The sequence below is a fragment of the Zosterops lateralis genome, assembly GCF_965231275.1.
Source record: "Zosterops lateralis genome assembly, chromosome: 30".
Classification (NCBI taxonomy): domain Eukaryota; kingdom Metazoa; phylum Chordata; class Aves; order Passeriformes; family Zosteropidae; genus Zosterops; species Zosterops lateralis.
The window spans coordinates 81816-202844 of record NC_139790.1 but is presented as its reverse complement, the minus strand read 5'-3'; the positions used below and the strand labels follow the sequence as shown (position 1 = coordinate 202844).

At 42.7% G+C, this 121029-nt stretch overlaps 6 protein-coding genes across 9 annotated transcripts; 2 read left to right on the top strand and 4 right to left on the bottom strand.

Moving 5' to 3' along the window:
• Positions 1–23290: 23290 nt before the first annotated feature.
• Positions 23291–52446, bottom strand: KAT6A (lysine acetyltransferase 6A). Of its 2 annotated transcripts, none has more exons than XM_083880576.1 (18): positions 52350–52446; positions 50621–50663; positions 49736–50506; positions 42716–42824; positions 42042–42157; positions 41711–41792; positions 40816–40951; positions 39511–39824; positions 38199–38317; positions 36595–36710; positions 35603–35744; positions 34967–35128; positions 33967–34060; positions 32501–32732; positions 31204–31414; positions 29847–30539; positions 28825–29143; positions 23291–28339 (listed from the first exon to the last, which is right to left on the bottom strand). In XM_083880576.1, the coding sequence occupies exons 3-18, from the start codon at positions 50336–50338 to the stop codon at positions 25755–25757; spliced, it is 6033 nt and encodes a 2010-aa protein (XP_083736702.1). In that variant the 5' UTR covers positions 50339–50506; positions 50621–50663; positions 52350–52446; the 3' UTR covers positions 23291–25754. The 2 variants fall into 2 exon arrangements, with proteins under 2 accessions (XP_083736702.1, XP_083736703.1); XM_083880577.1 differs by having other exon boundaries at positions 39688–39824.
• A 219-nt stretch (positions 52447–52665) lies between these two features.
• On the top strand, positions 52666–64077 carry AP3M2 (adaptor related protein complex 3 subunit mu 2). Of its 2 annotated transcripts, XM_083880448.1 has the most exons (10): positions 52666–53265; positions 54144–54196; positions 56486–56747; positions 58042–58213; positions 58733–58870; positions 59382–59467; positions 60005–60138; positions 60960–61167; positions 61877–62021; positions 62453–64077. In XM_083880448.1, exons 1-10 carry the CDS (start codon positions 53098–53100, stop codon positions 62551–62553), a joined length of 1467 nt encoding a protein of 488 aa, XP_083736574.1. In that variant the 5' UTR covers positions 52666–53097; the 3' UTR covers positions 62554–64077. The 2 variants fall into 2 exon arrangements, with proteins under 2 accessions (XP_083736574.1, XP_083736575.1); XM_083880449.1 differs by lacking the exons at positions 52666–53265; positions 54144–54196 and having other exon boundaries at positions 56409–56747.
• An 854-nt stretch (positions 64078–64931) lies between these two features.
• PLAT (plasminogen activator, tissue type) lies at positions 64932–78464 on the bottom strand. 2 transcript variants are annotated; one of them, XM_083880603.1, is made up of 14 exons: positions 78247–78464; positions 74031–74132; positions 72965–73004; positions 72428–72559; positions 71939–72052; positions 71399–71573; positions 70735–70826; positions 70301–70475; positions 69871–69956; positions 69239–69434; positions 68620–68756; positions 68392–68532; positions 66831–66979; positions 64932–66012 (listed from the first exon to the last, which is right to left on the bottom strand). In XM_083880603.1, exons 2-14 carry the CDS (start codon positions 74091–74093, stop codon positions 65854–65856), a joined length of 1659 nt encoding a protein of 552 aa, XP_083736729.1. In that variant the 5' UTR covers positions 74094–74132; positions 78247–78464; the 3' UTR covers positions 64932–65853. The 2 variants fall into 2 exon arrangements, with proteins under 2 accessions (XP_083736729.1, XP_083736730.1); XM_083880604.1 differs by lacking the exon at positions 72428–72559.
• A 1820-nt stretch (positions 78465–80284) lies between these two features.
• On the top strand, positions 80285–90586 carry IKBKB (inhibitor of nuclear factor kappa B kinase subunit beta; the record flags this gene model as incomplete). The annotated part of the gene is made up of 21 exons (XM_083880557.1): positions 80285–80389; positions 80462–80556; positions 81266–81383; positions 82136–82205; positions 82613–82701; positions 83169–83258; positions 83615–83739; positions 84064–84171; positions 84484–84613; positions 85044–85238; positions 85487–85601; positions 85963–86086; positions 86341–86492; positions 86606–86667; positions 87113–87222; positions 87476–87525; positions 88039–88138; positions 88320–88467; positions 88670–88797; positions 89521–89611; positions 90144–90586. 21 exons carry the CDS (start codon positions 80285–80287, stop codon positions 90210–90212), a joined length of 2274 nt encoding a protein of 757 aa, XP_083736683.1. The 3' UTR covers positions 90213–90586.
• Positions 90587–90948: 362 nt separating this feature from the next.
• Positions 90949–103370, bottom strand: VDAC3 (voltage dependent anion channel 3; the record flags this gene model as incomplete). The annotated part of the gene is given in 10 exon segments (XM_083880558.1): positions 90949–91433; positions 91677–91734; positions 92632–92782; positions 93669–93896; positions 95203–95255; positions 96312–96464; positions 99348–99397; positions 100535–100606; positions 103320–103346; positions 103349–103370. Coding segments are annotated over 10 exon segments (906 nt in total). The 3' UTR covers positions 90949–91341.
• Positions 103371–104442: 1072 nt separating this feature from the next.
• POLB (DNA polymerase beta) lies at positions 104443–113558 on the bottom strand. Its single transcript, XM_083880462.1, has 14 exons — positions 113447–113558; positions 113312–113369; positions 113171–113237; positions 112575–112649; positions 112004–112062; positions 111236–111285; positions 110765–110816; positions 109726–109780; positions 109566–109638; positions 109002–109072; positions 108214–108300; positions 107234–107298; positions 106580–106719; positions 104443–105981 (listed from the first exon to the last, which is right to left on the bottom strand). The coding sequence occupies exons 1-14, from the start codon at positions 113505–113507 to the stop codon at positions 105887–105889; spliced, it is 1008 nt and encodes a 335-aa protein (XP_083736588.1). The 5' UTR covers positions 113508–113558; the 3' UTR covers positions 104443–105886.
• Positions 113559–121029: the final 7471 nt, after the last annotated feature.

The following is a 121029-nucleotide window of genomic DNA, read 5'->3' as shown; positions in this document are numbered from 1 at the left end:
ACATTTGTAGCTTTGAGAAAGTAGCAACTACTTTGCCAGCTGTATGTCTCTAGGAAATTCCTATAAAACAGCCCAGCCCACCACCAGAAAAGCTTATATGAGCTGAGAGGCAGGAAATGTGGATCAACAGAACATGTTAGGATGGCAAAATGCTTTGCGTTACATAGAAATTGAGATTTTTATACTGAGCAAAGACTAAGTTTAGCGTTAGAGCAAAGGTGGGAGGCACCTGTCTGTTTTCTGCCCTCCCTGAAGATGGGGGAGAACAGAGCACTTTGCCTTGACTGTGTAACACACTAAAAACCATTTTTTTCCCAGGCTGTTAGTGAAGCTGGTGCAGGCTCCATCTATAAGAAAACTGGCCTCTTTGTTCCATTAATTGCTATCCCTTGTTCATTGTAATTTCCTGAATGCTTTCCATTGGTCTCATTCACCCATTACTACCTCACCTGAGGCATCTCCAAAAGTTCCTCCTAACTGTAGGCAGGTGAGTTGCATGTATCAGTGCTGAAAAGTCGTACCTCAGAGCAACTTGCTTTACTAGCAGTTGTCACCGTTATCTTGCCTGTTATATCTAACAGGAACACCTTGGCAGTTCTGGAGAAACCAACACTATAGTCACAATCCTGTCTGAGAAATCAGAGCCGTGAGAGCTTGAAAAATAACCAATATAACTCTAATAAATGAACAGCTTTTAATTCTAAAAGCTCTTTCCATTTTCATGAAAACACCTCAAAAAAAAAAAAAAAAAAAAAAAAAAAATCTCAGGCAGTTCCTTAACACTTACCTGTGTCCAGATGCTGAACTGAGATTGTCTGGGTTGCTCATTCCCCAAAATTTTATTCTGTGTCCTCTAGTCAGTGACATCTGAGCATATGATTGTCACCATAAAGGCTTCAGAGACAACTGAAGGGGGACTGAGTGTCATACTGTACTCACAAAAGCTAACACAGAGCTCTGCAAAGGGACATCACTTACACTAGAAAAAACAGGAACATTGTCTACAAAAGAGCAAATTAATGTTGAGAAGAAGTGGCCAAGAATTACAGTGAATAATACCAAATAACAACCTCTGGGCACCCCTGTGGGCTTTAGGGATTTTTTGCAAGCCAGGGTTCCAGTATTCTTTTAAGTGCTGCTCCCTGGATGCTATAATGCTTATCATACCCACATGAAAACTACTTTCTCCCTCTGCTATCCTGAGACAGCTCCTGGGATGAGGCTCATCATCCCTGGTGCCTCAGTTCACACCTGAGATGAAAACGTTGAATTCCAGCAGCAATTGCAGAGTCAAGGGTGAAGAGAAGCTCTGTCAAAAATATAGAAGGCAGAGGACTCTGAAGAGAACTAGTCCTTCAGCTAGAAAGAGCCTTTTTTTTTTTTTTTTTTTTTTTTTTCAAGATACAAAGTTCTGCCTCTGACCTTTGGAGACTCTTCAGCTGTGTGATGATGTAGCTGTGCAGGAATGCAAGGCTCCTTCCTCAGTTTTGGTATCTGCCATGTAACCAGAGAAGTCACTGCCCAGAACCAGGCACTTGCTGGCTGCTGCCAGTCTGTCCTCAGCTGTTCTTCCTTTCACTTAAGGGAATGAGGAGCATAATGTGTGCAGGACCGAACCTTAAACACATCACCTTGGAGAAGAGTAAATAACATAAAAATGGGCTTTAATATTTTGAGGAAGCTGTAGGTGCCTTTGCCCAGGGAAGGAAGCGGAGCCCCTCCTGAACTCAGTTGCTTGAGAAATGATGCCAGGATGAGTCCAGGGCTGCAGCCACTGAAGGAACCTGCTCCTCTCTGAGCAGTGGCAGTACCCTCCTGGTGCAAGGACATGGACACATAAGGGTTCACCTTACGCCAGCATGTCCCCTTTCTCCTTAGAGAGGAAAACACTCCCTGTGCTCCTGTCACCTGCTGAGGCTCCCAAGACCAGCCAGGCTCCCAGGTTCCAGTCAGCAAGCTATTATTTCAGGAAACATCAATGTAGTTTTAAAGCTGAGTCAACAACAGAAGCTGAATAATTTAAATGTTTAGCAATTCTGCTACTGCTGCCCAGCCATGGATAACAGCAGGTACACAGAAAAACAGTGGCACTGTCAGGCCACTTCCTGTTGGGAGAGAGCAGCAGTGATGCAGGCAAAAATAAGTGGATAAGGACGCTCTGCAGAGCTGAGATAGATGCTGCAGCTCAGAGCAGCCAGCCCTCAGAACATCACACAGCTGAGGCTTTGCTTTCCTGTGGTGTTTGGCTTTCTGGCATGATGATTTGTGACTTCACAGGAAATCTATAGGTGCTGCTGGTGCTCAGCTCCCAAAGTGCTGGAATCATCAGCCAGGAACAACAGAGGAAGCATGTGAGGGGTCCACACTGACATCTGCTCTTCACCTTTCCACGCGAGGAGGAGCCGTGCAATGTGATGTGGCAGGAGGGGGACAAAGATTTGCTGTACACAAATATTCCAGCCCTTGCTCTCTAGCTGCCTCTCCATCTCCTTTGTTGTTGGGGGGATGACGGGAAAGCCAATTTACAGGTACTTCTCCCAAACCAGTATAAAAACTGGCAGGCAAAAGTACAGAACAAATGAAAAGAAACCCAATTGACTGGATGTGCAAAGCTCAGCAGCTATTAGAAATAAGAAATCTCTTCCTGTCATAACCTTGATCTAAGAAACCATTTCATGGTCATTTATCAGTTCAGAACTATTTAATTTGTGAGATTCCCAAAGGAAATTCAGAACTACAAATTGAATAGATCTTTTTAAGGTTGTGTTTCTTGAACTGTGCACTGTTGCCTCCAAAGGCATGACTCTGGAGGTGAAGCACACTGTTCTCTTACTCCAGGAGACAGCTGCTTTGTACCAGCACAATCACAATTTAGTTCTTGGAGAGGAAACAGTCTAAGCACCAAACCATGATGTTTCAGCAGCCTTTTGCCCCTCCCTGCACACGTACTGAGCAGACAGACAGCTTCATAGCATGTGCCTCTCTGGCATCTTACCACAACTTATCAAGTGCTCTTTTTGCTCATCATTTGAACAAGCCAGGCAACAGAACTGAAAATGTCATCACACTGATTTATCTTATTTATACTTATTCAAGCATAAAAACTCAGAAAGTCAGGTTCCCAGAGTGAAGACAGAAAGAGCTGCAAAGCTCTCAAAGGAAAGGAATATTCATGTCCCATTGTTTATGCTACAGCTTAGTACTGTGCTATCCTGGCTGCAAAGAAAATATCTGCACAGATGAAATTGTTCAGCAACCTCTGCATCCAGCTCTCTTATCCAGTCAGCCACAGGATTGGCACTCACTGTTTGACCCCTCTTAGAGACGAGGCAGTTCTGAGAGCAGAAAACATCACCTAACTCAGCCTGAATCTGAAAATTCCCAGTTCTGGGAACTCACAATTTGGCGTTATGCCCACAATATGGGCCAAGGGCAAATCACTTCTTAATTACTGCTCATGGTGCAGATTTCAGCTTTCATTCAGACAGGCACCAATCTGAAAAACATAGCAAGACTCTTCTCAGGCTGCAGTTAATCCACCCCAGCTATTGATCCTGTTGAATTCACTGGTCCTGCTGTAACTGCAAGTCTACAGATAACTGAGAGATGCCTAAATGTTACGCCTGTTTGGGAATCTCAAGACCAAGAAACCTCCATCACTTGGCTGCAGTGCATGCCTGGAGGCAGCAGAGACTGACCTCCTGTGAGAAAAGATGAATGCACAGTCCCCACTTGGCAGGCTGGACTCTGCTCCTCTTGGAAAGAAATCTTCTCTGCTCCTGAGCATCAAGCCAGAGAGCAAGAACTCAAATCTTGCCCCACATTTTCAGTGTACCTTTATTCTCAGCTACCCAGTCTCTGAGGTCTGCACTGTACCTAAGTACCATAGCCCGTGCCCAAGTGATCTTGCTCTGTCAGTTCAGGCAGTTTGACAAAATTTTTTCTTCTTTAGTATGCAGTGACCAGCAGAACTGAGATCACAAGTCTGAGGGTTTGTATCTATTTGCTATTTAGAACTTTATTGCTGTGACAACACAAGGAATAGGCAGGGTGCTCAGAATTACCTGCTTTCCTTCATCAAACCACCCATAGGTCTCAAGTGCCCGTCTGCACACACACACACCACCCCCCAAAGGACATCTGCATGTCCAAAGGGGTCACACAAGTGCCTGTCCCCTCAGCAGATATTGGCCAGAGATGCTAGAGTCACCCAAATGAGTAATGTTCACAGAACAGCAATGAATTCCCAGGGGCCATTTTACAGCACACAAGGAGGAGAATGGGGCATTTTGCCCAGGACACACAGCTTGACAGACTCACAGTGAGGATCAACAGCAGCCCCATTACTGCGCTGCTGTGGCACACTACCCACACAGACCAACATCATATTTTCATAGTGTTTAAAGCTCAGCTTTATGTTTGCTCCTGAAAATCCACTGTATCCAGCATATCTGCAGCTGCAGGGGGGTAGAAGATGCACCTGAAGCCAACATCCCAAGGGTAGGCTCACTGAAGCAGTTTTGGGCTCCTACAGAGTCAACGGTTGAAGCAGGGCTCAATGCTCAGCTCCCCTGAGAGCCAGCAGAGAGAAACAAGCATATCTTAGGGTATAATTCAGCTGACCTACTTCCACATGTGGCATAGCATGGGAAGGACTCCCTCCTCCTCTCCCAGACTGGAGGGAAATGAGGTGAGCAATTCAGACACCGAGGTCTGCATCACAGTAGTCCTGGGCTGGGGCAGACCATCCCCTCGCACAGCATGATGCCCACAAGGGCACTGATGTGAGAAGAGCAGCCCCCTCTGCCCAACACACCCGGCAGCAAAATCCCATCCCAGAAACATCCAAATCCTCTCAGCTGCTGTTGCCATGGTAACGCCAGAGCCAGGATCCACCAGCCTTTGATGTTCAGATCTGCTCAAAGCGTGCAAAATGTTTAAAGTGTGAAAAATGCCATTTGGAAACTGGGGAGCTGTGTGGAAGAGCACCTGGCTGCCCTGAAGATGGAAGGCCCTCCAGGGAGAAAGTATTAATGGTGTCCAGCCCCACTTCATCTTCTGCCACAGCCCGTCACTACCAGCACGCTGCTGCTTCTGTGCCCCAGCTCACCCTCTTAAGGGAGTTTAATATTTAACATCAGACAAGTGCCGTTTCACAGGGTAATTTGGGTTATTAATAAAAAAGTTCTCCTTCCCCCTAATGATAGAAAACAGGATCTCGGTATTCCATTTTATCAGTGATAGCCCCAGAGCCATTAATAGGGAATCTGGGAAGGGATGAACAGCCAGAACAGCCAGCAGAGCCAAGTAAGATGCAGCACAACACAGTCCCCATCTTCCATTGCATCACAGCAGAGAGGAGGAAGTAATTCCACAACACAAATTGTACCGACCACAGGACGAGCTGGCAGTCTGATCCCTGCTCCAGGAGTGCACAGAGATCCCCTACATGGCAAGGACACCTCCAAGCTTATGACTGCACAATTGCTTACCTAACAAAATTAACACACTTGTAGCATTTAGCACTATGATTCTCTGAGGATTTGCAAAAAAACAATGCTGCCGGTGCCAATGCTTGACACTGACTCTGCAACCACCTACCTTACTGAGCCACCAGGTCAGGGTGGTTCACTACAAGCCAAGAAGCTCTGAAGGGTAGAGGCAGAGAGAAAGATTTGACAGATCTGAGGGATTTTTTATGCCAGACTTCTGATAGAATTTGCTTTACAATATGAAACACAGAAACCTGAAGTACTTTCCTACTTCAGAGAGTAGTCTCTCTTCTACGTAGAAAAAAGTGTCCTGCACTTTGTCATTCACACTTTAAGATTCAGCCGACTTCATAGCTGCAAAGTTTCCTTGTATTCTCTCACCCTCTTGCTAAACTACTGATCCCATCTACGGAGTAAGAGGAGGCAGCCTTCAGCAGACTACAGAAATGCTACAGAGAGCTCCAGGAGCTGGGGAAACCAGTGGCTTGAAGGAAACAGAATGTAGTTACCTAAGAAAGATTTTTGCTGAACAGAAGGGTAAATCCACGCACACAAACACTTTATTGTGAGAAGCATCATGGCATCTTCAGCAGCAACTGTAGAAGATGCTGGATATCAGGCTCACAAAAGCAGTTCAACCAAAAACTCTAGATTTCCTCCTCTTAACCTCTTGAAAGAGTCTAAGTATCTACTTTACAGGGACTACTAAGGCTGTGCTTGTCTGTGAATGGAATGAAACAGTAAAGAAATACTATTATTTCCTCTTTTGACTTCTACAAGTTCTTTTCAACAGGAAAGACAAGCCATTTTCACCTGCCAGCCCGCAGAGACTGAGAAACCATTTTAGCCAGGATGCCCTCTGTGGCAGATACGTGAGAGTGCCAGCTGCGTTACCTGCTGACCATGGTTTGGAACATGGTCCTGCTGGAAGCCTCCAGCATTTTGCTCTCTCCTCCTACTTCATTGTAACCCTTAGTGCCCCTTCAGAGGCATAACATCCTCCAAACATGTTTATTCATGCTGGTCTTTAAAAACATAACTAAATTAGGTCCGTGATTTCATGGTTGGGCACTTAAAGAGATTCCTTGATTCTTTTTTGTTTCTTGGCACCTCCCAATCAGATCACTGGCAAGTCATATACCTCTTTTAATGTAAATGAAAAATTATATATATCTATTTTCCAGGCACTTTTTGTCATTAAAAAAGCCTAATATTATCCCAGCAACCTGCTGGCAAAGCTTGGCAGTAAACAGCAGACAGCTTGAGGGTGGGGAGCTGACTGCAGCAGCTGCTGCTCCAGAAAGAGGACAAAAATCATGTTACGTGCTTCATTTGTGGTGTTTGTTTTTATCCCCAGAAATCTCCAAAGAACACTAAAGGAAACTCTGAAGCCTCTTCCTCTTCTGATCTCTTTTTTTTTTTTTTTTTTTTTTTCCTCCTCAGTGTTTTGCAATAGGTTTTTACTGTCAAGAACAAACTACAGGTTCATATCTTATTATGGTGCATTTTCTCCAGGCAAAATTCTGCATTTATTCCTAAAGCTCTCAATCTGCAATGCCCCTTCTCAGTGATGAACCTTATCTCCCAGTTTCATGAGGAAGTTGCATCACTATTGCAGCTGTGAGCAGAGCCTCTCAATCAGCTGCTCCAAGTGTCTTCACAGCTTTCTTAGCTCTAAGGCATGACTTTAAAGCAAAGTGAATCAGTGAAAGATGTCAGCTCCTCTTCCCAAATATCTGCAATTTACCCACAGTGTCTGGCTACACAGGAAAAGCAGAATAAGTGTCCCCCATTGACACTGTGCTGAAAATGATGGTGGTGCCACACAAGGTGCTGAGAGGCCCTGTAGGCAGGTGCTGCTGATCCTCGTGAAATGTTGTCAGGAGACAGCAAATGCTGCTGCCTCACATTTTGAATGGAGAAAAGGTATTTTTGCTATGCCTAATTGAACTGCTGCTGGCCTTGGAGGACTTCCCTGACAGGTCTGAGAAGCACATCTCACCACTGGCAGGGATGAGTTCACAAGTTTTGAAAAGCAGTTTTGCTAATACAGTACTGGTGGGCAACAGATATTTTATACTTTTGCCCTGTGATGCTGCATCTCCTCTTACTGCAACCTCAGCTCCACAGCCATTTGACAGCAGGCTGACAGGAAGCATTTTTTCCCCGTCCTCACAGAAAGGGGGTCAGCCTGCTGACCATCGTGCTGCTCTTTAACAGGAGCACATTGCTATGCATCAGTGCAATGGCACGTCCAAGCTGCATGTAAAGAGAGCTGCCATGCCATGCTCCACTGAGCAATCCTTGCTTGGACCAAACCTACTGTCACTGTGAGCTGAGATGATTCTGCCAGGAAAAGAGCTGAAGAATGAAAAAGTATAGAAAATTAAAGCCTTCAGGACAAATACTGATCCCATACAGGCATCTCCTAGCAAAGCACATTCTCATAGTATTTATCATATTCTTTGTTTGTTGTAATCAGCAAGTCCTAGGAAAGACACAATGCTCTTCATTCCAAGTATGGCATCATGAATGGACTCAATACACTGCATTTCCTGCAGAGAATCTGGACACCTTAGTGTGCTGGAGAAATGACACTGTAAGAAGGTGACAATAGTTATTTTCTTTTGCAGAGACTATCACACTGGTTAAAAATCAAACATAGTTTATACTCAGCAAAAGGTTTCAGTGTGCTGTTCTCTGCATTTCCCATTTTAAAGTTCCAACATCAGCACATGAATGCATCCTACAAAGCCTGCAAAGTCCTGATACCACAGTCACAGTGTAGTGACAGACCATAGCCTTCACTTCTGCTTGCTGTCTCACTGGAGTACCTTTTCTCTTAAACAGGAATCTTCCCGGTGGCCTGGCCACACGGGCACAAACATGCGCGCGCACTCTCCCCTTCCTTCCTCATCTCTGTGTAAATATAGAAACCTCATCTGTTTGCTAAATGCTCTCCTGCTGCTGCGTTCTCTCCTTCCGCCTCCCAAGACACTTCAGTGAGTACCTGCTGCTTTGTCTGTGCTGTAGATTTTTCACTGAGGATGCAATATTTTGAAGCCATAGATTTAACACAGTCCCCTGTACTTGCAGCCCCTACACAGAGATGTAAGGCTCTGGCTTAAAGTTTCACCCAGTCAGCAAAATCTGGTTTGCAAATAGAAAGGGAGCTTGAATTTTTGCTGCTGCTTGCAGAGTTGAGGCTCAAAACATGACATAATCATCTGTGAAAGAAAATGTGAATTTTCAGATGGTACTGTCATGCTGAGAAGTGCCCTTAGAGAGAGAAGGTGTCAGGAACTTCCCTCCACCTAGGAAGCTGCCCTCTACTCATTGAAGGTCTTAACAAGGCTGGTCTATTCAATCCAGACCGAACGCTTTCAGAACGTACCCTTGTGGCATTTTGAGAGCTGGAGGTGAGGACTGCAAGAAAGATGTAAAGTAGGCCAGGGAGCCCAGAAATCTCTACCATCCTTGATCCATCCTTCCATCATAGGATGCTGTACCTTTCCAGACCACCACAGAAAAGTTACATTTCTGAAGAACCTTGACACACTTAGGCAATTAAAAAATATTAGCATAATTCAGACTAAACTTCTAATTTTAGCACTCTGTAAATCTGCTTTCCTTTGAGCTCAGATCTAGCTTGCTGTACCTCAGCTTCACCACACTGCCAGTGGTTTCCTATAGTGGACAGACTGAGCCCACCAGACTGTCACATGCAGGACTTTTATGAAGGCACTGTTCTTTGTGCTCAAGTATTTGCTCCAGGCAGGGTTCATCCCTGCATTCAGCCAGTGCCCTCCTGGGGCAGACGTCCTGGCCAAGGTGCCAGGCACAGAGGACAGGGCACAGCTTGAAAGAACTTGCTCCTGAAGCATATTTCTGAATGCTACGAGGTTTCAGATACTGCTCACCTCATTTCAGCACAGTGGGCTCACCAAGCACATACAGATGCTGTTATTACCTGAATAATTTAAGAGCCTGCAGAGCAGCAGTGCAGAATAGCACCAACATCACCCCAGTGCTTTCTCTCACCCTGCAGCAGTGGATTCTGCCCCTACCCAACATCCCTCACATCCAGATGCCCATATTCTGCTCCTGTTCACCCCATCCCATCATGGGGAAAGGACACAAAGCAGCTCTTGTGCTCTAAGACTCTGCAGGTGGCATGGTCCTTTCTGCTGCTGCTGAGCTGCAGCTTGCAGGTAAAATACCAGCACACCTCCCAGCAGTTAGTGCAGACCCAGGTGACTGACAGCCGTGTCACACCTCTGGCAGGGTCTACTGCCACTGAATGCAAGAATCTCAGCAGCCTGATCCAGCGATGGTACAGTAGCTGGATATCCATGGGAACAGGACACAGTGGAGCTCAGAAGTCCAGTTATCATGGGGATGTTCTGAGTGACCTGCAGCTGGGTCTGCTGAAATCCTTTGCCCTCCTGTCCATCACTCTTTTCTCTGCATCCTCAGCGCAAGCTGAAGGCTGCTGCAAAGAAACAGCCATTTGAAAGGATGCAGGCGAGCAGAGAGAACAGACCCAGTGGCTGCTCCTTGGCAGCACTCCAGCAGCGATTTCTCACCCCAGTTTCTCATGTGCTTATTGCATAATTCTGACAGAGGTGTCTTGATTTTGTTTCTCAGAATCCTAAGCTCAGACCACCCTGATACACCCTATCAGTGAACAGTCACTGAGTGACCTCTTTTGCTTGTCACACAACAAGCACAAGCGTGGTCACCCTATATGACTGTTTAACTGTCCTTCTAAGGAATCATCTGCAATTGCTCCTCTGTCTGATTGAGTTTGTGTCCAAACCCTTCCTGACTTGTTCTAGTTGCCACATTTCCCTAGCTTCCAAAGGATGGAAAAATTAATCCATGTAAAAGCATTCTCATCAGCATCCTCCACGTCACCACAATTATCTCAGTGCTGCCCCTCCCCAGTCACCTCACACACCTCAGCTTGGAGTTTCTTCTGACAGTTGTTATCAGCCATTTTATTTCCCACATTTATCCCTTATCCGTGCTCGAATATAGGAAGGGGGTCATTTGATCCTCTGTCCTCCCTTAGTTCTTTTCCACCATTTCACTCCAGCTGGAGGAAGAGCTCACTCTGCCAAATGGAAGAGCTCCTGCCAAATGGAAACACCTTGCACTTGCTTTCCCACAAACTTCAAACCCACTCTCACAAATTTCTTGTCTCCCTTCTCCCCTCCCAACCTCTCCTGGCAGGATGTATTTCAGTGTGTAATCTTGAGCACTAAAACATTTCCTGCTGCAGCATGCAGAAACAAAACAGCACTAAGGATGGGTGCCAGAGTGTAATGTGGAGATCCATGAGCCCTCAGGCTGGTCTGTGTGCTGTTCTCAGGAAACTATCAACTAGAAAAAAGCCAAGGAGTTTTCTGCAGTGAATTTCTTATTAGGAATCACTTACTATTCAAGAATGCATTGTGGGAGATGCTCTACAAATACATAACAAGAGACTGTCTTACCACTGAACACCTGGGAGACAAAGAAAGTAGACAGAAGCAGAAAAAGAGGTTTGCTCCACATTGTACCTTCCCTTCAGTTTGCTCTGAATGTACTGAGAGGATGATTGCATCTTTCATACTATCAATTTAAACACTGATAGGAATCATCACAAGAATTTCCTTTCAAGCTTTTGGTTAGATTATTATTCAATACTGCAGCCCCAGTTATGCTGCACACAGACTGAGTATGCTCAAATGTGAACTTGACGAGTTCTCTGGACATTATTGGCACTGCTGCTGTTACTGAAGTCCTCTTGCTATTTGCTGCATAGCACTCTTGTCATAGACATTTTAGAAGTTCCAGCCTCCTGCTCCATGAATCTTGTATGTCCACTGAGAAGCACAGCTGGAATCTGCATCTTTGTGGAGAAACAGATGAAGGTGTCTGACCCTGTTTATGCTTGACTAAATACTTGGCTGAATTCAGTACCAGAATAAATACACTTCTATAGGAAGAAAGACTTTTACAGAAGTATTAAGTTTTATTTATTAGTCTCAGTTAAAGCATGTCAGGTTACAATGCCACCAGCCATTGTGTTTGGGGGTTGGACAGTTTGGGCCCTTTCTAACAACCCATTTGGTGACTCTGCCAATGCTTCCAGAATTCCTGGCAAGGGATTTGGTTCATTTTCTATCTTTAATACATAACTACAATAAGTCACATGCAACTCAAAAAAGACTCAATAACTGCGTTCACATAACAAGCTGCAGAGCTGCCTCATAAACAGTTTCAGAACATCATATTTCCACTTTTCCAATGCGTTCTGCTGATGCCCATTGACCCTGGCAAAGACAGGACTGTGTCTTTGAAGTGCTCTGCATGACTTCCCAGTGAGGGCTTCCTGCCGAGGTAGCCTTACCACAACTGCAGGGAAAGGAAGGAAGTGTTCTTGACTATCACTGCCTCTCAAAACCACAAGAAAAGAGACATATAGCTGCATCCAAAGCACAAATATTGTTCCTGTCGATCACTACTTTCCTGTCAGTGCAGATGATCACATCAGAAACTCCACATGCAGCCCTGCAGCAATGACAGAACGGCTCAGGTCCCCTATAAACTGCCCATCTAAGGAAAACCCACAGAGATTTGAAGCTACCATCCTGCAGCAGGAACAGCAAGAAGCCAACCCAGATGATGCTTGGCACATTCTCTAATAGCAGTGAACTTCTGTTAATTCATGCTCTCTGTCACACCTTCCTGTCTGCAGGGCATCATCAGAAGTCACTAATACATCATGCCACAGCCCTGGTAAGTCCTCGCAGTTCAGCATTTGCACTAAAAGTGGGGAGACACAGGACTATTGGACACTAGCTCTCTGGGGTCATCCTAAGATGTAGACAACCTCCTGCCACTCTGCAGAGCACACAGAGCAGGATCACTTCAGAACATGCCCAGCTGTGTCATGTGGCAGCTCTGCCCAAAGCAGAAGTATGCCCTGGGCTGGACAGAGAGAATGGATGAGTGACAAAGTACCATTCCTTAAATCTTTGATGCAGCCCCTGTCAAATGAAAGCTCAACTGTCATCATCTTGAGTTACAAAGGCTGGGTGCAGGGAATATTAGAGGAGTGACAAGGTTATACGTCTGGACTGTCCTTGTGCCAAGAGACAAACAAGAGGTAGAGAACACAAAAATGGACAGTACAAGGTCAATCAGATTATTGTTACATGCCCTTAATACGAAACCCAAGAAATTGCTATGGAAACTGGAAAGTGACAAATACAATCATGGTCCAAGAAGAAGATTTTTGGGCAACACAGCATTAAATAACAGAACTCACTGCCTCCAAGTAACACAGAATACAAGGATCTTGCAGGACATAACCATGCAGTTCATGGGACACATAAAACCACATAAAAATTCTAGGAAATGCTAATGGGTATTAAACTGAAGACATAACAGCCCATAACAGTAGCTCACATGGAATGGGATGAGAAGATCTTTCTTCTGAGTCCATCATTCCTTTCCCTCTGGCCATCTTCTCTGGTTTGTGTCATGCTAAGACTTCCCTGGTCATGCCTCTACCAACTTTCATTGCAGCTATGCTTGGTGGGCTCAACAAGATATCAAGACACTGACACCCTGCACTGTATAAACATCAAGTGAATGAACAGCCTCTGCCCCAAAGAGCCTGTGTCTGTGTACAGAGCACGATACAGCTGATAGGCACTGGCAGAGGAACAGAAGGAGCCAGTGACACCACAATGGTTTCAGTACATTCCAACGGCCAGTGCAAGGGCCATTGGCATGGGCATGACACAAGTCCCATGCAGGCTCACTGGGCAGGAACAGACACTGACCTAACCCAAACCAAACTCCCATAACTGCTGCAGCAAAACAGAATGAGAGATCCCAATACATCCTGGTAGGCCTCTGCTTGGCCCCAAGGAGACTTGCACAGGAAAAACACTGTCACTTTCTCATTTCTCATCACCTTCACACTGAGGCTTTGGGGCAGGGGCTAACAAGAGGCAGCCCAACAGAAGAATGTCCTGATTTGGTGGTTCTTCACATCAGATCCCCTTTAATGCCCTCTGGCAATGTGAGAGGCAAGCTGCTCCATCAGCTTCCAGTACAAGAGGCCCTGCAGGGAACAGCCACAGACCTGAAGGCACGGGGCAATTATTATCACTGGAGAAGAAGGCAACTGACGTGACAGTGTGGCAGCTGAATGACCCCCACATTCAACTCCCCAGCTGCTGCCTGCAGACCTCACATCTGTCCTGATGTGTCCACTGATCTCCCCCTGAGGAGCTGCTCTTTGTGGACACAAACCTCTCCAGGCTATCCTGGCCCAGCTTTAAGAAAAACAAGACTCTCCTCAGTACTCTCAGGGTCCAGCTATGAAGATGTTCCAACAGCAGAGCTCCACTCTAAGGCTCCTGCTCACAGGGGCACACAGAAGTCTCCAACTCTTTGGGTAAAGGCAGAGGAGAAGCCCACCTAAGTATTTCTGTATCATAACCTCCAATCAGATATATCCTTGATTATCCTTGGTTTCACCTCTCTCCTCACTACCTTTCTTCACTGGTGCATAGCACATATACCCTCAGACCCTGCTGTGAGAAGAACATTCAGATTCAAGAGGTCTTCAAGGGGCAGCAAAGCTATCTTAGCAACATGCTGACTTGTGCAGGAAGCTGGCAGCAAAAAAAAACCAAAAAAACAACTGGCAGCGACTTTCCAGAGAGGACCTACAGCTTGAAAGGGCTGGCAGACCCCAGGCTCCAGCATACTGGTGTCAGCAGAAGGGACAGACACCTCTTCGTTGCCCCTGATCCCCCTCACCTGCTGCCAGCAGGGAAGGATGACCCACATCCCATGCACAAATATAGCCTGCTCTCAGGAGCAGCAGAACCCACAGACCTCTGCACGAATATGCCTTCTCCGTGAGGGGTCTGCTCCTGCTATGCCCTGGTTTCAGTATTCTGGTGCAGATTAAGCAAGGGATGGAGTGGACATCAAAACTAGTCCTTCACTAGAGAAAGGGGTGGGGGTCCCTTGTCCCTAAGCTTTGAACACAAAAAGTGATTGTGGGAAACTGAAGGAAGCTAGAAGCCAGCAATTTAATCTCAGAGATCAAATCTATTACTGGGCTGAGTGAGTCTATTAAGCTGTCTTGATAAACCCCTCACTTCCCTTTCCCCTTCATTAGGCTTTTTTATGTCTGCGCTCCCTCCCTCCCCCCGTTCCCTGCAAGCTGTCAGGGTAAACAGCAGATTTCTGGTCCCAAAAGTTGTCCTCTGTTTGACAAACTGTTTCTTGTGCTGACTGCACACAGGTTTGTACAGGGACCAGGATTCCTCTCTGTCATTCTCTCCCCACCCTCCAATCCCCCTAAACACAAACAGCACTCACTGTCACAACCACAGGCACCTGGATATAGGGCTGCTTGCCCCAATGCCACTGACCTTTTTCTTCCGGTCCCGAGAACGGTTCCTGCGCTTGCGATTGGATTCTTCCTTCTCCTTCTGCTCCTGCAGAGCCTGAGCCTCAATATCTTTGATTTTCTTCAGCTGCTTAGCTGCTTGAGCCATGGCTGGTCAGACTGCAGTCCGCTCCAGAGCTTACAACTGCACTTTCCGTGCAGCACCCTCCAATTCCTGACCAAGGAGGTACGTTCCCCTCACTCAAATGCTGTCGACCCAGATGAGTGTGAAAGCAGTAATGAGAGGAAAATTGAAAGCAGTCAGTAAGCCCCAAAGGACAGCCGATGTCTCCAGGTAGCTGCTAGATGCAGTCTGAGACACCTTTATAAACCATAAATAATCCCAAATCCAGCTGTTCCAGAGGTTCTATGCACCATTGCAGCAGCAGCCCCTGACTGCGCTGGCACATCATGCAGAAGCCTTCTTGTGGGACAGGACATTGGATTGGTGCTGTGCTCTCTCCCTCACTGTTTCTCCTGCAGTATGAGAAGAGATGCAGGCAGTCAGCCACAGGAAGAAAAATAACTCCCAGCAATTAATGCATGATGACAATAGAGAAGCAGTGAAAAAGGAGGCCGATGCATTTCACCCGACTCCTGAGTTCTCTGTAGCAACGCCTAAAGAAGAGTAACCTGCATGTATTCAGTCAGGGGCTTTACCACTGCAGTGCTGCTGAGGCAGGCACATATTCCAGTCTCTCCAATTTTCTTCCTCACAGTCAGTCTCTGTGCAGCAGCCGCATCACTCACTCACTCTCTGGGTTACGATTCCATCTTCTTTCAAAGGGAGCAATAGGGAATGGCTGCATCGGTTAGCAGGCAGGCAGCATCTCAGCTCAGAAAACAGCCGATACTGCAAAGGATGTGCCAAGTACTGGAGCAAAGTGCAGCCTAGCAGCATCCTTTCCTCCTTGCATCTCTCCGCTGAGTGAGCAGCGAGAGGAGGGGAGGGATCTTAGCTGTGAACAGGAGACAGAAATGAAGGGTTCAGTCTGCTCTTTACACAGCAGCAGCAAAGTAAACCCAAGCACTAGCTCCTGCCCACCCAGGCATCACCAGAGCTCAAATCCTCTCTGAGGGTACCGAGGCAAGACTCCTAGAGAGTCAGCTATCCCTTCTCCATACACAGCCCCACATTTCACCTGCAGATGTCTTCCAAAAGAACAAACAATTCCATGTTGGAACCTAGGGGTGAGGCCTGGAGGAGTGACTTTGGTTCCTGCACACAGCACCAGTGTGTAAGGAGGCCGGAATAAAACTGGGATGGGGTTTTCGGGGTGGGCTCTTCAGTGGGGACCACATCATCACCTGCAGCAAAGTGTGCTTATCTGTTCAGGCACTTCTGAGCAGCCCTGCCTTTATCAGCTCAATTCTTGTCCCTTGGAAAAAACATTGCCTAGGTGCAAACCCATGGGCAAAGCACCCATGGGGAAACTGTCTGCACAGGTGGAAGCTCTGCAAATGCTGAACTTTTCTAGAACCTGCTCCCCAAATTCTAGGCAGCAATGGTCCCTTTGCATTTAAAGATGGCAAAGCAGGGATTAATGTCAATTCCTCAGCAACTACCTGACAGTCACAGGTTATTTAGATTGGCAAGAAGCTGAGATGCAAACTTAATAGCACTGACGCTGTAGGCTTTTTTTTTTTTTTTTTTTTTTTTTTTTTTTTTTTTTTTTTTTTTTTTTTTTTCTGGAATAAGTTTTCTTGCATTTTTTTTCCCTTTGTTTCTTTTCCCTTTGAAGTTCCTCCAGTTCTGCTGCTTTACCCATAGACCAAGGAGTGTGTAAAATCAGGAAAAAAGACTGGCACATCATATAGTTTTTAAAGAATATGATGACTGATAATATAGAGAAGGTCCTAAGAAAATATAAAGAATAGAAAATTATAAAATTTTACAATGTGTTTCCTAGTAACGCTTTAGTTTTATGTATTTTACCAACACGATAAATAATACACTAGATACAGCTGCACATCTTTTTATAGCAATAGTCTGTCCATGCCCATGAACAAAAAAAATCACAGTATTAAACAGAAGCTGCAGAGTTAAAACGAACCACAGACAGGAGGGAACTGGGAGCACAATAGGACTATCACCCTAATTGAGCCTCCTCCACGAGTCTCTCGCAGGCCATAAAGGCTGAGAAAACATTCCCTTTGTTCAACAACAGGCGCACAGGGGGCAGTTGTCAGAATTGACCATAACACACTGGGTGCACCTCATTTCTAGACGTTGGACTTTGCATCCTAAATCAACTCTCTGCTAGTTTGCAATACTTTCTGCGGAATTTCCTAATTTTTCAAAACAGGGAACTCAGGAATGACACCAAGTTCTGCTTTGTGCAACAGCCTCGTTTCCCACCAGATGCACCCAACCAGTCTGGGCATCAACTGCTCAGCGCCAGGGGCCACCCTGAGCTCCTTTATTGACCAGCAAGGACGTCAGAGCCTTTGCTCGAGTCCTGCCTTGCAGGTTCCAAGGTTTGAGCAGGGTCAGACTTGAGAATCCAGGCCCGCTCCGTGCCAGGGCCGGCACACTGACACCCAAGGGATGGCTGTGCTGCGCTCCAGGCTTTGGCACAGGCATTCTTTTTTTTTTATCCCCGATGTCAAGAAAGCGCGCTGCAGACTCCGCTCTACAGCACCAGTCAGCAGAAACCCCCGCCCTCCGCCTGTCTGCGGCAGGACACAGCCTCCTCCTACACACAGAGCCCACCTCTTAACTCCTTATGAGCTAGAGCAGAGGGAGCAGGCAAATAATAACCTGGAACTGAAGATGAGATGCTGATGCTAATCAGGTTTGGCATGCTCACAGCTCTGGAGGACACTGTGGGCATGCAGTTGAAATGCCTCAGCTGCTAAAAAGCAAAATTCCTAAGTTTGCTCTGGGAACTAGGAGCAGACCCCACCAGCTCTGGGGACTTCAGGGTTGGTTGAGCCCAGGAGTCGTTTGGAAAGCTTTTTATTTTGTCAGTGCTGCTTTTAACCTGCTAACCTGTTTGCTGGCTTATGCATCAGGCACTGTGCTCTTTCTTTTTCTGCACAGTAAAAGCATGTGAAGGGGAATGTGTGAGACCTCAGTTATCTATTTCGCTTTTCCTTTTCCAGACAGCCTCGTGCACTGTTACCAGATGCTTCAAACAAAGGGCTGCAATAAAAAGCAGCAGCATTAAAGAATAGGGGACACTTAATGAACTCAAAGGGTAGACCTTTAAAAGCCATTTAAGAAAGAAGTTACTCACAAAACCACCCTGGACTATAATATTCTAAGTTAACAGCATAGCTCAGAACTGTAGCTTCTGAGCTGTAGTAGGATGTGCTTTTCAGAGGACATGCAAGTCTCATTAATATGGGTGTACTTAGCTGCCAATCAAAGAAAGCCTCATGCCATTCCAGGCTATTCTGCAAGTGCAGACTCTTTAACTGAGTGCCACTCTTGGACTATGCCTAAGAATATCTTGACTCTACTCTTGGAGTCTTGATATGCTTAGGCATAGCTAGCCTTTGCCTGCAGGCTTATACCTGATAAAGCCTCCAGACATCCTTTACTCGGATGCTTGGCTGCCATTCTGTTTAATGCACAATGAGGCACCCATTTGAACAAAAATAATAAAAAGATTCTAATGATTCTACAAAGAAGCACAAACTGTGTATGGTGAGGCTTGAAGGAATCTCCCATGTACTAGCAGGCAGACAGTTCAGGAGGCAGCTCTGTGTCACCACAGAATTGCTCTAGGATTGTATCCCCTTTGCTTTAGGCAGCCCCACTAGAGCAGGGGTTGGAACAAATGACTGCCAGATGTTCTTCCAACCTCGCTCATTCTGCAATTCTATAATACATGGAAGGGACTGCACATGACAACAGAGAAACTCCAGACTGAAAGAAAGGCGATAATGGAGCCCAGAAAATTGTGACTGATACAGAGAAGACACAAAGTGAAAAAAGAAAATCATTATTTTACACACAAAGGAGAATCAGAGAGAGCATATTTAAAATAACCAAAAAAACCCCTTTGTTTGAAAACGAAGAAATAAATGAGGTAGATAAATTTGGGAAGGATAGGTCCATCACAGACTATTGAACATGATGGAACTACAAGGAAAGACTCAGAGAACTAGGTTTGTTCAGCCTGGAAAAGAGAAGGTTTAGGGGTAACCCAACTGCAGCCTTCCAGTACCTGAAGGGAGCCTACAAGAAAGATGGAAAAGGATGTTTTACAAGAGAATATAGTGACAGGACAAGGGGGAATGACTTCACACTGACAGATAATAGGTCTAGATTAAAATTCTTTCCTGTGAAGGTGATGAGGTACTGTCACTGGTTTCCCAGGGAATTTCTGATTGCTCCATCCCTGGAAGTGTTCAAGGCCAGGCTGGATGAAGCTTGGAGCAACCTGTCCTAGTGAAAGGTGTCCCTGTACACAGCAGGGGGTTGGAATTGGATGATCTTTAATGTCCTTTCCAATCCAAACTATTCTGATACTATGATTGTATGGTTTGGGCCCAGTCTCCTTCTCTAGAGGTCCTTAAAGCACAGGCTCATCAGAATGCTGGAAAAGGGTGCTGAAGGGAAGATGAGATGCAGAGAACTTTTCAGAATACTGTTCCTGGCCATAGCATTGATCCTAAACCCCTGTCACTGTGGCCCGGTGCATTACTGCATAACTAATCATGACTTGGAAAACCACTAGACACATAAATTGCAAAATACCACTAAGTCCCTGCCTTCCCACAAAGCAGAGCAGAGAATTAGCTAGCAGGACTCCGGATAGTCCTAGGTTCAGACTCCATCTGTAAATTAGAGGGGGGATTATTGATCTAATACACTTCAGGTACAGCCTGAAAGACAACAAAAGCATCATCTGCCATCCCCAGGAAAGGAAGGTGAACTTCAGTAGATGAATAGCTTTTACCAGTGCAGCTGAGAAATATACTTGCACTTTTCTAAGGCTAGAAATACTTCCCTGTTTAAACTCATTTTCCTTATCACCTTACCTAGAGCAATATTGTATTTTTCAGACCCTGACTATAACACAGTTATGTGCAGCTGTACATAAGCTCTCAGACCTTCCAGACAGTGCTACCCTATAACATCACAATTCCCTTTTCTATCTTCCTTCTGCACCAATATTTGCTGCTTGGATTTCCTAAGCCCTGTGCAGAATCTGTGATGAAGGTTCTTGTGGGCAATCAGGTTTCCAAAAAGATCAAAGTGCCTGTCTCACAGCTGGATAGACAGAGAGATGATCAAGGATGTCTGCAATGGCCTCTAAAAAAACTGGGTTTTTTCAGACCTCTCCTTTGTCCACAGCCTTTCAGCCGTCACCTGCTGACCTCTTGCTGTATATACTCAGGCAGTTATGATCACTTTTTGCAAACCAACTTCTGTGATTTCCTTTGGTCTCAAGAGCATGCTCACTTACACAATGCAAAGGAGGACAAGGACACTCCTAAAGTAACTGCAGTCTTGCCTACATCAGACTGCAGAAGATTTTTGTCAGAAGGGGACACACAGCAACTGGAACCTGCTCCCCCAGCGAACAGCTCCTCCCAGCGGGTCTGACTGAAGCCCTGGTCCAGGAAATCGGCTGACCAGTAACAATTCAGTTCTTCCTATGTGACACCCTTTAACCTTTCCCCCAAGATTCCAGAAAGGATTTCATCCCTACCAAATTTTAGGTTCAGAGCTGCTGTCTTGGTACCTCCGAGCCGCTAGGATTTGCATTGACGCTTATCTCTCTGATGGGGGGAAGCAGCATGCCAACTGAACAGTCTTTGGCAGCAGTGGTAGTTGTTTTTCAAACATCTGTTTTGAATTCTGACAGCATGATGTAAAAGTCAAGGTAACTGGAAGCAAGTACCTCTGCCATACACATAAGATTGTCCTGAGCAGGGGCTTATGCTTAGGACGTTCCCAGTTAGGAAGCATTTGGCCCATGACTGATACCAAGCTTCCATGTGCTGTTGGTGTATGGTTGGTAAAAAAGAGAGACCCTAGAGATCTGCTGCACATAAACCAAAGCTCATTGTCTTCACCATTCATGCAGGACTCAGGACAGGAGAAGTAGGAAATGGACTTAGTCATTTCACTTAACTCACTACATAATTTTTTTTTTAATCCAACAATCATTTTTATCCTCTTTGGAGAAGTTGTTTGGGAAGTATCTAGAATTGCAGATGATCTTTTGTTGCTGCTTGTTCTTATTGGGTAAAATGGGGAAGGATGACAGTTTCAGTAAACAGACTTTCTCCTTCAGCTGAAATGTACCACGTGCATATATTAGCCAACATGTTAGCAGAAAATTTTCAAGAATTTTATTTAATTATTTGTCACACAGCACCATATTTATCACTTTCTCCTTGAAAACAGATTATTTTTATTATGATAACTCTCTTTTACCTCAATCACATACTGGAATTTTACTATGTGACACAACTGACAAATACTGACAATAGTCACTATCTAGAGTTCACAGGGCAAAGTATTTGGCAAGGGAGAACACACAAATACCAACAGAGGAGCTCTTAGGAAAATTATGACACAAATTGAATGAGGTCATTATGTGTCAGTTTCACATACAGAGCTGTTCAACAGAATAAAACCTCCCATAAGGAAGGAAGCATGGGAACGAATTCCTCACTCTCTCTGCAAGGTACTGCAGTTGTTTCAAGAGATTAAGCATGTAGCTGGAGTTTTGCCTAGCTCTAGGTGAAAAATCAATGTTTGGTGAAGTTGCTGAGATTCTCTGTATTCGGGGCAAAAGAATTTTACATTCAAAGCTCAACTTCAAGCATCTATTTTTAGGTAAATTATTCTCGCTGACAAGCTGTGAAGATAAAAGATGCTGCAGGCCTCACCTCAGCTGCTGTAAACTTGGTTTGCCTCAATCTGCATTCCTCCATTACTTGCAGAGCTCTTGCGGTGATCAGATCTCAGCAAGGAGCTCTTTCCCTGAGCTAATTAAGATGGTTCAGTTCTTTTTAGCTTTTTCTGAATTATCTCACTGATGAGCTTTCAGAACTGCCATAACCCTTTCATTCTCCTTTCAGTTAATTTCTTTCAAGAACCACAATTCTAGTGTCCCAGACAGTAGTTTGTTGCTGTAGGTTGCATTCAAACTCCTCCTCATATACTGAGAGCTGGAAGCAGACATTTTCGTTCACCTACCACCTAATTTAGAGCAAACCTGACAGTGTTGAACAGAGCAACTCCCCCCAGGTCCACAGTATGATACCTGGCCATGGCACTGTGGAAACCTGCAGGAGCAGCTGTTCACACTGTGCTCTGTGATACCAAAGGTTCTTGCTCTTCAAGACAGCCAGATTCCAAACCTGTTTTGGCTTGGCAACTGTCTCAAAAGAAAACAAAAAACAAACAAAAAAAATCCAACACAAACCCCTTCAACACTCCCCCCCCCACCCCTTCCCCTATTTAGTCATTCTCTTATGGTTGGATTTGCTAGTTTGTTGGACTAGATTCTAAAAAAGAGGTCACCTTGTTCATGGTTCCCAAGTGTAGTTGCCATCAAGTTGGTCCACACAAACTGAGGCTGGTTTTTTCGTTATTTTTTTATTAACAACCAGTTAAAAGTGCAGCCTATTTGATCAAATAATGTTTTTTTATAAACACCTTGCCTTCTTGAAGACAACCTTGTGACGACACATCTCTGGAAAAGCCTTTAGAAGGTTCTTGTGGCCACTGGGTTTTTATACGGCTCGGGCCACCCTTGGACCACAGGAGGCCCCAGGCAGTGGTTCTTTCCTGAGGTTTATCATGCTTGTCGTGGGAAACTGTACCTGCACCGATCACACAGACACGCTGGAACTGTGCTTCCCTCTAGCGTTGTCAGAGCTCTGAGCTTGTGCAGAAATGTGCAGTGACACAGCGGGAGGGCGCCTCAACGATCGAACTGTTCCTTAAAAAGCTGCAGGGCAAACCTTGATGGGTAAAATGTCTTGTTCTCCTATTCGAGGTTCTCATTACAGGTGAAAAAGCAGCTGAAGGGGGTGGGGGAAACGTCAAAGACAAACTGCCAGTTTTAAAGGACACAAGTCAAAATCACAAACAGAAGCTGATAAAAACCAGGACCACACTTGCCAGTCTTGGCAGAGAGGATTTTGAAGCTGGTGATTTCTGGAAAAGCGTCAAGTTTGTTCTTCTTAACTTTTCTTTAATTAGAAATTCTAGATAAAAATTAATATGAACAAGAGCTCTCATAAGTTAATTCTCTTTTAGGTGAACAGGCCCACAGGGAACCATACTCCCAGGACCAAGTATAGCGACAGCAATCACCACTCAAATGGAAGAAAAAAATTTACACGCACAACTGACATCCAAAATGGCTCAACATAATTTATTTTTTTATGTTAAAATGTACAGAGTTCTTTTGAAAGTACTTGCTAGAAAGGGGAAAAAAAAGTGATATTACATACAAGGAGAGGAAGGGAGACCATCCAGCCAGGAGCGTATGACATGGAGAATTACAAAGGCATCTAGGCACCCCCTTCCCCTTAGCTTACAAGTCACCATGAACAAAGTACAAAGAGGTTACAAAACAGGAAAAGCAAATATAAACAGACAGGAATAGACTCAGCTTCATTTGTACATGCGGCTTTTAGAGGCATCTGGAGCTCCTATTCACACACTCTAGAGATCTCTTTAAAGAGAATTTTATCTTTCTTAAAATAGTTTTTAATATTCTACAACAAAGATAAAAAATTTTAAAGATGGAATGAAATGAAAAAGCTCTTATTTTTAAAAGGCATCGAAGTCACTAACAGTGAGTTTTTAATTTCTTTTAGAAGATTACCCAAGTTATCTTGCTAAAAATACATTTTTTTTTAAACAGAAGTGAAAAAATGGTAGGTACCAATATTACTGCGTTGGATAATTTCTTTTTATATATAGAAAAGAACTTTTTTTTTTTTCTACAATAGTTCTACAGTCACAAAGGTTTGTGGAAAAGGGAGCTGCCCAATTGATAAAAAAACCCATACAAAACCAAACCAAACATAAAGGCAAACAAACTAAAGTCATGGCCCTTGTTTCAACAGCTTCTCCTCCTGTCTCAGACCCACCCCCACCCCCAGGAAGCAGCGACACAGCTGAAGATCTAAGAAGAGAGGGCAGCACAGTGCGCTTTCTACACGGGTTATTTGGAACTGGAATAGTATATACAGAGAAATGGGGTCCTACACAGCCTTGTACATGCTCAAAACTAAACAGAAATAAAAAGTGGAAGTCCTTTGAATTCTGCCTTTTATGGTTAGCAGTTACTGGAGGAAAGTCCATTTTAGTGCATCTGAAGAAACCCCAACTTTTAGATTCTTTTGGTTTTAAAAAAAAAGGAATTAGTCTTATTAATGTGTCTGCATTTCTACTTCATATACAATAAAAAAAAGAACTTTACATTAAAGGGTTGTCCCTTTTTGTATTGGGTGACATGCCAGCAGTGTAGCCAAAATTAATGTAAATTGGATTTTGCAATAATAAACAGCAAAATCCCGCCGCCTAGATCCTGCTATGGTGGTGGGACGGTTTCACTGCTGCAAAAGAGGCCGATTCCCTTCTTTTCCCACACTAGATCCGATGTGTGGCTATTCCTATAAAATGAATATCAAATACAGTAAGAGAATCAGGAAAAACATCACTGACCCCCAGAAAGCGGCACATTCAGCAACTTCCTGCCCCAGACCAGGAATGGAAGAGTGACAAGGAACACCACAGGGTTCTCATCCCAGTCACCAAATGCACACTTTTTCTTCCAGCATTTCCCAAGCCAAGCAATTAACTGGCAACAGCTGCTTCTGAGCTCAGTCTGACTCAAAGGCTCAGAACCAAAACCCTCAGCATTTCCAAGTAGGTACTAAAGCAGTCTGGGATCTCAGAGCCTTGGCCGACCCGCAGGTCACCAGAAGAGCCTGTAACCATTTCCTTGTCCTATCAGACCATTACCCACCCTGTCCTCTTCACGACTGCTGAAGGGATACAGAACAAGTTCTCTCTTGAGATGCTTCCAGCAGTTCAGTGACAGAATGTGTGCATGCATACACATGTGTGTTCATGTGCATGTTCTGGGTGGTGAATGGGATAATTTTAAAGTTACATTATATTTTCAGCATAAAACATACAACTTCAATTAACTCATCTACAAAAACACCAATGTGAATGGTTTATTGTTTACACCTAACTCCAAATTTTACTGAGGGTGAGGGAGTCAAGGAAAATTAAAGATTTCTCCTGACTTGCAGAAATAAAGATCTTCATTTATCCTCTGTGTCCCCTTCCAAATCTCTCAATAAGTGCCTCCTGCTAGAAGTAGGAAATGTTAGGTGGGGTTTAGAGGGAAGGGTTGTTTTTCTTTGAGATGTCAAACATTTTACATGGCTGCAGCACTAGAAACTGCATACAAGAGGGGCACAGGGGAAGGAAAAGGACATACATTGAAAATCAAATTTAGAAGATGATTTCACATTACACATAGTCTGTCCACTTTGTCAGCAAAGTAAGGCTCTTTTTAAATTATAAGAAGATTTTGTGCATGTTTTCCCCTCTAAAAAACATCTGTAAGTGATTTTAGCTGTAAAATGTTTGACGATTGTGAAGAAAAGAAAAACAAACAAACAAAAATCAAAAAAATAAAGACAGGCTTCCTAAAAAATAAAATAAACCAAAGAAAATCCCTCTAAATCTACAGCAATATTTTAACTGGAAAAAGGTCCATTTTCTCTGGTTCGTCAGTATAAAAGGTTCCTTTATTTATATTTATTTCAGTTTTTAGGATGCAAGTTGATCTTGCTCATCTTCTCATGTATGGTCCATTAAGAGACTGCTTGGGCACCCCAGCAGCATTCATGTAGCTGTGATGGGAGGGGCCAGTGTACATCATGTTTCCATGAGGATTTGGCTGCATAGGCTGCTGGGTATAGGCCTGGCTCCCCATCATTCCCATCTGCATCTGCATAGGATACTGTGCTGTCTGATTCATGTAGGCAGGGTTACTATGGTAACTGCTGTTCATCATGGGCTGTGTCATTCTGTAGCTGTTCATGGCATTCAGGGTGTTCATATTCATGGAGTTCACGTTGTACGGGGTGGTTGGCATCAGGTTGACTCCCATGTTCATGCCCCGCTGCACAGCCAAGGTCCGAGGCCCAGCCTGCATGGCCACAGCGGGGGGGCTGCGGCCGTACAGCTGCTGCTGGTGTGCGGTGGCCGAGGGCAGGGGGGCTGATTTGGAGCGGATGGAAATGTGCCCCTTGACTGGCATCTGCCCCTGCAGCCTCTGGGTATGGGGAATACCAATATTGGTAGCAGACATATTACACTGAAGCAGAGGTGATGTGAGGTTCATGGTGGTGGATGCCAGGTTTGGTGGGGGTGTCATAGTGGCTTGTGCTTGTGGGGTGCCAGCCAGGGGGTGAGAGGGAGCTAGCTGTGCCAGCCCTGTGTTGGAAAGAGAAACGCTGGTTGCATAGGAAGTCACAGCAGGAGAATGGCTATAAGGCATGGCATGAGGGTCCATAATGGTGTTTGTCAACTGCTGCAACTTGGCTAAACTGAATGTGGCTGATGGTTGTGAATAGCTCCCAGCACCAAAATCCCCTGGAATCCTCTCATAGATGCTTATGTTACCAGTGCTGCCTGATTCAGGTATTTCCATGATCATAGGTGCTGGGGTGAAGCTGTTGTTCATGCTACACTGAGATAATGGAGGTTGCTGCTGAGGTGGAGGTGGGGGCTGTGGCTGCTGGGACTGAGGCTGCTGCTGTTGTGGCTGTGTTGCTGGTTGCTGGTTACTTGGGGGCCTTTCTACTACACAGCTCTGAGGTGACTTGATATTACAGTTTGCTGCAGGCTGGACACTGTTTTGCTGCATCATGCTGCAACTGCTGCCAATGTTTGCCATTTGCTGAGTGACAACACAGCTGTTCTGAGTGAGGCTGCTAGAAGAAGACAGTCCGCCATATGAACAGCTGCTCTGGGAAGAGTTATTTCCACAAATGCTGCCTCCCATAGTGGAGTCATAGCTGCTGGGGTTTTCATAATTCTCTGTAGTGCTCTCAATGCTGCCAAGGTCACTGAAGCCACTATCCACCACCTGCTGAGAGTGGTCCGATACTGAAGGCACATCCATCATGGGGCTGGTCTCCATGTTCTGCATAGAGGGTGCGGACAGGGATCCTTGTTCAGGACTTATCTGTGTGTAACTGCTCTCCAGAGCAGGCACATTTGGGCTGCTGACAGAACGCACAGACTGGCTGGGGTGGGACTGAACAGAGGATATTGGACTGTTGTGTTCTGAGGCCTGGCAATCTTCAACCATTGATATCTGAGGATCCTCCTCAGTCTGGGTATAACTCTGCAAAGTCTGACAAGCTGCAAGAGTTTCTTCACAGTCCTGGTAAGCTACATCATGCTCATTGCTTTCCTCCTGTGTCAAGGACTGGACTGCTTGAACAGTTTCAAGATCTAGTTCACTATGAGGAATCTCCTCCTCTTCCTTTAATTCAATTAACCCCTCTTTATTACTTTGCTCTTCTTCATGATCATCTTCAGACCCAGGGACATGCTCTGAACCCACTGATGTCTCATTGGAAGCCTGCTCTTCCTCAGAATCTGCCTCTGCTTCATCTTTTTCTTTTGCATCTTCTCTACTGCTTGGTATGCTTGTTTCTAAAAAACATTCTTGCACCTGAGGCTCCTCCTTCACCCCTTCTTTAACAGGCTGTTCCTCCAATTCTTTTTTCTTCAAAGACTCTGGATGACCATCATCTTCATCATCAGCATCATGATCTTCATTTTGATTCGTCACTACTGCAACTTCTTCTTCTTCCTCATGGTCATGTTCAGGTTCGTCTAATTCTTGCTGCTCTTCTTCTGATTGCCTCTGCTCTTCTAAAATCCGTGGCTTCTCCTCTACTTCCTCTTCTATCTCAGGCTCTTTTACTTCCGGCACTGGACTGCTGTTGCTGTCCACAGGAGAAACTGCTCTTACTTCACTGCTGGCTATATCTTCCTCTTCCCCCTCTCCTATCTCTTCTGCTTCCATATTCACATCTTCCTCTTTCCTTTCCTCAGTGAGAGGCAGGTCTTTCTGCTCAACACATTCCTCTTTATCTGAAATTTTGGCCTTACGCCCTTGTTTTGAATTAGCTACCACTTCATCAACTATTTCATCCTGAACTGATAGTGGCACCTCTTCCCGGTTCAGTTTAAAACCTGGTTTTCGACCAGGTCTTTTCTTCCAGTGGACTGGTTTTCGGCTTTTCCCTTTTGGCCATCCCTTCTTCTTTTTCATAGGTGTGGAAGTATCTGGCTCAAGTGAAGAATCTTTTGCTTCACTATTCCTCAGCATAGATAATGGTTTCAAGGGTGGATTACCTGAAAATACAAATTTAAAGATACTGTTGTTATTTTGTTTTATGAACTAAAGGTTCAGAGAACTTAAGGAGATATGAGAAGCTGAGAGGGTGAACATGCAATGTGATGAAGAAGAGTACGTCAGAAGAGACAATTTAATATTTCCCTTTGTTACGGAAAATTGGGGGCTTGCCAGCTCATTTCCATTTTACTTCTGTAAGTGACTCTGCTGCATAGGCTTTTCCATAATCACAGAGACCAATTCCATTAGGAAAGCTGAATCAAAAGGATAGCATGGGATCAGGTCATGGCCAGTAAGATAGTTAAATGTATGCATCACATTTTCATAAAACTAGGGAATGTCTGAGGCTGGTTTGACTGGTGTTTTATGCCTAACCTACATTTCAGCTGGAAGTTACAAGCCAAAGAAAGCAGCTGGTTCTGTAATGAGCTGTTATCATCCAACACAATCTATCAAACTTTCATCAGCATACCACCATACATACCATTATTGTCATCAGACTCCTCCTCATCTTTGGACTTCCTCTTAGAAGAGGGTCTATGCCTGAGTGTGTCTGGCTGGGCTAAGTGCCGAAAGTATCCACTGGATGAAAGTTCACTCTCTTCCTCTTCATCCTCCTCCTCCTCCTCTTCCTCCTCCTCAATCTCAAATGTAGGCTCTAATTGAGGCATTGGTCGTTCAGAGTCTGAGTCCTCAAATGGTTCATCCAGCACTTCTGTGGTTTCTGAGATTGTTTCAGTGACAACACTGCTGTTGTGGTGCTTACGCTTGCGGACCCGTCTCTTCCGATGAAGAATTGGTTTCTGAAAGTGGAAAGTGGGAAAAGAGAAGATATTTTATCATGTGCAGTAGAAATGAAGCACCAGATAAATACAAAACATGAACAGCAGAGAGCTCCCTTCTAGAATCTAGAATCCAGAATTCACTAGAAATTACTTCTGGCACCTGCCACTAGTTAGAATTTAAACAGCTGAAGCTAACAGCCCATCCATAACAGCTGGAACTTTAGACACACTGCAACACAGATGTGAATAGCTTAGAGTAAGGTGCAAAAATGATACATAAAAAAACTTTTTAGTGCAGCATCCCATGAAGAAAGCATTTGCTTAGACACATAGAATTCACATCTCCATTGTAAATAATTTCAAAGACTTTACACTCTGATTTCAGTTGTTTAGAGAGCATTTGTGTTTTGCAAGCTTCTTTCCTAAGTAGACTGTATCTGTTTCTGTTTTGCATGACTGAGAAAAACTTTAATAACTAAGTTAGAAAAAAAACCAAAAGCACAAGACAAAAGCTAGAATCAAAAAACCCTCAAACTCCTACCTCTGATTCACCAAAAACCACCACTAGAAAAAGTCAGCAGGAAGAACCCTGCAGAGAGAGTTCTGGAACACTGAACGTGTGCTGTACACTTAATACAGACTTCATGAACTGCACCATCCTTCAGAAAGCCCCAACTGACCAGACAACATAGTCAGAAAAATCAAGAAATAAGGCACACACCTTTCGTTTCAATGTTGGCTTGGTGAGAACAGGTGGAGAGCTTGATCGAGGACTCAGAGGTTCATCATCTTCCTCTTCACTACTCTCACTAAAACACCTCATAAGTGCCCTATCAGTATCACTGTAGCGCCGGGGTAATCTGTCGCAGTCCTCCGCAAATCTACATTTCAGTGGCTCTGTGTTCTTTTTCAATTGCCCCCTCCACCTTTCCATACCTTCACTGTGCTGCCGACGGGGAATTGCAGGTTTTTCACCTTTGCCATACTGTCCCTGGGAAGCTGCAGATTTTTCCTCATCTTCAGCATACCGGCCTCTTGAGGCTGGAGATTTCTCCTCACATTCACCACATCTTCCTTGCAAGGCCACTGACTTCTCCTCACAGTCACTGCACCGGCCTCGTGAGGCTGCTGATTTTTCCTCACATTCACTGCATCGCCCACTGGCAACTGCTGTTTTTTCCTCGGTGGGCAATGCTTGCTCCTTCTCACAAAAGGGCTCATGAAGTTTTTTGCTCTTGCGGTTCCATCGACCTCTTCGTGACGGCTGACTGTTTGCAGGAAGACTATCCAGGGGAAAAATGTGCTTGTTTGGTCGTGCAGAATTGGCTGGAGCAACAATGTCTGGCTTTTTTTCACTCTCAGTTGGTGAGTAAGGCTCTTGCTCTTTCTTCTCCCATGACATAGACTTTACCATCTGATTTAAATAAAAACAAATAAATTTCACACTTCCTATTTCAGCATAAATGTCTATCCTGAATTTGATTCCACAAAAGTGTTTGAGCAAAAAGTCAGAAAAGTTTAACAAAAGTGACTTCTAAAAACCTGGGATTACAAAAAAGATTAGACCTTTAAGAGATTCATGTAGTGCTACTTGCTACTCCTTTCCTCACAGGTGATAATATACCTCACTTAGCTTCCCAACAGGTCACTTCAGTCAGCCATTCAGTGGTGTGCCAGAATGCTAACTTTACCTTCCTACATTCCAACACAGTATTTGTGCAATCTTCAGGAAAAAAGTGAGAAAAACTTGAGGCTGTTTTTCCATTAAAATGCACAATTAGTTTAATGTCAATACAGTAACAGCAGATAATTTGCCTCTTAGTATTCTACTTAGCGCTCACCACCTGATGCAACAGTGCAATCACTTCACGGATTGCTCTCTAGATTATGCCTTGATGTTTTCTCTAATTTTATTTTCTAATCTGAAACTATAAAGATACATAAACTAACCATGACTGCATTGCTTTTTATGATTACAACAAATGTGCAATCTTCACATTTGAAATTTTGTTGGCACTGCCTCCAAAAGCATAAAGTATAAACTACATGCCACACAGAAATAAGAGATTCACTCTTACACTGGTCTCCGGATCCTTTCCTTTCTGTTTTTGTTGCTCTTCATTTTCCCCATCCTCTGTTTCCTCTTCTTCATCTTCAGAGACAACTGAGTTGGAAACTATAACAGGTGTCCAACGCAGACATTCTGCATCCACATCAATAGGTCGGACATTAGTTCTAAGCTTTGCCATGTGTTCCTGGATAAGCTTCTCACGACGAATGATCACAAATCTGAACAGCAATAATACTCTGATCAATAGCAGGTGACAAACTGTACATGTTGTCACATGAAACAGATATACTACAGAAAATACATTACTCTCAATCAGTGCTGTCACAAGTAACTTCAGATAGAGCAGAAACTCATTAAAATAGTACAATTTGCAGTACCATCTGACTACCAGAGAAAGCATTTCACAACTGCAAAAATGTTAAAAGTCTTTCCACTTCTTGTTAATGATGAAACCATTATTCTTCCACGGGTAACATTCAGCTGCAGAGTATCATTTTTATTACGGACAAGGGGTATGCCATTTGGGGAATGGGCAATATAAGGTGAAAGCTACTGGAGAGAAATCAAAGGATTGCTCAAGAAAAGTTTCACTACCATACTGCATTTTGTTTAAAGGTCTGAAAGAAGTATCACTGGTTAAAGGTGTACTGTGAGATCAGGACATAAAACTATTCTCAAATTTTCTGGCTAAGTTTCAACTTAAACACAATAGAATACAACCCCACTCACCAAACCGTTATGGTCTGAAACAAGACAAATTCCCAGTATTTCACCTGACTCAGCAGCTGAGTGAGCAGGCTACCTCTATTCTATAGCAACACACTTCAACTCTCCCAGTGATCCATCCCAGTCTTCAAGCATTCCATGTTAATCCACACAGTTTATGGTATTTTTGAGACGTAGAGAAAAGGAGGGAAACAACTGTCTGCTCATTGACTTAAAATAAGGAGCAGATCTGCCTCTAGAGAAGGGAAATTGCTGTTCTTTGCTCTATTTGTGAGTGTATTAGATTGATTTGGCTGAGGGATCCCAAGAAAACATAACCAGGAAACCAACTTGCTCTCTCTCACAGCAGTAAATTACTCGAAATTCCACATCCGCAGTGCTACACAGCTGGACATCTGAGCCAGCTTTGGTACTGAATGATTCTTGCATTGCACATGAGTACCACAGTCTCAATATTTGGACAATGAAGTCTTTAGCAAAATCAAGCTTATTAGATGTGACATATCTTCCATCACCATTAAATTTCAATGAAATACATCAGAAGGTATTTGGGATTACAATGAGACTTCTGTACTCACTGATCACTACGGAAGTCAAGCATTCGTAGGTGATGCAGAGTGGAAGTGATATCTTGAGGGCAGATTCCAGTCAGCTTACTCAATTTCTTGATGCTTAATTGCTTGTCACGTTGATGATAAAGGCACTCCAATATTACACTTTTCCAATAAGCCATATATGACAGGCGCCCCAGGTCTGACAGAGGCTTCTCTGGTGATCCTGCTTGACCCTCACGCTTTGAAAGCAGATAGCCTAAAGATACACAAGAAAAAAGTTTCAAAATATTAGCTTCTGTTTCCACCCTGACTTCTACAAAGGCCTCATATAATAGCTTAGTGCTGCCTACAAGATGTAGACAACAACTGTGAAGGATACTTCGAGTTGTCGGGCCAATTTTTTATTTGCTTGTTTAAAATCCTGTTATTCAGTGATCGAGTATGAGATTTCTGAACTCTGCTGCCATCAGACACTGACTATAGGTAATGCCACGAGATGGCAGCAGGTGCCTACCTAGAAACTACGCCAAGCCTGAAGCACAATTGCAATAGCAATTTTAGAAATGACAAAGGAAAAACACACTCTTAAAACTAATATGACTGATAATTTTCTTGGAAATTCTCTACTGTCAAACTTCAGGACCATACTGGAGAGTATCAAGCTCTATTTGCAGAGATTTCATCAATTTAAGACTGATACATTGCACAGTTTCAATAAAGGTTGAGAGGTTATAGTCTATCCAGTGAGACAAAGGGGGATGGATGGAGAAGATGACAAATATGCTTTCTCCCTTCTGTTCTACCATAACCTGCATTTGTTGATTTCTCAAGACATCCTTGAGTTCTTTCACTTCACCAGTATTTTCAGGAGAACAAAAACTTATCTACAAAAGATATCATTCTGATATAATTCTACCAGTAGAGTTTTCCTCTGAACATGAACTCCAATATTTGTATGCCCACAGGGAGGAGGGGCTGTATTAAATTGCCCTAGGCATATTAAACAATGTATAGTTACAGGAGAAGTTTCCCATGACATTACTGAGATACATGTACAAATCTCAGAATTATCCGAGTATTCAGAGCTTAAGTATCAGAGCAATAAAACCAAACAAAGTTAAATTAAAATTTAAGACACTTCTGCGTAAGACACTCATTCACCTAATCAAGCTGCTGAAAATTTCCTCAGACCAGGCAGTCTTACAGCCAGCTCTCTGCACAAGGAACTATGTGAACAAGACAAGCTTTTCCTAAAATCACTATGCTGACACATGCCTTTAGTTTCTACCTTAAGTTGCTTACATAGAAAACATTGGTATTAAGGGAAAAATTATCAATTTGTCTTTAGAGCTGAAGTTCAGATGATTTTGTGAGCTTCAGAAGCCTTTGTCCTGAGATGTGTTTTATTTTGAAAAATACCCGCTTCTACTGTTAGTCCTTTAAAATATGAAAAGACAGTCTAAAAAAAAAATAAAGAAGAAGTTCCTTACTGAAGTCAATTAGGAACCTGCCATAGCCCTTACGCTGGTATTGTGGAAGAATCATTATACAGGAAACATTGTACTTTTGTTGGCAGTGTTTTTCCTGTAGGAAAATAAAAAAGCATCACATTAAAAAAACAGATCAGTGAGAAATAGTGTAAGTTGCTCTGTAAAAGTGCTTAAGTAGTACAGCAAAAAGTGAGATAGGACGCCACAGTCAGTTTTATAGGAACAATAATGCCAAGGAAAGACTTCAAAGAGACAATGTTAAAACTCTACCATCATTTCAGATAAAGAAAGCAAAAAGAATAAAAACTTGACATAACCTTCTGCTTAGATAGCATACAGTAAAGAACATGGGCTGCAGAGAAGATAATTTCTAAGAATAAATCTGAAGGCAGCTAAATTCATTGCGAAAGACTGCAATATTCCAGTGATTCTTTAAATGTTACAAGCACAACGTACCAAAATTCAGTCTCATATCTGCTGTTCTGAATACTAAAGAAAAAAAGCTTCAAATAAAACTATTTAAAAATAATTGAAATAATTAAGGATAAAAATCTTAAGGAAAGTCCCATCTGGAATTGTGGCCCTGTTCCCTCAAAAATAATAAAAGGCTTCAAATCAGGTGCCAAACTGCCAAATTTGTTTGAAAAACAATGCATATACAGAACAAAAGGTGAGATAAACAGAATTACCAGGCAGTTCTATCTCACAAACAGTACTACCCAATCTCCACCAAGAGCAGGAAGTAATTTGAAAAGTGTTTTTAACCACTAGCTGCAGTACAAGTTCCTTAGCAAGCACATGCTATTCAACATTACAGGAAACTTGGGTTTACTAACCAGTGATCTCCAAATGTAATATAAATAAAATCTGGTTACAACAGACGTTTATACCTGTATTACACAATTTATTATATAAAATGCAAGACCCTAAATTACAGCAATTTAAAGAATCCAAAGAAGCACTGCTCATCATACCAAACAATTCCTACCCAAATACTTACCTTGGAAAAGTAGCCAACAAGATGACAGCCCTTAACATCATTCTGTGTCAGCACATAGAAAAGAAATGGCTCCACATCATAATAGAGAGTCTTGTGATCCAAGAAGAGTTTAGCCAACAAGCACAAATTCTGGCAGTAGATAGTGCTGACATTGCCATCAACCTTAGAGACATGAGGAAAAGTGCTGTCACTCCATTTGCTGTTACACAAGGACAGGCTTCACCCAAGTATCCCCAAACGTCTGAAAGGCCTTAACATGAGAGAAGGCTTCTCTGTCACAGGTAGCATCTCAAAGGATGTAAAACATCCACAGAACAGAGGCTGTGATCAAGTCACTGTTACAATCAATAGCTTAAGAGACAACATAAAATTAATTTTCATAAAATAATTACAGAATTACAAATTCTGTAAAATAATTATAGAATTTTTACAAAGTGAGTCTTTTGTGTTTTACAGATGAATAATCTATACACAAGGTCAGCTCCTACTGGCTGCTTGCTTGTTGTTTTTCACTCTTGGAAACTCAGTGTTTCAAGAATGAAGATTTTTAGGACTATGAAAAAAAATTATCACATGATTAGGTGCTGAGGACCCTATTTTATAGATAAGAGTGAGCGGTTTCATTTTCTAACTTACCTCAAACACTGATATATTATTTTTTCTGTAAATTTCATTGGCTGGAGGATGAAACCAGCCACATTTTTTCATATGCTGTTGGAGAATAGTTCTGCTTTTCATATATTTTAGACAGAATTCACAAAGGTACAACTTCGGTAGCCTGTAAGCAAAGATACAGAAAGAACCGAGACTGAAGACAGAGACTTTTGTATAAATTTCCTCACTCCTGCCAATAAAGAACTTGATGAAAACAAATCGAATATACACTGACCTTGCGTGTGTGGTAATAAGGGCAAAACCGCCTTACCATAGTTAAAGTCGTGACACTTACTCGTTAACAAATGCATATTGAAAAATATGTGCCATTAAAGTCCTGCATAATTACATTTACATTATGAAGTTATGCCAGAAGAAACAGATAAAAATCCTAAGAAAAAATCCAGTAACCCTTCCCAATTTTGCACTAATGATGCTAGGATGGATGAGATAAATAGTTCCTATTTCCTTATTTTCCTCATTATCACAGATGACATCCCAGCTGTATGTACATACTCTTGAGTGATGGGTCACATCAGCACCTACCCATTTGCTTTAAAACTGTTTTACATACTACACTGACATGAACAACTGGAATGCAAGTATCCCAATGGATTTAACTCCATTTATATACTCTAGCTTGGGCTAGAGAATATAAATTCTAGATTTTGTACAGCTAGAATAATTTCTCATGACAGACCACATGTTCTTATTAAATGGCAGAATAAAGACTTCTACTTAATTTTCTTCCTCTAGCTATAGCCCTTACAAGTCATTCCTCTTTCTGAATAAAGTTCAAAGAGTTTGCAGTTCAGACAATTTGCAAAGTTCTTAAGGAAGAGAACAGCAAAGCAACTGTCTGTGCAGCACACCAGAAGTCTTTCAGACACCAAAACGCAGAAACCACCAGATTTCAATGCCTGCTGGAGTACAGCTTTTCCACAAACACTGAAGAAGAACAAAGAAAGTCTTACCTTGAGTATTCCTGTGGATACGGGGAGGAGTACCAGGTTTGGATTTCGTACTTGCCAAATTCGATAACCGAAGGGCAGCGGACTTGTGGATCAGGAGGTCCAGTCACCCCTACTTTCTATGCAAGGGGAAAAAACCCCAAGTTTCCATGAATTTCCAAGTGGAAGACTTAAGATTAAATAAATTAAAACATTTTTATCTACACAGTCCATCCTGCTCGAACTCACTGGTAATTAGGAAGATGCAGATATTGCTCCCTGACACTAAAAACCGGAACCAGTCACACCTCAAGCAACCATGTAATTCACAAAAAAGAAAGAATTAATAAACGTTACCATTTCATGTATCTCCACTACCATTCATGGTGTTGCATGTCATAATTTTAAATACAAAACAGTAGAAGGATAAGTTTAACACAGTCTTTTTTGAGTCTCATTGTAATTTTCTTTCTTGTTATTTCAATAGTGAAGAACAGAAACATAAACTGCTCCTAAGGTTAAAAACTAGAATATGTGAGTATTTAACATCACACATTAGTGTCTTCCAGCTCTGAGACTAGATGGAGTACTGTCAATGTAGCAGCTACTAAACCAATATTCAGGATGCAGTTACCTGCTGCTTAATATCACAAGTGCTGAAGAATTAAAGAAAAACCTCACATTTATTAGAAGAAGAAAAAAAATAGAAAACAGAGCATTTTAAACTACTTATACAACCTTTTTTCCCCTGTCCCTCTGACATTTTTATAGCAACTAAAAATAAGGATACTAAAACCTCTACTTTAGAAGAAAACAAATGCTTTCTCAACTCCTGAAGATTTTATCTCAAGTATTGCTACTTGCATTATAGTACGAACCGCCTGGACTGAAGTTACTCACAAATGCAAGCACTTTATGCAGGAGGTCAGTAACTAATGTGAAGTGTACCAGTGAATTACCTATATGCTCACAGAATGAGACAGCTATAACCCAGGACAATGGGTTAATGTTTGAAAGGTAACATTCCAAATTAACATCTTTCTAAGCTTCCTAAGTGGGACTGGTATCAGCAAAAGTCACCACAGGATCCCATCCTAGGCATCCATATTTTGTGGAGCTGTAGATGAAAAGGAACAGCAGCCTCTATCGGTAAACATCTATCAATGTGTACACAGACACAAACAGCAATGCTCTATCCTGTTCCATAAGGAGCTAAAGTATCTAGAAAAAGAATGCTTTAACTACTCAGAGACTCTATGTGACCCATGCTGCTAGCAAACCATCCCATATTTTATTGTTTCCATAGTCCACATTTTACCAGCTATTTACCAGCTATTTTAGTTCTGAGAGGACTAAAGCCACAGCACTCAAGATTTTTAGCCACCTTAACCTCTTACAGTCTTATGCTCACTTTTATAGTATCCTTCAGCTCGAGTTCTCCATTACTCTCAGAATGGAGAGTAATGAATACAGAAATGAAACACATTAGCTTCTGTGACAGACAGACTCATCTGAAGTCTGTATTTCTTGTTGTTATTTTGTTGTTAGAGTGGTGGTTTTAGATCCATTTAAATTTCTTTTACGGACTTGGTTCGTTTCAGTGCCAGACACTGAAAATTTAACTCTACCTGCAGTGCTTGTTCCTGAATATCTCGAAACAACTCCATGTCTTTTTCATTTAAGACATCCTGGCTTCCAAAAAAACGCTCCTCAGTTTCTTGTTTTCCGTCCCAGCCATCCTGATTGTCTGTAAATGAGAGAGAAAATTTTCTTCGCCTACATTTACAAAAAAAGTATTTGCTTTTAGTGCAGTGACATAAAACATCTGGCTGTATTCACATATTGTGCCAGGTTTTATTGATGGGATTTTCTATTCAGATTTGGGACCACAAAGGAAGAACAGGTTATAGATTTGGGACCATACAAGTAGTACTGTGCTATATTTAAGCAAGTCCAAATGTCGCCATCTAGATATTCATAGCACCATGAAGGCATAAATGGCTTACCACTAAGCCTGTTTTTCACAAACAAGGATTACAACCATCTAAATACCTTATCTAGTAAGACCAAAACCAGGACACCTACATTCATCACCTTAGAAACACCTCTTCAACAAAAACAAACAGACAAACCTGAACAAAAAACCCAATAAACCCTCTAGACACTTCACCTTACTCCCAAAGCATTAAGTCACATTGCTGTTCTTCCAGCACCAGCAAGGTTAATGCAGGTAACTATTCTAAAGCTGTAAGCATAGTATTTTATTGTGGAGTATCTCCCACTGCCTGCTTAGGAACAATCCAGAGCCATTCGACAAAACTGCAAATATCTGAAGACAGAAATTAAATAAATGTCCAGGCATAGATAATACCTTAAGCTAGAAAAGCAAAAAAAACCAAGGTAAGCAGAACTGCATTACAAAGGGAAGGGACAGTTTTCCAAAAGAAGATGCCAAGCCACACAAACGTGCTCCCCTATGGTTGAGAAAATTAAGAAATATTTGCCTGCATCCATAGATTGGAAACTCATGGGTCTGTTGGACTGGTTTGAGTTATCTACTCTCCGTTTCGTACTTCTACCTTGCTGCTCTTAATTTTCATGAACCACTGCCTATGTTATTTCTTTCAAATGTGACATTATTTAGCCCATTTCCTACGCTGTCTGCAAATGCCTCCTTACCAATGGGCATTCTACCTCACTATAATAATTTTACCCCTCATGACACCTTGCCATCATATACAAAGAGGCTAAGGTCTCTAGGATCACTTCCTTTTTCCAGCTCATATTTTATCTCAATGCACTATAGATAAGTGCATCCCAGTGTTACCATTCAGCTCAAAGTTTCCAGCCTCTACCAATTCCAGTCACTTTAACATCCTAGCCCTTGAACATTTGCTTGGTATACAGGATATTTACATTGGCGGGGTGAAAAATCTTTACCTGTGGGCCATTCTGAAGTGCTAGATTTCCTGGTACCCTTTTTCCTGATCCTATACTGCTGAGAATAGTCTACCACTTCTCCTCGAGCTTTTCGTCCATCAGGGGAGGGAGTGAAGAATTTAGTAAGGCCATCTATAAGCCCTTTGGTTTTCTTGTTAAACTTCAAGGTGTTGCTACCATCTCTGCAGAAGTCCAAGACATCCGTCTGTTCCATGTATCCTCCTTCTGATGATGCTGACTGGCTGGACAGAGCCATCTTACGCTTCCGACCCCGACCAGGACCAGTGCGAACTTTGCTGAAAGGACCTTTTGATCTAAAGGATGAGAAGGGGAAAGATAACGTCAGAACATGTGGTAAGACAGCCTACCATCTTCTCTAACAGATTTATTAACCATACAGAATGTGAAGCTGAAGAACTTAATAATACAGGAGTCATCAAAAGTCTGTGTACCCTAGAGGAGACAGGATTTAAACATTTCAGTAGACTATTTTTCTCTACATTGAACATGATGTCAAACTAATTTGAGTATAAACAATAGCTTTCCACCAAATTTAACACATTAAATAGTAGGTGGTGCTACTGGTTAGAATCAACTGGTGGTCCATCTGTCTTTTTCAGCTGATCTGATGTCCAAAAGTTATTCTTTTGAGATGCTCCTTCACTGTTTTGCATCCTGAAGAGTCTAGAGTGCTGCATCACAACCAATACTGGATAGCCATCTTAGTTCAAGGAAATTGCTTTGGCTGAACAGTTATCCAACAAATTCCTGTCCATCCAATTCCCTGACAACTAGCTAGATGCCCCACAACAACCATGACAAGGCTACAGCAACACAATCTGTCTCAGCACAGTAGAGTTCTCCACAAATACAGAAACATGTGGAATGGAAGCAGAAAGGGGCCAAGTATTTTCTGGCAGCAGTGTCAGATTAAATGTATGTCAAACAATCTCCTACGCTTTAATGTGATTACTGAATTTCTTTAAACAACAGAAAGGATTATTGGAAAATTCAAAGGCTGGAAGAAGGATCTATCCAGCAAAAGATATGAAGATACATGAACAAAATTTGTCTACAACTATAAGAAATAGATAAAATTAAATAGTAAATTACTACAAAGAGTAAAAAATCTTGGTCAAAAGAAGTACTAAGGTTACTTCCAGTCTTTCACAGCCCTTTTCAGCAAATCTGTAATGAACAGCTCTTAACTGTAAAAGAAAACGTCCCACAAAGTAGACTAGAGACTTCAGAAGTACCCACTGTCCTACAGAATCTCACATCTTACTCTTCTTTGTAGAGACTTACGTTGTATTTTGATTCTTTAACCTGTTTTTGGGACGTCCTATCGGGTTAGCATAGCGTCTTTTTATCTGTGCTGCCTTCTTCTGTAAAAGTTTTCTTCCTTTCTTCCGTGGTCGACATATTTGACATATCCACATACCTATAAGACAAAAGTCCCCATCATTGAATGCAAGAGACATCTATATAGGACAAAAAGGAGAAATACAGTCCACAGGCCTTCTGAGATTAAGGGTAGGAACAGTACCAAAGGCACTGATTATCACATATACATGTAAGAAGAATTATGCATATGCTTCAATAATCTAAGTTCAAGTCCTGTTAATATTCCCCAGTGCCCAAAGAGTTCCAAACACAAAGGAAATGTCCTTAATTGGCAGTACATCATCAGAAAACCCTTATTTAATAGTTAATTAGCCCATTATCTGCTTACAACTATACTACTTCCAACTATGATATACAAAAGTTTTCTTCTAACTACCAAGGAAGAATCTTCCATAGATAATCTGCTTTCTGATTGGAAAGAAAAGTTCATTTGTCCAGAATATTCTACTGTCCAAACGGATATCACTCCAAAAACATAGGAGTCATCTCTTTCTTTTGTACTAGGCTATTCATGCAAATGAAAGCTGATTATCTCAATCTGTAGGGATCACTTCTATTCCTTCGAACCTCAAGAATTTCCTTTTCAAAACCCTTCACAGAGACTAATGTACACAAAACAGGAGATAGTGAAAAAACCTATATGTGAAGTTCTGACGCTTCTTTGGTTTCTAATACCTGAAAGGTAATTCCATACAAAAATGAGCTAAATGTAGCTAAAAGAGGACCAAATAAGTGGAAGCACTGCCTCTCCACTGATCTCTTCCAATACCATCTTAAATTATCCTTTTCACCTCACCTTTTGGCATCCTGGTAAGAGGCGGATCACAACATTCCATGTGAAAACCACGGTCACAGGAGTCACAAAATAGCATGTTATCCTGTTGAAGACAGATAATCTCTCTTTATATGTGCATCAGCATCAAGCCCTCCATTAATTTGTCACCATTTCAGAGAACAGGCACACTGTTTTTACCTACGGACAATTCAAGGTATTTCACAGGTCTCAGAAAGACTACTAGACTATAATAAAAGCTACAGATATTTGCCTCTAAAGTAATTTCATTTTGCAGTTTAACAGCCACAAAACTGGTGTCATTTTCATTCAATCCGTACTCCATGATACTCACAGCATTTTTTCCTTGATCTCTACAGGAACTGCATGTTTTGCATTCAATACACTGCCATCGCAAGGCTTTCACTCGAACTGTCAGCTCTGGAGAGAACTTCAAACAGGACGGGTGACCTAGAGAAAAAAGAGAAAATTTTACTGGTAAAATCACTGTACTTCTGTAGATAGCTCACAGAGAGACTACTTTATCAATTATGTACTCCCATGCAGAATTTTGGTTATCCAGATACTCCTATTTTTAGGTCCTTCTAGTTTTACCTACTTATAACACAAACCAATGCCCTAGATAGCAAATGGCATGCCCACATACAGAAGAACCCAAAGATAATTCTTCATAACTGAATTGAGAAACATGGTGAAACGGATCTTCATTGCCACATGTAAAAAAAACCTCCCAGGAGCCAAATGAATTATTTGTGCTAGGTTAACTTAAGCTGTCTCCCCCTCTAGAAGCCTAAGATTCAGCTGAACTAACTGTATTGTATGCCACAGAAACATATTCCTCGCGTCTGGGTCAGCAGGAGTGACTACACTAGAGTTCTCTGTCTTAAGTGGCAAGATTCTTACTAGATGCATACTCCCTCTGTGCACAGGGCAGCACCAGGCAGTGTACAAGCTCTTCTGTCTCAAGGGAAGGGGGTAACACCAGCAGCCCTGTAAATGGTCACCTACCACTGTTGCCACAGTCAGCACAAGAGATGAGCTCTTCAGGTTTCTTCTCCCGATTTTGCTCTTTTGTACCAAGGCAGAAACTGCAAATTGGAATTGGTTCAGCAACCGGCTGTGAGGAAAACAGACAGTTAGAGTACTGGGTATCTCAAGGGAGCAAACTGTAATACACAAAATGACACAGATGTTTATGTATCACATAAACATGATGTAACACACATCATGTCTCAAAGATTTTACCTGGTTCTCACATTCAATACAGCGCTAACTGAAAAGAAGTTAGTACTACAAAGTACAGAAACTGTACAACTATTAACACTGTAATGAAAAACTATAAAATCTTCCTGCAGAAAATTATGTGAGTATGCTATTTAGAAATCACAAGCCATGACCGGACTCCAGGTGCCAGACAGCTAGCTGCTTCCAGTCAGTATCAGGTTCACTGGAGAAAAAAACCTCGTGTATGAAGGGTCAGTCAGTGTTTTAATCTCTTTGGAATCAAGATTTCAGGAATCACTTTTACCTTCTGCCTTTTGAAAGGAAAGCTGTAACACTCATGCAACTTTTCAGGGGAGAAATAAAATTATGTCATGTATCCTCTGCAGGAAGTTCATGAGCAATTTATTTCACCAAAGAGAGTTTTATAGACAGTGAACAGCCTAAGACAATCAGTCGTTCTTTTCTATTCTAGCCGGTATTTGTACATACCCTGTTTATCCCCACAGTCCTTCAAATTTGGAAGCCCACGTGTAAACACTGTCCAGGTTTGGAAGAACCAGATTAAAGACTATCCTTCACAGCTTCAATTACCACCCCTGGCAAGCTGTAAGCAAATACTTTACCACATTTTAAAAAAACCTCAAAACATTTACAGTTTGGGGGAAGGCTCTACTAGCGTTCAAAATGTTTTAGAGTAATTAATTAAATTGGAACAATTTTGAATGTGGAGATCAGGCTACTCTTCCAAACCTTCTGTGTGAGACTATTATGCTAAGCACGGAGAGATTTCACTGCTGCTGTGTTTGTTCAGCAAAGAACATCCTGGCAAGTGAAAAATGCAAGCACACAATGAAAGATTCGTGAAAACAAGACTGGAAGCAGGCAGCTCAGTTTCATACTGCAAATTTTTGGCAGACATTCAACTCCTTCTGCTGTTTTGCTTGCAAGTACATCTATCTGTGTGATGTCACCAGATTCAGTGAGGGAGGGAGCCAGAACAAATTGGACTGACAGTGTCTTACAGCCTGCCAGCCTCTCAGCACATGTTGTTACTATACAAAGGGTTTCTAGAAACCAAATGTGCCTTAAAGATTCACAGACTGTATGCTCTCCTAAAGCCTACTAAGGAGAAATGCCTATGGAGGAAGTGTGTGTGCGTAGTAATTTTACAATAGCAGTTTTGGCCAACCCATCTGCTTTGTAGTCTTCTTAATTTAGGAAAAGTGAGGTTAGGAAAAGTCTCAAAACTCACAGTCAAGTTTGCAGGCCACGACGTCACAATGGTCACTTGCCAGTAATGTTAAAGCACTTTACAGATGTTTTAATACCATCTGGAGTTCACTAGATACCAGGACTATCTTTGTCCCATATTCACATATATGCTTCTGGTAGTGATTGTGGTTGGAATCGGGTGGGTATAGAATTTAAACCAGCATAAAAAGAAACATATACACTCACACCAACTTTTTTTTTTTTGCTTTGCCCTTTAAGAACCCCTGAATGTGAGCCTCCTAGAAGCAATGGTAGATAGCTTCTGAGAATTTACACTAGATAATGTTTTTTTGTGTGTCTGTTTTTAAGCAAGTGACAAATCACTCCTCCTTCCTTCACATAGCCCATTCTGTTACAAAGATCTCCCTCAAAAGCTGTAGCTTCTGGCAAGAGCAGATGAACCAGAAAAGACAGAGGGAAAGTACAACCTACACCACATGGAAAAAATTATTTAAAACATGAGAAAACATGTTTCAGTGAGCATGGCATCACAGACTTCCACAACTGCAAAAGAAAAACACACTGCTCGAATCAAGAGCAAGCTAAATTCTTAATTCTTTTCACTGAAAAAGAACCTTGAATTCCACAATACTTAGATTGTCACAAAAAATAAGGAACTTCAATATTGACTTTGATTTCTAGGAATAACAAGTTACTTTGGTGATCAGTTTTTTTGTTAAAATCTAAGTAATGCCTGTGTGTAGAGGTAATTGTTCTGTCTTTAAATACTGTACACTGCTTACTTCAAGATTAGCAGCATCCCTAAAAGAATGGAAAATACTTCAGTTAGAAAACAGAAAAAAAGTATTTAACAGAATGCAGAGCCCCACATCAACATGATACCAGAGAAGACACAAAAGGAACTGTCAATAAGAGCATTTCATGCACATTAAAGATCTCTACCTGATTCAAGGCTGCTACTTGTAGTTTACCAAGGATATCCACACAAGTTTAACTGGGAGACCAAATCCTACTCAGTTTTTAAAATTCTACCACCTTGAGCACAAAATGGAGAGAACAAAAGATACAATCTACACATATCAAAATTCACTGTTCAATGTAACACTCTTGACAGTAAGATTTAACAAAGTCCCATGTTCTTGATCAACAGTCGTTCTATGCCATTTTCTCTCCCTGCACTATCTGCAGACACAGACCACTCTCACATGAGCAGCCTTTTACAGCAAGTGTGGCAAAACCCCAAACACATGCAGATAAAACCTCTTCCAAATAGGTCTGTTGCTGAGAGACCACCCATACATAGGTATCCTGAATTTGCAAAGCCAGGTAAAGTCTGTGAGAACCCTCTGTGAGAAGCTGTTGTCTCTTTATCAACATGCTCCATCATCCACTCGCTTCTCTGTCTGACTAGCCTTTAAAGCTCTGTAGTAAATACAATTCCTTTATTAATCTAACTTCAGAGAGATGGTATTCCATATCTACTGGACAGAAAGGACTGACAACTGGGATCTGGCCAATACATTGGACTAGTCTCATGCTTTTTAATCCATTATCCTGTACTCAGCTTCTGCTGAAATTATGTCAGAGAACACTGTTAAAAAGAATTCCTCCACAGTAGTACCCATTGATCCAGGTACTCATCATAACATCTGATGTCCTCCTACAGTGACACGCTTTGCCTCTAAGTTATCATGACTCCAGACACTGCCAGTGCCACTTTTGGTACCATTCAGTCCCATTCCACACTAAATGCCTCAGTTCATAGCATCCATTCACAGTGTCCATGACAATGGTATTTAGGACCTGCTTAGATTCGCTCTATTTTTAAGAACTACTTCACCTGTTCACTAATCAAGTGAATAAAGATCAAAGTAATTTTTTTAACACTTGGGTTTCCAGAGTTACAGTGTACAGATGGTGGCCATCTGTTATCAACCACAAGGTTTTTTTAGACAGAACTACAGACTTCTTTTCCCCAGAACCAGCTGGAAGACAGTGAATCCTAATCCTCTTCCAGCTGGGAGCCCAAGCTTGAACAGCGCCCTTGGAGAGATGGGTGAGCTCTCAATATGCAATTACAGTGTTCTGGTTGCAGATCATTTATGTACTCCACCCCACACAAATCAACCCAAAGATAACCTCTTTACCAGTAATCAGACAGTTCTTTCATTTAAGACATGGAATTAACAATTACTAACTACAAACACACACAATATAGCAATAGTTATTGTATGCTTAAAGGCCTTCAAACCAACTATGATATCCTCAAAGCATATGAACTTTCTAAAAAAATACAAGAAGTTTGGCTTCATGTGAGCTTATGAGCGCACATTGGGATCTGGAACTACTATTGGAAAGAGGGAAGGCCTGAAGGATGCTGCATCTATAAAAGTCTACAGTTAAACTGATTGATAAGTATCAACAGATATAAATAGCAACACAAAACTAGGAAACAGACATGCCATAAGGAACATGCGAAACAGCAGCACTGGGAATCTGTTTTAAATATTACTCCTACTTTTCAGCCACAGAAGTTCCTCTCATTATTTTTTTTCAGGAAGCACTTCCAGAATTTTGGCTTTATAATCTCGCCTCTATTGCAGGATATTACTAAGATATTTACTAAAAGGTTGCTGCAGCCATAGCCAGTTTTAACTGACATAAAAGACAGTTTCAAGGACAGTGCAAATGGATATCAAACAATACCACCTATATTTTCCTTCTAATTGAGGAAGAAACAGTCCTACTGTTGTCCTGAGATCAAATTTCAGATGCTCTGGAAACTTCCAACACGTATAGCAATTATTTCCACTTCTTCTTCAGTTAGCTGATATGTTACTGTTGTTTTTTTTAAATAATAATGATTTTACAAAGGTTCTTTTTGTAATAAGTGCAGCAAAACAAAAGCAGAGCATCTTTAAGGCATCCAGCCTTAAGGCCTGCAACTTACTACAGCTTAAGTTCGTCACGATGGTGTGCACTAGGAAAGAGCTCTTTGCTCTTAAACAGTATTAAATACTACTGTGTTGTAGTAGTCTCTCAAAGTAATGCAGTATTTATTGCATTGTAGCAATACTATATTAACTGTTGAACAGTTGTGCTGGTTTTTGCTGAGATCATGTTAATTCTTCTAGTAGCTGGCATGGCACTGTGTTTTGCAGGATGAGAATACTTTGGATAACTTATTGATGTTCCAGTTGCTGCCAAGCAGGGCTTGCACCAAGTCAAGGACATTTTAGCTTCTCACCCCACCCACAGTGAGGAGGCTGGCAGGCACAGGATGCTGGGATGGGACACAGCTGGGACAGCTGACCCAGCCTGCCCAAAGATATATTCTAGACCATATGGTGTCACGCTCAGTACATAAACTGGGGAGAAGCTGTCTGGGGGCTGCTGCTGGGGGACTGTCAGGCCATCAGTTAGCAGGTGGGAGGTTGAACTTTTTTGTTCATGTTACTGCCAAGGCTCTTCTAAGAATCAAGGAAAACATTGTCACAATGCTCCCAAAGAATCCGTACCAAGTATACTCCATTAAAGAAAAAAGGACAAGAGAAAAATCACTCTCAAGAATCCACTAAGTCAAGAAAATCACTACAGTACAGTACATTTTCTCCACCTGCATAAACTGGTTGAGATTTAACACAAAGCAGTCAAGTGAAGGTCATTGCACTGTCTGTATGGAAAAAATAAAACCAACCAAGAACAAACCGAAACAAAAAATAAACTGTCTTAAAAAAATCTAGAGAACAGGAACTTTGAGCTACCACTGACTTGCCAGTCAATGAATGCTGGCAGAACCTACATGTTTTAACATGGTATCTTCAAAATTACTTCAGAAAATAGTATGAAACTCCACCTGAGCTACAAAGCACAGAGATGGTACATGAAGAGCAGAAATCCAGGGTTAAACACAGACACAAAAACTCAGAAGAATTTATTGAAAGAATTCCTTGCAAAAATTATATTTTTCCAGAGAGACAAAAATAAATTTCAGACTAAATTCAGTACTTATAGTAGCTCATACTACCATTCACCACTCTGCTTTATAACATTTTAAGAAAAGCGCAGGGAACAATTCATCTCAGAGAATATCAAACTGTGTTTCAGCACACTACAAGAAAGCTGAATAGGCTACGACACGTACTATGTTAATAATTTGCACAGACACTATTATCCACTGTTACCAGCCACCTCATGTGCCAGGTTTGTTTATATCCAGTTTTCATAACATTTTACAGCTATGCTGACTTCATTATAGATAAAGTTGGAGACTTACATAGGAAACATTTGTAGACAGAACACTGGAATTTTCAGCATAGAAGTATTTCCTACTTTACACCAGCCCACAGCACAACACACTGACAAGTTAGTACCGTGTCCACTGTAAAGCTCTCACAGTTAAATCAGAACTTTAGAGAAACTTTACTGGTGATAAAGCAGCTGTGCAGATTTTATTTTCTTTAGGAAGAAGACTCCTACAGCAGTTTTAAATCTTCAAATCCTAATAGATCATTAAAGCATTTCTCGCCAGAGAGGGAAGCTGACTTCAAAAACCATGAGCAGGATACACTCAAAAAACTCATCCCTGAACAGGATATTTGTAACAACCAAAAATTACCCATTCTGATGAAAAATGTAACTCTTTAGGATAAAAAAAAAAATAATTTTCACATTTTAGATATTCTAGAGACAAGTAGTGCAAATGCATAAATCACTGGCAAATTGATCTTCAGTAAACAAAGACAAGCTTCTGTTTTACTCTGCATTCACAGCAACAGAAAGAATAAAAAGATATTGACTGTGTGTGAATTTCACTCCAACAACTTCATCTTGAGGTTAGAGTGCAGGATCAATGACCTTAGGAATGCAGAAGTATGACAGAAAGGAGGGGAAAACCACAAAAAATAAGAGAAAGCAACAGAAAAAAAATAATTCTGTTTTTTATAAAGAACACAAAGTCCCTGAGTGCTCTTTCCAGCATTTCCATGCTCTCTAGATCATAGAATGGTTTGGGTGGGCAAGCACCTTAAAAATCATCCAGTTTCAACCCCCTGCCATGGGTGAGAACGCCTTCCACTAAACCAGGTTTCTTCCTATTTCACAACAAAGAGGTTCTGGGACAGAAAGTTCTTTGCCCATTATACAGAAAGCCTGTAAGACAGCATTAGATAGCAATTGCTAATCAGCCCCTCATTATGTTACCTGAGTTCAAATAGAAAGAAGAAATGGCAGTCAAATAAAAATGTGAAAGTAAGAGTTCATCTCAAGTTGGCTTGGCAAATCCACCTCACCTTCAAGAGAGGTTACTTCCTTTGTTTTGCTGACACACCTACAGTAAGCCATAGCTGTTACCATACTTTGAGTTCCACTGCACAGAAGCGTTGTAAATTCCCCACAGGAGCTCATCTGCAATTTTCTGGTCCAAAGTACATATTACGATCCGTTGCATTTCCTAAATATGCATTAATAACTTCAAACACACCAGATTCAAGATCATTGGCCTCAAATTGCAACTCTGTATTGACACATTCCACTGATCACAAGAAAATGACCATGCAAAAAATGTCTTACCTTATCCTTTTCATGCGGAAGGAGACACACTGGAGGGAGACAGGAAAGAGACTCAAAACTCTCCTTCCCATCAGCATTAGTGGTTGCTTTAGTGTTGAGTTGGTACAGAGGTCCATCCTTAAGGAGCCTACCATGGCCAACAGCACGTTTGACAGCTAACCGTAATTGCTGGTGAAAAATGGAGGCAGCGCCACCTCCAAATAATGCAGACACATCTTTCTGACCTTTCAGAAAGCGCTCAATGTTCTTCAAGGATGAGCCACCAGACTCAGCCAAGCCCTCAATTGCCCGTTTAATAAGTTTATTCCAGTCCACATTTGGTTTACCATCCAACTTGCCATGATTCCGAGGCTTCGGAAGTGCTATCCTCCCAGGATTATCAGGATCCTTGTAGGAGTTGAGACCCTTATTGGAGACTTTTAGAATAGTTCCATCTTTAACACTCAGCTCTAACTGTTCCAGAACAGTTTTGCGGTCCAAACCATGTGAAGATGACACTGCATTGCATATCCTCTCCTCTGAAGGTCGCTGTTTTTGCTTCTTTACCTTTTTGATTGCCTCCAAAATCCACTCTGTATACAGCGGGTTGGCGAGTTTTACCATGGTGAAGAATTCTGTATATCCATAGAGTCGTTATCCTTTATCCTGATGCTGAATGAGTTTCAAATGATGAGAAAACAGATCCTCGAATGATGGGGACCAGCTAACCATAGCATACACGTTTTCTGTTCTGAATTAATCTTTCTTTCTCAAACATAATTTGTTTTCACACTGAAGAGAGGAAAACAAAACAATTAGAAACTTCTGTACCCTCTCCAATAAATCCCATAACGGCTTCACAGAAAGGTTTTCCACAAAGGTATAAAGATTTCAACATTATCTCACCTGAGCTTCTGGTCTCACAATCAAAAGAGCTCTAATGTTAGGCCTGGAAAAAAACAAGAGAAATATTTAAAATAAACAGTTATGAAGAAAAAAAAGGTAGCAGCCAATTATTTAAACACATAACAGAGTTTTAAGCCACTACAGTTCTGAAATACTGAAGTAATATTTCAGATTTTATCTTCACTACTAATAAAAGCATATTTTATCACTAAAATTACTCCATACAACCTAAAGAGTAGCAACTCTCTTAATTTTTACACATGGAAACACTGCCTGAAACTTCAACAGAAAACAGGAATAACCAAGACTCTTGAGCAAACAACAAGAAACTTTCAGAGCATTTTCGGGAGTGTAATCAGGGGTTTCCCTTCTGCAAAGGAAAGCTACAGCAGTTGTTCTGTAAAAGAATATATAAGTGAAGAAACACAGCTGGAGATTGTAATTAAATGCTCTACTTTTAGAGGCCATAGAAAAAAGAATACAACATAATTTTCAGTATTGATGAGGCTCACTGAAAACACCCGAGGACAAAGTAACAGGTGATCATACACAGTGTGAAAGGAATCCTTATGGCACTGTTAATTAACAATGCTGGTGAAAGAGTATGAGACTCTACTTCAGGACCTTTAGTTAGTTATCTTTAAAATAGCTTTTTCTAGATGTAATAACTGTCTCTAGAGCTGAAGTTCCACTTCAAGAGTACAATAGCACACTAACCAAGAAGGATCTGTAAAGTGTTTATCTCAAGAAATAACTATTTTCTACAAGGGAGGTTTTAGACAAGAGCTATGCCAACAACACAGTTATCCTGTTCGGCTTTCTAGTAAGTACTGAACAATTTATCAACACACACATCAGACTCAATAGCAGAGGTCCACACGGCCAGTATTGGAAAGATTCTGAATGATTGCTTAAACCAAAAAGGATGCATTGCTTGCCTAAAGTTCTTTTATGCTGTGAATGGCAGATGTAAAGGGAAATATGGTCCTCGACACCTGCTCTCCTCGCAGAGATGCGCTCCTGCGGTGCCCCTGCTCGCCTGGATCCCGAAGCCCGAAGGATTCCGTTCCCTGTCCCCAGCCGAGCTCCGTGCGCAGGGCGTTATGCAACCGTCCGGCCAGGCCGGGGCGGCACCGGGACGGTCCCGGCGCCGGTGGGTCACTCGCTCGCTCTCTGCGTGACAAGCGACCCCTGCACCTGCTACCGCTCGTCCCCATCCCGACCGCGGTGGGTCCCGCACACGGCGCCCCAAGGAGCGCACTGCCTCAGCACAGAGACTCGCACCGGCCAGTTCAGGAAAAGCGGGGCGCAGGCCGCAGCCGCGGCAGACAGCCGGGCCCCAGGCAGCTCTCCGTCCTCCCGGACACGGGCAGCAGAGCCCGGCCAGCTCCTCGCACTGGCACGGCTGGGCCCGCGCCCGCCTCAGCCGCACTCTCTCGCGCCAGACACCGAACGGAGTTCAGCTCGCGGACCCCCGGCCGCTCTGCCCGCCTCACCCGTGCCGTGCCGCGACCGCCACCTCCCCGAGGCGTGGGCCTGGCGAGCGCCGCGGGAGCGGACGGCGGGGCCGGGCCTGGCGCAGAGCGGCGGCGGGGCCGGAACAGGCCGCGAGCCTGGAGCGCCCAACGGGCCTTCCCCTTCCCCAGGCCACGGAGCTCGCCAACCGCCTATCTCCGACTTCCTCGGCATCAACCACCCGAGCTGGCGCGGCTCCGCCAGCGTTACTTACCGAGGCCCGCGAGCGCCGGGACCCGGGAGGTGAAGGCCGGACGGCAGCGAAGCCCGAAACTGACACGGCGGCCATCTTGGGCCCGGCGCGCTGCGGCGGGGGGCGGAGGGGCGCGAGGTGGAACAGCCCGCGGGGGGAGGAGGGTGGCGAGGAGACGGAACAGCGCGCCGGGGCGCAGACGGCCGCGGGGGGGCGCTGTGCAGCAGCAGCGGGGGAGGCGGGGCCGGCGGCGAGTGAGGGAAGGGCCGGGCCCGGCGGGGCCGCGCCTGGAGCTGGCCGAGGGGAGAGGAGCGGACAGCGAGTGAGGGAAAGGGCCGGGACCGTGAGGTGAGGCGGCGGCGCTCGGTTAAGGCTGACTGGAAGTGTATATGGAGGGTAGCGGTTGCAGACTCGGGTGTCCCGCTGTGGCTGTGCTGACCGGCTGCGGCCGCCGGAGGCTCCGACCTCCGAGAAAAGGGCGGGATGATTCTGGGGCTGGGGCTGCAGGGCGCGCGCTGGCGATAGATACCCATACAATAAAAAGCAAGAAATTCCTCTCTTAGGCTTAGTTAAGCTTGAGCTTGAAACTAAGGCTCTAGGTTTTTTTCCGGTATGAAGTGGAATTCTGAAATAACGATACCATTTAGTTCTGAGAGCGGGTACTCTTTGCCTGTGCCGCTTCATATGTGCGAATAAGGGTTGCTCTATCCTTGGCTATCTTTGTCAGGTAATTTGTGTAACTTTCTGACGTATTTTACTCTGTCGAGTAATGGATGTCCGAACATTATCTGTCGCACATGACGGTACCTTGGAGCTCCCCAGGTGCTGCGGTCTGGCTGTTCCTCGCAGGCATCAGAAGGGCCCCCTCAGAGGTCCAGCCTTGGCTCGCTCACACCGCAGGTTCTCCTCGGTTCTGCAGAGGTACAGGATTCCACTGGTATGTGCTGAACCTTGGCAGACACGAGCAAAGAGCAGACTCTCATTTAACAGCATTCTCTCTTAGGTTATACTTAACTGAAGGAGTCTCATTTTGTTATGCATTCTGTGTGGCTTTGTGCTCTATGCACTTCTCTCACCTTTTGTAACCTGTGCCTCAGTCTACTAGTTGTTTACACATCATAGACTTTTTCACCGTCTTAAAGGACAGCTATTGTGTAAAGTTTCTTGTGAGCTTCTGTTTTTAGAAAAGAAAAAATAAAATCTTAAGAAATGTTCTAGAGACAGAGTTGATAAAACAAATATGGTGTTTTCTGAATGGCTTTGTTTAGTGTCTTAAGGTGAGAAATTCCTCTTTTGAGCAAGAGGAGTTATTTTGATGTTTTAACAGTAAGTTTTTCAGTGTGAAAGTTAAATGTTCCCGGTGACTTGCCTATTAGTTGAAGCAAATGGAGTTTGAGTGCTATTTTACAAGGTACTGTGCAGTTCAGTTTCTACCGTGTAGACAGCAGAGATCTGGCCTTGTCTTGTCAGACTTGGATTCTCCCAGTAAATTAGTTTTCTCATACCCCTTCCCAAGTCTTCAAGCAAGACTTCCAAATTATTGGGCTGTCTTGAAGTAAAAGGCTGTGGTGCTGTATTCAGAAAAGCTAATAGAGGCATAAGTGCAATTTCCAGATGAGAAAGTAAAGCAAGACTGAGGATGCAGTACAGAACAGTGAAACCAAATTGTGTTCCAACAGTGTTGATATGTAGACTGTTCTGTTTCAGAATTAGCAGTAGGTTATTATTAGCAACCTCGCAAAACTAATTGGTTTTGTAGACTGTTGTAAATAAAAAATAGCCTGTTTTCATCAACTCTGTCTTGTATTTTCACAGCACAGGCTAACAGTTAAATCATCAGAATTCCTGCATACGGCAAACTACAGACGGTAAGGAATTGTTTTATCATAAAGACATTGATGTTTTGGCAGCACCATTTTGTAGCACTGCTCTTTGACTATGCATAGTTTTCTCTTGAGGTTCACATAATGCAAGTAAAGTATTCTTCAACTTAGCAGTTTTCAGGCTGTCCTTAAGTTAACCAGCAAAATTAAAGTCTGTTCTGGCAGCATATTCTGTCATGTTTCCTTTTAAGTTCCAGTTTCTATAAGCTCCCGAACCTTTGTGCAGACTTTCAGAACAAAGCATGGTCTAATGGTTTGGAAGCAGCTAGGCTTCCCTCAACAATCTTTTCCACTAGTGTGCAGAAATAGTTAGTTACCGTATGGTTGCTTTTGTATCAGCACCAATGTTCTTGATGGCTAAGAAAGCTGAAGCAACTGTAGGAATAACAGGAAAGTGACAATATAATAAACTCGATAAAATAAAATTTTGATGATGGGTACAGGCAGTCAGAGGGAAATGGCAGGATTTAAATAACTAATATACTATCAAAAATTAATTGCATTTCATGAGACAATAAAGAAATGCCTTTATTGAAAAGGCATTCCCCATGACTTGATTTTAAAGTCTAGGTTAAAAACAGAACCATTTTGTGTTTGATGGAGAACCAAATGTATGAAGGCTTTATGCTGCCAGTTTAACTATGTTCTGCTGCTTTCTGTATGTGATACCTATATGATTCCCAATAATACAATCTCCTCATAGACTGATATGATAATCTTAACAATGGCTTTCTGTTAAAAACTGATTTTAAAATAATAACTACTTTAAATTTAGAAGTGATGTAATTAAATGACAATTTGCTGCCTCTGTGTTGCTCTCAAATATGTAATTCATCACAGTAATTTAAGTTAGACATTTAAAAACGTTATTTGTTGTTAAAAATACTGCATTTGATACAAATAATGACCATAAAAGAGAAATTAATATGTAGGTAATTTCTCCTTCATTATTATACTGCTATAGCAAAAAGCTCATTTAGCTCATGTAGAGTTAATTACCTAATGCTTTAAATAAGGATGTAATGATAATAAATAATACAGTAAATAGTACTGTATGTATACAGTAGTATTGAAAAGTAGTGTCAGAGTAAGTGAGCTGACCTGTGCCCCATGTTTTGGGAAAAAAAAACCAGCTACAATGAAACAATAGAAATTAAAGATACCAACTCTAAACTGGGCTTTTGTTTGCACCTAACATAATTTGTCACAACTTCCAGGCTTGGGGATATCACCACTTAAAATATTTGCCCACAGTCATGAATCACAGTAGGGTGTGAAATCTCAGACCTGTCTCTTCGTGCTGGTGCAACAGTCCAGTCTTACCCATTTAAGAAAGGCTGTGTGCTCAGACAGTTTATTTAATGGGATACAAAGGACTGCTTTTCTGTTGTTTTTGTATATTCCCAGCAGTGTAGTAGGAAAATTATTTGTCATGGCATGTTTTACTCAGAAATTCAGGGATCCGCTATATGAACATGAAACGACGCTAGTTCTAATTGTGCAAGGGAATAATTTGCTAGAGAATTCAGGTAAATTTGGCATGACAATTGTTTTCACGCCAGCTGGAGGTTTTCTGGGGTTTTACTCCGTGGTGAACGAACCAGGAAAATAATGTAGTAAAAAACGTTCTCCTAGCTGCTCCTCCCTGCAAAAGCCGGGTTATTTCCCCATTTCATGGACTATCCTCAGGTTCTCCTCTGGCCAAGGGCCCCGGTGAGGAGCAGGCGGGGGAACGAGCAGCGCCCTCCCTGCGGGACGGCCCCGAGTGGCGATGGCGCCGCCTGGCGGGGGCGCCCCGCGTAGCTCCGGGCCTGAGGGCCCCGCGCGGGCCGGGGCGGCGTCGCTCCCTGCCGTGTCAGGTGTGTGGAGCGGGGAGAGCGGGAAGGGGACGGAATCGGTCGCGGTAGAGAGACGTGGGACGTGTGGCGCCGGTAACGATCCCGTAGCCGCCTGGATCCCCGTCCGGCCGCAGCCGGGATAGCCGGGAGCGCGAGCGCGCCGTTCCACCGTGTCATGAGCCACGCGCCTCATCGCCGTGCGGGGCGCAGGCGCGGGCGGGCCGCCCAATCGCAGCGCTCGTTGCGGAGACACGTCCCGAGCGCTGGGCGCGTTTGTCCGCGCGCCGGGGGCGGCGCTTGCGGCAACCAGGCTGCGCGCGCGAGGGGCGGGGCCAGCGGGGAAGCGCGGGAGGGGCGAGGGGCGGGGCCTGTGTGGGGAGCGCTCTCGGGGGTTTCGCTCCGGTGCCGCCGGCCCCGCTGCAGCCATGATCCACAGTCTGTTCCTGATCAACGCCTCGGGGGACATCTTCCTGGAGAAGCACTGGAAGAGCGTCGTCAGCCGCTCCGTCTGTGACTACTTCTTTGAGGCGCAGGAGCGGGCCTCGGAGGCTGAGAACGTGCCGCCGGTGATCCCCACGCCGCACCACTACCTCCTTAGTGTCTACCGCCACAAGATCTTCTTCGTAGCCGTCATCCAGAGTGAGGTGCCGCCGCTCTTCGTCATCGAGTTCCTGCACCGCGTCGTGGACACGTTTCAGGTACGGCCGGGGGGCGTGGGCCGCGCTGCGGGAGCGCCGGGAGCATCGGCACGGGGAGAACGGGCGGCCGGCCCAAAGAGCCCCTCTCCTTTGCAGCTGTTAAGGTTTTTTCGTTTGTTTCCTGTCACGTAATTATCATTCTGTGTTTGTGAGGGTGTAGACAAGGGTTGCCATAGTCGGGAATTCGCCGCCTAGGATTATGATGGATTGGCATTCTACCTGTGCTCACCGGATGAACCTTTCAGCAATCAGTATTTCTGTTCTACAGCCTTTCCTGCCGTGGGAACTGTGAACTAAGACCAAGCTGGCCGTGTTCTCACAAGGACCTTTTGCAATTCATAGCCACATGCTTTAATCAGTTAGAGACAACCTGCCCGTGCGTTTGCATCTAGTGATGCTTCTTGGGAGCTTCCTAAAGCAGTGAGTTGCAGGAGTTGCCCCAGAGTAGCTGTATTCCCTCTGTACTGTGGTTGACACATGTGATCAGTTTAGGAAAACGGCAAAGATGTCTGTCTTCCGCCTGCCAACAATAGGGTTGTGTTGTCTGGATTTGAAATGTCTTGTGACCAGCATCTTGCCAGCACACAGGAAATGTGTGTGCTTGGCCAAGCAAGTATGATGGGAGCTTTTGATTCCAAGATGTCAGTCAGAACCTGACTGTACTCTGAGTTATGTTTCTCTGTCTTCAGGGAGTGGATTGGCCTTTCAGGCCAGCAGTAGATCGTGTCAGACACTTAGGTCTTGTTTTTTTTGTGAGGGTATGAAGCGTGAGCGTGTTGTCATTGGCTTAGCTGTATATTAAAATCTGACGTGTCTGAAAAAGACTGTTTGTAGTACACAACTAGGATTTCTCTACTGTCACAGTACACGTATACTCATTCTTTATGCAAAATGCCGATCTCTTTAATTGCTGTAACTAGAAGCTCAGGTTTGTGTTTGTGCACGTGCACTTGCTCTCTCCCGAAAGATGCTTGAAGTCCACATAAAATAAGACAGTAAATAAATTAAACGTTCAATTTTAAAATTTGCTGAATTAGTTGGGACTGTTAATGCGGGAATTTGTCACCTTACTGGAGCAGTGGCCGAAGTGTGCTTAGAGTTGTACATGTCTCTATGTACATGTACATGTCTCATGTGGGAGTGGCGTATCTGATGTGCTTGTAGTAATACAGGGAGTTTCAGTGTTTTTTTGCCTCCTCCAAGATTGATTTATTCCTGTATGGGAGAGCACTGGACTGAATGGTCATTAATATTCTCTTTCAGAAATCATTGAGTAATTCTTTCTTTTGCACAGGATTATTTTGGTGTCTGTTCAGAGGTAATAATCAAGGACAATGTTGTGGTGGTTTATGAGGTGCTGGAGGAGATGCTGGACAATGGCTTTCCATTGGCAACAGAGTCTAATATTCTTAAGGAACTGATAAAGCCTCCTACTATTCTGCGAACAGTCGTCAACACCATCACAGGTACAGGGAAACAAGAAGATAAACTGGGGAGTCCAGGTGGCAATATTCCTGCATAAGTAAATGAGGACATGGGTGAGGAAAATTTATGTTGTCCCATACCATTCATGCAGCACAGGTGCATTGAGGGAGTCATGTGCTAGTGCTTTGCTTTGAGGTTACTTCCAGTTTCAGCACCAGCTGCACTTTGGTTTTGATCTGATTTGGGGTTTTTTAACCTAAAAAGTCAGATTACATTTTCAGTTACAGACATGACATGACTTCCAGGATGAATTAGTTTGATGTGAGTTTACACATCCCCATGTGTAGACACTTCCCCATGCATTAGTGTGGTGTGGTTTAGCACTGGGTGTAAGAGAGATGTACATTTTTGGAGTACAGGGAGTCTGGGAGAGTAATTGCTCTCCTACAAAGAAACAGAGATTCTTGGGGATTAATTACAAATAAGCTGTGTAAGGCCAAGGACTTGTTCTGCAGCATTGCCTAACTTCTGTGGTTGTTGATTTCCCTTTCTTTTTCCAGGAAGCACTAATGTGGGTGACCAGCTTCCCACTGGACAGCTCTCAGTGGTGCCTTGGAGACGTACTGGTGTAAAATATACCAACAATGAGGCCTATTTTGATGTGATTGAGGAGATAGATGCAATCATTGACAAATCGGGTATGGAAGTTGCTCCTGGCTAAGAACAGGATAACTTGTCCTGATAGTGCCTGAAGAGACAATTAGGTTTTGAAATAGGTGCACCTTCATCCAAGTGTGGGAAGCTGTGTCCCTGTTTTTACTTTGGAATGTTGCTAACTTGTATGTGCTATTCAGTCAAAAATTACAGAGGCACCGAGATTTTAATTTATCTTTGTTCTTGAGGTCTCATAAGCAATTCTGTATTGGGAAATTAGAAGATAAGTAAAAATTGTGTATAGCACTTTCTCTTTAGTATTTGTGCTTCTTAGTCTTGTTAGAATTGGGAGCTATTGTCACTGGCCATTAAAATGGACATTGCTGGTGTCAATGGTTCTTCTAGAGAAGTCATTGGGAATGATACAAATGTTGAGCAGGCAAGATTATGAGCCATGGCATTTCATTAAGAAAATAGATTTCATTCCTCCTCACTGATACTGGGATTTTTTTGACCAGGTTTACATAACCACCTGTGTTTACTTTGTTGTTACAGGTTCCACGATCACTGCTGAAATCCAAGGAGTGATTGATGCTTGTGTGAAGCTGACTGGGATGCCAGACCTTACTCTCTCCTTTATGGTAAAGCTCAAGGGTGTATCTTATTTAAGTATTTTGAAAGGGGTTTCCCAGCCCTGCTGCTGGGATCGCGGTCTCGTGATGAGGGACCCTAGCACCTGAGAATCTGGGTATGCCAGATGAAAAGGGAGAGAAATGACAATAGGAACTTCAGCAGCTTAGCGCCTAAAAGGGCTTTTTCAGATTCTTTGTTTAAAAGCACAGGTAATGTGTGCTGTGACTAAGTTTTTGAGATACAGTGGTGCTTTAAGCAGAAATCCCGAAGAGCCACATCTTTTATGAGTATGCACCAATGCAATTATGTGACATGACAAAGTTTTCTAAAATAGGATTAAAAATATCCAAAAAAAGGATAGAGGTTATTGAGTTATTGACTGCTTTGACATGGATATAATAGCATCAGATATGTCTGAATGTAGACATCTTCAAGTGGTCAAGTGTCAGATGATAGGCTCTTCATGGATAGAAGATTTCTAAGAAGAGGAGGTCATTTTAAGTTGTACTGCCTACACAAACCTTGTGACTTTCTTTTTGTTTCAGAACCCTCGGTTATTGGATGATGTCAGCTTTCACCCATGTGTGCGTTTTAAGCGCTGGGAGTCAGAGAGAATACTCTCCTTCATTCCACCTGATGGAAATTTCCGCTTGCTATCCTACCATGTCAGTGCTCAGAAGTAGGTGATGAGTCTGGCGCTGTGAATTATGAAATTTGGATCCTTCTGGCTAGGAAGAGGATAAAAGCAGGAACTTTTAAAGATGAGGTAGCATGTTGAGCCAAGTGAGGTAGAGGTGCATGGTGACTTGCATTTTTCTTTTTTTAAATTACATGTTTTCTCCTTGTTTGGAGCAGTGATCCTGTAATTTCTTTCTGGCCAGCCAGCATTTTTCAAGTACTACTAGCAGATAAACTATATAGGGAAAGAAGTAGACAGTGTGGAGTAATCAAGCTATTGATTTAATATGTTTATAAAAACGTTTTAGAATAAAACAGGATAGCTCCTGTTAGGATTTTGACATCTCTCCTAATGGAACCATAAGTTCTTGTCCATGTTTACACTCTTTTCTAGAAGCAGCTTGCCAAGTCCTGTTTGGGATTACAGTTGCTAAAGAATTTTGCTAGACCTTTGTCAGAATGAGTTCTGGTAGGTGAAAAGGAGTGGCAAATGCAACCAAAAGCACAAATGTGAAGTTCAAGTGCTGCTGCAGAGCCAGGAACTACTTGTCAGCCTGGTTGTGACATGCAAAAACATTTCTTATCTTTTGCTCGGGCCTCCTGTTTTATTGGATGTAGTTCCCTGTTCTGATAAAGAAAATAGCAAAGATTTTCTGATAAAGAAAACAGTAAGCTTGATTACAAAAAGTGTAATTAAGACTTGAGAATGGAATCCTGATTTTCCTCCTAGCTTAAACAAATGGGTGTAGGAGTTCCTTCTCTTTTAAGTAAATATGAAGGTAAGAGATCAACAAGGACTTTCTGTTTGTGTCTTTATTCTAGTCTTGTGGCAATTCCTGTCTATGTCAAGCACAACATCAGTTTTCGTGATAGCAGCTCACTGGGACGGTTTGAGATCACAGTGGGGCCAAAGCAGACTATGGGGAAGACTGTAGAGGGAGTGATGGTCACTAGCCAGATGCCAAAAAGTGTCTTAAATATGACCCTTACACCCTCCCAGGGAACACATGTCTTCGACCCAGTTACAAAGGTAAGAGGAAAGAGAAAAATTAGCTAATTTTCTTTAAAATCTTTCCTATCTATCAGAAAATGCAATCAACCTGTTCATGCTTAGATGAACACTTCCATGAGCACTGCTTTGCTGAAGACAGTATGTTGGGGTGAGAACTTTCTCTGAGCAACTGCATACTAGGAGTTTTCTTAATCCCCAGAGCACATACCTTGGTGTCTGAGTGGACTGTAGTTCTGGCTACTTGCTGTGTGAAAATCCAAGCACTGGTCTTGTATGATGGGACATCAGTCTGGTGAATGGCTTACAAATGTCTGCATATTTAGTTGTCATGCCCAGTGCTGCATCTTGGTCTTTTGCAAACACTGAGGGTTGGTTAATGGTTTTGATTTGGTTTGGGGTGTTCTGGTTTTGTTATTTGAAACTGAGGAGTTAACTTTTTTTTGTTCTTGTAAACTTTTAATCTGATGGGCTTACCCATGTGGCCTTTAGCACGAGTAGTAGAAATACCATTCATAGTAGGCTTTTGGGGAGCCTTATGGAAAGAGAGGGAGACCAAAGGTTCTGAGGTATCTGCTCCTTAATCCTGTGTCTAGCCAATATTAACGGCAAGGTATACTAAGAAAAAGACATTTTTCATATAGAAACATTAAAATTGTCATTGGAAGGGGACTTTTCTTTAGACAGTGCAGCATTTGAGTTTCACTGCTGCATTTTCTGCTCCTTAAAGTTACTGTCATGGGATGTTGGGAAAATAAACCCCCAGAAACTGCCAAGTCTGAAGGGGAGCGTGAGCCTGCAAGCGGGGACATCAAAACCAGATGAAAACCCCACCATTAACCTGCAGTTTAAAATTCAGCAGCTGGCTATATCTGGTAAGTAACTGTGAGGTAATGAAGGGGAATGTTTTCTGCTGCGCCGGTGCTCATTCTGCATGTAGGTGAAGTAACTTTGCAAACCTTCTGAAATACATTCTACCTGAAACACGTTCTTCAAGCAAAAAAGTTGTCTGCTTTGACTACAGGTATATGGATCTGTTATTCCTAGTAGTTTGGGAAACAACTTACCTACATTTCCTTGCATTTTGTGCTTACAGACCTGTGAAGACGTTTAGGGTATGGATGCACTTGTAAAGAATGAGTCTAACAATTAGCAGTTGTCAGCTTTCCTCCATTCTGTCTACTGCTTGCTATAACTTTGCCTGTGCTTTCTGCATCACTAGTATGATCTTATCCCTTTATCCCAAAGGCCTGTCAGCTTTGTTTGTGGCAGCAGTCAGTCTTATGCTGTGTTTGTTTGCCTCTAGGACTGAAGGTGAATCGCCTGGACATGTATGGGGAGAAGTACAAGCCATTCAAGGGGATAAAATACATGACAAAGGCTGGCAAGTTCCAAGTCCGAACCTAGAGGCTCCTGATAGTGAGGAAGAGCACTTTTCCTGTTTCCCTGTCCCTGGCTGTTGGATGCAGCCTCTTATCCCATTCATCTGTTTAGGATTGCTCCTTTGTCTGTAGTAACATAGGCAGGAAAGCCAGGGCTCAGAGTGCTGGAAAGCAGGGAAAAGTCAGGTTGACCTGAAACCACCTCATCCCTGCCTGAGTCTGAAGTATTTGGAGCAATGGCAAATAGAGTTGCCCAGGTCCCTTAGGATTAGTGAGTCAGTTATCTAAGCTTGTATCACTTTCATTTTGCTGTCTTAGAGGAAGTTTTAGGGATTTATGACCTTTTGTAGCTCCTCTTCCTTGTATTTTGTTTGGCTTTTGTCCCTTTGTAGATGATACAAAGTTGAATTTCCAGAAACCTCAATGCGATGATCCAGAATCTGCCCTTCTGGAGAGCTGTGTAGTTCTTGCCAGCAGGAAGAACATCTAGCTGTTCTGCCTCAAAAGGACTGGAAGAAGTGGAAGGGTAGATTGTTCCAGCCAGGATGGGAAATTGAGAAGCCTGAGATTGGGAATGCTGCCACAAAGGGAGGAAGGGAAGAAGTACATTGTTTCTCTAGCTATTTCATAAGGCATCCTGGTCATCAAGGATCTTGAGTCTCTGAATACAAACTTGAAATACATTCAGATCTTTTAACTGATGGGTGGTGGTATCTCTATGTAATTCTGCTTCTCTTATTTCATCAGTGTTTGAAGGTAGGAATTCTCCTACCTTCAAACAGCTCATTTGGGCAATCAGAAGAGACAGATAGAGGAATTTTTGTGGAGACAGCAGTGATGGAATTTGAAGCTGTGGCTACATGAAGATAACCACTGTCCTAGTAATTTGTTTTAACTTCTTTTTGCCTCTCCTTGCCAATTGCAAATGAAGGTGATACTGCTGTTTTCCTGCTCACTGATGTCTGTCTTTCAGATAATTGTGACCTGGTACCTTTGTAGTGTTCCTCCTGTCCTACCTCATTTCAGTTCCTGTACCAGTCAGGTGCTGTGCAGATGAATTCAAAACTATGCCAGATTTTTCACTGGGATCATCTCTTCCTCAGGAGCTGTTGCTATATCTGCGCATTCCAGCCTGTGGTACATCCCTCTATACAGCAGAAATAGGAAATGAGAGGCATTTCACTGTTCATGTTGTCTGTAATAGGCTCTTTGGCCACTACATGCAAATGTGTTTTCTCTTGGTAGCAGAACTTGCACCTAAGCTTATGTACATGTGACCACATGCGTGTGGCTGTGGAGTCCAGCACATACAGTTCATGCTTGTGAACAGAACAGGGTGACCCTAAACGAAGGGTAGCATTCGTTCCGCCTTGCATGTGGTGGACACTTGCAGTGGATGAATGGCATCTTGCTTGTGGGATTTCAAGTTCCAGTGCAGCTGAAGAATCCCATAGCAGGTGCCATTCTGCTGAAGTGACATTACTGCTGAGCATGTTTGTTGCAAACAAAACCTTCAACAAGGGCATCAATAAAATTAATTTTTACATGTCATCTGTGTGCTTTCAGAGTGGTTTGTGCAAACTTTACAAGAAATAAAGTTGGTATTTGAGGAGGAAGGCAAATTATGCCAACTGGATTGTGTCTAGTGGGTACCTTAGGGAGATAAATGTCTTTATGTAGTTGGCATTGTAAACCTGGGACTAAGTCGCTGTCTGAAAAACTAATCGCTTTCTTGATAATTTTTCTTAGTGTTTCCCAAAAGGAGTGCTGAGCATTTCCTAGAACCTCAAGTGAAAATATCCTTAGGAATGCAGCTGAACTATTTTTGTTCAGTAGGTTGGGTAGCATGTTAAGGCGCAGTGCTTTGATTATGAAGACAAATACCTCATCACCCCTTTGCTCCTCATGTATTGATACTGTCCTTCAGCTTTGTAGCTTTGATTTTTAAAGAATCTTTTATTTACTGCTGAAGCGATTCATGTTACTTGAGATATTGAAAGGTTTCTTACATACTTAAGGGTATCAGGCCCTTATGACATGCCAGTCTGAGATGGCTGCAAGTTCCTATGGAAGATGAAACAGGGCAGAAAGGGGAAATAGGGAATAATGTCAATCCAAACATAAGTTGGACATAAGAAGGACTTCTGGGGGGGGAAACATGAGGTGCAGCTGTGCACTTCAGTTACAAAAGATGCTGATGTCAGGTTCTGAAACAAGTATGACAATATCAGCTGCTAAGTCAGATGAAAGCAAGCAGGCAGATGGCAGTCGTTATTCTAACTAAGGCCTTGTCTCAAGATGGTGCTACTGTGTGCTGGAAGAGGACAAACAGGGATAAAGGGTAAGAAGTGGAAAAGTTGATGTAAAGATGGAAACCATCTTGAGGATTTTTTTAATCAGGGAAGGATGTAATGGGTTAAGAAGCCAGAGAAGGGCAGTTAAATGCACTGAGCTAGGTGGCAGCAACTTCCAAGAAATGAAATGCAAGTTAAAGTAAGGCTGGAGAATACTAGATGCTAGCTATTGGACAAGGATTTGGTAAATATCCCAGATTAAGGATCTATTACAAAATGAAGGTTAAAGAAGCTTTTGTAAACTTTGAGGTTGATTCTGGGCTGTTCTTTAAGTCAGCTACAGAGAAGATGTCTCAGAAGACAGACCAGGATGAAAGGAGTGAACAAACGTAGAGATGGCAGCTACGGCGTATCCAGCATTCTTTGTCAACGTGGATACTTCAGGTAATGGTATTTTCCAAGAATTGGTAATAGCTGTGAAATAAAACTGTTCTCTGCAGCTTACCTTTTTGTAGGTTCTATTTTTCTAAAAGAAATCTGTGTTAGGTGTGGTTCAGTTACATCTTATTGGTGGCTGTTAGATTGCATTTTCCTCAAATATTTAATAGACTGAATTACAATTGTACAGCCAAATAAGGAGGGAGATGAAGTTTTCAGGAAATTAAATATCCTCTTCAATTCGCACCCATTCTTAAAACAATATAGCTGCTAAAGATATGCATGATGCTCTCTCTTGGTTTATTCACTCAGGGCCAGAATTATTTTTTATTGTACTTATGTGATTTGATGCAAAGTGAAAGTTTGATGACGTTGGAGAAAAGGATGATTAGCTTCTAGTAACCTGTAATAAGGAAAGGAGAGTATTTTGAGAACATGCCCTTCCCACACATTGCAGTTTATCTTCCTGTTGTACTAGGTCATAAGCATCTGGACAAAGGGGAAGCCCTGTCAGCATACTTAAAGCACCCAGAAGGAAGCTCTGCGGGCGCGTTCACAAGATTGCAAAGGGTTCATCTTTCTTTCTTTCTTTCTCAGAGCTTCATAGTGTCCTGAATCCAGTCAAGGTAACGGTTCACATTTGTATAAACACCAGGTATGTCTTTGCGGCCACAGCCTATTCCCCAGCTGATGATTCCAATCAGATACATACGATCATCCTTCATACAGACCAGAGGCCCTCCAGAGTCGCCCTACAGAGAAGTAGCAGATTAGTAACAATCTCTGTTTGGTTTTGCATTGCTTTTCCCACCCCCACTGGCTTTAGGGGTGCACTAGTGTTTACAGAAATACCCTATGTAGTATGCTCACAAATCAAGAGCTCTTAGTAACAGTACTTTTACCTAAGTTGCCTTCATGTTCCAGACTTCCTCAATGCTAATCTTATAAGGAGAGACACAGAAAAATGTAACACTAAGGTGTCTAACTTTGTATGGAGCTCATTTATGAAATGCAGGTAAAATGTTGAAAAGAACGAAGGGGGGAAGGCCCTTATTCAAGCTATAAAGATCCAAGGGGTTTTATACTGTTGGGTGTAATAGTGAAGAAAAATTATTAAATAGCTGTTTAAACAGAAAGGCTGTGGATTGAATGCATGCCTTCCTTTTTCTTCATGTCCTAGCTGCTTGTTCTTCACCATCTTTCAGCCCTTTTCACTTCTTTTCAGTAGAGGGGCACCCCCTTCCTTCTACGGAACCTCCTGCTGAGTATTTTGCATGCTCACATAACAGAAAATACTAGGAAATGCTGGGGTGGGTTTTCCTGTTCAGTTTTGTGGTATTTCCTGTATTTGGGATTTTCAGTCTGTGTTGCTCTGGTTTGATTGCTTAAGTGTTCCCTGCCTTCCCCTCCATGAGGGGTGGGGGAAGAGAAATTAAAGAGAAGCCACCAGTTCTGTTCTGTTCATCAAAGGTCTACTAGGACTGCCATGTAGGCAAAAAACTTCTTTAAACAGTTTCCTGAAGCTTTTTGTTTAGTTAGCTCAAAGAAAAGAAAAGAGAAAAGGGTTTACCTTGCAGGCATCATCAAGGTTCCTTGTGTCTCCTGCACATAACATATTGTCTGTAACTGTCCGGTTGTCTAGATACCGTGCTGTGCACCGACTGGCTGGGAACAATCTGACATGGCCTTCCTTCAGGTGCTCTGAATAGAATGGAGAAACTGGAAGAAAAATGACAATATAAATACATATATATATATATGTCTGTGTACGTGCATATATGTTTTTTTAAAGTTGCAGTTCAGTTTCCATAGTTTAGGGGAGAGTGAACAGAAGTAGCTTTGTGGCTAAACTAAAATTCCCTTGCAAAAGGGTCTTTTTATATCTTGGGTGTTCCACTTCAATAATCAGAACAGCTTAAATGTAGTTGAGAAAGAATATTGTTTCTTCAGCAAGCTAGAGAAGTTTTATGCAGGCTCCAAATTAAAGACTGCTGGGTTTCTTGGGTGGATAAGTCATCTTCACATAGTTACATCAATAAAAATGAAGTAACAGGAAATGCCTATGAAAATGCCTTAACTGTATGAAACAGGATCCTAACTTTTTACCATTAGATTTGTACTAACAAAAATTAGATGCTTTGTCATACATAATACTGAGTAACTGCTACACTTGCGTTGGAATGGAAGAGATTTGGGTGGTTGAGTGGGACATGGGTTTTATTATCCTGTATAGTTACAATTGCACAAAACTGAAAGTTGGCAGGATTGTTGTTATTCAGTAGAGTTTTGAATTACATTTGCAGCATCTTTTCCCTCTCAGAATTTATCCTGTTCTCCCTGTAAGCAATGCTGAGGACAAACTTTAAAAGCACTTTAAAAACACTTACTGCCACACTTACATGCTATGTCTTTAGGTCTGTTCCAAAACCCCTATGGGTCAAAACTGTGATTAGGTCTTGTATGATGGATCCTTCACAGTTTTTCTCTTACTAGGTTTACAAGTTAGTGAATTTAAAGAAAATGGAAAAGGAAGAAAGGAAAACAAGAATTGGGTGGGGTCTTTTTGTTTGCTTTAAACTGCCTGTGTACACTTTCACACAGCTTTTATTTCTGTTTGTTACAGCTCACTTTAAAAGCAATTTAACCAGCCTTTTAATGTATATCTGGGATTGTTATTTCTTTAGGGTTTTTTGTTTGGTTGGTTTGGTTTTTTTTGCTACTCTGCATCTCTTAAAATATTGTGTCAATCTGCAACTGTATGGTATATCAAGCCTTGACAGAAATGGATTTCTGTCCAAATTACAGTATCTGCTGTACTGAGTTCAGCAGATGTGGCAGTCCTGATTACAAATCTTATGTCTTTGCTACCTTACTCATTGTGCCTCTTTTTTTTTTTAGTTTGGTACAGTGGAGAGTGTCAAGGAAGACTCTACTAGCCCATAGGGCTGAGAGAACTCAGATGAATAACTTACAGCAAAACTTGGTTTTGAGTAACTCCTACTTCTACATACATTTTGTAGTGCTCATATAAGCCATTATGATACATACACATTCAGTGATGCTAATGGCTTGAATTCTTTGAGGGCAGAGGACTCAAGGTCTGGACATGTAAACATGTATCTTCTACTTACATTCTTCATTTTTGCCATAACCAGAGATCTCACATTCAGTCCAGTCAGGCAGCTGCAGGTCTGGCATGGGGAGGCAGGCAGCACGTACAGTGCCTGTTTCAACAGCACAGTCTTCTGCATCTGACTTCAGCTGCAACAGAGCTGAACAAGGAAAAATATTCCCACTTCATTAACCACAAACTTGAGCCAACCATGACCTTCCAGTCACAAAGTCAGAAAAGTTCTTACCAATATCATTGTTAAAATTTTCTGAGTCAAATCTCTGATGCACAGTGTAGTTCTTTACTTGAAACTTCTGTTCATTTTCCTCGGGAGTTGCTCGGGAAGTCCTACCCAGCACAATCTTCAGCTGATTTGTACTAAAGCTGAAGAACAAGACAGTCTCTATTCCTGTGTTAACTAGAGCAGACCTTTCCCTTGAAGATGTGCTGTTGGAAAGTCTTTTTTTTTTTTTTTTTAATTTTATTTTAGCTCTATTACTATTTTGTTACCCAGGCAGTTTGACTTTAAAGTGACCTATTTGCCTTCTTTTTTATTCTATGTGTTTACAGCCATCAGGGCAAAGCTCCTCTGCCAGCCCCTTGCTGTTCTCAAGTTTCAGATGGTTCTGCATGCGTATTGACAACTTTGTCCTTAAGGTATCTGATACTCTCCTGTGGTACCTTAATGCCATCCTGCTAGTTTGCCCAATTAAATGCCTCTCTGTAATGCTCAGCACAACGAACTATCATCTTTAGTGCAGACTTACTTGGATAAAGAGGGGTTTTTCCAAGTCTTATACCCTTCCAGTAAAGCTATACTAGACACTTCTATTTTCCAGACCTTTTCCCCCCAGTCCTCAACTTACCCTTCCTCAAAACAGTGAGCAGCTGACAAAACCCAGCAGGAACTGATCAGAATTCCTCCACAGAGGAAATGCTCTCCAGGCAGTCGGTGATACTTCACAAAGATGGCAGCTTGCCATGGGTGAGCTGCAATGTCTGTGTAGGAACCACCTTTAATCCTGTACCGACGTACTCTGCGCTGCCGTAATCCACAGGTGGCTGTGGATGACAAACCCAGAAACAGGCTTTTGGTTCAGGCACTCTTGCTTTGAGTTAAGGTTAAGAGCTCTGCTAGTCACCAGTTCATGTTGAGGCAGCTGGCCACGAACTGTATTTGACTCATCCCTGTTTCCTAGGAAACTTGTATTCTGATTTGAAAAATACTGTAAGGAAACCCTGCCTTTCCTGTCCTCTATTTCTACAATCTTCCCTTCTGGCAGAGCAAAAGGCACTTCCGTGAGAGTGGAGCTACAGAATCTCTTTTTGCTCCAAACAGCTTTTTTTGTTTGTTTGTTTAACTCCAGCTCTTTTTTTTACTGAAAGATGGTTGAGTGTAATACAGTTTTTTTTCTCCAGATCTAATTTTAATACAGATGACATGCAGGATTGTAATGCTTCACAGAAAGAGTAGAATCAAGAGTGCTGGTATCCTTACAGCAAGTAGGCACATTGCAGTATTCCCACGTGAGCTGATTTCTTTTCAGGACATGGCACCAGGGCTTGCTGTCATTATCAGGATTCCTGCAGCATAGGAAAGAGAAGAGCTATTTGTATTATCAGATCTGCAGAGAGTTTGCAGAGACCTCAAGGTGTCAGACTGTGACCCGAGTGTATCCTTTTTGATACGGGGGGCTTTAAGGGAGCACTCCCTAAGTGCAAATGAAATTTGCATTTGCGGATTCTGATCTTAGAGATGTATAAGTAGGTCAGGTGGAATAAAATTACTGTTGGAAGTGAGTTTCATTGCCACCAGTAATGTGCTTTATTAATCTGTGTAAAAGATTAGAGCCTTGCCTTAAGAATACTACAAGACAGTTTGGTGGGTTGTTTTTTCAGGTTTTTTTATTCTATAATTAATTACATACCTACAGAAATTGTGACTACCAAGGCCCAGCTGGTAAGCATCTCTTCTCCAAGCAGTATATAGCTTGTTGACAAGGATTCGAGAATTCCATTTCAAACAGGTAGCTCCAGAACTGGTAACATTGTGGCTGCCACGGTAATCTGTGCCTCTTCCAGATCTGCAGTTGATGTTCCTAACTTCAGTAAGAAAGCTGCACATTAACTGATGGATGTGAAACTGTCGGTTGTTCCTAGATGTGATTTCTGCCAAGGCATCTATACATTACCTCTATGTATCTCAGTCTCTCAGTGTCATAAATACTAAAAGCCTAAATATGATATAACATGAGAGTTTCAACTTTTTAGGCTACAGAAATAGCCCAGTTTCACAGAGAATCCTTATATATGCAACAAGTAATGGAAATTCCAACACCCATTTCCTGTCCCCTGCATATACCTTTTGAACAGGAGGGCACACTGCAGTGTTCCCAGGTGTACCTTCCCCCTTTGTAGATATAGCACCAAGGTCTGGAATCCTCATCTGGGTTTCTGAAAGAGTTACAAAATCATGTATCATTATAAAGCTATTGTCAATAGTGTCATTGTAGGCCATCTAATTCGCTTAGTCCTGCTCTGCAGTGAAGATGTGGACTAAACCATCAGAAGTTGCTAGAATTCCTGTTTTAACTATAAAACTGTGGAGTACGTTGAGGTGAAGATGAGATGGCCAGTAGCTTGCAGGAGTGGAGACAGCATGTTTGTGCCGTTTAGGTCATGTACAGGAAGCACTATATTTTTACAGTTTTGATCAGGATTTGAAGCTGTAGAAAGCTGAATTACAAATGAAGTTAAGGGAGGACTGAGAAGGGGCAAGAGAAAGATTGTGGGTTGAGAGATACTTGCATTTTGCAGTCTGCCATAGACATCCAGTCTAGGAAGATCTGAAGTGCAGACATGTCTACAGATGTTGCAATTACTGCTCATGGGCTGCACAGATCTGCACCTGTGCGGAGTGTTCCCTGCTTGGTATCAAACTATAGCAAGCAGCCTTTCTTTTGTTCCAGGCTCTTAGAATGGGCTAATTCCTGTGGCTCTGACCCTGTGTGCCATCAGCCCCTCACCTGCAATAGTTGTGATTGCCCAATCCCAGCTCAGCAGCATCCTCTCTTTGGCCACTGTACATCCAGTCCACCAGGCCATTGCTATTCCAATTTAAACATTCAGTTCCACTCTCTGTCATGCTCCAGGTACCCCTATATGTTACTCCAGTGTCTTTGTAGCATTTAACTTCAGTATCTGAACAAAAGGGAACAAAATCTAAGGACAGCGTCCCAATTCTTTCCCAGACAGTTTTCCCAGTCTCTGTTCTGTTTAAACTTGGCTCTCAGATGTCTTGTCTAGTAAAGTCAGTGAAAATTCCCTGTCAGGCAGTCTGTAAGTGTATATGAAGGTCTTCAGTTACAAAATTTAGAGTTTTATTAAGAGACACCTAGAAAAACCAAGGTGTGCTTAAAAGTTCTTTGTAGTATTAGTTTTAGAATAAAAAAGACAACTTACTAGAGAGCCTAGACTACAGTAGGAACTTCTGGGTGCCTCATCCTTGTGTACTGCATAGCTAACCCCAAAAGCATTGTTCACAGCAGTTGATGTGGTGTACTCACCTATTTCACACTGCTTCCCTGAGAAACCTTGGTGGCACTGGCAGATGAAGAGCTGTGGGGAATAATATGCCTGTGAACACTGGCCCCCATTGTAGCATTTATTTCTAGTGCAGGCTGTGGAATAAGCAAAAGCCAGGAAATACTGTTAGATTTCACAGAAGCAAGAAGCTGGCAATGTATACACATCTTTCATTTTCCTGTCAGTCTCTTTGAGCCTGTTCTGTTTCTCCCTACCCACCTTTTATTGCCATGTGCTCACAGCCTTTTTGTGTAGCACTTCAATTCTTTTATTCTTTCCACATATTCTATTAGACTTTCTCAGCCCCATGCCCACTCCCACTTAGTCCTGACCATGACAGTATACACTGGTATTTTCCTTTCTATCCTCTTCTATTCCCAAACAAATTTTCTGTGCAGTAACTCTGGCCCTGACAGTGGATGATTAGATGGACAATCTCTCACCATTTCCTTTTTCTATGTCATACTTACCTCTGACAGGCACAGTGTGGCAGCGACTTCGACCGCTGTCGCACCTACAGTATTCTATTCTGCTCCCTGAAAGCCTCAGCCAGGTGCCCCTGTGTTGGTAAATTTCTGCAGATGAATTATCTGTGCAAATGGCTGTAATCGGAGAAAGGAAATCCTCTTTTAGAGATTCAGGGAAAAGACCTGGCTGAGCAAAAGGACTCCCTTCTATTTTCAGGAGAAAAGTATCTGTGATGGAAGCATCTGTCTAATGGGTTGCCCTTTTCCCTTCTTAGATCACAACTGTCCCATCTCTCTCGCTGCTGTGCTGCCAAATGTACTATTCCACTATTGACTCGCCTCTCTTTCTTTCAAGAAGAGCAGAGGGAGGGGAAAACTTTGCTGTGGATGGTATTAGTGCTCTGGTATTTTGCCTTCTGAATCTCTCATCCACATAACCGTGACAAAAATCTTTCAGGCTCTGTTTCTTCAGCATAATTTGCTTTCCCCTCCCATGTTCATAATGCTCCAGCTAACATGGTTTTAGTTAGCTTGGCTTACCTCTAGATCTGGCTCCTCGTTTGAAACGCATGTGTAAGCCCTGCAAGCAAAGAAGGTTAATTCTGTGAGTAACTGCTCTCTTAAAAAAGATGAGAGAACAAGTACCTTCAGCCAGTCCTTTTCTTGAGGGCATGTAAATCAGGGAAGCTCTGAGGAGCTGTCTGCCCTCTTGTCAGACAGTACAGTGAAAAGTGCCTCTAGTACCTCAGTACCAGTTACTAAAAATTGTAAATAATTTTGTTCCACAGATTACCAGGTGATTGCTTGTCGTCTGAGTGAGGTGAATTTGGGATGTGCTGCATTCACATCGTGTGTGAAGTCATTATGTGCTCTTGGGGCATTGCAAATGCTAACTAAAGCTTGTCAGCTTTCTGCTATTTGAAGGAGGTTCAAGCAAATAATTTACAAGGTAGGTACAGTCAACAAGCAGTTACTTTTGCTCACTGACATGCAATTCCCCGTAAGACTTTGTAGCTTGATTATCTTTAAGGGTTGTGTCTTCTGCAGCCAATTAAATGAAATATTTTGGATAAATTTTAATGGAGGAAACAAATTTAGAAAGCTTCTTTGATTAGGCCACAAGAGAAAGAAGACAAGAAGGAGGAAGGGTGGGATAGCAATTTTTTTGAGAAAGGGAGTAAACATTTTAGAATTGTGTAGCATTTACTCAAGCTGTGTGCGGTGTGAGGCTTAAAGTGAGGGAACACGGGAACTACTGATGCGCAGTTTTAAGTGAGAGTAGTGATGAAGATGATGACCACAGAAAATGGAAGGCTGGTTACAATGGAATTCTTATTAACAGTGAAGGTGACAGTGAACAAGATACACCAAGAATACCCAGAGAAGACTTGTTTACTTGCAAGTCTCAAAATGAAAACCAGCCAGGATAACACATAACACATCCACAACGATAGACTACTTTGCAACATTTTTTTTTCTCTGATTTCTAGTGTGCTAAGCAGATTCTCCTTCTGCCTGATGCAGACAGCTGGAGTCAATGGTAAGGAAGTGCTGCTGAAAATACAGGAAGATGGCAAGAGAATTATTTGATGCATTAGCCTCTTACCTGGCACTGGGCAGTCATGATTGCTCCCACCAGCACAAGGAGACATGGGAGTTTGCCTTCCATTCTGAGTGTTTTTCACATCGGCTCTAAATATCAAATTATCTATAGAGACAAAAAATAAGATGTTGAACAAAGGAAGCTTACAGTGTGAATGGAGTTAAGGTGTAACTTTAAATGAAAGTTTTAAATTATGAAAATTCTTTTTATACCTTTTCAACCCGTCACTTCTCAGCTGTCTAGTCTAATTTTCCTGATCTTCCTAGGGAAACTGTCAGGCTGGATCCAGATGTGCTTTTACTTGATAAACTTAGAAACTTGATAAGCTAAAGCACACTCATTTACATCTGGAGGAAACTGAGAGAGTGTTTCCTGGGGAATAAGACAGAAGTAAATTCTAAGTACTTTTTCCCAAAATTGCAGGATGCCAACAGTACCAAGTGCACTATTAGGGCTTATCTGATGATGTGTAATGGTGATTTGAATGCATTAATTGAGATTCAGATTACTGACACCTGCTTAAGAGATCTCTTGAGGAGGGTCTGCTGGAGGGTCAGTTTGTGGTAACAGTGGTTTAAGAGGATTTGCATTTTTTGTAGACTGCTGCTTTGGGTGAGAGTGATGGCTTCTCTCTTGTGTAGAGAATGTGTAGGGAAAATTACTTTGCTTGATGATAAGTGAGGACTTATTTTCAATATTTCTACCGATTCTTCCCAACTAAGCCTTTAGTTTTTACTATTATCATATGCTTTTGCTAAAAAGGCAGACTATAGCAATGGCCTGTCAGGCTAGCTTCTTTTCTGATAGTCTCATTTATTTGTTGCAGCATCTTTCTGTATGTCACTTCTGTGCAGTCACAACTATATATTATTCCCTCTAATCTCTTCAGCAGCTTTACACTTCAAAGCCCTCTTCAATCCACCAGGAAGAGTTTCTACTTTCTCCAAATCGATTCACACAATCTGACTCCTCTATCAGTACTCTTGGGAGAGAACCTTCATTGATCCCTAGTGGGAGATTTTGAAGGTGTAATGTAGATGTGGTGGACCCCACCTGCTTTGAACAAGTTCTGTACCAGAAGTCCATTTTTTCTCTTCCTTTTAAAATATAATACCTCCTATACAAACCAAGAGCTGGGAGCAAGATAAAGTAGCAGGCACAAGATACAGGCAAGAACATGCATTTTAATTACTAGTCTCTAGGACTGCCCTGAAGTTCCAAATACTTTAAATAATATTCAGGCACCGTTGCCCACACTATGATCTTTTTATCATCTATGTTATATGCAGAAAGCTAACCCAATTATTTGAGAAAACTATCATTTGCAGAAATCATGAGCTCAGACTCTGTTTATATAAAGCCAAACAAGGGAGCTGGATAACAGCTGGAGAAACTGGAGTACGATAGATGAGTCATAAATTGGGATTCAAGGCTAATATGGAGAAAGACTGTGGTTTTTTAGTAGTTTTGTCACTGGGGTTTGTTTGTTTGCTTTAAAATTTGTTCAAAGCAAAAGGCACAAATAGTCCAGTTTCTGAAGCAGAACCAGGAGTACAGCAGGATAATTTAGGTTATGATTTCTCATAATTCGGCTGCAAAAAGCAGGGACTTAAGTTGTAAGTCAGACTGAAAATATTCAGAAGAACATCTTCCGAGAACCTTAATTACTCACTCCATGCTTTATCTTTGGGTCACATCTTGATGATGAAATCCTTATAATTCGGAGCATTTCTCAGTGACTTGTATTGGTCCATAGATTTCACAGTACACTTTTTATATACTTTCAAGTAATTTTTCACTCTTAGGGAACATTTTGCATTGTATAGTGAGCCTTTTTAAAAGTGGTACATGCGATTTCCAAACAGACATTAACTTAATTGCATCTGAACTAAATCGGCAGCGTTCCCAAAGCCAAAGTGAATGATCTGAACCACTGTCCAGTCACTTGGTTTCTGCTGTAACCCTGTGTTATAGTATCCTTACTCCCTGCAGCTGTGGCTCATTATTACAGCTATGCAGGCTTGTGTTCTGAATGCCACAGTGGCAAGGTCTTAACTTGCTAATTATTGGTATCACTGGTGATCTTTGTTGTTATCTGTGGAGAAGGCTTGAAATTCTTCAAACTGTTAGAAACAAGATTCTGGTAGCTAAGACACTTTCAAAGAAAGTTTTGTTCAGTGAAACTACTTAGATCTGAGTTGAGCTGCCTCATTAGAATTTCTGCCTGGGAAGCTCTGTAAAGAACTGTTGAGACCTTATTTCTGAGGTACCTGCTAAGATGCCCCAAAAACAAGGCAATACCAGTGATTTTTTTTTTCCTGGCCTAACTGATATCTTGGAAGAAGTCCTAGCTACCTGAAAGCAGCAGGAAACTGCAGATAATTTTCAGGGGGCAGCTGAATGTCCTTTTTATTTTTTCTTTGCCTGGAAGACTGATATGAAGAGTCTCTATTTAAAAAGCACCTGCATGGCTTAATCAAGTTTATCGCATATATTCATCTGTACAAGGAGATTCTAGCCTTACACAGCATGTGTTTATACTGAAAAATGCTGTAGATATTCTCTCTAAAGTTGTTTTGCATCAGATGCCACATCCTGACTTACACGGATTTCTGTTGCCCCTCTTCAGGCTATCTTAGCTTATAATGCTGCAGCCTTTCCCCCATCTCTCCCCTGCTCTCTGTGGGCTACCTGTCCCTCCACTGATGGCTGCTGTCCCACTATGCATGGAAAACTGGTAACAGATGTTACCCTATGTTTGTTTTCAGTTTTGCGAAAGGTACAACTTAAGCCAGTCAATTGGAATGTCTTGAATAATAAGCCCTGTCAAATTGAAATTATATGCCTGTTTGAAAAGTATGTTTACAAAGCTCTAAGCAGAAACCTGCAAGCAATGTGCATCTGGCAGGGCTCTCATAAACAGTGTGCGCCTTCTGATCTCAGCCTGTGCTTCCTTTCCAATCAAAAATACTAGACAGTAAGTCAAAGACCTAGATGTGATGTTCTGCCATTTTGATTCTACACTTTCAAGTACATCAGGGCATAACAATGTGTGATTCCCTACATTTGTCTCTTTTTGCTGAAGCATCATCAACAGGAATGCTTAAAATCCCGCATGTTAACCTATTATTACTAACAGCCTTTCTAAGCAGTAATAATGTGTGCATTATCTTGCCAATGTGGAATAAGACCTAAAAAAGAGCTGTAACTTATCAAATGTGAACAAAAAGTCCTTAATCATAGAATCATTTAAGTTGGAAAAGACCTCTAAGATCATTGAGTCCAACTGTAAAACTAACGTTGCCAAATCCACTAAACTATGTCCCTAAGTGCGACATCTATAGATGCAGAAATTAAAAGTAGCTCTCCTTCCTCCCAATGACATAGTGCATCCATTCCAAAATACGTTGTTTCTGAATCTATGGCACTAATAACTTTCTTGATGATAATCAGCTATCTTGCCTTAGTTGAAGCAACAAACTGCCTTCTGGATAAAGAGTTTCTGCATCCCTTTTCTGAACTGAGCAGATGAATAGCAGATTTGAACTATTTCTCCTTAAAAATATAACAAAGAGACCTTTGTTTTGGGGGGAAAGAGCTAAAAACCCAAAAGAAAACAAAAGTAAGATGCTGTAGTCTTTTAAGACATTGGAGGAAATGAATATTTTGAAGTCTTTGTTTCTGGAATCATTCTCAGTATTTCCTGTGGTTTGGCTACATTTAAGGAGAAGCATATTTAGGGAGAACTGAAGATGACCCACCCTCCTCCTCCTCTGTGTCCCTCTATTATCATGCTTTGGAACCTGGGATGAAAGCCATAGTCTGATCTGCTCCTGGGAAGATAAGACAAATTTTCCTTTTGCAGCTAGTTCTCTCTCTTTACCTTACCATCAAGATATTTGTCCACAACTCTTCCTTTAAGTTTTTCTGCAAATGTCCTTTGTGCAGCAGACTCCTCCTTGCTTAACTGGTCAGAGCCCGAGGCTGTCAGCCCTTTCCCTGTAAAGCTTCAGCTTTCCTGAAACTATTGAAAGTAAGCAGCTTTACTGACACTATGAATCTCTTAAAAAAACTGGAAGGCAATAGCTCAGTTAGTTAACTCTCATGGTGCTTCAATGGGATTTATTAAATAATAATATTTAATAATATTTAATGACAATGCCATTCACGTTGAAAACATGAAACGCCATTTTTGAATCAGGTGCAGAGTAGTGCCTACCTTTTTGCTTTTTCTCTTCTGTATTCTTTTGATGATTTTCTTTCCAGACCAGTCTGGGTTTGTGTTTCCAGTGCCTCTGCTCTGATCTCTCCGTCCTACTTGTAGCGCCACTCGAGGGGGTGGAGACTCCCTGGGCCGTGCTGTCCACATCCCACCCCTTCCCGAGCATCCAGGGGATGGTCCAGGCAGGCGGCTGGCTGGGAGGGAGCCTGTGCGGGACGGGAGGAAAGCTGCTTGCTGGCATGCTGCTGGATTTTACAGCCAGTTTGTTTTGTTCTTTCTCTTTTCCAGTCAGAGAGCAGATTCAGTCTTCAAAACAATTTTTTTTTTCCCATTGAACACCTCAATGACAGAATAGTACTTATCCCTTACAATGAACTGTCCCGGCCCTATTATGCTTCTAGATGTGTGAGTTAATGCACAGGTGTATTATTTCTAATATAATTAGAAGTCTGCAGTATGTAGACTTAGTACTAATAACGAGAAACTCCTGTTTCACGCACAAAACTGTAGTGTGCTGTACTCCCAATTAAGATGTTTGGCAGAGAGGTCCTGACCCACATGTGGAGCAAAGCATGCCCTGAACAGGGCCATGGGAGAAGAAACAGTCAAGGGAGCTTGCAAGTTAAATGAACAAAACTTCTAATGAACTTTAGATACAAATAAGGAACAGCATGTTGAGGACCAGAGCTAAATGTTCACTGATACTACTCATCCTAGAAAATTAAGATCTACTCATCAGGATGTGGTCACGAGGTATTCAGTTATCAAAGTGTGGCAGACAAATGCAATGATCAGTTTTAGAGCTGATCTTAGGGCACTGTTACGAGAACAGTCAGTGATGCAATTGTTACATTGATGAATGTGTCCCACTTACTTGGAACTGATTCACTAGCAATCAGGCTCCTGACAGAATTTAGTGTAAGACATAAGAATTAGTATGTGAGGGACTTCCATTTTCAGGAAGGAGCTGCACAGAGTCTTCATTTGGAAAGCATGGCACTGGTTATTTTGCATAATGGTAAAGATGCAACACTGCCTACTCTGTACGTTTAGCTCTTCTCTGCATGAAGATCTATGTCAAGATTATCAAATGTATTTCCCCAAGAGTCACGGTGCTGGTGATAACATTACTACCATCTGATTTAAAAGTAGCTGCATTTGACCATTTCCAGAAAGGACTTCCAGTTGTTGAGATTGAACACTGCTAAGCAAACAGGGACTAATTTATTTTATTGTTAAAGATAACAGTCATTTGACTTCTAGATTAAAGATGCTAACAAACTAATGTCCTTGAGGAATGATTTCAAAAATTGTTTCCTGGCTTTTCACAGCTTAAGGACAACTATAATTGTTAACAGAGTGTGGTGCCATTTTTAGGGCTTAACATATTTTAGGAAAGCCAGCAATAAAAGTGTCTGCTCTCTCAAGCACCATCTACTGGCTTTTCTCTAAGCCGATCCTCGGGATAATTTGAGCAGGAGTGTTTAGTGTCAGTGGCGAAGTGTGACGTGACATCCCACAGCAGGCCCATGTCCCAGACGGGACCCCCTGTGCCCGGGGCTTTGGCAGGCCCAGTGCAGGCGACTGCACTTGTGGTGGGTCTTGGAGTGCATTTTCCATCCCCGTACTGTTGTGCGCCTTTGCAGTGGCATTAAAGCACCTCACGCCAAGCAGCCCAGGAGGAAGAAGTATCTAAACGCGATTAATTGCCCAGAATAGCGCTTTGGTTCGGGCGGTGCGGTAGGAAACGCAAATGGTGCATCCCGGATTGGCAAGTTTTGGAGATGCTGTGGTAAGGAGACGGCAGCTCTACGGTTTTACTTAAGCCGACCACGAGCTGTGCTCTCCTGTCATCCCGAGCCCCTGATTTCACCCGGTATCGCGGCTCCCCCGCTCCTGCCGGGGGCGGCCCCGCCGGGCCCAGCGCGGCCCCTTTCAGGGCGGACGGGGCGCGGCCCCTTTAAGGGCGGGCGGGGCAGTCCCGCCGGAGCCGGAGCCGGAAGCGCAGGGCTCGCGGAGCCGAGCCGGGCCCGCCATGAGCCGTCCGCCCGCGCTGCAGGCGCTGACCTGCGGGCCCTGGGAGATGCGGGAGCGCCTCGGTACCGGCGGCTTCGGCAACGTCATCCGTTGGCACAACAAGGTAGGCGGCGGCCGGTCTCGCGGCGCCCCGACTCCGGACCCGCGCTTAGCCCAACCCTTGCTGTGCCCACAGGAAACCGGCGAGCAGGTGGCCATCAAGCAGTGCCGGCAGGAGCTGAGCCCGCGCAACCGCGACCGCTGGGCGCTGGAAATACAGATCATGAAGAGGTGAGGCGGCGGTGGCGCCGGGCCGAGCGCGGTGCCCGCCTGTGGCCGGGCCGGGCGGAAGGGTCGCTGCGCGGGGCCGCCTCAGGGCCCCGGGGCTGGCGGGGGCGGCCGCGGAGCGCGGAGCTGACGGGGGCGCTGAGGGAAATGGTGCGTGAGGCTTTCGGCCGCCAAGGGTTCCCCTTCCGGGAGGGGCCCGGTCGGCTGCGGCGGCAAGTGCATGGAAGTTCACGCGTAAGAAAACTTGACGTTGTGCTGCGTGAGACCCTTGGGTCTTCGGCTGGTCTGCCGTGCCCTCAGCGCTACAACAACGCTGCTGCCTGGCCGCTGCTTTGCCTGACTTAACGTCTGTGCTGCGGCATTCCCTTGGGGCGTTGGATTAACGTTTTCAGGTGTAGCATTCTCCTTGCAGTTTGAGTCTTTTCTGGGCGGCGGCAACAGGCTCCCTTGCATTCCTGTGCAGGGCTTGTTGCTGTACCTTCTAGACAGATCTGTAATGCATACATGTTGAAGAAACACACTGTCTTGCATGTGAAGTGCCACGAGTTAGAATGAGTCTAGATCCGTGAAAGGTCGAAACCTTTAGAATTCACTAATTCAGTTTCCAAAAGGATGTATGACCATGTTGGGCTGTGAGTGATGACCATGAGCATGTGAAACTGTATAGCAGTTGCAGAACATCATGTGTACTTGCCTAATTTTTGTTCTACAGACTGAACCATCCCAATGTGGTGGCTGCCCGCGATGTCCCTGAAGGGATGCAGAAGTTGGCACCAAATGACTTGCCATTGTTGGCCATGGAGTACTGCCAAGGTGGAGACCTCCGCAAGGTGAGGTCTCTAGGGTGGTAACCTTGGAATGGATCAGCTTCTTATCTGATCCTAGGTTTTCTACTGAAGTTTTCCCTTCAAACCTTTGCTTTCACACCCTGATACTTCCTATTTCTAGTCATGGCATCTACAGGTGTTGGTGGCTTGGTCCTACATATTATGTTCAGCTTTTGAAGACTTAAGTGCATGTGAAACTTTGTATTTTTTTAGATGCAAGTGACACTGTGAGGAGTTTGCACATAAAGAATGAGGGCAGGTGTAGGGGATGTGCAACAGTATGTGAGTATAGCCAAGACCATTGTAGGGTAGGTGCATCTGTAGGCTGTACCCTTCCTGAAAGTGATTAACTCCTGTCTGTCATAGGAAGAGATAACACATGGTAGTTCTAATTCTAAGGCTTTTCTGACCTTTGCTATAATCTGCCCATAGCTAAAACACAGACCTTAGGCCTCAGATTGGTGTTGATACTCTCAGGCACAGGGGAAATGCCAAAGAGGGATGGAACAAATAGAAGGATGAAAATGGGATGACAGTGATTTCTTTCGCCTGCTCCTTTATCCTCCCATGCAAATTAAATCAAGGCATGAAGCTGTAATTGCTGCTACCACAGGTCACAGTCCACAGAGTTTTGTGCTTCTGGAGAATTTAATTGCTGTTACTGAAACTTCTTGCATCCCTGAGAATTTGTGGGACTCTGGGCTTCACTCGGGATAGAGGAGGGAAAGACTACATTCTGTGTTGCTTATTTGCAGTACCTGAACCAGCTGGAGAATTGCTGTGGCTTGCGGGAAGAAGCTATTCTTATCTTGTTATCTGACATTGGTAAGTGGTGGCAGTACCTTCAGTTGTCTTGGCTATGGAAACCCTTTTAGTCCTGAATCCACTCTCCAAATATACAGCAGTGACCTTAGTGACTCCATTTTAGACTGACCTTTTATGATCTTGATCATCTACCAAAAGTGTTTGGAATCTGGGGAGGTCCTTGCCTACTGGAAGCTAGTCAGCATTACTGCAGTTTACAGGAAGGATGTGAGGGAACACCCAGAGAGAGAACTCAATTTGTATCCTATGATGCTGACTTTACCCCTTACATTCAGTGTTTCATTGTATGTGTGATTGCACAAGGTTTGATGTGAAAGCCGTGCTTATTACTAGATAGAACTGAATCCTTACTGAGCTTGTGCTGGGTACTGTTACTTAGCTCTAACAACTGCCTTTTCCTGTCTCAGCTTCTGCTCTCAGATACCTTCATGAGAACAGGATCATCCACAGAGACTTGAAACCAGAGAACATTGTGCTGCAGCAAGGAGAGCAAAGGGTAAGCCGGAAGCAGTTGTCTCTAGCTGCACAGACAAGTAAACTTACAAGGAACATGCATGTGCTTCATGCAGTTACATGGTCCCTCTGCAAGAGCACTGAGCCCAGGATAACACCTGTCTCAGGTCACTGTGTCAGATAGTATTCTGTGTGCAGCTAAGGTGAGACGTTGTATTAGACATCTGTTAACACCTGACATTTTGACTTTCAACTATTAAGGAAAGAACCAGACTGTACCGATTGACCAGAGATCAGAAGGAGCTAGACACGTAACTGCTAAGTGTGCTACAACACCTTCAAATTCATTGCAGTTTTAGGAATCTACAGTAGCCTCCCGTTTCTGCTTCTCTCTCTTCACTGGTACCTTTCCTGCACAGCTTTAAAGAGCTGAACCTTTTCTTTCTGCTGTATGATGTGCTTTTAACAGAACTTCAGTCTAGCATTCTTATTCTCTGTTGTGTGTTTCAGTTAATACACAAAATCATTGACCTTGGTTATGCTAAGGAGTTGGATCAGGGTAGCCTATGCACATCCTTTGTTGGGACTCTGCAGTACTTGGTAAGAAAGGAATTCACGTAGAAGAGCAAGTGCTGCTTTCTAGTGGGATAGAATTAACTGTTGCCAAGCTTTGGGCTGGGATTAAGTACTTGCGTGGTATGGGGTGCATTTGTGGTGCTGAAGCTAGCAAAGGTGACTCTTTTTTTGCTGACACTGAGTTTTCTGCTACCTACATCTGTTATAAATAACCAGAAGTGTCAATAACCTATGCTGCTCACTCCAAGGGGGTCTTAAAGCACGTGAGAGGCAGTGTTCAGTAATGTCTTTAATCATTTGTATAAATATTAATGAGATGTTAAAGGATAGAGAAAGCTAAGAGCTAGATGGCTTTATCTCGTGTGTGTAAACTCTATCAGGCTCCAGAGCTGCTGGAACAGCAGAAGTATACGGTGACAGTCGATTACTGGAGCTTTGGCACGCTTGCCTTTGAGTGCATTACAGGCTTCCGACCATTCCTACCCAACTGGCAGCCAGTGCAATGGTGAGTGAACCAGGTGATAAGTGAGCATGATGTGACTTTCCTGTATACAGGAAGTAGAAGTGCAGTCCCTTGATTCTGAGGATAATATCCCTGTGTTTCTTGCCCTTTTGGAAACTGACCCCTTTCACAGGGGCTTGACTCACCTGAGCAAGTTCAGCGCTCCTGATACTTGCTCTATGGGATAAGGGCTGACTCCTGCAGGGCAGATAACAGAAACCAAAGTGGCATCTGTATTATATCTGTCAAGAGTAGCTTTAAGAGCTTACTGGCATGCAGGCTGGGAAAGGCAGGCAATTTTTTCACCATTGTACTTGCTTACATTAGGCATACAAAAGTGCGTCAGAAGAGTGAGCTGGATATTGTTGTCTCAGAAGACTTATCTGGAGAAGTCAAGTTTTCTAGCAGTTTGCCCTGCCCCAACAATCTAAACAGGTGAATACTAGAAACTGCTGTGCTGAGTAAACTGATTCTTCTGCAAAAGGACCAAGTTTGTATTATATGCCTTACTGTATTAATCTCTGAATAAATTGAGTGCATGACACAGGCAGTACTATTGTCGCTTGTCACACTTGCGTAGTCTTGGTTTCTGCCTTCTAAACGTTGCATTTGTGATGGGGAGGGGTGGAGTGTTGGAGGGAGAAGGAGGAGGGCAGTTTTGTCAGTCCTCCCACACAGAACAGGCCATATCGTTATTGCAAATGTACTTTTACCTTTTCTGATCTCCTTCTGATTTTTATTGCTCAGTGTTTTGTCTGGGAGGCTGGAGAAATGGCTGCAACTCATGTTAATGTGGCACCCACGTCAGAGAGGTACAGATCCTATATATGGACCCAATGGGTGTTTCAAAGCATTGGATGACATTTTGAACTTGAAGGTAAGCAATAGGTCTGTATTACCCTGAAAAGTTTTCCAGAGAGCAGTTGCCTGAGCCTATGAATCATAGACTTAGGAGGAAGAGTGAGGCAGAAACTCGTAGAACTGTTTCCTGACAGTGACGGGTGCTTTCCTCTTGCTTTGAGGACAACTCCCTGAGCTTGTTGGGTGTAGTGAATAGTTTCTGTGCATGCTTAGTTCATATTTTGATAGAGGATTCTACAGCTGAAGGTATTTAACTGCCATGTGGCCTCTCTTCCACTTGATGGAGGACAAGAACTTTGCCATAATGTTAGGAAGTAGCTGCAAGGTGACTTCTGCCAAGTGCTTTGAACAGTTTCTTGGTGGTCATTTTCTCAGTCTCTCAATCTCTCCTCTAACATGATCAATGTATCTTCAGCCTTTCTCATGCCATGCTACTCTTCTTGTAGTTGCTTCATGTTTTGAACATGGTTACGGGAACTGTGCACACCTACCCTGTGACAGAGGAAGAGACTCTGCAGAGTGTGAAGGCCAGGATTCAATCAGATACAGGAATTCCAGAACAGGACCAGGAACTACTGCAGGAAGCAGGACTTGAATTGTTTTCTCAGAAGTTGGTCACTAAACATACAGCTGATAGCAAGGTGAGTCTGGATACTCCCTTTCTTGCATTTGGGTGCTCTCACTTGGGGATCACAACACTCCCTGTTGTTGTGGCATGCTTTTGTCATGGTAGCCTCACAGACCTAACAGCCATTGTAGCACAGGCACCAATGCCGTAGGCATTGCCTTTGGTGCTCTGTGTTTGGTTGACGACGACTGTTCTGTTTATGGTGTTACCAAGGCTTGCTTTTCCCAAGAAAACCTAGTTGGGTCTTTTTGTCTTCTGCAGGTGAATGATACTGCAGCTGCAGACACAGACCTTCTCTTCCTCTTTGATAACAAGAAAGTTTCCTATGAGGCTCAGGTGGCCTTGCGTCCTCATCCAGAAAGTGTTGACTGCATCCGTAAGGACTTTCTCTGGCATGAATGTGAAGGAGTGGGGGGGAAGAGGTCTGTTTTGAGAGGGTTGTCTGTGTTTTGTGGTCTGTGTCATGTACAAAGAGTAGAGGGAGCTTTTGCATATTGGGACTGAAGAAGCAGTAAAATGGACTGTCATTCATTCAATTTATTAGAATAACTAAAAAAAGGAAGTGTTTGATTTTGACATACTGGGGGAACTGCACAGGGGTTTAATCCAGCTCTAGGCTTTGCAGGCAGTAACATGCCCCTCAAAGGTGCAATGTTTTGGTCTGTTTGGGATAACACAATTTTCCTGCTTCATGTTGATATGTACATTTCCCTTTCCCCCACCCCATCTGTTTTCAGTTCAGGATCCAAAGAAGAATCTCCACTTTTTCCAGCTGCGGAAAGTGTGGGGTCAGATCTGGCACACGATCCGGATGCTGAAAGAGGACTGTAACCGGCTTCAGCAGGGGCAGCGAGCAGCCATGTACGGTGGCAGTTTCTCTACAATACTTATCTCTGTCTTTGTGCTCTGGTGAAAGGGAAGACAGAAACGGGACCCTGTTGGAATGGGGAAGCTCCATGATTGGAGCTGTAAGCAATTCATGAAAAGCTGAGAGTTAGCCCTTTGGCACAACTGCATTTGTCTTCACGGCTATCTCAAGTATTTGCTTTGGATGTAAATGGAAGCCTGGTGGATTTTTACTTTTGGAGGCTAATAGAACCTTCTTGTCCTTGCAGGATGAATCTGTTGCGTTACAATAGTACCCTCTCAAAGATGAAGAATTCTATGGCCTCCCTTTCTCAGCAGCTGAAAGCAAAGCTGGACTTCTTTAAAACAAGCATCCAAATTGATCTGGAAAAGTACAAAGAGCAGATTGAATTTGGAATTAGTGAGTATAGCATCTGGCAAACGGGTCTTTTCATGACTCTTATCCTCACATAAACACCTACCTCTTTCTCTGTGAACCTGAGAAAGCCAGTCACTCTTCTTTGATTCCTGTAGCTTCTGAGAAGCTGCTGTTTGCCTGGAAAGAGATGGAGCAAGCTGTGGAACTTTGTGGGCGGGTATGTTTCTAAATCTAACTGCTAATCATAAAGAGGTTTGTTTTTATTATCTCTCTCATCCTCCCCCTTTAGCTTCATTAAGCTGCCTTAAATAGAAACTTCTTGTGTCTGGACTGATGCCAGATTTCACATTGCCTTGGTTTGCGTGGCACAATTTTTGTCCATTATTAGTACTACATGAAGCTTATTCTGTTATAAGGCTTAGGGGGAAAAGGGAGATCTTGGTGAAGCCCCAAAAATGTCTTGGAAGTTGTTCTATCCAAGAGCACCAACCTAATTTCCTTGAATCGAAATGACTCATATTCTCATTTGTCTTTGGCCAAGGCTGCTGTTTGCATCTTGTTGGTGTGTTTAGAAATACGAATAAGAAAGGAAGAACCAGTGTGAATGCTAGTGTCTCTAAGTATGAGACTGTTCTGTTGCTTATGTTCTCCCCTGCTTTCAGGAAGATGATGTGGAGCAGTTAGTGAAGAGGATGATGGCCCTGCAGACAGACATCGTGGACTTGCAAAGAAGCCCGCTAGGTCGTAAACAAGGAGGAACGCTGGAGGATTTGTGAGTTGAACTGCCTTGAGCTTCAGACGCAGGAGTGTTTCTAGCTAGGCTTACTAGAGGACAGTGAAAGGGCTGTTTCTTCCACCCTAACTGTGAGGGACTGGGAGCACTTTAACACTAAAGATGGTTTTTGACTCATCTGTCATTGTTCTGAAATGGCAAACAGGTATAGAAAAGATTTGAGTTCTCATACTATTTGTTCTTAATTTTGGTTCTTTGGAAATCCTTTTTTTTCCCTGCTTTTTTCTTCTAGAGAAGAACAAGCCAGAGAGCTGTATCGAAGACTGAGAGAGAAGCCAAGAGGTAAAAGACACTTTAGCTCAAGGTCAGCTTGCTTTGTGTGTAACTTTGGAGATGTAGTAATGATCATTGAGAAAACTATCTGACTTCTAGGCCTGCCCAGACACTAGCAACACATGGACTCTCCTGAATTTGTCTTTTTTTTTTCGAGAGGGGAGTCAGGGAGTCAGTTTCACACTAGGCCAGCCTTCCTTTCTTGGTGCTTGTAAGCTGTTCTCGAAACTCCTCTGGAGCTCTTCTCAGAGCAGGCTGTTGCCACAAGCCTGTGCTGCTGCTTCTATGTAGAAATGATGAAAGACATGGCTGTTCCTTTGATACAGTCCCAACTCTCCTTTTCAAGTTCTTTAAATTTTGAAGAAGGTGGCTAAAATTCAGTGTAATTCATCCCACTCAAACTCGCATATCCTGAACTTTGGATGTTTCAGGATTGAACCAGTAGTGGAAATGAGCCATTAAGAATCTTCTCACTCTGTCCTATAAACCTACCTTTCTGCGTAATATTGACTGTCATTCCAGATCAGAGGACAAGCGGTGACAGCCAGGAAATAGTACGACTGCTTCTACAGGCAATCCAGACCTTTGAAAAAAAAGTTCGAGTCATTTATGCTCAGCTCAGGTGAGCTTTGTCAATTTTATTCAGAATTGAGAGAAGGAATTTTGTCCTCAGCAAGGGAAGGTTTAAAACTCAGTGCATACGGCTAATCAGACCTTGCAGTGTTACAGGAAATAATTAACTTCAGAAATGTTCTCCTATTGTAGTGGCCCATGTCTGATCTGATTTTTTATTTTTTTAATAGTAAAACTGTAGTTTGCAAACAGAAGGCATTGGAATTGTTCCCCAGAGTAGAGAAAGTGATGAATCTGATGAGTGAAGATGAGGAAACAGTTGTTAGGCTTCAGGAGAAACGACAGAAAGAACTGTGGAACTTGCTGAAAATTGCTTGTGTAAGTAAAATAAGAACTCCTCTTTAACATGAGAATATGTTTGTTACACGCGTTACTGAAACAATAGTAAATTGAGTGTATCCTATGGTTCTTTTCTTTATTTTGAATTAGTATTAAAGCCAAGTTCCAGGTTGTCTCATATTCCTGGCTGCTGAAAACTAGTGCAAATAATTGCACTCTGAATATTCTGTGTTTTCTTCAGAGTAAAGTGCGTGGTCCTGTTACTGGCAGTCCAGAGAGCATGAACACATCACGTCTTGGTAGCTCAGGTCAACTGCTGCTGCAGGTCCCTTCTGGAACATTCAATTTATCAGAATCTGTAAGAAAAAGGTGAGGCAAAGTTGGGAGTTTTTCAGCTGCTAATGCCACCACTACAACGCTGAGCTTCCTGCTTTGTGAAATAATGGCACACAGGGTTTCTCACATTTTACACTTTATGTTCAGCTTGCATTGTCAGCAGTCTTGGTTTACTCAGTAGTTAGACTTCCTGGAGCTTTCAGATTTTCCATATGAAAAATGGGGTATCATGTATAGCTTCACTTCCCCCTGCCTCAGTAACAAAGGTGGTTTTTTGGTTTTCTTCCTTTAATCTGAGATGGTTGGGCTCACTTGGAAGTACACTGCCAGCAAGAACTGTTGAAGTATTGTCATGTAAGGTCATAGTACCCAAGCTGTGTCATTGAGACTGCTGTAACCAAGCAGCAGTAGTTCTGGCTTGCTTACATGAACTGGGTCACCACTTGGAATGGAAGACCTTAGTTTGGGGTTTTTTTGCATGTTGCCCCATCCTTAAGTTTATAAGATTCTCAGCTTTTTCTCTAGCAACAGTGGTTCCACCTAATAAGGACCCAATTCCATCTTGGAATACATTTCTTTTCCCGTCCTGTAAATCAGGGGCTGACACCAGCTTTTCAAGTTGCAGTATGAATTACAAGCCTATGACATGACTAACTTCAGTGTTCTGCAGCATATCTGCCAGAAATATTTCTTGATAGAGGCAGCATCTCTTTAAACTGCCATAGAAATTAATAATGTAATAATTGCCCCCTTCAGTGAGGAGCTACTGCTGGAGTCTCGGAAACTTTGTAGCCAACTAGAAAATGTGATGCATGACACAATGAAGGATCAAGAGCAGAGTTTCTTGGTAATGTATTCATTCTTCTATAAATGGACTAGGGAAGTGCCTAGCTTCGAAGTTCTGCCTGTGCAACTTCACCACCACTAACATAGTTAATTAAAATCTGCAATTTACTCTTGGAAAAGGGGAGAGTAGGAGCTGCAGAGAGATAGGAAGCACCTGTTCCCTCATAATCTGCCAACTGACATACTCTGCTTGCCAAGACTGGGAGCCACAAGCTGGGAACTTGTTGCGCTGAACAGTAAAGGATGGGGCAAAGCACTCAGCTGTTGTACAGAAATACTGCAAAACTGCATGCAAATTTGGGATGAGCGGGTGGCAGGGATGCTTAACGTAACAATGCAGAATATTAAAAAGAGTGAAATACTGGGGAGTGCAAGTAGGTTAAGTGTTTATTTGACAGCAGTCACGTGGCTCATCATGAAATTATATTGACCAACTTGTTCACAGTAATTTTTTAAAAACTCTTAACATACTTTACCTTTATTCTAGAGAAAGCTCAACTGTAAGCTAGTGTTGAATTTCGTTTCTTCTTTAGGCTCTAGACTGGAGCTGGCTGCAGCTTCAGGTAGAAGAAACAAACAGTCCAGAACAAACCCAAATGTAAAATCACTCTGGTTGCCGCTGAAGCCATGCTACTTTGGGAAGCCAACTGTGAAAAGCTCCTGCCTCTGAGAAGGGAATATCAACCGCCTTCTACTGTCACCAACTGCTTATGAGATACATATGGCTTAGCTTTTAGTATCCACTTCTCAGACACTTTTTCACAAAGATACAGTAGGGAATGCCTGTTCTAACTGCTTGGAAAATGTTCTTAATTGTGCCTTAAGACAGCAGATACTCTGTCCTGGTAAGTCTTCCCTTAGGCATCACCTGTGGCTGTTTTGCTGCATTTTAGGCTTTCTAATGAACAATGGACAAGGTATACCCAGTCACTGGTAGATGTCACCTTCCTAATGAACTGTGAACTTAATTTCTTAACTTTGCTGATTTGCACTTTTTTCTTAAAGTGTAACAGTTATACTTACCTAATACTTGTTTCCTATATGGGAACGAAATTATCTAAAACATGTAAACTTTTGGTTTGCTCTTTTTGATGCCCTCAATAACACTATAATGGAAAAAGCTGCTTTCACTGTGCAGGTCTCTAAAACATGAGAGGTGTAAGAATGTTAGCATAGACACCAAAGGAGAAGGAAATCTTCAGTGTACAGGTATCGTGTAACAAAGCATTTACAGATTATCTATTAACTATGCTTAAAGTTTCATGAAAAGATGAAAAAAAGACCAAAAAGCCCAGCTGGAGGGAACCTTGGGGAGAGTCAACACACACCAACCTTACATTCTGACTGTGACCAATTTATTTCATTCTGTTGTAACCCCAAATTTCCACTACAGCACAGACACCTCCTTTTATAAAAGGCTGTGAAGTATAGGACATGCAAAATGCAATACAATAATGGGGAGACGTTGGATTTTCTTCTGGGTTTTTTGGAACAGATTTAAAATACAGGAAACCGAAATGTGGCACAAACATCACAACTTCCATGCATGCCTTCAATGTCTTCCTTTGTTGTGCTGGCACACTCTGGACTTCAGCATTGGGTTAAAGTCATTCTTGGGAAGAGTAGAAAGTTCACACTTCAAATTTCAGAGTAATATTAAGGCTGAAATGCACTGGGTACACTTTTCCTTCATCTTCCAGAGCACCACCAGTTGTTTTACTTAAAGCTGCATTAGGCTTCCAGCTCAAATCCCAGCCCAACTTTGTGACCTCCAGCACTAAAATTCTTGCCGTCAATCAAGCCTGAGAGGGTCAGCTTTACACCTACAAAAGCAAGTCATGAGAACCATCACACACTGAGATCCCCATACAGTGCTCTCCCTCAGGTCCTTGACTTCACTAATGTGGCTTAGCTGCCACAGGAACTTGCATACATAGACATCCTTTAGTTCTCTAAGTCTGCGTAAAGACTTCAGCTCCTTTGTTCATCTGTTCTAAAGATGACAGTGAATCAAACCACAGTGTAGTACTTAATAGTATTGGGTGCTACCACTGAAAACTACGTACCAGGTCGAAGGGCATGAGTGTAACCAATTCCAATGAGGCTGGCATTGTTCACTTTAGCCTACAAGAAAAAAAAAATCACAGTATTTATAAACTGTGTAAGTATTCATACAGAAGTGTCCCAGTCCCCTGAGAAGGTGGCTTATGCATTAACGCTTTTTAACTACTTGGAGACCAACCTCTATTGAAAGCATGTTCCAATATTTTCCTTTTCTCAGGAATTTTCAGCTTGAGCAAATGGTGCAAATTCTGCCTTCACAGAATGCCATGCTGTTTTTTTCACTGCCTCCTCTGTTACGTCTTTATCCTTTAAAGAGCTACTTACTGCAGTCCCACAGAGCCTGTCTTGTTCACATCACTCAGGACTGATTTTCTTTTTTCTTCTAATGAGCAAGAAATACATGAATATGCAATCCCCTTTTTGCATTACTAAGTTTTGAGCTCTTAACAATAGTATTTCTTATCTTTAACTTTGGTTCAGTGGTCCTGGAACTAATTGTTGTTTTGAAACATAAACGCTTGCTACTTCAGTTCTTAGTATTAAAACACACGTCAGCTGACTTTCAAGGGTTAACTTACTGTTAGGAGAAGGCTGTAAGCTCAGGTAAACTTCCACCATTGTAATTATAATATGGTTTTACATTATGGATTTAAGAATTAAAAGGACACTTTGTCCTTTCATTGTCTTTTAAAATACACTTTGCAGCACACTAGCATGCTATTCCAAGCACACTAGTCAGACTATTTCACTATGGACAAAATTATATTTAAGATTTCTTTTCCCACATAATTTCACAAGTATGATGTGTGAGGTCCCAATTTAAATTTGAACCACAAGCGAAGTCACAGTTTGCAATCTACCATCCTTCCTCAGTAACTAGTTAAAGCAACTGCTTCATTACGAATTTTCAGTATTTAGGGGAGCATGAAATACTCATTTCTGTATCAAAATTCTTACCACAACGGAAGTCTTGTCATCCATTTGGTACTTTCCAGCAATACCAAAACGTGTGTTGTTACTGCCAGCAGTCCATGCAAGATTGACCGATGTCTCAACCTTACCAGTAACCTTCTGATAAATAGACCCACCAAACTCAGTGCCATCATTCCTGTTTGTAATAGATGCAAGTGTGTCAGACCTTACTCTGTTTAGAAACTCTTTCTAAACCCTTTCCCACAATGATTTGATCATTATCACCTAAAATGAACCAAGAGATCCAATACTTCCCTGAACCCAGACTCACTACTTTCTAGTTGGAGCTGGCAGACTCCTACTCGTATTTTTTCATACAAAACATGTTTTGCTTGCAGAATGGAACAAGACTCTCTAACAGCCAGAGACCTACAGTTTAAGGTTCTGACAAAAAACCCACCAAAAACAAAACCAACCCACCCAGATAACCTGGTTGCTTGTGTCAAGTAAACCAGTGTGCAGTAACACATAAAGGAGACTTTAGTTATGGGAATAAGACTGAAAACAATGTTGTTTCATTACAATCGTTTAAATACACCATCTTCAAAACATCTCGGGCCACCTGAATGCCAAGACTAGAGCTACACAGCGATGACAGCTGGAAACAAACACAATGCTACGCATCCCTTTCTCCTTCATTTTGGGCATTTCTGAGGGAGAAACTTTCTGTCTGATGGAGAGGGGGAGAAGGTCCAGTAGTTTAATGAAAGGCTTTTTCTCATGCCATAACATAAGTTTAAGCTCAGAGGTTTTAATTACAAATTACTATAAAGTGCCTTTACATCACTATCTTCGATATACAAACCCCAAAATTACTCTAAAACAAGGTATCGAAACAGCCAAGAGTTGGGAAGCTGCACCTTATTTAGTTGTACTGGAAATGAAAACACTGATTTAAATTAACTGGAAGCAAATCAGTATCTCCTTCCCTCCACCCACCTTTGACCTAAGACCATTACTGCTAACTATTCCTATTGGTTGGCTCCTCTGATAATGTTTTTCTAGGCTCAGGTAATACTTACACATTAGTGTGCAGCTGAAAGTCTCCTGCCTTATATCCCAAGGCAAAATTATTTTGTGTAAGCTTATACTTGGCTGTATCAAAAGCCATCTGGTAGCCAGCAAGCCAGCCTTCATACCCCACCACTGCCCAGCCATAAATGGTTGGTCCAGAAAGATCAATGTCCACGCTAAAGCCTGCATGTACATAATCTCTTTTGTAGGAAGTCTTCAACTTTCCACTCTTCTTCCTGCAAAGAGAAACATGCAGTTTTATCCACAGCAGTACACAAGTATGCAATATATGTAGTTTTATTCCAATATGTAGGTCCCTTAAGGCCAGTTAATGAAACTACTGTAACACTGTAACCCCTACTCAAAATTTAACTACTGCTGAAGAGGGCACAGGATAATGATAACGGTGCTACATATATTCACAGGGTGCCTTTTTTTCCCCTACCATCTCAAAGTCTGTACAATCCTCAAGAAGCAAGAAAGACAAAATTATTTCTCCTTAACGCTTTAAAACCCATCTGGTTTCAAATTTTTTTTTCTCTGCGAGTGTAACACATTATGACATCATCATTTTCTTTCAGGAGCATCCATAAGCCTGCAGCAACAGCTGTCTTTCAATGAATTTTTGTCTGTTTGGTTCCCTCCACTGTTCCTTCCTTGTGCAGTGCTTGCTTTCCTTTTTTCACTGCTGGGTACCAGTCTCCTCTACTGAAAACAGATTTCTTCATCCTCCAGACATCATCCACTTAGTCTGCCTTTTTCTGTCCCGCTTGTGATACCTCTTCCTCTCTCCAATGCACATCTGTTGATTTTGCTACCACTTCAAACACAACTACGACAGAACTTTACCACCTCTAATTCCCTCCCCAACCTCCTTTCTCTTCCACTCAAGACACAGCAGAACACTCGTGCTGCCTGTCACTCACACCTAGGCCTCAGGGTCTCTTTTTTCACTTAGCTTCTAATTCCTCATATCCAAGCAGTATTTCAAACGTAAGATTCTTCTGACAGGCTCTCCCCAACAATAAATTAATACCAGTCATTATTTGCAAAGCAGTCCCAATCTTTGTGCATTATTCAGATATAAACACCCCTCCTTTGCTCTACTACTTACCAAATTTAAGTACATGAGAATTGAGGAAGACATCTAAGTGTTATGCCAATGCCCATTCTACCTCTTCATTCAACTATGTACAGACATCTGGCCAAAAGCATCAGCAAAAAAAAAAAAAGTTGTTTTACAGAGCTGACAGCCTTAGGACTGTCAACACCATGAAGACTAGTTGTTTAAGGGGAGAGTTGGAGATCTAGTACCTACTGGAAAACAATAAATCTGCCACTGGCCAAAAACCTGAAGAATGCTTTCAAGCAGAACTTGTCCTCCTGAGTTAAGTATTATCCACTGCCTGCAGAAGATTCTAGAGTGACTGCAGAATCTTCTTCAATAAATGCTGAGCTTTTACACAATGAGCAGAATAAGTAATTTTAGAAGTTATGGGAAATTCTAGCATTCCTTAGATAAAGGTAATAGAAAATGTTTACCCTGTGTTTGGTACAAATGTAGTGTCAACAGCCAGCTTCATCCCTTTACACATCTGCAAAGAAAAATACACATCTGCTCAAAAATCAGTTGAATCATAATTTGTTAATATTCCACTGCTAGAACTCTAGATCCTGTTTAATGAGAAAACAAAATACGATCATAATGTCTCCCTCGTGATGTACAATGAAATCTGAAGATGCTGCATGATGATGGATTAAAATAGGACCTTTTCTTCCCACAATGAAGCCCTTTAACAGCATAGAATTTGTAGGTATGTTTTTACATACAGGTAAATGACACATCTAGTGCTGACAACAAGAAAACTATTCACAGAATAATGACAGAAAGAAAACTACTCAGGTTCACGTTTGCATATGCTTAGTAGTTTGAACAGTCCGTACAGTAGCTCAAAAATCTCTCACATAATCTACACATACTCTGTTAACACACAGTACTTCTCACAGGCAAAAGCACATACCCATCTCATTTTCCTCCACCTTTTGTTATTAGCTACACAGCATTTTCTATTTTAAAGCACAGGTAAAAGTACAGACATGAATGGCCATACATGGCAGACAACACCACAGAATTATTACCTTTGGCATTGTTCCCTTATACTTGAGGCATTCAGTGAAAGGCATAAATCTATTAATGCCAAAAAGAACTGTGTTTTGAGAGTGCTGTATGCTAGTAAACCTTAGTGTAAGCAGTGCCAAGCTGCAAAGACTCATCTTTCTCTTCAACCTTATAAAATATATTCAATCTCAAGGCAGCCAAACTTGAGTTCTTGTACATTAAAGTGTTTAAAATTATGAGACCCATCTTTGGTTTCCCTGCCTGACTGCAGCAGTGAGAGTTCTACATACCTAGGTTCATTCAACCAGCTAAGTAATTCCACACACCTGTAACTGTACCTCCAAATCATTACCTAGCATCACATGGCTCTGAAAATGCCAGCACCCGCCACTCCCAGCCTGTGTGTTCAGCAAATATACGTAACTTCTAATACTCCAGATACTTTTGTGCAATTTTCATTCTCCAGTGTTTCCTGTTAATACTGTCTCATACCAGTTGCGGAAACATTTCCAAAGTATCTACTTGGTCTTACCTGATCCTCGATAGAAACTTCTGTTCCCAGTGTGTTATCTGTGTTCCACTTCTGGGTGAATGTAAGTCCATGGTCTTTGTCCTTATATTTTGTCTCTAGACTGCCTGAAGACTTGCCTGTGTCCGTGTTGGAAGAACCGGTTGCAGTGAACTCCTGTCAAGAGCACAATATCACAGAATCACAAAACAGTCTGAGTTAGGAAGGAGCCAGAAGGATCATTGAGTCCAATTCTTATGTGAAATGGCCCATACAGAGATTGAACCTGATTGGTCAATTCTTCACACATCAGAGCTTCCTGTTAGTGGACTTGAAGCCTCAATATACATCTCTTCTGGAATAGCTCAAGAGGTAGTCTACTCAGTGTTTCATGCACAGCTGAGTATTAAGCATTGAACAGGCATATTACCACAGTAGTACGCTCAGGGTGTATGAGTTAGGTTTTAAGAAGCATCTGAGAATTGCTCTCATTTGTTATCCTCATCTCCCAAGTATTTCCCTTGAAGGAAGATAAATAATCTGTCACTACACTTACAGGTTTTCTCTCTCTTGAAGTTTAAATATTGAAAGACACAGTGCTTAAGAGACAGCAGGATCCATTCCCAACATATCCAAGCTTTGGAACCCTGAATTTCCAGATACTTCTCATTCCAGGATTGTATCCCTGGATGTACATTACTTTGACAATTCTGGACTTTGCAGAGCATACAAGGATACAAAGACTGTAAAAATGGTTGTAAAGTGCTAGAGAGCCAAGTCACATTCCTTACACACAGTTTGGTGAGGGATGCTGCTGGGGCAGGATGGGACACTTATTTAAGCTAGTGCACTACTGCAACACCACAGCAGTTATAACACTTCTAGCCAGCTAACAAAAACTTGTGACAGAAGTCAGGATGCGTTAAGACTACTTTAAGACATAATTGCTATACAGTGTTCAAATGTCATTTGCACAAATTCAGCGTAAAGATATCTCAAACCTGCATGAGAATTCAGAATTAACTTTCTTCTAATCTTAGAACAGGTAATTGATTAAAAAAGCTCAGTTTCTTTCTCAGATCAAGCAAAGGACAGATTGTAAACACTTGTCTGAAAGCCAAAGGAAATAAAAACCCTTGCTTTGTCATATGATCCAAAGCCAAAGCTGTCAGGCATCAAGAACTCAATCTGCTTCTGGAAGCAGAAGCCACAGCGACAGAAGTCTGTTGCCATCAGTCATTATCTGTGTAAATCAGAACATCTCACCACACCATAATTTCTTGAATTTTTTGCTGGAAAATCAAACTCATTCTGGCTCCATGTCACACGCCAGTCTGCATCAGCAGTTAAGCGGAGCTTCTCATCGTCCTTCTAGTTTATGGTGCCCGGCATCGACAGGAATGCCATGCGCTTAGTAGGCAAAACCACTTGCAATCTATGAAACAGTTATAATCAATACACACTATCATTGTGGTTTTGTAAGTCTACAGGTATCACTGTTGTTTTCTAAGTCCACGGGAAAAACACCCAAGCATTTTGTGTCATAACAATCGGAGGTACTATTAGTGTCCATGCATGAATTAGATCTCATCCTTTGTTCCTCTTCATCTCCTTCCCCAAAACTCTATTTTGTTGCATCAGAATCCTTATCAGAAACACTAACAAGCTCAAAACCTGAAGCAACCAACAACAAGTACCAATACCATATCTATCTTGTTTTCCCTCTTGCTGTTTTTACAGTGTTCTTGTGGATTGTTGGACAAAGATTGCAAATGGCTTTAACATGCATGGATCATACAGCAGATCTAGAGTTATGGACACAGTCAAATTGTACAACATGAATAACACAACTAAAAACAATACAATGGTTTACAAATTACTTAGCATGCAGCACAGAAAGCCTTGTCAGACAAAGCAATAAAGAGCCAGCATGTCAAAACGGTCACTATTCTTACCAACTGGATAAACATCCAAAGAAAATTGCATGGAAAAGAAAAAGCCCATTTTAGAACTTAATACAGTTGTTCATGTTCCATCACAATCAGAAGACAGCATAATTAACTATTAGCATATTATTTGAGAATCAAAACTTCCAGCCAGGAAAACTGCCTGTCAAGAGATATCAGTAAGCAGAGGCAGCTGTAGTATGGAGACCACATAGTTCCTCATGCCCACACGTTCCCGGTGCACAGTGCAAGTAATCATCAAAAGCTCAATTGAGACAGAATACAGTAATACAAAAGTAACAACTTACACCATTTGCATATAAAAATGCAAGAAGAGGATGGAGCTCAGGCAAATACAGTTACAAAGTAGGTTGGAAAGCAGCTCATCTTACTAATCAGAACAGCATTGAGCAGTAAGATGTGCAGAACTCAGAGTCAGCGTAAGAAAAATATTATCTAGTAAATAATATATGCCTGTGGTTAAAGATCAAAATTATGACACCCATTCCTGGTTTTGCGAGCTCTCCTGTGAAATGGTGAGGAAGCTCCGTTTCTCCATCATTAAAATGGGGATCACAGGATACTCTTGTTACTTGGAATATTAAAGTTTACTTAGGCTCTCAAATTCTACATATACGGTACTGCAGAAGGACTGTTTTCAGTTTTAATTAAGTCTTGAATTTTAAGCACAGTGGAAATGAATGGAAACACAGTTAAGTTAAACTCTGGTGCTTATTTGTCCCTGGACCTTTTGGATGAAAGTCCCTCTGGACTAAAAATCCGATGACAACTAGTAACAGCAGGGAAACTCAATTGCATCCATGAGGCAGAAATGAGAGCTATGTAAGGTGAAGAAACTCATGTGTGGCATGTGTCAATGGAACAGGGAGGAAAGGAACATGTCGTGTGAAAATTCTCACATGCCACAGGAAAAGAAGCACTGCTACATCAGCTTCATCATACTATTGCAGACATATCTCAGTCAGCTATGAGTTTTAAAATGAGAAATGAAAGAGAGAAGCAACACTTGCTAGCAAGTTAATACTTGTTACCAGTTCAGGAATTTGTCCTTCCATTGCTATTCTGGTGATGTTGAAAGCCCCCAAATACTTACCACTCCACTGGAAGACTTGGTCTTCAACTCTAACTTGACCATTCCAAATCCTGAAAATAAAATAGCACACAGGACCTGTTTTACTGAAAGATACAAACAAGGCTTATTTTCAACATACCCAAAGTATGCCAGGTAGGGTACGCTGACCTGAAACAGCCTATTTTCTATTTTCATGTTTAAACAGTTGTTGATCGTACTGAGGGTTATGAGGATTATGAGCAGAATGACTGAAGGAATTCTGGCAACTCAGAGTACGTTGCCTCATAATTTATAGTCATAACAGACACCAATCATCAAGTATCTCCATCTTCTGTAGCTACGTGCAGTCTGGGATTCATCAATACAGTTAACCATCTTTTCTGATTTACTTATTTTACATTTTATTTCTGACTGCAGGGCAGGAAATTTTTCTTCTCCTCTACTCCAAAAGACATATATTTTAACTTATTTCAGTCAGTGCCATATACAGAAGTACTATTGCTTTCTTTCTTTCTTTTCTGTCTGCTCTGAAGCTAGGGAAATATCCAGGCCTTGCTAAATAGTAGAAAAGCTTCAAGTAACTGACACTAAAGCAGGGAACTTGAGTTGCTTTTTAGCAAAGCCTGAACTCCAGGGTGGGAGAGACCAGACCACAGTGCATTTTAGTTTTATGTAGCATATGGATTTGGGATACAAATGACATCTATATTGCACACAAAATCAGATTTTAAAAAATCAACACTTTCTAGTACTGTTTCCAGAAAAAGGACAAATGCAAATACTGTGAAAATATTTGCACTCCAGCTTTAACAACAAGCTGTTCTGATCAACATAAAGATCACTCTTCCTCAGGAACCTGTTTACTGCCACATATGGTCTCCTACAGCAATCTGCATCAGTATCCCTGATTTAATTACTCTAAGTAGAAAAATCAGAAGGTAAAAGAAGGGCACAGCATTTTTCAGAGATTGTTCTGGAGTGCATATTAAGGTCACACTTGTAACCTTCCTCTCCAACTCTTTGCCACTGCATTACTATCATAACACAAGTTCAAAGTTCAGAATCAGAGGGTAGATGCTCCAGGGCTCTGCTGATTTTCTGTGATAAGGTATCAGGGAATCTCTGAGGTACTCATGTTCTTACAGGCATTTTCAAGATGCCCAAGGAAAAAATATGAAAGGTGATCAAACTATCCACATCTTACTTACCATATCCCTTGTTGAAAACATCCCTGGCAGACTTCCCCAAGTCACTGTATGACGGTGGGACAGCCATTGGATCTGAAACATACGGGAAGCTGTAGGAATCTTAGCTGTAACAGCATGAAGTCTAAACTATAGCCAATGCATTAATAAATGCCTATGATTAGTAGTCTCTGAGTACATCACCACTACAGAACTGTCAGATCTTTGAAGAGTGTTCATCAAAGTCATGCTCACATCATTGTTGTTGTGTCAAAAACAAGCAGTGATTCAAAGAATTTATGAAAGTCAATCCATTATTCAGAACCTCTGAACCCCAACTATTACATTCAACTACGTATGCTGGCCTCACGGTCTTACATTGCAAAAAGAAGTCATGGGAGCCTTACGAGGAAATGTTGCTTTTGTGACAGAACATTGTGAAAGGGTCTCCAAGTGACAAATGATGTCAACACTTAACAATCCCTAAGGAAAACAGGTCTCATTTCCATCTGCACTTGTGACTTCATAGAAAGCTTTTTCAGAGATGTGAAAAATACAGAAGAGATCTCTGTATGCTGTCCAGTAGCCATCAGTGAATATTTCTGCACTGCGCATACACAGCAGCAAAAACTAAATTTGCTAATAGGGGTATGTTTCCTAATACTGTTACAACTACATTGGAGGATATAGCTCAAAAGGATGGGTAGGTAATATTGCAGCATAGACGATACATTTTATTAGTTACCACAATTTAGGGATTTTGCATCAGAAAGCCCACAGTAAAGAAGTAGGAAAACTCTTCCCCAGTGGAAAATTAGTCTTCCTCTTCTAAAATAAGTTTGCATAAATGTAAAGGGACCCTCAGTCCAGAAGAGAAGAGCTATCAAAGATGCTCCTTGCATTTGATTTTAAGAGCAATTCTTTGCCATTCCTACTGCTGATGTATTTGTTCATATTCTTCTCTGCATCACCCAACACCAGAAATCCCTGATCTCCCATTTGTTTATTACCAAACCGAAAAACTAAGTTTAAAAGTAACAATGTGAACAAAATGTGGAAGTACTTGAGTTATCACTTGCCTTCCGCCATTTTGGTTGCTTACTGGTGTACAGTGTTCCCTGTCACAAATGCAACACTACTGTCCTACTTTCAGACAGCCAACTCTTCCTAAAATGAAGCACCTGGGCAATTTACACAACATACTATACACACACTCTTTGTTCAGTGACTTAATAACTAACCTGCCAATATATATCTATCAGTACACAGGCTCAACGGTCCTTGTGGGTTCCTTCCAATTCAGGATATTGTATGATTCTATACACACCTGTGGGTTTAGAGGATCAGGAGCTCACGGAAACATTACAGAACACTCCATGATCATGGAATCATAGCTGGCCTCTAAACCACACAGCCTGAAAGCTTCATAATGGTTGGTGGTAAGCCACAACACACTCCAGGAGTTGGGACTGAATGATTGAGTTTGAAAGAGATCAGTCTATTCTACCTTTCAAATTACATTGAGACTTTTACATCAAACAATAATAACCCCTCACTCCAGTTTCTGAAAGCATGCCACCCCTCTACCTCATTCACGCTTTGCTGGCAGTCTCCCAAACTTTCTGCCTCCCTGCACAGATGGGGTGGTACAGGCTTTAGAGACAAATGACAGCAGTGCTCAGTAGTCTTGGGGCTGTCCACAGCAGCTTCACTGAAAACACCTGAAGTAAAGGAGGACCTTACCATCCTATTCAGCACCTTCTCAACTGAAATTTCACCTTTCTGGGTGACAATCTGTTTTGATTACACCTCATTTTAATAAGGCTGGTGAGACATCTTGAAAATTGTGAGCCTGTTCACTCTCTTTACACAATGCAGCTATATCTTCAATGTGTTTAAATGTGTATGTTAAATTCCATGCAAGCATTTAAACAGTATTTAAAAAAAAAAAAAAGATCCTCGAATTTAGTCCATATTAAAACACATAAATTCTTTGCTAACAACAAGTATCACTACTTGCCTAACAGACTTGTCTAGAGGAATCGAGCTTGGCTTCACAACTCTTAACATTAAACTTGAATCAATCAGGTGCAACGGCAACAGCTGACGAAACACAGTGTGAAGTGGGAAAAAACCCACAGGAATACACGCATCGGTCTGTGGAATAAGTATAAAATAACAAAACCAACCAACAAAAAAAAAACCACCTCCCTCAAAGAAACCTTGAACAAGAAATAGCAGTAACCGTGACGTGACGCCGGTTTCATGTTTCCTGACGGATGCGGCGGGGCCTTGCCCACAAGCACCGCCACGCACCTTTGGCGGGGAAGTCGGAGGGGCGGCGGCTGCGCGGCCCCGGGAGCGCGAGCGCCGCCCCTGCCCCGGCACTGCCCGCGTTACGCAACGGATAACGGAGCGGGCGCGTTCCGGCGCCTCTTCCTCTCCCTAGCGAAATGCTGGCAACACTCGGTCGCAGCCGCCCGACAAATCTGTGCCTCCCGGCCGAGAAACCGGAGCGGCTGGCAAGACCCCCGACCGCCCAGTCTCAGAGACAGAGGCGGCCCGCGTCCCGGGGCTGTCCTTTCCGCAGCCCGTGGGCCTGCTGACGAGGAATTGCCGCCGGAGCGAGCGGCCGGCGCCCCCTCGGGCCTCTGGCCCAACCCCGCCGGGGCAAGGTGACTCGGGGGACGCCCGCCTAGGCCTCGGCGAGGCCCAGAGGACAGCACCGGGCCCCAGCCGGACAGCGCCGCGGGACCTGACCCCACCCGGTCCGGCGCGGCCCTGACCCCCGCCGCGGCCCCGGCGCTACCTGCCGCCCGCGCTGCCTCCGGTACGGTTCCCGGCGCCCCCAGGTCCGCATGCGCGGCGCCACCGCTGCGCACGCGCCCCGGCTCCGGCCCCGCCCACCTGGGCCGGCTGCCGCCGCGCGGCTCCGCTCCGCCCCGCGCGCGGTCACGGCATGGCGGCGTCTCGGGAGCGCGCAGAGGAGCGCGCTTCGCCCTCCTGCCGGTGCGCGAAAGGCCGCACTGCAGCCGGAGCCGCCTCCAGCGTCGGCGGCCGGTGCAAAGTTGTGTTTCGGAGGGACCGGAGGAGGCCTGCGGCAGTATTCAGTGCGGCAGGCCCCGCGCCCACGGAGCTGCAGGGCAGCCTTGCCTCACCCAGGCTGTCAGAATCGGTATGTGACTCCTGCGGGCACTAAAGGTCCTCTCAAACCCTTCACCTACGTTATCAACCAAACCTCCTGTAAGTCATTGAGTCATTGTCAGCCCCGTTTGGAACTTCTGCACAGACAAACCCTTTAGGGCCACTATAGCCCTGAATCAAAGTAAGGAGACAGGTGCATGCAATCTTAAGCTAAGACTCGGCTACTGGGACAAAACAAAACACTGACAGAATGGTGCAGCCAGCATAGTTTACGAAGCTCAGCCGTTATTCTGCACATAAATGAGGTTGCTATGCACCCAAACTAGAGTACAGTACATGCCCAATTACACAGATTCCCTGTGACAAGGCTCACAGCTATTGCCTCCCATGATTACCAGACATCTTGCAGTCTAGTACAAGTCTAGAAGAAAAGCCAGTCAACTGAGATATAGGGAGTGGGGAGAGAAAGGAAAGGAAAAAAAAAAAACACACCCACAATGTATATTTATATAATTCAGAAAAAACAAGCAAGCTCCTTGAAGAAGTTGGGGGTTTTTTCCACACAGAATTCACAGTATTACAAAGAGAGACTGCAAAGCCAATGAATTCTGTCTCAAGGCCCAAGACAAAGTAGTCTTGTGAGTGACCCACTGAAGATGATAGAGAATGCATCAGTGTAATGCTACTTTGTGCTGCCCAGGAAAAATTTGTAAACATGGTAAACGTGTTACTGCTTTTTGATCTTCTAAAATAATAATCAAACACCATTACACATTCATGATGGAATATTCAATTTATTTATTCCAACTAACTACTGAAGAAAATACTAAATATACCAGCTATATATATTTTTATGATAAGGCATCAAAATACTTTACATAGTACCAAGTTAACTTCTAGTTTCCTTACATACTACTGCATGCATTAGCACTGGGGAACAATCCCAGAAAATAATTAAAATTCCTAGCAAGAAAAATGGAAGAAAATAAATGGATAAGTAAGAGCATCAGCCTATTATCTCCATTACTAAGATTGATCAACTGTTCTTGTATAAGAACAAGTTTAAAATGTAGCTGTTCTGCAGGCTTAAGTGAGATAAAAATAAGAAATAGTATTATGTCTCTTTCATGATTCAGGTCAAGTTAAGTAATCTGACTATACAAAATCCCTTCTGCCCTCATAGAAGCTGATAGAGAACCTTACATTAAGAAACCAAGAGAAGTCTTATATTGTTACCAAGAGTCAATTTGACTATATACAAAAGTCTCATCTTTTCAAGCCTGCAGTTCTGTAATAGGGTTGCCTTACTGCTACAAGGTATTCAAATACAGTAGTGGCAACACATTCCATGCTCATGCTCTGCAACACGTGGAAGCTAGTAGTTAACTACTTTGAAAAGTTTTAAGTGAACCAACAGAGAATTCCTGTCCCAAATACAACTAGTAAAGCATTCTTGAAAAGACCTCATCTCACATCCAAAATCCTCATTACCTTCTCCAGCAATTAAAGGGGAAGTATAAAATAAGATTTGAGAGGTTTGCATATTAAAAAGGGCAGACTGAATCTACAGGAGTGGTAGTAGTGCATCAATTAATCAGACCCAGCTGAACAAGTTGAACAAAACACAGAGCACTTCAATCAATAGTACAACATGTCTAGTAACAAAATTCACAGGTCACATGCAACAGGAGAATGGCCACCTTAGCCCATATTGAAAGATTTTAGAAGTAAATACACAGGAACAACTCATCATGAGCTTCAACACTGCGCCAAGACACTTAACACAGGTATGAGGAGATACAGACCATAGTTGAAAATGGTACTCTTTAGGAGTACTTCATGATATAGCCCGCTTTTTCATTCTGGTATCTACATACATATGAGACAAAAAGAGATGCTGGATGCCCCATGCCCAGAAACATTCAAGGTCAGATTGGACTGCACTCTAAGCAAGCTTCTCTAGTCAAAGAGGGCCCTGCTCATAGCAGGGGGACTGGACTGCATGACATTTAGGGGTCCCTACCAACCCAAATTATTCTGTGACTATATGAAAATGAAATCTGACAGGATTTATCTTCACGACGCATTCTGTTCAAGTGCCACGGACTTGCTTTAAACATCAGTAATAGGTAGTTTTTCAAGTAACATCCAAAGTAAGACTATGCACTTTCACATATTCATAAGAAGCTATGAAAACATCTCTCTAGGCTACAAACCTAGACAAGCAGTTAGTTATTCACTTCGATCCTTTGGCTCTCGGTATTTCCACTGGATATAGTCAAAGATGTCTTTTTCACATTCTACTGGCAGGGCCTCTCCAGCAACTCCTGCAAGCAAATTATACAGGCTCTTTGAAAGGTGGAAAGTCTGTACCAGTCAGAAATGCCAAATGCATTGCAAAATTAAGACTGTAGGTAAAAGACCTAAAAAACCCACCCAGAACGACCTCCCCACCCTCTGCAAAATTTTCATAGTGTTACATACCGATTCTTATTAGTGTCAAAGAAAATAAGGTAATGAATTAACTTTGGGGCCATGTGGTTATGCAGTTTAATAAATTTATAATTTTGTGTGGGTATATATACCCACAGCTCTCCTCCAAACAAAGCAACTGAAGGATATGACATACCCTGTGAAAAGAGTACAAAACCAAGGATGTGCTGTGCACGGCAGAGAGAAAATCTTTAAATCATTAAGACTTTAAGTAGATTAGGAGGCCCAAAGAGGTAACTGTGCCACAGAGCTGCCTGTAAGTAGGCTGCTCCTTCTTGCTGTAACGGTGTCCAATACCAAAAAGGACACCATGAAAAATTTCACAAACTACAGCATTTATCAGAAGTATTTCCAAAACATTGTAACCAATTGAAGGACATCAAACAAAGTACGTAACTAGAAAGAATACTCTGTTCAAAGGCCCAGACTGACCAGTAATACCCAAGCGGCGTATCGCATATTCATTGATTGTGAAGCCCATTTCCAGAGCATGAGTTCTCATGTTCTTATTGAATATATCACTTCCTGTGAAATACAGTACACCACAGTAATACTGATCTTTTGGGATAAGCCTAGAATAAAAAATAGAAGTGAAGACTTAGAACAAATATATAACAAAGTAACAAGCCATTTGGAATTCAATCATTCATACACTTGTAGCCTTACTTTGTATTTATGTGTCTACATTCTGCAACTCAGTACATTTATTTTCCCACAAGCCAGATGCAATAGTGAAATAACTGCATATGAAAGACAAGTTCAGCATATCTACCCTTACCCAGAAGTTACTGGTTATGGTGCTTGCACTCCTGCCAAGCATCAGTGTCAAAGCAGGATGATGAAATAGGACACAATTCTGAATCTGAACAGAATATCATGATTTGAAGCACAACATTATTGCTAATAACCTGTTGTAATTACTGGCAGTTGTCCAGAGACTGCCACACTGCAAAGGCATCAGAAACCTAGTAAATGTCATGTTCTGAACATGGAAGTAGACATTTGAATGCAAAAATTGATGCAAATGCCTACTCTGTAGCAGACAGCTAAACTAGGGGTTTGGGTGGGGGGTTTTGACATGTGTACCGAATATCAATTCTCCGATGTGGATAGGCCGTTCCATCTTCTTTATCTGGCAGCTGACAGACACCCTGTGAGGAAGTAAAGCAAGCGAGAAATTCAAATGAAATCAAACAGATTTAAGAACCATCTTTACCTCCTCACCCCTAAACAACCTCTAACTAATCCTCGGTCATCCTGGAAAGCAAAGTTAGATCTCTGCTGAATTGAATAAATATTTTACTAGAAGAGCAAGATATCAGAATACAGTGAATGACTATTTTACACCTTATGAGAACTGTTGTTCAATATAGCATATAACTGCTTCTTAAAATTTTAGAGCACCTTTTTTTAGAGCCCCTCATTTCCCTGTCCTAATTATTAACAGGCTTTTCGGTATGCTCGAGTACCAGCAGGTAAAGAAAAGAAAAAAAGCCCTGCACTGTCAGCATGGGATCTAAAAAAATTAATGTTCTGGTAATTCATTATTTGCTTTAGGCATCCCACATAATCCCTATTATATCCCAAGTCTGGTAGCTTGTCCATTAAATCTGTTCTGCAGGAAAAGTGACACAAAAGGAGACAAATGTATATTACATATTAGACAAAATCAGGTAAACATAGTTCTGAGATCAAAGCTAAACATTTCCAAGATCCTGAGGACACAATTACAGACGTGGTCACTGCTGCAACTGAAGCAGTAATGTTGTGCTGAGGTTCCAGGAAACATCGAGCAATATAGACACAATTGACATTATGTCATGAAGGTTATGCCAGCCGGATTCAGAACTACACAAATATCTGTACACTTTCTAATACTGAAAACTTACCATAAGGTATTCCCTAAGAGTTAACTGCAGGAAATTCACGGAGAATTAAAAAAACAAACAAATATCACCCCCACCCCCAATTCCAGCAGACTGAGCAATATATCTTGTATATATCCTAGCTTCTGTCAGGAAAAGTTATGCCTCCACATCATCCTTCACCACCAAAAAAGCTCTTACCATGAATTTTGTGTCACCTTTAGACAGCATATCTGTGACAAAGTGGACTTTTTCCAGTTGTTCCACAACCTGACGCAGAAGTTTTGGCTAGGAACATTGATAACAAAGAAGAAGAAATTACTTCACAAATAAGAATATCTTACCTATTTACTAGACAGAGGCTCCTGTAAGTACAGGACATCATCATAATTATAGGTACTATTCTACATGAAATTTGACTGAAACGGAAAAAATGTAACAATAACACTGGGAAAAAGCTAAAAAAATTACAGTTGTGCAACATAAAAACAATTTCCACGAGAGATTGCCTTTAGTTGGAAATGACAAACCTAATTCAGCTTTTAAACAATGAATCTATAAGAGGAACACAAGAAAAAAACCCACTGTCATTAATACTGCTTCAGAGTTAGTCCCAAAAGATTACAAGGGCAGCAGGACAGTTGCCTATCATCAAAATGATTATGGCTACATAAAGAGATACTCAGTCTACCTTTAATCCAGCTAGCTTTACAGTTCCACATTATAAAAGCACATGCATTCAAGGGGGTGGGGGAATACGTAAGACAGGCAGAGGAAGGACAAAAGGGTAAATATAAGCATATTGACTAATTCTGCAAGAGAAACACAATACATGAACCTGAAAAGTAATTGTAACTCCTCAAAATAAACATGGTGATCCAAGAGAAAAGTTTTATATTACAGTAAATACAAAACCACAAAAAGCTGCAATGTAAGTCTAAGACCATATGCAATGTACAGTACTGATCTACAGCATCTGAGAGACACACCTGTTTGGATGATTCAGATGTGAAACTGGGATGGGTTAGGAGAACATCCATATCGCCGCTTGACTCTGCACCTAGGCAAGGAAGAAGCAAAGAAAAATCCTTCTGCATGTGGCAAAGCATACTAATGTCAATGAACATACAACTTACCTTTACTTCTTATAAAGATGTTTTTCTAGCAGAAAATAGTCACTATTTGAGATATTAGCAAAACAAAAAAATATTCCTAAAGTAAAAGAACCTTGTACTTTCCTCAAAAAGTTTACATTCCCAATACCTAAGAAAATATCCAAGAATTTCTTGCTGTACCCTATAGCAATGAAGCACAAATGTTGCTAATGTAAAAACAAAGCAAACAATTCACATCACAACAGACTACTCTTTATGGGGGAAGGGTGGAGAAGCAAGGATTTATGTGGATGTCTCATCACTGAACAAGCTACTCAAGACAACACTAACAGGAAAGGCCAGGTTCCAGCATAGATTCTTTCAAGAAGAACAACATACATAGTAACTTGTTTTGCTTCTTATCCCAAAATAAAGATAACAAGACCCCAGAGTACCAACCTCGCCTAAAACTGCCACAGACTGTAGCAATATAGTTTGAGTCCAGCTTCTTTATCTCTTTCAGCACAATTTCCTACGTAAAAAGGAAAGAAGCATGTTTAGAGATGTCAGTCATTCACTGGCCATCAGTACCTTACTTGCTTAACAAAGAGATTTTTACCTGCATTTGCAGCATTTCTTCCCTTGGGATTCTTTTCTCAAAATCTTCAAAGTATCTGCAAATATAAAAATAGAAGTATCTGAAAGAGTAGCAGGGACAGCAACTTAAAATTTTAGTCAATTAAATGTATATCAGAGGAAAGAGTAGTAACTTACACTACTGAGACATCACAAAAAGCTCTTGACTTTCATCAAACATCTTGGAAAACATCTTGCAAGGTGACAGTAAAAACCCACAATGGCAAGTTTGACAACACTCAAAACACGGTTTCGGTATTTCCACTGTATACAAAGAGCCGCTACAAGGTGGAAGAAGTACTACCATATAACCAACTGCTTAATATTTACATAGCCCTCTGGAAACACGAAAGGTTCCTGACAAAACTCAGCCCTCCAGCGAGCAGGAGGAACAGGTCCCTCACCCATGGTCAGAGGCGACCTATGCTGGAAGGAGCTAAACGGAAGCTCGCAACTCAAATCCACCTCCAGATATATTTGCCTTCAACTGTAAAACTCAGATTGTCAGCATGCTGCTTGATTGTGGACAAAAAGAGGGCAAGTAAAACACCATTTGGCTTTATTTGGTTCACCTGCAGCTTCTGACAAATACAGCTGTAGTTCTTCCAGAACTACCACACCGAAGAGGCACCTGACAATCAGCATTCAAGCTGATGAATATGGGAGGACAAACACACCTTCTGAGCAGCATTCTCAAGTTCAGCCATGCAAAGGTCTTGTTCACAGCACATAAAAAAATAGCCTGGGCCACACTTCTAATGCAGATTGTGAGGAAGCGACACTGCAACCTTGCTACAGTGATTCTCCACGAGCTAACTGAGGAAGTCACTTGATATTAACTTCCCTCTGAATGGAGACAAAGCCGTCCAACCTGAATGAAACAAAAGCTCTGAATAACTCCCGAAAAACATGTAGAGCACAGAGCAAAGAGAACCTTACTCGGCATGTGTAACCTTACATTACATCCTGGTGACTGAAGGAGTTATTAAAAACACGAAGCACTTGTACCCAAGAAAGCTTACTTCAACCCAACTCGCTGGTGATGGGTCAGCTTGTGCTCAATTTTTCTTAGATCTAGAAAAAAAAATCCAAACAAAATAGTTAACTGAGGACTAAAAACCTTACAGTAAGTTTCCACCAATGCAAAGACAATGCACGTAAAAAATATGTAACAAGAATACAACCTCAAAAGATGGAATTTCAAACTACCTACACAACAGAGGATAGGATGACCACAAATGCACAGAGCACTTCCGATAACGACTTAATAGATCACCAAAGAAGCAAAATCCTTGTTACCTTCTCACATAACCTGAACGTATTTACTTTGGATATACAGGAAATGCCTTAAGCCTGTGCGCTAGGTTCAGTATCTTACACACCTTCCTCAAAGCCTAGGGCATACATGCCACCACAGTACCACTGTAGAAGAGGCAGCTTGACAGAAAAAAAGATTACTGGAGTGTGAACCGAGGCCCTATATTAACACTTACCTTCTAAAGTCTTAATTCCTTCCTCAACAAACTTCCTAGCAGCAGCAGGACTGCAAAGAGAGAAGGCAATCTGGCATCAGGATCAGCAAGAATCTTACAACACTGAAGAGGACATTTGAATTATTTATAACTGTCTAGGTTTTCTTAAAGGCCATGACTGAGGTTGCTTGTGATGCTTACATCTTTTCAGCATACTCATTTTCAGTTTATGCTTTTGGTCAGCAGAGATCCAAAGCTCCAAAGGCCTGCACATTTTTTAGCATTGATATAACTATACAGTGATGTATAATTGTAGAACATTAAATAAATCACATGGAATAGGCAATATTGCTTCAGAGAATAATACCAAATGCATGAGAACATTGCAGCAGAGTTCTGATGGGCTTTTTTGTTTGCTTGTTTTTATTTTGTTGCCTGCTTTAAGGCTCTGCTTCTTCTTTTACAAAAAGCCCGAGGCCAGAGTCTCACTTCCACTTTTGTTGGACTTTCACGGTTCCATTCCTGACCCGCATCTCTCTCCTTCCCCTCTCAGCTTGCACACAGGAGCTTCCCACTTCCACTCCTGTCCCACAAAGTACGTAATTCATGATCCTATACCCTTTTGTCTCATTCAATCCCGTAGTCACGACTAGAGTGTGGGCATTACATCATCAGCTCAGCTCATTCTCTTCATTATGTGCAATCACACAAATTCTGCTTATAAGTCTACCAAATGAACAGGAGAAGGTAAAAAAAACCAACTCTAAAACCACCCCAAGAAACTTTTACCCAATGCCAGTGACTCGTGTCAGGAGATTGATAGAAGCACTTGTATCATCTTGTCGAATCTACAAAAACAAAACAATGCAACCCAAATCCTTCTTTACTCTATTTGCAATAAACAAACAAAAGGAAGCCTTGAGAAGATCAAACAGCTTAGTTAGACTCAGGTTTGAAAGTTCACTATAAGTCACTGCAAAACCAAGGGTACCAAGGGTAGTATGACGTATCACAGTAAGGCCACAGAAAACTAGCCTGAAAACCACCCAACTAGCCACGCTAAAGCAAACAGCAGGCCTAAAGCACAAAACTCCACAGCCTTCCAGTGACAGAATTTCACTTCTGACATAAGACCTGCATATGCTGATTAGTTAGCTAAAATATTGTCATAAACAGACAATTTTGAGGCTTTGGCTGAGGTTCTCAATCCTTGATTTCTACTTACCATACACTCTTTATGTTCACCACTGCTAAGACTCTCCAGGGACAAGAACAGAAATGTGCAAAGCAAGCAGGTTACTTTGCAAGTTATCAAGAAAAGCAACTATTGAGAAACAGGGAACACAAGAAAGAAACCCACCTTTTCCAACTTGCGTAGTTTTCCAGTGGATAAGAACTCATCTATCTTCTCAGCTATTTTAGCACCTACTCCATCCTAAATATTGGGGGATGAGTACAAGCAAGTTAACTTCAAAGTCACTTCAAGTCATTATAGTGGGAAGCAAGGAAAACTCCCTAAAATTTAGAGTCCAGAAAGAATTATAGGACACCCAAGATCACAATAAAAAACTGGACCATAAGAGAGCACAAGAATTCAAGGGTACAACACAAACGGCATAAACACTGTAATGCAAGGGCTACATCGAGTTTCCCCGAAGCTATAAGTTTGAACAAGGCTTTGATTCTTACTGCTCAAGATCTCTGAATTAACAAAGGAGTAAGAGAGCAAAGGGGAAAGATATTTTTACAGGCAGAGACTCGGATAGGATGCCCAATTCCAACCCTGAAACTCCCACAGCGGCCACACCTCGCTCCCGTCCCCGAACTCTGACTCGGGTACCGAAAGAAACGCCGGCAGCAGCGGCGCCGCCACCCCCTTCCCAGGAACCTGCGGCACCTTGTCCCCGCTCCGCCCGCCCAGATCCTCCCGCCGGCAACCCGGGCACGGGCACCTACCAGCTTCTTGGCTTCCGCCCCGCTCTGTATCTTGCTCGGATACCGAGAAATGACCGAGGCGGCTTTCCTGCGGAACAGTGCCGGTCAGCGCCCGGACGGGCTGGGGCCCGGGACGGGGGCGCGGCGGGGGGGAGGCGGTACCTGTACGCGTTGTACTTGTGGATGGCCCGGTTCACGTTGCGCTCGTAGTTGGCCAGTTCTGCGGGAGAACTACGGTGAGAGCAGCCGGGCCGCGGCCCTTCGCACCCACGGAACCGACCGAGCGCACACACCTACCGGTGAGGAAGTCGGTGATGCCCTCGTTGGGGCTCTCCTGGGGAGCTTTGCGTTTGCTCATGGCCGGCACCGGCACCGAGCGCCCACGGGAGCTCCGGGCGGCGATCGTAGGAGGCGCTGCCGGAAGTGGCGTCACGGCGCGTCCGGTCCCGGTGCGCGAGCGGGGCCGCGGATGCCGAGGTCATTTAAAATTGTTCTAGTGTTCTAAAATAGATACAGATTTTAGACCTCCCTCATTCTCTCCAGACTACAAACACGTGATTTGATTTTTGATCTTCTTTCTTTTGGTTTCTGTAGGCTTTAAGCTGCATGGAGAAGGTGTCAATGGACACGGCACCCAGGGCATGGTGCTGGGGAGGGCAGGAGGGGAAGGAACTGCTCAGGAGCAGCAGTGGATTGGGAGCTGGTGATCCTGTCTCAGCCACACTCTCCTGGACAGTCTGTGCAATGATAATATTCCTATTTTCCTTCCTGAACGTGGAGTTGGAGGAGAACAGAAGTCTTCGCATTGGTGGAAAGGGGAACACCAGGAGAAAACTGGTGTTTGTGTCCTCAGAGAGCAGTGGGGAGAGCCTGAGAGAAATACTGGCTGGCTGAAGGGTAGTTGTGTCCCCTCTGGAATAAATCCCTGCGTCTCTTCAGACCTTCTGGTTTGTAGTACAGTGTGGTGGGGTTCTGCTTTGCTTTGCTTCTTAACAATTGGAAATCCATGGATTGCTGGGTGATTTCCATAAGTTCTCCTATTTTGTAGGAGCTGCAGGGTGAGGTCAGTATTCTGAGGGAGGCCCTGGCAAAGATGCCCAGGACAAGGAACACGGAGCATCCGGGGGGCTTCTCCCTCCTGAGTTTCTCCTGGAGCGTGCTGCGTGTCATGCTGGATGTTTAACCTGGCTTTGGGGTGTTCTCCTGCAGTCCCAGCTCCAACTGCTGCCCCTGAGCCGAGGCCTTGCTGTGTCCCAGCACTAAACCCGGCAGGTGGGTCCTGCTTTTCCAGCCCTTGAATCCCACGGGCAATCCCAGATTCCCGGAGCTCCCCTGGGCCCAGCCTGGACTCGCTCCCTGGGAGCTGCACTTCAGTCTGCCTGAACCAAGGACCTCCTGTTTGAAACTTTAGTCCTGCTGTTTTTCCTCTTGCAGGTAGCTGACAAAAAAGGAGAGAGCCAGTAGGAAGTGGAGGCACTGGAAGGCCTTATCCCAGTCCAAGGTTCCCATTTTTCTCTCTGACTCCTGGAAAATTGCTTGACCATAAGCAGAGTCTATCCATTTGATTTCCTGCCTTTTCCAATAAATCGTTGCTTTCAGCTGGAATGTGTTCCTGGTGTAATCCTCCTCCATGGATTTGTAAATAAAGTTCCTGACTTTTGCCAAGTCTAATTTTGATTTTCCAGCAATTGTGGCTCTTTGGTTCCACTGAAACTTCCCAACTCTGCTGAGAGTTTCAGCTGTCATATACAAGTAAGATTGGAGTTTCTGTGGATTATTACTCCCACAAAATACAGGTAATTCTGGGATAGGAGTAATTAGACGTTTAATTCCGACTTCCCTTTTAAGTTAGAGCAGAGGCAGCAGATATTAAATTATCATTCCATGAACTTCCACCAAATTCCTGACTGTTCCAAATGTTTTCAGTGTTAGAAATTTCTGGGCTTGTTTTCCAGGCAAGCTGGGCGTTAGATATTATTCCTTCCTTTTATTTGATGTTTTTCCTCTCTCCGATTTTAGTAAGGCAATATTTATTTTTTCCAATTTTCCATCCTAATTGGAATTTTGCTACTACTTAGGGGACATTTCCAAGGAAATTTACCAAATTAAGGTTGGTAAATCAGGAATTGTTCAGCACCCTTTCCACAGAATTCTGGGAATTCCCAGGAAAACTGTCTAAGTGTTTAACTGCCATGATTCATCAATTTGTAAAGTTCAATTTACTGCATTTTTAATTACATAAGTTCCATTAAAACCTAAATCCTGGCCTAGTTGCTGTTCCTTGGACACAAGGGGGTGGTTCTTTCCTGCCTTGGCACATGTGGATGCTTATCCAAAGTGTGCGTCCTGCTAAATTAGCATTTGTTTCCAAGCAAAACTGGGATTTGTCTAGAAAACCTTATCTTCTGGGAGGCACTGGGTTTGTTTTCCCTATCCCTGCATAATCCAAGATGCTCCCAGAGCTCTGTTAGGCAATGGCCTGAGGAGAGAGCTGCATTTATTTAGTTTCATATTTTATTTTATTTATTATTTTGCTTTTTATTTTTTTACTTTTTGATTTTTGTATTTTTGTGTTAAATATTGTATTGTGGTTAATGTTTCAATGGTTTTTTTGTTTTGTTTTGTATTTTAAAATGTTTTTGGTTTATTTCTTTAATTTTTATATTTTTATTCTATTATTTATTTTTTAATTTTTATTTTTCTTTATTACTATTTAAGATCTTAATTACTCTTAATTTTTTCATTTTTAAATTTATGGATATTATAGGTTTTCTTTTCATGTTATGTTGTATTTTACAATTTTTTTGTTATATTTTTAATTTATTTTAAATTTTATTTCTTTAATTTCTTTTCTTTTTTTTACTTTTTTAAAACTTTTGAGGTTTTTAAAAAACTTTTATTTTATTTGTTTTATATTAAATTTTTTTTCATGTTTTCTTTATTCCTTTTTTTTATCTTACTCTTTTTTCCCCCTGAGTATGTGGAAAGTTGGCTGTGGGCAAGGAAGGAGTTGAGAAATTACCTCCATGTCCGTTGGATGTCTGGATATAATTGAGAGTGCAGTTAGTGAAAAACCTCTTTATTTTCTGCAAAATTAAAAAACCTGAACGGAGAAAGCTGTGAACACTGTGGTGCCTTTTTTTTCCTTTCAACCCCTTAACAGGTCTCATTCTCCCCGTGCACAGTATTGCCAGCAGTAACTTGATGTTGAGGTGTATTTCAGAGGCAGCAATAAAACTATGTAGACATTTTATTTTGTAACTCTCTGAACCTCCTTGTTTATTAGCCAAGAAATCCAAAATTAAGCAAAAAAAAAAAAAAAAAAAAAAAAAACAAAAAACAAACAAAAAAACACACACACACAAAAAACCCACAAACGATCCTCCCTCCCCAAAAGCATGCAGAAAGAGAAAATATGGCCATATTATTTTAATAAAGATTAAATATTTACCCCTTAGCCAACCAGGGTCATTCAATTCTAATTAACTGTGGTTCTGATGTGTTAGGTTAATGAATTCATGTAGTTTAAAATATCGGTAAGAATGTCAAGAAGTAAATACAAATTGAAAAAAAAAATACAAATACAAAATAATAAGAAAAATATAAGTAACAAAAATAGAACTATAAAATATGAAAGATAATAGCAATAGATACACTATTGATACACTATATTATTACTTTTTCCATTTATTATAATATGTAAAATATACTTAATATAATGTACATGATATAATAGCTAAATTTGTAATGGTTATTAGATATATTAAAATAAGAAATAGAAGTAATTTTGAAATACAGCCTAAACTGAAGGCTTTTTTAGATTCCGTTTGGTTCATGGCAGGGTTCTCGTAGTTGTTGTGGTTGGGGGTCTTTTGGGCCGTTTATTTTCGGGGATGTTTGGAAGGGGATTTTTGGCCACGTTCTTTTTTGCCTCCGCTCCCTGCGGCAGTGCTGCCATCCTGTGGATCTAGAGCGGTACTCCAGCCCCCCCTCCCCCCCCCCTCCCGAGCCGCTCTATAAGGCAATGCTGCCATCCTGTGGATAAAGATCGGTACTGCAGCTCCCCCACGAGCCGATCTGTAAGGCAATGCTGCCATCGTGTGGATAAAGATCGGTACTGCAGCTCCCCCCACGAGCCGATCTGTAAGGCAATGCTGCCATCCTGTGGATAAAGATCGGTACTGCAACTCTCCCCCGTGCCCGTCCCGAGAGCTGTGCGGCAGTGCTGCCATCCTGTGGACATACAGCGGTACTGCAATTCCCCCCGAGCCGGTCCCCGAGGTGCGCAGCAGCCCCGGGCTGTGAGCTCACGGGCAGTGTTGCCGCCCGAGCGCCGAAAGATCATGGCCAAAAAGGCGGGAAAAAAGTGCAAGGACCGAGGACACGTGGCAGCAGGCTGCCTGCGCGCGACCTGGACCACGGAGCCGCCCGCGAGGGATTTTCCGCGGCATACGCAGGTGCGTGGACACGGAATGGGGGCTGAGCGGCGCCGCGACAGTGTTCGGGCAGTCGATGTAGTCAGGCGCCTGTGCGAGCAGCCGACGGGGACATTTGGGGTGGGGGGGGTGCCACAACCAAGATGGCGGCGCGGCTCGCGGCGGTTGACCTTCTAAACATGGCGACGAAAAGGGCGGGAAAGAGAGAGGACCCAATGTGTGTCTATCTGACTGCCTGCCCAAAACCCCGACCACGGCGCCGCCCGGAGACAATTTTTTGTAGTGTTTACAGGTGTAGGGACACGGGCTGTTGGTTCACCCGCGCCGCAGGCGGGTTCAAGTTAGTCGTTTTAGTCAGGCGCCTGTGTTAGACACCGATGGGGGCCTTAAGTGTGCCACAAAAAAGATGGCGGCTCGACCGGACTTGGCTTCAGCCACAACTAAGATGGCGGCGGGGGAGGGGCGAAAGTGACGTAATGCTCCTCGCATCCGAAAATAGCCGGGGGGTGACGTAAATGACCGAGAGTTGCCGAACAGCCGAAAAGAGCCGACGGCTGACGGAAATTACCGAGGGTTGCCGAACAGCCGAAAAGAGCCGACGGCTGACGGAAATTGCCGAGGGTTGCCGAACAGCCGAAAAGAGCCGACTGCTGACGGAAATGACCGAGTTTCCCCGAACAGCCGAGAGTAGCCGACGGCTGACGGAAATCGCCGAGTTTCCCCGAACAGCCGACGGCTGACGGAAATCGCCGAGTTTCCCCGAACAGCCGAGAGTAGCCGACGGCTGACGGAAATCGCCGAGTTTTCCCGAACATCCGAGAGTAGCCGACGGCTGACGGAAATCGCCGAGTTTTCCCGAACAGCCGAGAGTAGCCGACGGGTGACGGAAATCGCCGGGTTTCCCCGAACAGCCGAACCCAGCCGAGTTTCCCCGAACGTCGCCCCCCTCAGCCGAACCGAACAGGCCGGGCACAGTTCCGGGGCGGCCCCGGGCCGGTGTCCGCCGCCACTGCCGCTTCCTCGGCGGGCCATTCAAGGCGGTGTCGGGGCCGCTGCCGATCCCCCGGCGGGCGGGCGGGACACGCTGGCGCTGTGCCCGGAGCTGGAGCACTCGCTGTCGGCGCTGGAGCCGAGCCGGGGTTCCCGGGGAAGGCGCCGAGGAGAAGCCGGTAAAACGCCCGAAGTGCTCTTGTGGCCCCGAGAGCCCCCGGAACATTGACCTGGGGGGGGTCTGTGCGAGCCGCTTGTGGCCTAATGGAGAGGTATTTCTCACAAGGACACGCAGTGATGGACAAGGGGAACGGCTTCATCAGGATGAAGGGAGGCTGAAACGACGCAGAAAGAACTCCACAACTAATATTAGTTGTTAGAGCGGTATGTATTTATTGACGTGGGGAATAATTTTGTCAAAGACACGCATACCCCCCAGGGGATTTGCCCCCTTTCTTATTTTCTGAGGTTTTACATATGCGTATCTTACAGACTTTCTTCATACGTATTTATTTTTTGATCTTGCTTATTTTCGTTTAGTATGGTAATTACTGAATGCTTTTCTGGGCAAGCTCAGCTTTTAGTGGTGGTGGTCTCCAGGCAGTGGTGGGGGTCTTTTTTTATTCATTTTTTCACCTTTATCTTTCTCATGTGTGCTTTGGCTTTTTTGGCACAATTTTAAGAGAACATATTATTTTAGAGTCTGTGTTCTTTTCTCTATTTGTGTTCTTAATGCTGTTATTCTATTGTTTAGGTTAGTTCTTCTAGCTCATTTTCTGATTATGCTGAAGGTTTCATATTTGTAATGTTTAAATACATGCAAAAAAGTAATAAGCACAGTATTACTAAATGCTATCTTATGTATTTTAAAATAGTACTTGGAATATATTCTAATATACTGTATATGCTCTTTAATTTGCTATAAAGGATTAGTTGTGATTTTTCAGTTTATGCCTCAGAGGCCAGTTTAGATTAAATATCAGGAAGGAATTGTTCCCTGTGAGGAGGCTGAAAGCCGAGTGGTCGTAATTTACACAGTGTAAAGCAAGAATGAATGCTTAAAAAAATTCTAATGCATGATTTTTTTAATATAAAAAGCAAGGGGAGAGATGCTTCCTTTTATTTTCTTCTGATTCAATTGTATTTCTCACTTACAGCACAATAGAAACCCTGTTCTGCTCTGGCTGCTGAAGGACACTCCAGAGCATATCCAGGTGCACCTGAAGGCATCTCAACACCAACAGAGATTCGTTCTGTTTCTGCATTGACTCTGTTGAAAGGTGAACACAGAATGTCCATGGGTCACCCTGCCAGCTCCACTTGGCTCGGCAGGCATCGCAGGGAGGGTGCTCCTGTCACCTCTCTGGTAAGTCTGGAGGTGGGTTTTTCTGCTGCTCTGGGACTGTGCTGGGAGCCCTCAAATTCCAGTCAGAGGTGCTGGGCACTGCTGGGCCTTGGGGACACCACTGAGAGGCGGCTGCTTTGGTTCTTAATACCTGAAAATCCATGGATTGCTGGGTGATTCCCATAAGTTCTCCTATTTTGTAGGAGCTGCAGGGTGAGGTCAGTATTCTGAGGGAGGCCCTGGCAAAGCTGCCAAGGACAAGGAACACGGAGCATCCGGGGGCTTCTCCCACCTGAGTTTCTCCTGGAGCGTGCTGCGTGTCATGCTGGATGTTTGACCTGGCTTTGGGGTGTTCTCCTGCGGTCTCAGCTCTAACTGTTGCCCCTGAGCCGAGGCCTTGCTGTGTCCCAGCACTAAACCCGGCAGGTGGGTCCTGCTTTTCCAGCCCTTGAATCCCACGGGCAATCCCAGATTCCCAGAGCTCCCCTGGGCACAGCCTGGACTCACTCCCTGGGAGCTGCACTTCAGTCTGCCTGAACCAAGGACCTCCTGTTTGAAACTTTAGTCCTGCTGTTTTTCGTTTTGCAGGTAGCTGACAAAAAAGGAGAGAGCCAGTAGGAAGTGGAGGCACTGGAAGGCCTTATCCCAGTCCAAGGTTCCCACTTTTCTCTCTGACTCCTGGAGAAACGCCTGATCAGAACCAGAGACTGTCCATTTGATTTCCTGCCCTTTACATTAAATCGTTGCTTTCAGCTGGTTTGTGTCCCTGGTGTCGTCCTCCTCCTCCTCCTCCATGGATTTGTCAATAGAATTCCTGACTTTTGCTGAGTTGAATTTTGTTATTCCAGGAATTGTGGCTCTTTGGTTCCATTGAAACTTCCCAACTCTGCTGGGAGTTTCATCTGTCAAATCCAAGTAAGATTGGAGTTTCTTTGAATTGTTACTCCCACAAACTAGAGATCATTCTGGAATAGGAGTAAATAGGCATGTTTAACTCCCTCTTCCCTGGAAAATCAGAGCAGAGGAAGCAGATTTGAAATCATCATTCCATAGACTTCCACAGACTTCCTGGCTGTTCCAAAAGTTTTCCATGTTAGAAATTCCTGAGC

Coding starts and splice junctions, on each gene's coding strand:
- PLAT (XM_083880603.1), bottom strand. CDS start 74,093: ATGGAAGGCAAACTCCCATGTCTCCTTGTGCTGGTGGGAGCAATCATG. Junction 68,533..68,619: donor AAATTTTAACAATGATATTG/GTAAGAACTTTT, acceptor TTCCTTGTTCAG/CTCTGTTGCAGCTGAAGTCA. Junction 66,980..68,391: donor TTATGGCAAAAATGAAGAAT/GTAAGTAGAAGA, acceptor TTTTTCTTCCAG/TTTCTCCATTCTATTCAGAG.
- AP3M2 (XM_083880448.1), top strand. CDS start 53,098: ATGGATGTCCGAACATTATCTGTCGCACATGACGGTACCTTGGAGCTC. Junction 58,871..59,381: donor TGCAATCATTGACAAATCGG/GTATGGAAGTTG, acceptor TTGTTGTTACAG/GTTCCACGATCACTGCTGAA. Junction 62,022..62,452: donor TCAGCAGCTGGCTATATCTG/GTAAGTAACTGT, acceptor GTTTGCCTCTAG/GACTGAAGGTGAATCGCCTG.
- POLB (XM_083880462.1), bottom strand. CDS start 113,507: ATGAGCAAACGCAAAGCTCCCCAGGAGAGCCCCAACGAGGGCATCACC. Junction 110,817..111,235: donor AGGAATTAAGACTTTAGAAG/GTAAGTGTTAAT, acceptor TTTTTTTTCTAG/ATCTAAGAAAAATTGAGCAC. Junction 107,299..108,213: donor AAGGTGACACAAAATTCATG/GTAAGAGCTTTT, acceptor ACTTCCTCACAG/GGTGTCTGTCAGCTGCCAGA.
- KAT6A (XM_083880576.1), bottom strand. CDS start 50,338: ATGGTAAAACTCGCCAACCCGCTGTATACAGAGTGGATTTTGGAGGCA. Junction 36,711..38,198: donor TTCAGGAACAAGCACTGCAG/GTAGAGTTAAAT, acceptor CCCCTTGCATAG/AAAGTAGGGGTGACTGGACC. Junction 35,745..36,594: donor TATCCACAGGAATACTCAAG/GTAAGACTTTCT, acceptor CTTTGCTTACAG/GCTACCGAAGTTGTACCTTT.